This window comes from Arachis hypogaea, chromosome 5 (genome assembly GCF_003086295.3).
Source record: "Arachis hypogaea cultivar Tifrunner chromosome 5, arahy.Tifrunner.gnm2.J5K5, whole genome shotgun sequence".
Taxonomy (NCBI): Eukaryota; Viridiplantae; Streptophyta; class Magnoliopsida; order Fabales; family Fabaceae; genus Arachis; species Arachis hypogaea.
The window spans coordinates 112,767,601-112,911,779 of NC_092040.1; the positions used below are offsets into that span (position 1 = coordinate 112,767,601).

Genomic DNA, 144,179 nt, shown 5'->3' on the forward strand with positions numbered 1-144,179 from the left:
ATGCAAAATCAACAAAAACAGCACTATAAACCCTGCAAGAAAGGTTAGTGCACAGTCAAAATAACCAACTAAACAACCAAAAGTGCATCAGTGTTCAAAGTTATTACAGTCATCCAAGACAAGAAAAGTAGAGCAAACAGTAGCAAAATAAACAGAGTTTATGAGACAAAAAATGAGCAGCAGCAGCAGTTTTTATGAGACAAATCCTAGGCATCAGAACCATTCCCTTCCGAGGCAGCATCCTCTTCAACATCAGTGGCAATGTCTTCATCATTGTGAAGGTTATCAATGAAGGTCATGAGCACAGCCACCCTATCCCTTGATTTCTTCAGAAAGTTCTCATGCTTGCTAGCTAGTTTCCTTTGCTCCTTGCTCATGGCAATAAAGTGATTTGATTGGGAGACAAACTCTTGAGCAACATCCTTAACCACATTTAGCAGAGCCGATTTCTTTCCGGTGGAGATGGACGTTCCCTCCGTGGAAGGAACAGAAGAATCCTCAGGGACAAAATCATCATCTTCATCATCTAAGACAACTCTTTCAGATCTAGTGGGTCCTTTGTTCTGTTTCACTGAACCACCTCCCTTTAGATATGAATGTCTATTTTCATATTTCTCATTTGTGAAGTCAACACCAAAATACTCAAAAATACAAGTTAGAAACATGCCATAAGGAAGAGCTTTGTCCTTTCCACTTCTAACAGAATCAAACATGTATCTAACCATCAAATATGCAAATGAAATTTCAGTTTTGGTGAGAATGGCATATAAGACAAGAGTGTCAGTGTATGAAACCCTTTGATATGAACCACTTTGAGGAAGTATAATGTGGTTGACCATTCGGTGCAACTGAGCACGTTCATATCCTAGGGCTTTGTGTGTGGGTGTAATGCCATCTATTAAGGAAACATGTTCACAAATACTAGCCAGGGCATCATTGTAAGAAACACCAACTCCTTCATCCCACTTAACTGACGTGTAAGCACAAGGCCCAACATCAGTATACTTCAAAGCTTCACTGATGGTCTCATTGTTTAAAATGATATCTCGGCCCTTGACTTACGAATGAGCGGTGCCTTCATGATATGTCATGTTTGCATAAAACTCTTTGACCAACAATGGATAAACAGGTTTTTTGATGTCAAAAAGGTGATTCCAGTCCAGAAAAATTAAGTTGTCAACAAAAGGAAAACCTTTTCTTTTCAAAGATGGCAGATCAGCGAGAAATGAAGAGCATAGGGTACGATACTGGATGACTCCCTCATAAAAATCATTATTCATGGCAGATTTGAATCTATAGGGATTATAGTTTGAATGAGCGGTCATAAAATGGGCTTTGTGATCAAATGGTCCAATTTCTGGTTCTTTAACATTTTTGAGAGGGACTCGAGTGTTACCTCTCTGTGAACGCACAGGAACTGACCTTGCCCTGGGTTGTTGTGGCTCAGGAACAGGTTCCTCCGTCGCCTGACGCTTCCCTTTGGATGAGGATGGCTTTGAAGAGCCGGGTTTTGAAGAGGCAGGTTTGGAAGGCGTCGCCTTTGGTGGTGGAGTTGGTTTGGCCGAGGCAGGGAACCTTGGAGTGTTCTTGGTTCGAGCCATGAGGTCACAGTGAGGAGGAGAGGTAGGAGGAGAAGGAGAAGGGGTAAAGGTCCGGTCTTGAGAGCGAGTGGAAGGCTTTGTGGGTTGCTTGTAAATCTTCTCACGAGGAGCCCTTTTAGCAATGGTTTTCTTCCTCATTTGGTTAGTTTCAATCTTTTGAGGGAAGGCAAGCAGTAAAGTGAGTGGGAAGAAACCGAAGAGTGTGTGGAGAAGTTATGGAGGGAAGAGAGGGAGTATTGGTAACCGTACCCAAAAGCAAATTTCCAAAACCATGCAACTGCATCACTATTTGAAAAGACTTGAAAAGACATGACCTCATAAGAGAAAGATTTGATTTGGTTTGAAAATTAATTTTAATTTTTTAAAGTCCTTGAAAGTCAAATCACATTGAAAATCCCTTTTGGACAAAAAAGAACGCACAGGCCACTAAAATTTTAACAAAAGATTTGTAACATTCATGTTTGGGCCTTGAAGTGATTTGGATTTAATGAAACACATTTGGACCACTATTGATCTGAATATTTAAGTTGGCCCAGATTGAGTTTCACTTGAAACAAGCCCAGATCACGCTGACTTGAAGAAAATTTTCATCGCCTGCCCAGAATTGTCTCATACCTATTTATGAGACAAAAAGCTCCAGCAAATACATCAGCACTTTTCAAATAAGGAATCATAACTTAAAATTCCTAGACAAGTCCTAAGCATGCAGAATCTATCCTCAGCTAATGGTTTTGTAAAAATATCTGCTAATTGCTCCTCTGATTTAACAAATTGAATGCAAATATCCCCCTTTTGGACATGTTCTCTTATTGAGTGAAATTTCACTTCAATATGCTTAGTCCTAGAGTGCAAAACTGGATTTTTAGAAATATTGATGGCACTCATATTATCACACATTAAGGGAATATTTTCAGCATTTAACTTGTAATCAGCAAGTTGTGTTTTTAACTATAAAAGCTGAGAACAAGAAGAAGAAGCAGCTATATACTCAGCCTCTGCAGTGGATAAGGCCACTGTTGGTTGCTTCTTACTTGTCCAAACATTTAAGGACTTTCCAAGGAAGCAACATAAACCAGAAGTACTCCTTCTATCTATTCTGTCACCAGCAAAATCTGCATCACAATAACCAACTACAGAAAAATCATCAATCTTAGGATACCAAAGACCAAAATTGGATGTGCCATGAATATATCTAATGATCCTTTTAACCGCAGAAAGATGTGACTCTTTAGGTTTGGATTGGAACCTAGAACACAATCCAACACTTTGCACAATATCGGGTCTAGAGGAAGTTAAATACATAAGAGAACCGATCATCCCTCTATACCTAGTCTCATCAATATCTTTCTCAGTTTCTCCCTTATCTAATTTGGAATTAGGATGCATGGGAGTTCCCATGGGTTTGGCATTTTCCATACCAAATTTCTTAACTAATTCCTTGGCATACTTTTCTTGATGAATGAAAATACCATTTTCAGTTTGTTTAATCTGCAGCCCAAGGAAAAAATTAAGTTCACCCATCATACTCATGTCAAATTCGCTTGTCATGAGCTTTCCAAATTCAGTACAAAGGGATTCATTTGCTGATCCAAAAATAATGTCATCAACATATATTTGGACTAAAATAAAAGAATCATTAGAGTTCTTGATAAATAGAGTTGTATCAGTGGTGCCTCTTTGAAAACCATTTTTCAAAAGAAAAGAGCTAAGTCTCTCATACCAAGCTCTAGGAGCTTGTCTTAAACCATAGAGAGTTTTAGACAATTTAAAAACATGATTAGAATGCTCTTTATTTTCAAAACCAGGTGGCTGCTCCACATATACCTCTCTATCTATCACTCCATTCAAAAATGCACATTTCACATCCATTTGGTATAATTTAAAACCACAGAATGAAGCATAAGCTAAGAGAAGTCTTATGGCTTCCATTCGGGCAACAGGGGCAAAGGATTCATCAAAGTCTATTCCTTCTTCTTGGTCATATCCTTGTGCCACTAGCCTTGCCTTGTTTCTTGCAATGCAACCATCTTCTCCCAACTTGTTCCGGAATATCCATTTGGTGCCTGTCACTTTCTTTCCACTTGGCCTTGGAACCAACGTCCACACTTGGTTCTTTTCAAACTCAAGAAGCTCATCCTCCATAGCTTTAATCCAAGATGGGTCACTGAGGGCTTCCTTGACGTTTTGAGGCTCTATTTGTGAAAGAAGGGCAATGTTTGAACCTTCATTTGTCTTTCTAGTGGAAGACCTAGTTTGCACTCCATGAGAGACGTCCCCAATGACAAATTCCTCAGGATAATTCTTCAAGAATCTCCATTCACGAGGTCTGGTAGACTTGGATGTGGATTCAGTCACCAAGGGATTCTGTGTGCTGCTGTCTGCAGAATTTCCTTCAGATTCATGAGACAAAATGGAATTGTCTCTTGAATTTTCAGCATTTGCTGTTTCTGGTTCAGCTTGTCCAGAATTTTCTTTTTCATGATTCTGAGCTGTTTCATCCTCCTTTTGAGCTTGATTTCCTGCATCACCATCTTCCAAAATGCTTTGCACCAAGTTAGTATCACAGAATGTAACATGTATGGATTCTTCAATAATTCTAGCATCTTGATGATAAACTCTATATGCTTTACTAGTTGTGAAATATCCTACAAACAAGCACTCATAAGCCTTTGGATCAAATTTTCCCAAATTTTCTTTGTTATTCAAAACAAAACATTTGCATCCAAAGATGTGCAGGTAATCCAAGTTTGGTGGGTAGCCTTTCCAAAGTTCATAAGGGGTTTTCTTCAAAAATTTCCTTATGATTGTTCTATTTAAAATGTGGCAAGCCGTGTTAACTGCTTCAGCCCAAAGGAATTTTGGAACATTACTCTCACAAAGCATAGCTCTTGTCATCTCTTGTATGCTTCTATTTCTTCTTTCCACAACACCATTTTATTGTGGTGTCCTTGGACAAGAGAAGTTGTGAGATATTCCAAATTCCTCACAAAAGGATTCAAACAAATTATTTTCAAATTCAGTTCCATGATCGCTTCTTATAGAAGAGATTTTCAAATCCTTTTCATTTTGAATTTTCTTGCAAAAAAGTTCAAAGGCCGAAAAGGCTTCATTTTTGTGTGCAAGAAATAAAACCCAACTAAACCTAGTATAGTCATCCACAATTACTAAACCATAATGTTTACCACCTAGGCTTTGAGTTCTTGTTGGACCAAATAAATTAATGTGTAGCAATTCAAGTGGTCTTTTAGTAGAGATGTCTTCCTTTGGTTTAAAAGAACTTTTTGTTTGTTTTCCCATTTGGCAAGCATCACAAGTGATGTCTTTGTCAAACTTTATCAAAGGAATACCTCTTACTAATTCTTTCTTTACAAGTTTGTTTATTTGAAACATACTTGCATGGCCTAATCTCTTGTGCCATAACCACTTTTCAGACTCTTTAGAATGGAGACAAGTTACATTTTGATTTTTTAGTTCATCAAGAGTAAGTCCATACATATTATTGAAATGCTTGGCAACAAACATCACTTCATTTGCCTTTTCATTTACAACACAGCATTCAAGCCTTTTGAAAACAACTAAATATCCTAAATCACACAACTGACTTATGCTCAAAAGATTGTGCTTTAAACCACAAACCAAAAGTACATCATCAATGAAAGTAGATTGCTCATTACCTACTTTTCCAACAGCAATGATTTTACCTTTACCATCATCTCCAAAGGTCACAAAACCTCCATCATACTTATTTAGTTTGATGAAGTAGGTTGACCTTCCAGTCATGTGCCTTGAACATCCACTATCCATGTACCACATGTCCTTTTTGTTCTTGGATGCTAGGCAAATCTGCATGAAGAGTTTCAAGTAGCCTTAGGTATCCAAACTAATTTGGATCCTTTGAAGTTAATCCATCTTGGTTGCCCAAGTGCATTGAAATCACAAACAACATTGTAAACTTTGTTTCCTACAACTCTCTTTTCAATGAAGCATTGTGCATATGAGTGACCAAATTTCTTGCAATTAACACAATGATTTTCTGATGTGTGCCACTGACATTGAGATGAGTTATATTGCTTGAAATGATTAAATGGTTGGAATTTTCTGGTTTTTGGAGGAGAAGCATTTCTTTTGACAAATTGATTTTTGTTATAATTATTCCTCTTTGCAAAAAAGTTTTCACCAGAATTTTTTTGAATATTTTTACCTTTCGAAAATGAGGTTTTGTTGTAAAATGATGGTTTCTTGAAAGCATCCTCATTTTTCGAAATGTAACCCAAACCTGGCCGGTTTGAACTCGGTTCAGTTTTTTTTTGAATGCTCAGTTTCACTTGTGTATACTTCATCAAAAAATTTTTTAAATGTTGCAGCATTTTCAACACCAACTTTGTTTGGTATAGGTTTGGTATTTGATGAAGAGGCCACAAACTTTATAGAGGAAATATTAGAAACTGCTTCTTCCTTGGCTATGTAGCCTAAACCAGATTTTTCAAACAATGGTTTTTGACTTGCAAGTAATTTGTCCAAGTTACTAGAACTTTGAGCAAATTTTGCTAAGTCACCATTCAGCCTTTTAATTTTGTCATTTAATCTTTCATTTTCAGCAATTAACTCATGTGAGGGATCCACAATGTGCTTTCCTTTTAATTTTTCAAGTTCAGATTTTAGAAATCTGTTTTCTTCAATGATGTCTAAAGCACATTCAGTTTCCTTCACTTTTTCTTTTAAAAACTCATTTTTAGCTCTTAACACATCTCTTTCAGATCTGCATTCATTGAATTTATCAAGCAGTTTTGAGGTGTTTAAGGTAAGATCATCAATAATAGCATGCAAGTCCTCAATGGTCAAATCATAATAGTTTACCTCATCAAGATTGTTGTTTCCAGCCATGAAACAGTCCTTGTCATCTCCTTCAGATTCTTCTTCTTCATTTGAGTCATTCTCAAGATCCTCCCAAGCTGCCATGAGTACTCTCTTTCTTTCCTTCTTTCCTTTGTCCTCCTTTTTGAGCTTTGGGCAGTTTGACTTGAAGTGTCCAATTTCCTTGCAATGATGACACGTCACCTTGCTCAAGTCTATCTTTTTCTCTTTTGAACTTGAACCTTTGTATTTGCCCTTGCTTTTCATCATCTTTCTAAATTTTCTAGCAAAAAACAAAAGCTCGTCATCTGAAATACCATCACTAGACTCACTCTCTTTCGGTTCTATTTGTGACTTGAGGGTTATTCCCTTTTTCTTTGAGTCTGTGTTTGTGTGTGTGGCTTCATAGGCAAGGAGTTTTCCTCTTAGCTCATCATAGGTTATGGGACTTATATTGTTACTCTCGGTTAGGACAGTGGCAGTGTTTTCCCACTCTTTTGTGAGGCTTCTAAGGAGTTTTCTCACCAAGGTTTGTTCTGCATAGTTTGTACCCATAGCATCAAGGTTGTTGATTATGATTGAGAATCTCTCAAATGCTTCATCAATGCTTTTTCCATCCTTCATGCTAAACATCTCGTACTCTTTTCGCAGCATATCAATCCTCGTTTCTTAGACTTGTTTGGTGCCTTCATGTATAACCTGGAGTTTTTCCCAGATTTCTTTGGCTGTCTTGCATCTAGACACCTTCCGGTACTCTTCAAAGCTGATAGCACAATGAAGAAGGTTGATTGCTTTAGCGTTCAGCTCTATCTTCTTCTTATCATCTTCATTCCATTCAGCTTCTTCTTTTGGAGTCACCACTTCATCAGCACTTGTTTTTGTTGGGATCTTTGGACCGCTCACAACGATCTTCCATAGGTTGTAGTCAATGGATTGGATGAAAATCCTTATCCTTTCTTTCCAGTAGGAATAGTTCTTCCCGTTGAAGAAAGGTGGTCGGTTGTTTGACTGACCTTCAATGAGGGTGTAGGCAACTGTGGTTGTGCCCAAGTTGTTCGCCATTGGATCTTTGCTCCAAGCGGTTGAGCTTGATTCTTTGAGACCTTAGCTCTGATACCAATTGAAGGTTGTGGTAGGCTTAGAGAAGGGGGGTTGAATCTATGCCTTCTTTTATAAGTTGCTGTTATGAACCCCTTTTTAAGCAAAGTTACAAATCTGATTCTGTTTAAACTCAGCAGCGAAAATTTATGAGACAAATTATTTTTGTCTCATGAATATCAGAAAACAGAACATGACAGAGAAGAAAAAGCTAACACCAGCATATATCCTGGTTCGGTTGCTTTGTGCTATGCAACCTACATCCAGTCTCCTCCACAACTATAGAAGAATTTCACTATAGTTAACAGTATTACATACACCAATTTCACACTCAAGTTCTGACCTAACTTGACATTGGCTATGCTAACACTCAACTATTCACTCTTAGTGTTATCCCAACTAAGAAAGGGTTACCAAACAGGTACAAGATACAAGACACTTAATCAACCTAAAGAAATCTGAAAATAACTCTAGGCTTTTCTCTCAAGTGTTTCACTCAGCCTTTTTCCACTCATGGATTTTTCTTGAGCTTTCTCACAATGCCTTTTCTCACAAAAAATTACAGAAAGATAAACTTAGAAAAGTACATTACAATCAGTAAAACATGAAGGAGATTGACTTCATCAACAGCCTCTAAGCTATGTGAAAAACCAGCTTTGCAAACCTCTGAATTTGTTCTTCAGTGTTGGCAGAATGCTTCTTTGAAAGAGAGCATTGTCCAAGTAGAAGAACTTCACAGGAAATACTTCACAGAACTCAACTTCTCAAACTCTGGTTTTCTCTCCTTGCTCCAGAATGAACAACAAGCTTCTTTTTATCTCCTTGCATGTTCTTTGGTTCTTCTTCCAAGGTCAACATCTTGAGCCTTGAGCTTCACCAACCTACAAGGTCACTTTTTCTTCTTAATCATCAAAGTGGAACCTTTCCTTCTGACGTTTCCAACTTGACCGAAAGCAATGAAGGAGTAACCGAAATTGTTTTCCAATAGTCAACCAAATCTGAACCATAGAGATGCAACTTGGTCCCCAAGAATCTCTTGTGACCGTGGATTTGTAGCAGTGAAGAACAGAGATCAACTTTTTCTTTGAATGCCATTTTCGGATAGAACAGAAAGTAGGGAAGAAAGGATGAAGATCTGATGCATGCAAGATGAGATGGATTACCTTTCTTAAGCTTGATTTGTATTAGATTTTCTGCTTTAGCTTCTGTGCTTCAAGCTTAGATTTTCTCTTTCTTGCTTCTTTGGTTACTGGCTTATGGAGGAAGCTTTTCTTCTCTTTCTCTTTCTTACTTTACTGAAGTCTTGATGTGACTTGATTAGAGAGGAGAACGTTGCTTTGGTTGGAGCAATATGGTGGAAATTGAAAATCAAATCGGGCTTGGATCGGTTTGGTTCATGTAACCCGTTTGACCCATCTGATTTCTTTGGCTTCTATCTTTTGCTTTTGTTTGGGCTTTACCCATCAGCCTTGCTATATCATTTTCATACCATTTGGGCTGCTTGAGATTTTGTTGGCCTGCAATATGAAATAAATAATTAGCAACATATACTTGTTAACACTTAACACTAATTATTTATTTTGCCCAAAAATAATGTTTGTCATCACTAATTAATTTAGTTAATTTCTTAACTCAACATATTGGATTCCTCTCCTTCTTCTTTCTCAGAATCTGAGTCGAGGTAGACCACCTCGGATAAGCGGTATTTCTTGAGTGCTGGATTTGGAGTATTTGCATCTAAAAAAGTTACAACAACATGCGGTTGGGGAGTTTCTTGGACAGAACCTCGATCTAAGTAAATAGTTTGGATCACAGTAGTTGTAGTTGTAATTATCCAAGCATGTTTGCTGATTCTATATTTTGAAGTGACGTTGGGGAGACACTAGGTTATTTCGACTCTATGTGCCATTTATACTCCTCTGGAGATAGTATAAAAAAGAAAAAAAAGGGTGAAAACTTAAAATATCTCGGTAAAAATACTATGTACAAAATATGTTGTAAAGATCTTGAAAAAGCAAGCAAGCAATTAATGATTTATTTGCTCCAACAATAAAAGAGAATCATAACTCTTCATTTCAAGAAAAATAAAAAAAGAAGACCAAAGAAAAAGAAAAAGATCAAGAAGGAGAGGGAGAGTGAGAGAAAGAAAAAACAACATATATAGTAATAGACTAATAGTGTATAAATTAAACAAATTAAAGATGATGATAAAAGAAATTAAGAATACAGACTTGGCTAAGCCTTTAATGACTACTACTACAGCAGGCAATAGCTCTCGGAAGAATACTAACCGCCGTGCGATCTCAGTACGATCCCCGTGCATTGCACGATTCATTCACTAGTGTTCACACTATAGTAGAGTACCTGAATTTGGTTGTCTTTTGCCGAGTTGGTTGGGACAATTTAAAAATCTAAAGTCTCTCAATTTGATGTCAAATTCATTCTCTGGTCCATTCTTTTTTCTATTGAGAATTTGACGAAATTAAAAGAGTTAAGTCTTGGAGGTAACATTTTCAATGGATCAATAACCCACAGTCTTGCAAAACTTATGGATCTATGGCATCTGAATCTTTCTTCTAATCATTTTTGGTGGTATTATTTCTGAAAGATTTGGCCAACTTGAAAATCTGGAATGGCTTTTGCTTTCTTCTAACTACTTGTGTTACCTAAATTATTTCTTTATCAATAATAGGCTTACCATTGTAATTATTTTTTAGTGAGAATACATAAAGAGTACATAGTATATAAGGTGTAATAACTCAACAAATATTTTTTAAAGAGATTTTTTATTCTCTTCTTTTTTCTTCTTTTTCTTCTTCAATAGCTTCATAAAATCCTATCTCTTCTTTCTCTTTATATTTCTCTTGTTATTGTTCTTTTCTTCAATCATCAAAGCCAAGCTTGATCTCCAGTCTTCAGACTTCAACGCCTTTAGAACTCTCCAAACTCCAAAGAGACCTTGGTCTCAATGCACCTTTAGTCGACGGTCAAGGCTTCCACCCATGCACCATCGATGGTGTGTTCTGTGACACCGCCACAACCACCTACCTCCTCTGCATCACGAGCTTTGTTTTCATCTCCAAGAATCTCAATGGAACCCTCTCTTCCACCATTGGACACCCCACTGAGCTTAAAAAACTCTCTTTATCTAATAACCACCTTGTTGACCGCATCCCAAACTCTATAGTCAACCTCAAGAAGCTCGAAATCCTCAACTTCCGTGGCAACGGCTTCTCCGGCGAAGTCCCGCCTCACCTTTCTTCGCTTGCAAGGCTCCGAGTCCTCAATGTCTCCTCCAACAAACTCTCTGGCAACCTCACTTCCTCAAGTATTTTCCGAACTTGGAAAAGCTAAACGTTGCCGACAACCTCTATGTTGGTCGTGTCCCAGTTTCTATTCGCTCATTTCGGAACCTCAAACACTTCAACTTCTCCGGCAATAGTTTCCTTGAAGGCTCAACGCCGATTGCCAAGAGTTTTGTTGTCCCAAGACGCTTCATCTTTGCTAAGGATGACGGAGAGAGTACCGACGGCGGCATAACCGCTCTTGCGCCATCTCCGAGATATCAAACAAAGGAGGAGGAGGAGCTATTTTCCTGAGAAGACGGATTAACAAATTCGTGGCCCCACCTCATGAGTCTTGTGTACTTGGATCTCTCGCATAATCAAATAAGTGGATCGATTCCTGAAAGCCTTTAAAATAAATTGCTCACATTGAAGTCCTTGGTTCTTAATGATAACTTCATAAATGGTTTGTTACCAAGTTCATTGGGCAAACTTGAATTCTGGAAAAGTTTTGATGTTTCCAACAATAAATTATCTGGCGAAATTCCAAACACAATTTGAAATCTTTCATTATTGTTGTTGCTGCATTTGAATAATAACAAGTTTAAAAGAAAACTTCCTTTGTCCTTGTTAAACATGAAAAGCTTGACATTATTAGATGTTTGGAGAGAATTAACTATCAGATTTTATACTTTCTTGGAATGGCAGTGAATTTTCATGCTTTCAAATTCTTAGGATGAGAAGAAACCGGTTATATGGTGGCATACCTTCAAGTCTCTGTCAATTTGATGCATTGCAAATTTTGGACCTTATTGAAAATAAATTAGTAGGTCTAATTCCTCATTGCATTACCAATGTTATAGGAATGACTTCTGTATATAATCCATCGGCATATAATCCATCATCTTCAATGGAATGGTATTATGAGGATGTGAAGTAAGTTATCAAAGGAAGAGAACTTCATTACATTCGTAATTTGATATATTATTATTATTTTATTATTATATTTTACATCATCTTCAGCGGAATGTTATTTTACCAATTCAAACCGCACATTATACTATAATGTTATTATTTTATTATTATATTTACAATTATACTTATAACATGTTCAATTTGTTATATATTTTTATATTATTCATATATTATTATTATTATTTAGTAAATATTTTATGTTCAAAATGTGAATTAACAAATATTTATCATAAATTATTCAAATAATAAACTAAATTTTAAAATAATAAATAAAATAATTAATTATAAGAAATAGTAAATTTTTGTAACAAAAAAAGTTTTGTTTTTAGAAGTTCAAAACTTTTTGTGTTAAAAACTAAATTAGTTGAAAATTTCCATTTTTTTATCAAATTTTGTTTTATTTCAAATTTTTTAAAATCCTCTCGCTTTTTTTGGTAAATAAAATTTTAAATTATGTAACAAAACTAAAGTTATTTGGCGGTGTTTGAGCTCTTTTTTTGGGGATATGGGCTTTACAAGTAGATAATTCGATTCGAAAATTGACTTTTGATCAAAGAAATATTTATTTATCTTATGTTTGATCTTTCTATAGTGTGAAATAATACAATGTCTACTATAATGTGAACACTAATGAATGACCCATGCGATGCACGGAGATCGTACTTGAATCGCACAGGACTATTCACACAAAAATTTAAAAAATAGGGTATACATAAATAACATAATTTCATAATTGAATTAAATTATATTTTAAATATTGTTCATATCCTGCTCCAACGCTAAGGTGCAGGTCCAAATAAATAAAAGGGGCCTAATCCATGAGATTGGCATCCCTTCGTAACCGACCTCCCCGCAGGAGGTTAGACTCGACGCCAAGAAGTCGGGAACGTGGATTAGCTAGAAGATAAAGCCTACGTGAATAGGTAATTGACCCTAAAATCTCTCAACCCACTTCTAAGTAGTCAAATCTCAACTTCCCTAAGATAAAGGGATGATTATCCTCCTTAAAAGGTAGAACTACTCCAACGGTGGTTATGGGTTCACCACTATATATACACTAACACCCCTCAGGTATCACTAGTTCCCATACTCTCTAAACTTGCTTAGACCCTTGCTTACTTAGGCATCGGAGTGTCTTTGCAGGTACCACCCCCCTCTCCTCCATTCACTCACAAGTCGGACGAAGGCTCCTAGCTCGGAACCACGTTAGAAGGCCTTCTGCCTCAAACGATTGGGCCAACCTTACGAGTCCAACCCACTAATATCTGGTTACCCAACATAACATTGGCGCCGTTGCCGGGGACTCGTGAGATCGACCTTCAATGGCGGACAATTTTTCTGAAGACGACCACGCCACGACCGATTCAGAACAAGAAGATCTGAACACCAAAAATAATGACGCGGAAATGACCCTCCACCAAGAAGAGAATGACCAACACAGAGAAGGCACCTCTGGGTTAAAAAATCTAAAGATAAACTCCTCAGAGGGACGCGAATCAGGAAAAGAATGACCACCCCACCCAGCGAGCTAATGGGATTGGTCCACGGCCATCAAGGACGCTTGGAGCAGCTGGAACAGGAATTAGAACGACAGCAAGAGGCGGAGAGGAACTTAAGGTAGGAGATAGACCGACGAAAAGAGTTAGAGGAAAAACTCTTGAAATTAGAATCTTCTCTTAAAAATCGGAACTCTCGCAACGACCAAGAAGATTCACCCTGGGGAGGAGAAGACCTGCTTAGCGAGGACATTATGAGGGCAAAAGTTTCAAGGAACTTCAAAAGTCCAGATATGGACCTCTATGACGGGACCACGGATCCAAAACATCATCTGAGTAACTTTAAAAGTCGGATGTACCTGGCCGACGCTTCTGATGCTACCCGTTGCAAGACTTTTCCGACCATCTTGACGAAAGCAGCGATGAAGTGGTTCGACAGCCTCCCTCCAAGATCGTCACGAGCTTCGATGACCTCTCGCAGAAATTCCTGATGCGGTTCTCCATTCAAAAAGACAAGGTAAAACACGCACCAAGCCTCCTGGGTGTGAAACAGGAGATCGGAAAACCTTTAAGAGATTACATGGAAAGGTTCAACAAAGCGTGCTTGGAGATTCAAGATCTGCCCACGGAGGCAGTAATCACGGGCCTAGTGAATGGACTCAGGGAAGGCTCTTTCTCCCAGCCCATATCAAAGAGGCACCCGACCTCCTTAAATGATGTGCAGGAAAGAGCTGAGAAGTACACCAATACAGGAGAAAATGAGGAGCAGAATTGTGGTCCATGAAAAAAGGGTGGTGACCCTCAACAGCTTGAACTTTAAAAAAGAAGTTTTTAAAATCATGGAAAGATTTATCGAAAAGAGTAAAAACTCTCCGACCTTGTATGGCACAGAAAGACACCCACTGGTGTTTGTTATTTTGCCCACTAAAAGGCTTGGTCATGTGAAAAAGAAAAAAGAAGATCTTTAAAGAGGTCAAAAAATCTAGTGCATGGCTAATAAATTGATAAATTTTCAAAAAATCCCAAGAATTAGGGGTGAAGCTGGGTAGGGGCAACGCAACAATGAGATAAAACGGCTATCTCAAAGTCGGAGAAAGGAAGAAAAACACCCAAATGAGTGAAAAAACTTTCATACATAAAGAAAAAATGAGGGTCCTCATCAGAAACCTTCCCAAAGCAAACTCGGTCTTCGGGACCCGGGACGACCAGTTCATATTTCGGCTCATCCTCATCCAGAGCGCAAATTCTGTGACGAGTGCGCAAGTCAGTCAGATAGTCAGTATCTACCAAGGGACTTTCCCCAAGAACGGTGTCATCAACCCACAACGAAAGAGACTCTAAGGAAGACATCTTTTTTTTTTCTAAAAGGAGTGACGAATCCTACAAAGAAAAAAGAAAAAGAATCAAAATGGGGTCTCTAAAGTTCTAAGACAAACGAGCAGAATCACTAGGACTAACACTCCTTCAAACAAAGGCACGTAAGAAAAAGCGCTCTGTAAAGGAGGAGCAACAAAAGAAACTGACATTTTTCTCGAGTAGAAAGCAGAAGCGACAGCACTCGAAACGATAGGAGTTTCCTTCTTTCGAACGGCAAAGGGTGCAAGTACGAAATTTTTTCAGAAATGAAACAAGGAAAGAGAGAGAAAGTATTTATAAATACGTTAGGGGCATAATAGTAAAACGACGTGATCATTTAAGAAATGCGTCGTTACCAATGTAACTGCCCCCCACGTTTAAATACTAAAATCCTTGAAGAGACGCGACATTTGATTAGACGCGACGGTCAAGGAATTTAAATCACGTCGGTTCCTCACCACGTCGGCTACAGTCCCGAGCTATATACTCGCGCCCAACTCAAAACTGAGAAAGATTGGACTTGAGTAGGGGCACTGTTCATACCCTAACCCAACGCTAAGGCTCAGGTCCAAATAAACAAAAGGGAGCCCAATCCATGAGATTGGCATCCCTTCGTAACTGACCTCCCCGCAGGAGGTCGGGCTCGACGCCAAGAAGTCGGGAATGTGGATTAGCTGGCAAATAAAGCCTACGTGAATAGGTAACTGACCCTAAAATCTCTCAACCCACTTCTAAGTAGTCAAATCTCAACTTTCCTAAGATAAAGGGACGGTTATCCTCCTTAAAAGGTGAAACTACTCCAACGGTGGTTATGGGTTCACCACTATATATACACTGACACCCTCAGGTATCACTAGTTCCCATACTCTCTAAACTTGCTTAGACCCTCGCTTACTTAGGCATCAGAGTGTCTTTGCAGGTACCACCCCCTCTCCTCCATTCACTCACAAGTCGGACGAAGGCTCCTAGCTCGGAACCACGTTAAAAGGCCTTCTTCCTCAAACGATTGGGCCAACCTTACGAGTCCAACCCACTAATCTCCGGTTACCAAACGTAACAATTGGATTCTATTTTTTATAAACCGTTGGATCGGACCAGATCCAATCAAATCCAAACTGTATAATATACTATAATGTTATTATTTTATTAATATGTTTACAATTATACTTATAACATGTTCAATTTGTTATATATTTTTATATTATTTATGTATTATTATTATTTAGTAAATATTTTATGTTCAAAAAATGTGATTTATTTATTTATTTTAGCTAATCTATAATTTTATTTCTATTGTTATGTTATCGTTGGTTTTTAAGATATTATTGAGACTTGTTATGCCATTGATAGTTATTTAAAATTTGATGTTGAGACTTGTTATATATGTTTAATTTTTTTAATTTACAAACTGCAAATCCAATACAATGTAAACCGCTTGAAATTGTATTAGATCGGATCGAATTTTTGTAAAAAAATCATCCGATCAAAATCGCACCGCAAGTAAAATTAGTGTTTGATTCGGACGAGTTTTTTACTCAAAACCGATCAAAATCGCATGACGAACACCCTAGCATATATAGTAGTAGATTTTGCTGTCTCTGCGCTCTTGTATACGCTATACATCTACACCCTTTCTCGTCCTTGATGGATGCAGAAAAGAAGATGGTGGCCACATTCCTCAAGTTATGCCATTCTTTTACGAAGGAAGTGGAAATTCCCAGCAAGGCACTCAAGAAGTTCCTTATCAGGGTAACTTCTCCAACCACTACTGGCGACCTTCAAGCCTTCCCACGCTCTTGTTTTGGAAGTATGCCTATGCAAGCTTCTGTGCTCTTGAACAGAAAATGGCGATGGGTCTATTCAAGAAGCCTCAAATCCCCGATCTCAATTTCCACGCACCACGCAAGGACGAAGCTGGTCCCTTTCAGATGCGCATCATGCAGGTACGTGTTATATACGTTAACTAATGGTGTTATGTTTTCAAATTCTAATCAACTAATCAAGCTTCTATGATTTTGAACAGAAAATTGATGGCCCCATTCAAGAAGTCTCAAATCCACGATCTCAATCTCCTCGCACCACGCGAGGATGAAGTTGAATCCTCTCAGAAGCTCACCATGCGAGTACGTGTCATATACCTTGACTAAATCGTGTCATGTTTTTAAATTCTAATCAACTACCTTATTCGTATCTAGTATTACTACGGAAGTAGAGTTTATTCTGATCGGTTGAATTTTTTTTTTTATTCAGATTTTTTTTTGCTGATTAAGTGTTGGGCAGATTTTAATAAAATTATTGTTCTTGGACTTTTTCATTGCTTTTCCATTGCAACAGCTGTTACTACCAAAAGAAAGGCAGTTCATCAGGCCTATCAAAGTGGGGGCAAAAGGTTTAAGGTGAGTGAGGGCAATGCAAACTTTTCCAAGAAAAAGAAAATTATCGTAATTGAAGATTAAAAAGAACAATGCAAGTTGACTGTGTTTTGTACTTTTGTATGGATTATATGATGTTGGGTGATTCTCTTATGGCTAAGCTTACTGTGCCTAAGTGTGGCTAAGGATTGACCATCCAGTAAATAAACAACACCTGGCAAACTGGTTGCAGATACTTTTTTACTTCCTCTTCGTATAAGACAAAAACATTATTAAGCAAAAAAGAAAATCATCTTTAAATTTCTGAAATTTCAATCTCATCACTTCTTCTCTCTCAGCATCTCAAATTTCATATACATATTTATCACTAAGGCTTGGAGTTCCGATTGGGATGATAAAAAAGGAAGAACATCAAGGCCAGTGTTCTCCCCAAGCAATCCATAACACTATCCAAAGCTACTAAGAACAATTATTTCTCCAACAGCAAATGCAGCATCACAATCTATATGGCACTAATATTTATGTCGGGGGTAGCATCAACAATGGAAGAGGGTTAATGTTCTTTTCTTAAGAAAACTCAAATCATGCAATCACCATGGTCTGTGTCTTCATATAATACGACTCTTTTACGTATCGAAAATTTTTTATTTTTTTCATCCATTGCTATCCATTGCTATATCGGTAATGTCCAATCTTTTTCAATTTAGATGTTGAAAATTTATAAATTTGTCCCGATGATTTGTCAATAGGTTCAAATAAATTATTGACTATTCTTGTTTATTGATTGAAGAATTTCACTATGCTTCATTTGTACAATTACAATCTTTAGCCTAGTCAAAATATAACTTTGTAACTCCACATGTGATGACGTGTCTAAATTTAATTCATTTCTAAAATTTGGCCGCCCTAACCACCAAAACCCTGTGGCTATCAGAGACACCACCTTATATGTTCTGTTTTCAGTTCAGGGCACTATATTTGCTCAGATGTACTTTTTGTTTCTCGTCGAGTTTGAGGCAGTTAATTTTTCACAAATGATAGCATAATATAACTCTTCCTTTTATTTCTGTTTTAGAATCATATATAATGCAAAGAAAAAAAAAGATCAATTTAAGAATTTGTTATTTGTCACCATTTTTAATATCCGGCCCATTGTTGAGTCTCAACTCTCAACTCTCAACTCTCAACTCTCAACTCTCAAGCCCTTAATTGCATGAGTAATTGGATGATTATGCTCAATAGCACACATGTAACATGTTGTTTGTTTCTTTTCTTCTCCTTTTCCCCGTCGCACCCCTCCTCAGAATTAGGTGCTGAATTGTTTTACAACTAGAACCCCTTATTCTTAAATAAGAAAATCTTATATCTCTAGTACGATTTCCGTGCGTATAAGCAAAAAATAACGGTTGCCTGGCCGAAAGTTAATTAATAACTTCCGCGAAATTTTGGACATATATATATAGGCCTAAATAAACTGTCTTACAAAATGGGATTTGTGAAATATAGACCCAGAGATTTTTGGTCATGGGCTTCTGGCCCAATTGACAAAACCACCCATACTCCCCGACCCGACCCGCATCCCAACCCAGCTGAAGAGATGTGCCATCTCCATTCTCCTGTCTGGAACTCCAGGATCGTGTCCCGCCGCACGAACCACTGCTCTCCCCTCTCTGGTTTCAACGCCAGCGTACTCATCTCTGCAAGCCTGCCTCCACTCCTTCTAGCCTTCACCGTCTTCACCACTTCACTTTCCTTAGCGGAAGACACGTTGCTCGGACTGAGTTATCGCCGCCTGAACTCGAACCCCGACGAGGAAAGATTGGCGGGAGATCCTCTTCAACTAGGTTCCCCCCACACGAATGGCGCTGATCGACGGCGGTTGACTTTGCGAGCTCGATGGAGCCGTGTGCATCTTCTTCCTTCCCCTTTAGGGTTTTACAGAGTCAAATTTGACCCCATTTTTTCTTCCCAACCACCGTCGTCACCAGCGACCATGCACCGTATCCCGCAATGGCACCATTTCCCGTCACGAATTTCAATTTCTCGTCCTACACTCTAAATTGTCGCTCCAAAACGGTACGCTTTTTTATCACTTGATTTTATCGTTGAGATCCTAGTCCCAATCTATTCTGAGCTCTCAGGTTTTCAATTCAATGGATTCGTGTCAAATCTCTAGCTCAATGGGCGTATCGAACCTATCATTGCAAAGAAGAAAATCGATTGTGTTTTTAAGTGTTTCAGAGCTTCATACATGATAATGGGTTCGAGCAATGAATTCTTTAGTCCTTTTAGGTCATAGGATGGTTCACAAGTTTCCACATTGTGTGAACATTTGTAGGAAATTATGCAATCAACCTTTTCATTGCGATGATGATGAGGTTCGGAGTGGTTTTGAATTCGTTGAGGAGCCTTTGAAGAAAATGTGTGCTACCTCTTGTGACATTGTTGATTTTGATTTGAATGGGGATAACGCTAGCTTCGAGAGGAAGCAATTTTTGCATAGGAATGGGTCCATAGAAAATGTGAGGATGGATGCTGAGAAAATTCTTGAGGTTCTTGGACAGGATAGTCCCGAGTTAGATTTTAGACTGGCTTTGGATGGATTGCGTGTTAGGCCATCAGCTTTTCTCGTGAGGGAGGTTCTGTATGGGATGTTGAAAGGCATAAACTGCGAAAACAAGGGGAGATGCGCTAAACTGGCGTACAAATTTTTTCTGTGGTGTGGGCAGCAGGAGGGTTACTGGCACACTGCAAATTCCTATCACTTGGTTCTGCAGATATTTGCCGCGTGTGATGAGTTTCAAGCGATGTGGAGGCTTGTTGATGAGATGATTGAGAAAGGATTTCCAGCTACTGCTCGCACTTTCCACATTTTGATTTGCACTTGTGGTGAGGCAGGGTTTGCTAGGAAGTTGGTGATGAAGTTCATTAAGTCAAAATCATTTAACTACCGGCCCTTTAGGCACTCCTACAATGCAATTCTCCATTGTCTTCTTGTTTTAAACCAGTACCGTTTGATTGAGTGGGTTTACAGGCAGATGTTGCTTGATGGTTTTTCCTCTGATGTTTTGACTTACAACATTGTTATGGTAGCAAAGTATAGACTTGGAAAATTTAATCACTTTAACAGGTTGCTTTACGAGATGGGTAGAAATGGTCTTTCTCCTGATTTTCATACTTACAACATTCTTCTTCATGTTCTTGGTAAAGGAGATAAACCTCTTGCAGCTCTTAATCTTCTAAATAGCATGAAAGAAACTGGTATAGAGCCAACTGTTCTTCATTTCACCACATTAATTGATGGACTAAGCAGAGCTGGAAATCTAGAGGCTTGCAAGTATTATTTTGACGAAATGATAAAAAATGGGTGTATGCCAGATGTGGTGGCATACACTGTAATGATCACAGGATATGTGGTGGCTGGTGATCTTGAAAGAGCTCAGGAAATGTTCAATGAGATGATTTCTAGAGGACAAATCCCAAATGTATTTACATACAATTCCATGATTCGTGGATTATGTATGGCCAGAAAGTTTGATGAAGCATGCTCAATGCTACAGGAAATGGAGGCCAAAGGTTGTAGTCCAAATTTTGTTGTCTATACTACATTAGTGAGTAATTTACGGAATGCTGGAAAGCTTGCTTTAGCACATCAAGTGATAAGGCAGATGATGGAGAAGGGGAAGTATACCCACCTTATTTCAAGCATCAAGGTGAAAAGGCGCAAGAAATAGCAGATATAGATTGTCTCATAGGGGATTTTAATCACTGGGTTTTCAAGTAACTCTGATGGTTATGCAGCTAGTTATTAAGCCGGAGAACCAAAGTATGTGATTTCTCCCTTCTAATATATATTTTCTTTAGTGACTATTATACGACATGTAACCCTGAATCTTATCATTTTATTTTAATATGTGATCAATGCCAAGCTTGTTATTTGTGTTTATCCTTCATAATACTACTTTTCAGTTGGTTGATTCAATCCTATAGCTGGTGGAGAAACTGGCGGCAAGCAATAATGCAGGTATTTTGGAGGTACAGATGATTGTATGGTATTAAAATGATAATGATAATAAGAAAATAAATGACAAAACGTGCTGCATATACTCACTTCTACATTATTTTCCTGCAGCTTGACCTTATAATTGGAAACAATGAGAGCAACGAGTTGTTGGTCATCTCAGTCACTGATCAAATTTCTCAAATGAAGCAAGCTTGTATCAGATTAGAATTGCAAGCTGTTTCTGAAGAGCTTCATGAGCATTTTTTCACTTTACTGGTATCCAATCACACGTCTTTGTTGCTGGGGCTTCAAGGACAACCACTTCCAACATAAAGCTTGAGCAGCACGTTCACTTGCTTTATTGTTTCGTTGGCTCATTTGTCGGCTAGGTATCTTGCACCTTGTTATCTCACCGTAAGCGGTACATGCTGATTCTTAACCTGCCATCCTTGGCTCTTATGAACGGTATTTGCTGGTGCAATGCATATTATTCATCTTCTTAGGCATGTGTTACTGCTGTGCATATGCAAATAGGCTCACAACAAGCTATTGTAGATGCCTTTGGTGTTGGGCATATTGAAGTCCGCCCCTGTAGATATAATATAATGTTTTGCCTCTAAAAAAAGTGAAAAGAACTCCCTTCTATAATCTGCATATCTAAATCTACAATTCATTGAAGTTGATTTTTGTTGTATACCAACTTCCATTACATTCTCATTCAATTCAAAATTTACAAGGTAGAAAAAATATTATTCATTTCATTTATATATGCCGATGTCTTTCCAGTTTATCTTACTATTTTTTATGTCTCCAAGATTTAAATATAGGCCAAAGAAATTGTCTATTTTTTATGTTTACCAAATACATTGTAACTTAAATTGTATTCACATACATATAATTGTAACCGTACCAAATTTACAAGATATATTTTGGAAGGGAATGAGTATTATGTTCTTGTTGATTAAATTGGTCAATTATATTGGTTAGCAGGGTGACATGTCAATCCATTATCCATGCAATCAAGGCATGAACCCTTAGTAGTTGTCTAGTTGAATACCGCTAAGTGAAAAATCTAATCTTGGAAATTTGAAATTTCCAATTTCCAATTATTTTCTTCTGTTTCTTTTTTTCAAGGCTTCATTGATGTCTAGATTAATTTGTTGATGCAAGCATCATGAATAGGTTTGACTGATTGGTGATATAGTGTTGCACTCTTGCACGTATCTTTCAGTAACTACTCAGAAAATAAAAAATAAATATAAAAGACCCTTAAATTTGCAAGTCCTTTCACTCCTTTGCCCTACTTTACATATAATAATGAGATTGAAGAGAGAGAACCTTATATATTGATTTACTTTCTTTGCCTTTACATCTTTTGCCTTCCATGCATCCTATTGAATATTGATTGTTATAAGAGGAAAATGAGACAATTTCTTTCATCCGATGAAATAGATCAATCTTGGCCTATATTTAGTAACAATGTAACATCATCTGTCATTGGCTATGTCATGATAATTGCCAGTCCCGAAAATTCTTCTGTGGAATGTGGACACTAGTCGCCACAAATAATGTTGATAAGATATAGATCCATCATTAATACATATGTTAAATATAAGGTCAATAACTATAATTCATAACGGTGGCACTTATATGCTTAAAGATGCACAATACTAATATCAGTCATATTTATTGTAACTGTTGGAACCATGCCATAAATCCAAATTGATTAGGCATTCTTAGAACAAAATATTGAGCCCCAATACTAAAATGACCATGCTTATAAGCCATACCTAACTAATTACTTTTTTAAAAAATGATTAAATCAAAATGCTTTGCTCAGCAAGCAATATTGTGCACGAGCCGTCTCATAAAGAAATTAAGAAAAATTTGAAAATCACTTTTGTCTTTATCAATTGTTTTATTAGAAAGGCTGGATTTTGCTAGCATCTTTGGACTTTGGTGCCATTGAGTTAAGAGAAAATGACCCACAAGCGAATAGGAAAGGAACTTCGTGATGGCCAAATAACTTCTTGGCCTTATTACATAACCAAACTTTACCACAATTCATAACCGTATGATATGAAATTATGAATAAAAGAGATATAGATGTTGTCATAGTCACAATAACAATACCCTAATAGCCATTTGCATAATAAACTAAAATAAAATATCTTGCAACAATTAATAAGTAGAAAACTAGAGCTATCTGAAATTTGCAGCTTGTCAATTACCAAAGCTTCTCTTATATTGGAAAAATGCTAAAAGGAAAATAGAAAAAATAAATGGAGAGAATAGGAAAAGAAACTATTTTATCCTATGAAAATTGAAAAACATTGTCTAATATTTATTCTCTGTTAGTCAAATTTTGGGAATACTCTATTAAAAAACTCATTTGCATCTTGGCAATTGATTTATGCAGGAAACAGCAGATTTGAGAAGAAGAAGGGGAAAAAAAACTATAGACAACTATGCATCTTATAATGGCTTCTGAATATAAGAAAAATATGCAAACCAATTAAAAATAAAAAATAAAAATAAAAGGGTGAAGAATTGTGATAAGACCAATGAGATAAGTATTGGGGATTTTTTTTTTTCATTTCTTTTCTTCCTTCTTTTCCTCCTTCTTCTCTTCCTTTTTCTCTTCTTTCTTCTCCTCTTTCTTTTCTTCTTTCTTCTCTTCCTTCTTCTCTTCTTTGGCAGGTCCAACAGATATGATATCAACCTTGCCAACTTTCTTGAGCTTCTTCACAATTGCCACTGTGTCCATTTGTCCAATCACTGTTAGCTTCTGCTCCTTTATATCTGCTGCTATTGAATCAACTCCTATATATATGAGTTCATCAAAATTAATCAGATCACAACCTTATATTATATTATTAGTCACATATTAATATGAAATTATATATGAATTCAAGGTATAAATAAATAAATAAACATAAACTATACTCACCAAATATATCTGCAGCTGCTTCAATAGCTTTCTGCTTTGTTTTATCATCAGTCATAGTCAAAACCTTTAACACAACCTTCTGCTATATGGATCCATAGAAAGAATACACAAAAGGGTGTTAAGAAAATTAGTAAAGACATATAATTTTAAATTAATTAATCATAGATATGGTATTGGATCCAAGAGGAAGAAAGAGAGAGAAGTGAATGTACCTGAGCCATTTGAAGAGGATCTAGCTAGGCTAGAATAATGGTGTGAAACAAACTTGGGAGTAGAGTGTTGAGGCCTTAAATATGTACTAAGACTAAGAGGGTAAGTTAATTATTTATACTTATATATATATATATATTTATGTTACTAATACTATATGTTAGGTGAATGGTTATGGGGTGTGACTGTGAGAGAGTCATATCAAACAGATGGAGCCCTTTAAATGCAAATTTCTTGCCGCATGGTTCAATTCTATCCCACATGCGACAAATCTTTGACATGGTGATGCCATCTTCAATCTTTTTTTTTAATATATATAATTTTATTTTATTTTAGGTTTTTGATCAATTTTATATATTAAAAATTAAAATTTTAATTTTATTTTATTGGATAACAAATTTTTTTATTTTAAGATCTTTAATTAATACAAAATTCTTTAAAAAGATTACAAAAAAAATTCAATTATATTATATATATATATTAAAATTAATTACTAAATTATATATAAAAATATAAAATATACATTAAAAATAAGTTAATAATAATTAATTCAATAGTTTATTTTTTGTGCATATATAATATTTTTATATTAATAATGCAATTTATAAGAACTTAGAGTTTTAACTTTACTAGGGATAGTCATCTATATGAATCAGTTCACTTCCAATTAAATAATTTTCATTTCATCCGTTATTGTTATCATTCCTTGTGGGAAAAAAAATTGGTCACGCCAGGGTTGTACACTTGTACTTATTATAATAATGATGATAATATTCATACGTAAGAGAATTGAAAAGGATCAAAATAAATATAAAATAGCAAAATTCCTATATGGATTTGGTTAGACATTTGTTTGTTTCATCAAAAGAAATTCAGAAGTTTAAGAAAATTTGGGCATCATGATCATTTTTTTTTATTTTGACCTTATATAAACAAATAAATGTTCTCTAAAATGAATTTTTTCAATAAAGGAGAAAAAAAAGAAAGCTAGAATATTGGAGAAGGTAATTTCTAGGGAATGTTTCTTATTCTTCTTTTGTAGCAGGAAAGTTTGAAAATATCTATTGAATTTTCAATAATTATGTAACAAGATCAAGCTCAGAAGTCTATGGTGTTTCAAAATAAAAACAAAATGCAATACTCAACTTGGTGGTAGATAAATATTAATTATTAGTTAATTAATAATATTAAAAACCCATGATAAGTCATTTCAAAATTTATGCTTTCTTTACAGTGCCAATGAGGCACCAACCCAAATTTCTCTATCAAGACAAAGAATCATTCAATATAAAATAATTTGAAGAAAAGCATTGTGACTTAACAGCAGACATGGGCACGGCTTACATTCATAATGTTGGTTTTAGATTGTTGTCTGTTCTAATATATGCTATATGCTTTCATCAGAATATTTTCTCAATGTTGCACAAAACTATTTCTTAATAATGGCACCGCAAAATTAAACTTTGAAAGGTTAGAATATATTAAGATGAACTAGTTTTTATTAGAATCATTTAGTATATCTATTGATATAAATTTTGATCTATAAATATTCGACACAGAAAATTCAAAATAATGATAAGTGTTTCTTGTGTTAGGTACCAGACAAATGACACAGCAAAATATAGAGATGAAAAATTAGAAATTTGTATAAAATATGGAAATAATTGAATAATTTTCTTTGAGAATTACAACTTCTCTCTATCACAAGGAGACTACAATAACACTCTCTCTTGACAAAAGGAGAACACACTTCTCTCTATCAAATATAGGAGAAAACTACTCAAAGAAATCTTATGTTATTCTATCTGGATGACTTGATTGAAATGAATTAAAGAAAAACTCAATTTATAGGTGAGTCTCTTCAATATGAACCATCCGTCAATTAGAGGTATATAATTCTTCTCTTTTTCAACCACTAAAATTCTAAGGTTATAAATTAAGATTGTTTATTACTCTCATTTTATTTAGTTATTATTTATTTATATATTTTCTAAAATTAGCTTTACTAATTTTCACAATCTCCCACTTAAAGCTAATTTTGATAAATTTTCAAAATTCATGTTGCTCATGTATTCCATAGGCCGTATGAGGATCTACACCATTCAAACTTTTCTGTGTTGATTGGTTTTGTCATGGCATCTGCTAGGTTATCTTTAGTGTGAATCTTCTGCATATCAACACTTCCTTCTTCTACTACTTCCCGAACAAAGTGATATTGTACTCCAATGTGTTTTGTTCTTGAATGAAAGGCAGGATTCCTTGCAATGTGCAAGGCACTCTGACTATCACAATACACAGAAATCTTCTGTTGTTTGTGCCCGAGTTCTTCTATCAACCTTTGGATCCAAATAGCTTCCTTGCATGCTTGTGTAGCTGCCATATATTCAGCTTCTGTAGTAGATAAAGCTACAACAGTCTGTAATTTAGATAGCCAGCTCACAGCTCCTCCTGCAAGTGTAAACACATAGCCTGTAGTAGATTTTCGTTTATCAAGATCACCTGCAAAGTCTGAGTCGACATATCCATTGACAATGAATTCTGATCCTCCAAACATAATGCAACATTTGAGGTTCCTTTGATGTATCTCAAGATCCTCTTAACAACATTCCAATGCTCTTTACCCGGATCTGCCATAAATCGACTTACCACCGCAACTGCTTGAGCAATATCTGGCCTTGTACAGATCATGGCATACATAAGGCTTCCCACCGCTGATGCATACGGTACTCGAGACATTTCCATCCTCTCTGCTTCACTACTAGGGCACATACTTGAGGATAATTTGAAATTCATAGGAAGTGGGGTTGAAATTGGCTTACATTCTTGCATATTGAAGCGTTGCAAGATTTTCTTCAAATAATTCTTTTGCGATAGCCAAATCTTCCTATCTTTTTTGTCTCGGTGAATTTGCATCCCTAAAATCTTGTTTGCTGGTCCCAAGTCTTTCATATCAAACTCCCTAGCCAATTGTGCCTTCAATTCTTGGATTTGATCTTTGTTGGGACCTACCACCAACATGTCATCCACATACAACAGCAGAATGATGAAATCATTATCACCAGACCTCTTGTAATAAGTACAATGATCTGAACTAAGTCTGTTGTATCCAAGGCTAATAATGAAAGAATCAAATCTCTTGTACCAACACCTTGGCGCCTGCTTTAGACCGTACAGAGATTTAGTTAACCTGCAAACCAAGTTTTCTTTTCCTTGTTCTTCAAAACCTTCTGGTTGGAGCATATATATCTCTTCTACAAGTTCTCCATGAAGAAAAGCAGTCTTTACGTCTAATTGCTCTAGATGTAAATCAAATGCAGCACATATAGCCAAAACTACTCTAATAGTAGTTAGTCTCACCACTGGAGAAAATATTTCATTGAAGTCAATACCTTCTTTCTGAGCATATCCCTTGACAACCAATCTTGCACGATATCGTTCCACCTGATCATTACTATCTCGTTTGATCTTGTAAACCCATTTGTTACCAATGGCTTTCCGACCTGCTGGAAGTTCAACAAGTTTCCAGGTATGGTTCCTATGTAATGCCTCAATTTCTTCTTGCATTGCTGTCATCCACATAGAAGCATCTGGATTGCGCATAGCCTCCATAAAAGTTGTTGGTTCTCCATCTTCTGTCAAAAGACAATATGCATCATGGTTTGTCAAAACATAATTTGAGTGCCATGATGGTGTTCTTCTTTGTCGAGTGGATCGACGAACTTCTATGTCATTGGCCTCTGCTTCTTGTTCTTCGTGCTGTGGTTCTACTTCAGAAAGATCACCTTCTCTGCATTTTTCATCTATTTGAACAGTGGTTATATCTTTAACAGTGCTGTCATTTTCTTGTTCCTTTTGCAATTCATCTTCTGCAAATATCACATCTCTACTGACAACTACCTTGCGGGCAGTGGGATCCCACAGGCGATACCCCTTAACTCCGTCAGTATAACCCAAGAATATACATTTTCTAGACTTTGGGTCCAGCTTTGTTCTTTCCTGGGAATTGTACATTACGTACACAGGACAACCAAATATATGTAAAGAAGAATAATTAGGTGGCTTACCTTGCCACATCTCCATTGGTGTCTTTAACCCAATTGTAGTTGATGGTGACCGATTTATCACATAACAGGCAGTTTTAACAGCTTCTGCCCAAAAAGACTTAGCTAAACCTGTAGTTTGCAACATAGCTCGTGCTCTTTCTAGGAGAGTCCGATTCATTCGCTCTGCTACACCATTTTGCTGAGGCGTATATGCAACTGTGAATTGCCGTTGAATACCTGCTTGCTTGCAAAATGTTAGAAAATCGCCATCGACATATTCTCCTCCATTATCTGTCCTTAAACACTTGATCTTCTTTCCAGATTCAAGTTCTAACTTTGCTTTAAACTCTTTGAACATCGCAAACACGTCTGACTTCTTCTTGATCGGGAACACCCATAGCCTCCTAGAGTAATCATCAATAAATGATACAAGATATTTTGCTCCTCCTAGGGACATCTCCGGCGATTCCCACACATCAGAATGAATCAACTCCAATATGTGCTTGCTCCGAGCAGTTGATCTACCAAACGTCAATCTATGTTGTTTGCTTGTAACGCAGTGCTTACAAAATGGTAAGTTTACCGATTTGAGCCCGGGAATGAGATTACGTTCTACAAGAATCTTCAAACCTCGTTCTGACATGTGGCCTAGTTTGCAATGCCATATCATCGTCATTTCTTCTTGGCTTGTTGAAGCAACTGATGCCTCTGCTTCTTGCAAAGTATCTCCCACAAGCATATATAGATTTGCTGCAATCTTTTCTGCTTTTATTACCACAAGAGCTCCTTTAACAACTTTCAAGATCCCACCTTCAATATGGGTCTTGTAGCCAAGTTCATCCAGTTGCCCAATCGACAACAAGTTCTTCTTCAAGCCCTTCACATGTCTTACCCCTTGAAGTGAACGAATAGAACCATCAAACATTTTTATTTTGACAGTACCTATTCCAACAATTTCTAAGGCATGATCGTTTCCCATAAACACAGATCCTTCTAAGACAGGTTCATATGTACAAAACCAATCACGATGAGGAGTCATGTGCCATGTTGCTCCTGAATCAACAATCCAAACATCAGTGAGCTGTTTGCTGCCTTTAGAACCAATTGTTGCTTCGCCATACAGGATTTCTCCATCATCAGAGGTACTCGCAACACATCCTTGAGAACTTGATCCTTCTGTAACCTTCTCTATACTCTTCTTATTCCAACAATCTTTCTTGAAGTGCCCTCTCTTACCACAATTGTAGCATTTGATCTGCTTCTTACTTTGTAACTTTGGTCTACTTTGACTCCCACTGGAACCACGCTCCATTGATCTTCCTCTTGTCATCAACAAAGCCTCTGCTTGTTTTGAGCTCTCTAATCTATCTTCCTTATTCTTGCGCCTAGATTCTTCTTCAAGAACCGCAGCAGCCATGTCATCAAAAGAAAGATAATCAGTCAAAACATTATTAGTTAAGTTAATGATTAGCTGATCATATGAATCTGGTAGACTTTGAAGTAAGAGCTTTGCACGTTCATTTTCCGCTATGGTATATTCCAACGATGAGAGTTGGGAAAATAGCATATTTAGATTGTTGATGTGATCCGTTGCCGATGTGGACTCACTCATTCGAAGAGTATAAAGTCTTCTCTTCAAGAATATCTTGTTGTGAAGTGACTTGACTTCATATAATTTTGTGAGAGCATCCCAAATTTCCTTTGCTGTCTTTTTCTCTGCTACACTTGATAAAACTGAATCAGCTAGTGCCAAGTGTAAGTTTGCAACAGCATTGTTGTCCATCTCCTTCCATTTTTCATCTGTAATTCCAGTGGGTCTACCTTCAATTGCTGTCACGCAATTGTCTTTTCTCATAATGGCTTTTATCTTCAATTTCCATATGGAAAAATTACTCCCACTGAATTTCGGAATTTCATACTTTGCTGCCATTTTTTTTTTGGACGGTAACTCACAGCGGAAAAAAAAATCTTAATCAGCAACCTTTGGCTCTGATACCACTGTTAGGTACCAGACAAATGACACAGCAAAATATAGAGATGAAAAATTAGAAATTTGTATAAAATATGGAAATAATTGAATAATTTTCTTTGAGAATTACAACTTCTCTCTATCACAAGGAGACTACAATAACACTCTCTCTTGACAAAAGGAGAACACACTTCTCTCTATCAAATATAGGAGAAAACTACTCAAAGAAATCTTATGTTATTCTATCTGGATGACTTGATTGAAATGAATTAAAGAAAAACTCAATTTATAGGTGAGTCTCTTCAATATGAACCATCCGTCAATTAGAGGTATATAATTCTTCTCTTTTTCAACCACTAAAATTCTAAGGTTATAAATTAAGATTGTTTATTACTCTCATTTTATTTAATTATTATTTATTTATATATTTTCTAAAATTAGCTTTACTAATTTTCACATCTTGGTTAATAGAAAAAACTTCTTTCCACTAAAGAAACAAAGGACATTTGAGGTCAAAATCGAAAGGCTAATAGCTCAAAATAAGTCAAAAAGTTGTATCAACATTACATGGTCAAAAACAGATACGATACAAAGAATGTGAGACTTGAAGAATAAAAAAAACGTAGGAGTACTATATGAAAATTCTTCAGGATTAAGATAAAATCATGGCCTGAAAAAAAAAAAAAAAGGAACCAAGATAGTAATCAAGATCTTTTAAGAGCAGGTTTATCTTTAAAATCTATAAATAAAAAAAATTTAGAAGAAAAAAAAAGCTTCAATCAACAATACTAAATCATCACTTAAATTTATAAACACTTCTCAATTTTAAAATTTCAATGACGTAATAGAAAAATATGAAATACAAGTGCATGTAAGTGTTAAAAGTTAACTACTTTATTTTAATTTGTCGTTTATATTTGATTCATTTTTCTTTCATTTTTTACATTTTGTTGCTATTCTATTTCCTTTCCAATTCAATTTTATATTTATTGATTTAAAGCTTTTTTTTACTCATTTATTTATTTATTTTACTTTATTTATCATAAATTTGTCACTAATAATTTTAACGTAAGTCACTTCGACAAATAATTTCTGAATCAAGTTCACTCTTTTTCAAAAGAGTCGTATCTGGTTATCTGCTCCTCAAATTAAGATCTTGATACAAAGTCAATTCGATATTCTGTCAAACAGTACCAAAAAATCGAGTAAAACAATATCTAAATATTTATTATAAAATATTACATCTTTATTGTTTCCATTCTCTTAGCACAAACTTTTTTATATTATATCATTCTATATAATTTAAATATACACACATTTTTTTATGACTTTCTCTTATCTTTCTAATATGAAAAAGGAATTTGAGATAATATCTTTTTGTAAGTTCACTAGATCGAGCATATCTATATATAATCAATGAATATTCATATATAAATTTGTTGTGGAATTATACAACTTATGAGTTATATGTCTGTTGAACTTTTATTTACTTGTTCAATTACAACTTTTACATGAAGAAACGAAAATATATATTTAATTAAATGATAGTAATATAATAAAAATAAGAAAAGTGGTTCATATATATTGTTTGTGTAGAGAAAAGTGGTTGAATAAATTAATGGTTCATTCAAATTCAATGGTTCGAAGTTGAAATTACAGTGTATTGGTGGGTCAAGTTATTTAGGGCAACAATTGGAAGGTACCATTATTTAATTTTTCTGCTGCTCCTTTTCTAAATCAATATTCTCTTTACTCAAAAAGTCGAAATGGAATTATTTATGTAAAAGACACTTCTACTACCCTACATCTATAGTACAACAGTAACTACCAATCCAATTGGTGGTAATAATAAATTTCATAATGAAATCCAAGAAAAATGTTTTGAGAAATTCTTGGAGACCAATCATTTTCAGTATTTTTTTGTTATTATTTAATTAGTATAAATACTAAATTATTTTTAACAAATAAATTTTATTAATTTATGTGTGTAAACTCAAAAAAATATAAGTATAAATTATATTAATTTATATATCCAAATTCTAGTAAATATAGATACAAATTATATGTATATAAAATATAATAGTATATTTTATTGACCAAACCATTAAATCATAATAACATATAATAAGAATTATTTACTTTAAATTCTACTGAAATCGAACATCAATAATTATGTAATCAGAGGCGGAGCTAGATAAAATATTAGAGGAATCGAAAATATTTACACAATAAAATAAGATTAAAATAAAATTTAAGAGAGGCTAAACTGAAATTTACATATAATTTACATGTAAAAAATTAAAATTAGGGGCGACGATTGCCCCCTTTCTTTATAGGTAGTTCCGCCCCTTTATGTAATTGAAGAATTTTTATTTATGTATTTCAAAAATATATTATATTGATTTTTAAGTATATAAAAATTAGTTTGTCAAAGAGTTTAGTGGTTTAACAAATTTATTGAGAAAAATGAAATGATATTTTCTGTATGAGCATGATGGATATCTGACTATAATGGTGGTCAACAAGGGTGATATAAGAATAAGATCAAATCTACAGTTGCATAGAAGAAAGCAGGGCCCATATGTGATGTTCTTTCTTATTTTGCTTCAAATTCATGTGGCTTTCCCCACATGTGATGTTCAACTTTGAATAGCAGTCATCACTAAAACAAAGTAGGTGGAATTTGTCTCAGCAAGAAATAGGAAACAAAAGTTATGTTGGACATTTCTAAATTCTCATAAATCATCTTGTAACTTTAACATTTCCTATGTTTCCAAATGTGAAAAAAAAAAACAGTTAAAAAATGTACATGCCCCCAGTAACTGAGTCAGATACCAAGATTTTTTATTATCAATTTGCCAATGCCATGGTCAATAATGGAATTTCAATTGACATAATGATGTGTCACTTTGTGTCAATTTTGCTTTGTGTCAGTGGCAGTATGACAGGGATTCAAGAAAAATAATGTAATCTATGAAATATTGAAATATATGATGTATCAGTAATCAGTATTGAACATAAGTACATAACTAGGTGGGAAAATTTGAATTTACTAAATGAGGTATCAATTGTTTATTAACCCTTATATACCATTTTTGTAAGCAATTATCCTTTAATATAAACCTATAATTTGACATATCTAATGTAGTACTTTGCACATCTTAATTATCATTTTTATATAAAGATATTTTTCTTGGAGTTAACAAGAAAAATAGAGATAAGAAAATAAAGGATATGTATTAAAGTTGTTGTTTACATGATAAAGAGTCATGTTATTTATAAGGATATTTCAAATTAATTTCATAAATATTTAGCTACCAACTATTAACTCTCAACTACTTATTATTACTCTAACACAACTACTTATTATTGTTCTAATACGAGTAGTCGTCATTTAAAATATAAAAACTCAATTAATTATGTTAATCATCTAAGATGTGTTTGATATATTATGACACATCATTGCGTTTGTAAAAAAAATATTAAAAAGATACTTTAAAAAAAATTATAAATTCGAATTGTGGAAAAACATGAAGCAAATAATAATTAAAAAAAATGAACAAATAATAATTAAAAACAGACAAAAAAAAAAAACCTTGATGATTGTGGAAAAACATGACTCATATGATATGATATATGAACATGTCTTACATAATGGAGCATGCATGAGGGTTATCATCACTGAAGAGTGAAGCAAAGGCCTCATCAGAGGCCACAGCAACAGAATAAAGAGAAGGTGTATGGAAGAAAGTGTGAACTCCATTTGTAGCTTCACTCTTGTATGCATCATTGTAGTAATGGTTAACAATGTAAGTAGGGTACTTATAGAATGATGCAAAATGAGAATGCCCTGCTAGGAATGGCCATGGTTCTGCTACCTTCCCTGCACGTTTTATTGCCTTCAAAACCTTCTTCTCTTCTAATCCATACCCTTTAACTGTTATCTTTTGTGCCTCCATTTCCACTTCTACCTCATCTACTCCTATTATGTGCAAATGTACCACATTTCAAAATTCAGCATTCTAAAAACAAATGTAATAAACCATTACATCACTTTTTATTTTCTATATGGAGGCAAAAATGATGTTTCACAGAGTGATAAAATTTTTTGGTGTTTTTTAAAAGTGTGGAAAATACACAAATCAGATGGTCCGATTTCTATATTTCAAATTTTTTTTATTTTTTTTAACAGAAATCCCTCCGATTTCTATTCTCTCACAAATCTTTTGGTCCGATTTCACAAATCCCTCGATCCGATCTCTGTATCCTCACAAATTGGACGATCCAATTTCTGTAATTCTTACAAATCGGACGGTCTAATTTTTGTTTATTTAATTAAACGGTTTCACATTTGAGAATAACACCCTATCAACCCACATTTTGAAAAAACACCGTTACTATTCCAATATCAAAAACAAAATTTAGATGAATTTCACTGGTGAAATATGCAGTTATAAACAGATAAATCTTTAGATCAAAAAATATTTATATAGAAATATGTTTGTTGGTAGATCACTTTCTTCAATATTCAGGTGTTTTATATTCAGGTGTTTTACACCATCAGACTCATTTTTTAGTATATACACTAATAACATTACCATATTTAAATTTTTCAGCATATTACAACCAACATAAAATGAATTTGTTAAAAAGTTTATTAAATCTTTATGGCATGGACAAAAAAGAATGGGGAAATTGTATGTGTCAGATGATAATAGTTCAATGCATATGCAGAAGCCTAAAATCTTGGCTTTCTAATACTTGCTTGTACTTGTTCACTTGCCAACTTGTAACACAAACATTCCACATGGGATTTTTTTTAGAATAACTTAACATAAAAACTGTTCCTCTGGCACATATGTATATATGTCTACATATATATAAAAATAAAAGATATAAACAAAAAAGGTAGGTTGGGAAAAAAATATAATGTACCTTTGAGCTTGTAGAGAGCTCTCTTCAATTTTGAAGCACATCCCTCACAATCAAGATTTGGAACTCTCACCTCTACCATATTCTGCAGATCCATGCAACAATCTCAGTCACAAATGCTAACCATTCTGTGTTTATATGTGTCACAAAAGAGAAACAATAGAGAATAGTTACTTACAGACATTGTTAGTTTTTTTAAGTCTTAGACAAAAAATATGAACAAGCAATTCAAGTCCCTTTGTTTTTTGAAGTTTGGACTTTGAAGTAGCACTAAATTCAAACCCAGTTTGTGAGAGAGAATGATGAAGTGAATGGAATATAGCATCAAAGTTGATGTATGAAGGGTCTCTTTTAAACAGTTATAGGCTGAAAAAAAATAATTAAAAAGAAAAGTGTTATTAAGGTCTTGGAATTAAAAAAAAAAAAAGATAGCATGCAGAAGTAACAATAATAAAATAGTTAATAATAATATTTGAGGCGTGGGAAGTGGATCCCAATTTTGAGGCACAGTCCCTCACTTTGTGTCTGCTTCTCTCTTCATTGAAAATGGACCACCATGTATTTTGCTTTTCAGCTTTCTCTCTTTTGTTTGTGACACAACACAAAATGATAACTACCTGCATATGTTGTTGTGTAGGACATTCTCTAAGGATGCTGCATGGGGTGGGTGTCTCCACTTAATTTATAGATATCATCTTCAATTTAAAATCTGCAATCATGTACTTCCAAGCATTCTATGTAGAGTTTCTTATGCAGACCAATCATACAAAATTAGAAAATTTTAACTAGAATTTTTGTCCAAAATACAGTGGTGGTTAAACCATATATTTCATCTATTTTAAAATAAAAATTTAATTTTGATGCACTGACGGTGTAAAAGGTTGTTCTTTTAGATGATCATTCACACGGTCAATGTAAAAAGTAGTTATTTTTACTGATGTGTCATTGCGTAATTAAATGCACATGTAAAATTATTTAACACTAATAGTACATTAAAATTAAATTTTATATAAATAATTGTAGCTTTAACTTTTTTATGCATTTAAAAGTCAATGCTACTAAATGTTAAATAGATTTAGATACATTAGTGTTTTAACATGTCAAAAAAGTTAAAATGATAATTATTTTGAAACGAAAAGAGGAGATAGTTAATATAAATGATTATATTATTGTCAGGTTATTTTGACAATAAAATTCTTGTTAAAATTTTAGTTCTTTTAATGTGTCAAAGGGTATACTTATATTTGAAAAACAAAAAGAAAAACATGATCTTTCTTGAATTAGAAAAAGGTATTATGATTATGTTTAAGAGCGGATGTTTGTGCCTATGACATACATTGCATAATTTCTGCTGCTATCAACATCACTGCACAATTTTAAGGATAGTCATCAGCATAATTTTATATTGGCAAATGCACCAAAAATTCAAAATCCTTTTCATTATTGCCCCTTAAAGTTTGGTTTATGCTTGTTGCTGCAGTCCTTATCAAAAAGTTAATCCAAAAGAAGCCTGATCTTTTAACTACATAAATTTAATATGGACCTAGCTAAGACTAAATAACTAATCTAGATATATATTCTTTTTTAATAAAGCTTTGACCAACTATGATATGTTCTTTAGAAACAAAAGAATTAAAGCAGATAATATCTCTCTCAACAAAGCATCTTTCCAGAAAGAAAAGGCAATTCTTGCAAACTAAATAAATTAAAACTTTTAACAAAAATATGTGACACAATAATGAAGAAGGATTGTGTATAGAAAATGGTGAACAACTCACAAACTACCTATATATATATATATTCTTCATAATATCCTCATTCATCAGTGTGCAGCAGCAACAATATATTCTGGCATGCATGTGATGAAAAAGAGCAAAGTACACACATCATCATCATCATCACTTTGACACCAATTTATCAGCAGATGGAGAGAAGTCAAAGAAAGAAAATCAGAAAAAAAAATGTGAAGATAGAAGGACTTGACATGCTTTATAGCATAAAGGTTGCTGTTTCCAGAGCCATATATATATAGGAAAATTAAATTTTCAAGTGTACCGTCGTATCGGTGTTTCAGTAATTTTTAATCGTTGATCTTAATTATAATAAATATATATAATATATATAATTAAAATTAACGGTTAAAAATCACTGATACACCGATATGACGGTACACTTGAAAATCTTCCATATATATAATACACACTTTGATACTCTTGAAACATGGACCTCATATAGCATTGAAAATCTAATCATCTACCATTAGGAAAAGTTATCATAACTTACCCAATTTTATATAACCCTTTATATCATAGATTTTATCATGAGAAACCTATAAGGCTATGGCATCTATCTAAGTGCATCTATATTAATAGGATCTCTCTAGTTAGTTAACACATTATAGACTTTGTTAATTAGATTAAAGAATATGAACATGCATGTACTAATATATTAATTTAGTATATTTATATAAGTTCATATATACAAGAATGATGTGGACAATGCAAGTCTAATAGAACATTGGTATTTAACTGAATTATTATCAATGAATCACTAGAGTGTTCTAACTGAAATAATTTCTATAATTGGTTGATTTAACTGAGGAAATAATCTCTAATAAAATAGAATAATCTCAGAAAGTTAGCAAATATAATAACTACAACAACAAAGGAAAGTGACTTGGTAGAAAAAGCAGAACAGGTTGACAAGACTCCATATGCAAAAGAAAGAGTGTTTGCCATTTGAGCTACAAAAACTTGCCTCAACTTATGAGTGGTCAATGTGGTGGAAGAGCTTCTTCAAACTTTATTTATTTAATGGTAAACCACTAGTTTAGCTTTTTTATTTAAATAAATATAAAAGATATTAATTTTTCAAAATACACATAAATTTAAAGTAATACCAAAATTTACTAAATCTATTTCGTATGTCGATATGTAAAATGCATTTCAATTTTTATTTTTTGAATGTTAAAATTCATTTCATAAGCGATTCATATAAAATAAATCCAACATATTTTGATACATATTTTGACACAATTTTAAATTCATATTTTTTTTAAAAATATTTTTTAATATTTATTTAAATAAAAAAATCCCACTAATTTTCTATTTTTATTTTATCATGTTTTGTCTATGTAATTATTATTTTTTTAAGACTGCTTGATGTATCCACATCCTTTGGTTTGGTGATGCCATGTTTCCTTTCTCTTTTTACGGATCTCTGACACTAAGTTAGTTTACTAAGATATTCCATATTTTTTAATTTTTATCCTAAAATATCTCGCTAGGAAAATATTTTCCATGCTCTCTTAACTAAAATAGATAAAGCTTACACACATGATTCATTGCCAAACTTTTCCTAGACTCAAGTCTCAAATTCAATGGTTGTAAACGAAGAAGAAAAAAATAATAATAACAACACTAAATTAATTAGAAACCAATAGCAATAAGTTTAAAAAAAATATATAATTCAATTTTAAAAAATTAAAAAAAATGAGGATTATTTTGGGCCTAGGACCAAAAAATTTATCGAAGTTGGGCTTCTTTTTGTGGCCTGTTTAATGGAACCCATTTCAATTCTGGTTCGGAAGGTGTAATTACTAAATTACCCATCCGTCATAGCAAATAACAGTCGCTAGCTATTTGGATAAGGCTTTTCACTTGGTGGAAGAAGAAGCACAAGCTTCTGAGTCCTAACAATGGCGTCCTCGGTTACCTCTTCTCTTCAAATCAGGTAAAAAAAATTTACCTTTATCTCTTACTATTACTATTTCTTGTTTCCTCTTTGCGAATTCAGTTCCTCTTCAAGCAAATAATAATTTGCTGTGCTGCAATTTCGCATTTCTACTGTTGTTCAATGATGCTGATTATATGGTTTGAAATGTTGAATTACAATGAATTCAAAACTCATCCATTCTGGAAATTCAGCTTCTCTTATCATAGGAGCACACAGTCTCAAACTTTGACTCTGCCCAATTTTTCTGAACTCTCTCTCATTGCTTCAACATGTAGATATAGTTTTGCTTTTACTTCTTGTACAAGCTTGGGTCGACGAATTATGTTCATACTTGGGGAAATTAGTGGGTTTTGAGTTAACTGAGTCTGGTTATCAAGATGACCATAATTGTAGACAATACTGTGATAATTCATGTTTTTGGATGTCAATGAAAGAAAGATGCATTCTTGGTATTCGATGAAATGCTTGTGAGGAGAAGGGTAGCATTTGAGGAATGTTGGTACATATCTGAATATGTTTTTTATATTGTTAGAGCTACATGTGAAAGCTTGAAGAGGAGTTCAACATGAAATCCTCCAAAAAGTTTTACATAGTTAATAGATTCTTCCTGTTATTGTTATTATTACTATTGTTATTATGTGAAGCTTGTGTTGTCTTCTAGTAGGACATTGCACTTTACTTCTGTTTGAAATTGCAAAACCTCACTGGTCATGTGCTATCCTATTTCAGCAATTTGAAGACTACCGTTTTTGGTGAGCAAAATAAGCTCAGAGTTTCAACTCTTACTGCGAGAAATGTTGGCTTCCGTAAAATGACTACAGAGTGTAAGGAGTCACGAATTGGGAAGCAACCAATTGAAGTGCCATCCAATGTTACAATCAAATTAGAAGGGCAGGATATACGGGTAAAAGGTCCCCTGGGAGAACTTGGATTAACTTATCCTCGTGAAGTGATCGTTGAGACGCAGGAATCAGGCGCTCTAAGGGTTAGGAAGGCAGTCGAAAGTAGAAGGGCCAATCAAATGCATGGACTTTTTAGGTATTCATTTTACTGATCCCTCTTGTATTTGGGACTTAGGAACAACTCTTGCTACAAGATTTAATCTATTAGTAGTAAACAAATGTTTTGTTTTCTATGCTTGCGCCTTATGGTGGTAAATTTATAAAATTTTTTACTCATATGTAGATGTTAAATTCTTATGAACTATGACAAGAAAACATTGGTAGGGTATGCTTTGTAATTAAGTGTTGACTAGACGACTTAGTAATTAGGGTATGCTTTGTAATTAAGTGTTGACTAGACGACCTAGTAATTAGGATATGCTTTTCTTAGGAGAATTTAACTAAATGAATGAATGTGATCAGGACGCTAACAGACAACCTGGTTGTTGGAGTTTCTAAAGGTTTCGAAAAGAAACTTCAACTGGTCGGTGTTGGGTATCGTGCCACGGTAGAAGGAAAAGAGATAGTGCTGAATCTTGGATTCTCTCATCCTGTTAAGATGACAATTCCTGATGGCCTGAAAGTGAAGGTAGAAGACAACACCAGAATCACAATCAGCGGATATGACAAATCTGATATTGGCCAGTTTGCTGCTTCAATTCGTAGATGGAGACCCCCGGAACCATACAAAGGTAAGGGTATCAAATATGCTGATGAAATTATAAGGAGAAAAGAAGGAAAAGCTGGAAAGAAGAAGTAACTTTGGCTTCACTTTTTCATTTTTTCATTTATCTCCCGTTGATTTTCTTGTTTGTTAGTAATGGAAAATACTAAAGTTCCGAGCCAAGAAATTCATATCGATTATCATAAGCTAGAATCACATCTCTCCCTTTGGTCTTTTAATCATAGCCAACATTATTATAACGTCAATGTCAATAGTGTGGTTAGGAAAAAGAAAACTACGATACAGGTTCTTCTGGTGAAAGGTAATGGGTTTGAGTAGTGTTGTTTAAAAAAAAAAAAAAAGAGATTAAATTTTGGATTGCCAAGCCGAATTGCCTTTTAGTTGGGTATCTTAAAGGTTTATTTTAATGGGATGAATTGCTTCAAATTGTTGTTAAGGTATACCTTTGAGCTCATAAGAAATTTATAGAAGTATTTATAAATCATCTACACTACCAGAAAACTTGTAAATTGAATTCAAATTATGACAATATGAGTAAAAGATCAATCATTGTGAATAACTTAGGCTAGAAGGTTTGCCTTTTATCAATTCTTTTGGAAAAGTGATCTAAAAGGACATGAGCATAGGTTTACATCTTGCCCGTTCGTATGTATTTTGTTCTTAAAAAATGTTATATGGACAGTAAAAGCCAACTACCAAATATTTCATTATGCATTGGTGTATATTTATATGGCCAGGTCTATGGTGGCACAAGAAGTGGTGGCCAATTGTTGACTCACCAATAGATGTGTGATACTTGGCCAAAAGATTATGAAAGGAACCTTGCTTAATTAATTAGTAGTGAGAATGATAAAGATGCCGTAACTCATCAAATGTTAGGGCAAAATAGAAATTTGAGCACCAAAAATTGAACCTTATGACGTGGGCTGTATACTAGGCCAACAAAAACATAGAAAACAGGAGATTTAGTGAGCAGGGTGAAAATTAAAGAGAGGTTGAGTAAATCAAGTTGGATTAGTCTAGTGGTTAGCTCACTAGTCCGCTTAAGTAAGTGTTGGGAGTTCGAATCTCGCCTTGTGCATGCAGCAATCCATTGGCCAGCGACAAACCCTTAAATGGAGCTTAGTACTGCAATGGATTAGTTCTTGACCTATTGGAATGGGAGATACCGTGGGAAAAAAAAAGAGAGAGGTTGAGTAGAGTAAACGTTTTTCATCAGAGTGACAATATATGTCTTCTATGTAAAAAGAAGATAGAATTTATTTATTATTTATTTCTTTTGTGAGTTTATATAGCCGGTGTGGTACGTGTTTTAATGGAGTTTGGACTATCTTGGGAATCATCAAAGAATTTATTGAGAGTTGGACTAATATATCTAATAGAAAAGATGAGCAGGAAAATGTGGGATTGGATTTTTTTGCAGTGATTTATAATATTTGGTTAGAACGCAATGACAGATTTGTCAACAATAAAAAAATAGGTGTTGAGATTATATAAAGGAGGTCTGCTACACATACAAGTCTTTTTGACTTACAAGTCTTACAAGTTGGTACAAGCCCAACAAAAAAACACACATTACACTATTCTACTACTTCCTGTTTTCAAAGAGCGTTACTCACTATGCATTATAAACGACTATTCTTCTTCTTCCTCCATGAAAACGAGTTTCTTGCCAAATTTGAAGATAATGGAACTTCAAAAATACACTCAAACGATTACAGAAATACACCCAAACGGTTACAGCAATTCACCCAAAGAATTACAGAAATACACTCAAATGATTTTAAAAACTACACCCAAAGGATTTAAGAAATACATCCAAAATTCGTTGAAGTACACCTTATGCATAATTCAAAACTCTTTCTCTTTCTCCTCCTCATCTTCTGCTGCTTCTTCTTCTTCAAAAACGATTTCAGAGTTTGATGTCAAAAAACAATGGAAATCGAGAATAACGAAGAAAGAAAATAGAGAGAAAAGCACGTAAATGAAGAAGGAGAAAGAGAAGGTAAGAAACGAAAGAAAAGAAGAAGAAGAATAATAAGAAAAAGAAGAATGTGCAGCAAGAAGAAGAAGAATGTGCAGTGAAAACGTGCAGTAACGGTTGAAAAAGAAGAAAGTGAAAGCAAGAAACGAAAGAAAAGAAGAAGAAGAGGAAGAGAAAGAAGAATCTGCAGCAAGAAGAAGAAGAAAGTGCAGTGAAAACGTACAGTAATGGTTGAAGAAGGAGAAAGAGAAGACAATAAACTAAAGAAAAGAGAAGAGGAAGAGAAAGAAGAAGAAGAACGTGCGCAAAAATAAGAAGAAGGTGCACTTGTAAAGACTTGTATAAAAAAATGCTTGTATGTGGAGAATTTTTCTATATAAAAAAAAGACGTTTTTAAGTTAAAAAAAATAAAATGGTATTAATCTTTTTCTTTGTTGATAGCATTGTCAACAATAACAGTAAATTGATAATTTTTATGTTTTGTTTTGTTTTTTTATTGTATCTGTTTATTTTGTTGCTTTACTTTAGGGTATTGAATTCTTTTGGTTTCAAACAAAAAATTGATCGCTTTTGTTTTTAATAATATGTTCAATTGTGTACGTATATATACGTGTGAACAAGAGTGTCGACTATGTCTAAGTATTAAATAAGCATTTATCTCTAAAAATGCTTCAAATCTAAAGACTCGAGAGCCAATAAATATAGATGATGGTGACAGCACCAATGAGATACTATCTATTAATAATATGTATGATACCCAACACATACAAGAGAATAAGATATCCACTAAAATATTTATGTGCGTATTAAAAATGGACTGAAAAAATCTTATAAATATTTTGTTAGTTTATTTTTTTATACATATGGAAGTTATTTCTATACATATGGAACTTATTTTTTTAAACAAAATAAAATAAAATTGAGGGGACCATATATTCTCGAAATCTCTACTAAGTTTTCCTACCAATAAAACCAACTCACTTTATTTAAGGGGCTCTGGGTACAATAATAAAATAATAACTAATTAATTATTACTATGTATATCTTACAAAGTAAATGACATTCATTTGAATAGGAAAGGTTCAAGTATCTAAAGAAATTGTTTGCGAGCTCCATTTGGGTAATTATTCTCTATTTGTTAAAAATAAAAAATTGTGATGACTCAATCGGTTTAGCCATACTTAACTAAAGTTTAACATAAAATCATGCTAGTGCATTAATTGGAAGATAGAGAATTATGACGGAGACTAGGGCCATGCATTGATGATGAATTTCTTCATCAGATCTTTATTAATTGTGTACCATTACACAACAACTACTCCTCCTATATTAGAAAAAAAAAGAATGAATCGAAACAATTAAATTGACAGGTTGATTCATACCATTACCAACCCTAGTTTAAAAAATTTTGAGTAATTATGATGTTCAGCCTTATAATGTAGTAAACTGTGATGCATTTATTCCAGCTAAACATACACTTCGATTTTTATTTTTTATTTTTTATTTTTCTTTAGATTTGAAATGTTGGACACCAAGCTAAGCAAGACTTGTTTATTAATTCTTCTTGCTTGATCTTGCTGACACCATCACATACACCACACACATGTGATAAACAAATTCACAATTTTGCAAGATTTTTTCTTATGTATAAATGCTTATTAGTGCAATTATTATTATTAAAATTTGATTACCAGAGTTTGATCCATTGCGAATCATGTCACGGAAATGTGCATTTGGTTGAAGAACAAAAGTTTTGCAAGATGTACACCTTTTTTCCTTTTTTCTTTTGTCTCTTTTCATTGAAATTGTATATGACGTAGTCTTGATTTTATTGAAAAATATTCATTGGTTATTGAAACCAGGCTCTTAATAAATTTTGGATGAAAATTTTAGGATAATTTACGTGAAAAAGTAGTTTAAGGTTTAAAATTGCGCCTAAATCAATTTCTATTACACTTCTGTTTCAAACACTATGATGTAAATCGAATCAATTTGATTGAATTTATAATATTTACATATAAATTAAATTAAATGAATCGGATACATCATGTTGAGTAGCAAATCAAATCAAATTGATTTACTATTATAGAGTAATAATATACATATAGTAAATTAAACTAGCTTGATTCGATTTATTACTTATACAGTTTATTGACATTTTTTATTTTTAAGTTAATTGTTTATTTATTCTTGTTTAAGGTATAGAATATAGAGTTTAGGGTTTAATTTTAAAACATAAATGTCAATAAAAAAATATCTTCTATTTAGATTCAAATAAAATATCAAAAAATTAAAACGAATAAGAACATAAATTTAAATTTTGTGTTTTAGTTCAAATTTTAAAAAATCTACATTTTTATAAATTTATAAATTCAAAACAGAATAATAAATAATTTTTAAAAATTTGTTAAAAATCATCCTTTGACTCATTAACATCTAAAGAATCATTACTGGAACTTTAAATAAGGTGAACTCTACCATGCCCTCTCTAAAATAAATGGTAAATTACCCCTTGTGGCATATACATTGATTATTGATAAATTATCTTTCAACCAGAGTTCTAAAGTTTGAATAAGATCGTCAAAATTAATTGCTATCTCTAATACGATCGCTAAAAAATTTATAGAAATTTGTGATATATTAGTTAAAAATGATGGTAATTGGTGCGTGAAAGAAGACACCAAGGTATTTTATTTTTTATTTTTTCTCTTTAATTGCTCTTAAATTATTTTTCAATCATTATTCAGATAATAAAAATCTTAAAATGGTAATTATGACTCATTGTTTTTATGACTAACTAATATTTTGATTTGTGTTTGTTATATAGTTATACAAGACTATGAGGGTTGGTTATCTGAAGAGGAGTATCATTGTTGATCCGACTTAACTTTAAGAAAAATATTAGGAAAAAAATCTTAGGAAGGAGAGAGTTGAAAAACTAATAGATGTGCTCATTGAAATTGGAGATTGAAAGCATATGAACAAGTTTAAAATCCTAACCTAATTGATTGGAAATGGCGATTGAATTTGAGAGGAATTATGGTTTTAATATTGGATAAGACTAGGTGTATTTGGTGGGGATTATGAAAATGACACTGCTATCAAGTTTCAAGAAAAACATCGCGTCAATTGAAAAGAAAAGAGAAGATAACGTAAATCTTGAAGCTTTGGTAGAAGAATAATTTATAAATAATCACTATATATATCACAAGGGATAATTTACCCTTTATTTTAAAAAGAGTAGAGTAGAATTCACTTAAAAATATTATAATAAAATATAATCTTTTAAAATGATATAAGAGTTAAAATTTAATTTTTTTAAATATAAAATAACAGATAATTATATAATATAAAATGACCAATTATATTTATATTATATATAATTTATAAAATAATTAAAATATTATACTAATTAAATTATCATTTTATAAATATTATACTAATTAAAATATTTAGATTTAGATTTATTCGTTACTAATTTAAAAATTATTTAAGAAATTGTCTTTCTCTAATAAATTATTGCATGTATAATATAAAATTCAAATTTTTAACACTTATTTAAACATGAGTTAACTAATTACTGAATCGATACAACCCAAATTGGTTAAAGTTGTTTTTCTTCTAAAGGAAGAAATTAAAGCAAAATTAATATATTTAGTTACATAATAAAATACATTATTGAAGGTATAATATAGCATGTAATATAAATTAATAACCAATACATTTTTATCGTCTCGTTTCTTTTGAAAAGCAATTCATTGGCAAAACATACGCTCATGTCAAAAATTTCTCCGGAAAATTGTATGAATTTCATCTTGTAATGAAAAGAAGTACTTACTAGAAAGTATAAAGAATTAATTTTATTTTACTTAATTTTATTTTACTTCCGCTAGCTAGTACCTCACGCGGGAAAAAAGAATAAGATGCCAACAAATAATGATTCTTCCACCGGAAATGGAGAAGCCAATCCTGCATAATAATGAAAGGATGCCGCCACCAAATGAAGAAAGACAAGACCAAACCATAGGGAGAAGGAGCAATTAGAGAATATTATTTACAATTTCCGTGAAAGTCTATTGTTATCATGCAAGAAATTTCCGTGAAATTTCCTCGCACATGCAATGTTGCTTTCTATGAAATAACGTAGCAGATTTGAGTACTTGATTTCTTTTATCTCTCTCTCTCTTCTTTATATTCTCTCCTTCTGTGATTGAGGCAGAAGTAGAAGGAGCTCATTGGTGTTGGAAGCAGTAATCCGTAGAGAAGATAAAGAATGGCGGTGGTCGGTGTTCCAGTTGGGAGAGCGTCTAGCAAAAAAACAGAAGATGGTGGCAGAGGCTCCGGATCTGCTTCCATCGAGCAGCAGAGATGAAGAACAATATGCGAAAGGTGATAATGGTTGTTGATGCAGCGGCGGAGGTGAGTTGTGAGTTGTGTTGCTGCTGTGGCGGCAAGTTGACGATACCGGTGAAAAGAACGCAGAGATCTGAGATCCTGCCATTGGCGGTGTTGCAGAGATAATTTGCTTCTTACAAGTTAGAATACTGACCTTCTTCTTCTTACAAATGAAATGTCACATTTAAGCTTCCAAATAACGATGGATCTGGTCTGGTGAGAGATAGAATGCACTCATGTTTATACATTTGTGTTTTGGTGAAATATTGGTTGAATGTCACATATGAGTTGCTCTTTTGGTCTTTCCAAGTTCAAAGTATTTTATTATTCAGCTCCAGGGGTTTTAAAAGGTTGTTTTAGTAATGTAGAAGTGCTGACTTACAATCTTTAATTGTATTTGGAAGATCACTAACTAAATGCTTCTTTATTTTCTTCAGTTTTAGAACTTTGTGAATTGTGATTAAGAACATATCTCATTTATTTTCTTCAGGTCTTGTGCAAACATAACGAATAAAACGGGACTGCCTATGCAACGGCTATTCCTAGCGGCAGTATTAGCAACCTCACCAACTTGCGTCGCAGATCTTACTTACTTCCACCAACGTTACTGGCTCGCCCCAAGGTATGGATCTTTTCATAGATCTGTAGAAGGTACTTAACACGCTTCCTTTTCTCTTACATTTATATCTACCTTTCTGTAATTTTGGAAATGTGTCATCACTGGCTAATCCTATTGTTCCTCTCACAAATCTCACTCGTCTCCAACCCCTCAGTCTTGCATGGAATGAGCTTAAATCAACATTCATCAGTCCTACATGTTTTTCAGAGCACCACTTTCATCAAAGTCTTTGACATCTCAGGCAACCATCTAAACTCTGTGTTGCCAATAGTTAGTTTAGTTTTACAATCTTTTTAAGCTGAGTTTGTTTCAAAGAGTAATATTACAGTCCTTGATCTTTTGAGAAACCTGATCTCCATTAAAGACCTCTATCTTTTTTATAACCTTCATCAAAATGAGCAAACCATTATGACAACCAAGTTAAATTGGGATTATATAAAAGATAGAGGTTCTTAATGGAGGTCAGGTTTCTCAAAGGATCAAGTACTGTAATATTACTCTAAAACAAACTCGGCTTAAAAAATTGTGAAACTTGGCTAACGATTGGCAGCACAGAATTTAGATGGTTGCCTGAGATGTTAAGGACTTTGATGGAAGTGGAGTTCTGAAAAGCATGTAGGACTGATGAATGTTGATTAAGATCATTCCATACAAGACTGAGGAGTTGGAGACGTGTGAGATTTATGAGAGGAACAATAGGATCAGAAACAAGTGATGATACCTTTCCAAGATTACAGAAAGATAGATGTAAATGTAAGAGAGAAGGAAGCGTGTTAAGTACCTTATACAGATCTATGGAAAGATCCATACCTTGGGGCGAGCATACCTAGCTATCAGCACCACTATCTTGGTGCAAGTTTTCCTTTATGAAGTTCACGACAACTGAGGTTAACTCATCTTGATGATTAGTGTATAAATGATTAGCACCTTCTATGATATGTAACTTGTGGTTTGGTATAATCTTGGCAAACTCCAATGCATCTTGAACAGGAATAACAGTGTCTGAAGAACCATGAACTGTAAGGACCCTGTCATACATTATGTGATTTCAGATTAGCTACATCTATGTGTTAGGGTTAATTTCATACCATTACTACTAATTTTTATTTGCAGTATAACCTTCCAAGCAAAATCATCTTTCACGTACGGAATTATATATATCACACTCATTCATAATTTGTCTACTCGAAATAACTCCTCTATGTTCTTTGCACGGTAGATTATGTTTTTGTTACATTCAGAGACAGATGCAGAAATGATATTACGAGGGGGCCAAAAACACATATAATATTAAAAATTATGTAAAAAAATTATATAATATAAGATGTATTACAAAAATATACCAACAGAGAATATATTTTAAAGTAAAAAAAAATATGTATATACTTTTTATTAACGAAGTGGTCGAATCTTCGTATCATAAAATTCACCAATAATAGAATTTGTGTCAAATTTTTCAGTAATTTTCTTTTTAATATAACTAAAAGATAATTAGCAAGAAATTTATCTTTTATTTTATTTCTAAGTTATTTTTCACAATATTCATAGTTGAAAAAGATCTCTTAATTGTAGCAGTTGAAACAGAGAAAATTAATACCAAATAAATAAAAAAAGACGGCCACAAGAAGAAAAAGAATTCACTTTATGAGATTTAAAATTTTTTATTTAATTAAAAAATATTAGTAATAATATCTTTTTCAGATTTCTTTAATATTGTTACTTACTTTGTAGATATTAAAAATTATTAATATTTAAATTAGACTGAACTTTTATTTATATTAGAAAAAATAATAAATAATTTTTTAAAAAAATTAAATTATACATAATAACTTATTACTATTAAAAAAAGTTGGGGCCGAGGCCGCCACTCGCCCCCCATGTCCGTCCTTGGTTACATTCTGCAATGAATTCACCACTTGATTAGGGGGAATCAAAATGAAACAATTTTTTATTTGTCACATAAGATATTTAACCTTGCAAGCTGCCTCTCTGATTTTTAGTCATTATCCTACATTTCATTGCCTCTGCTTTATAATTTTTTTATTTTTTAAACAGAGACCATGTAAATTCAACACACAAATTTATGAACCAAAGAATGTGCAACAAGTGGCAGAAGGGTGATTAAAACTTACTGCAATAGCAAATTCCCTCATATTCATATAATCATAAAGATGAAACATAATCATGTACCTACGTAGGATAATGAGAAATTTATGGACACTGAATTTTTTGTTAAATATCTCTCACTACCTCATCCAATCTTAGAGGAATTGAAACAGCATGATCAATTGACAAGTTACCTGACCGATTCTTCACATCAATGAAACCGTCCTTCTTAATTCTTTTCATATAACCTTTTCCAAGTCTTTCTTCAACTCCTATCTTCAGATCACAGCGTCCAGAGATGTTGACAACTAATTTAACATCGTCATATTTAGAAGCATAAAGAAGCACCACTCCGCCTCCTGCACCAAGAGTCCAAGATACAGAAACAGTTAAATTATAAGTACAGTTTGTATAAAAATAAAAATAAAAAAATTAAACGATAAATTTATAAAAATGCACCAGTTATTTGGTTCTCAAAACCACACCAGTAAGTTACGTTTCATCAAGTACAAATAGAAAGAAAATGACCATTCACATTGAGTAAGAGTGGAGCCCATTTCATCAATCTTACCTCACCCCATATGAAACTTGGTTTAAGGAAATATAACAAAGTACTGTGTAATACTACTTTTCTTGATACTATATCAAAACGGATGACCATCACCGAGTTCCTCTGTAGCTTATCTTTGCCTAGAATCTCAGAAATACAAGCTGAAGTTTCAATTTCAACATACATGTCAACCATGTAAATTCAGCGAGGGATCCAGAAAATTTTGATAGTAGGACAAAATATATATAATACGATAATAATTTTTATAAAAAAGTTATATGTACATAAAAAATTAGCTACCAAATTACTATGTATAAATGTATGTGTTTTTTAACTCATTTTTAATATATATTTTGTATTTAAATATATATTCTTACGAATGATTATTTTTTATGCACGTGTAGCATAACTATAACTATAACTATTATTATTATTATTATTATTATTATTATTATTATTATTATTATTATTATTATTATTATAATAGAATATGATCAATCTTTAAAATATCTATTTATCAAATTAAAATACTAAAACACTAATTTAAATAATAACATATAATTTAAAATTTTATTTTTTTTAAGTTTTATATTTTAAAAAAATTGAATAATTTTTTTCTTAACAATACAATTGAAATATCTTTTTATCTACATATATCACTAAATGATCATTTAAAAATTTATATCTCATACAATTAGGTCTTAATGATGTTCATAGTTCAAAAAATTCTTTCAATTAATGTAGTTGTCATAGAAAAACTAAAACTAACTTCAAAAGAAGAAACATCGATGGATCAATAATATTTTTTCAAGTTGATTTCTAAAAAAGAATATTAATCCATTTAAATTTAAAAATTGATCATTATAATACATTCAATATGAAATTCTCAAATTGAATATCAAGTTTCGAAAATTGAGTAAAACTAGAATGAGACCCGCGCAATGCGCGGAGAGGTAGATTATTTATACTATATAGTATATTTTAATAAATGTTATATTAAAAATATTTTAGAGAACATATTATAAATAGATTTTAAATTTATTTATTTTTAAAAAAGACATAGGTTATTTATATTAGAATTATACAAAACTGCATTTTTATTTTTTTTTCATTTTTTGATTTGCATTAATGGCTACACTTTGTCTTTTCTTGTGGTTTTTTTGTTTGTAAATAATTAAAAAAATAAATAAATGAGAATGAAAAACATATTGAAGGTTGTGGTAGACTTAGAGAAGGGGGGTTGAATCTATGCCTTCCTTTTAAGTTGCTGTTATTACCCTTTTTAAATAACTTTGCAGATTTGATTCTGTTTGAACTCAGCAGCGGAAATTTATGAGACAATTTATTTTTGTCTCATGAATATCAGAAAACAGAACGCAGCAGAATTACATACACCAATAACACAGGATTGACCCAATCCTTTCACACTCAAGTTCTAACCTAACTTGACATTGGCTATGCTAATACCTAACTATACCTCTTAGTGCTACCCCAACTAAGAAAGGGATACCTTACAGGTACAAGATACAAGACACTTAACCAACCTAAAGAAATCAGTAAACAACTCTAGGCTTTTCTCTCAAGTGTATCTCTCAGCCTTTTTCAACTCTTGGCTTTTTCTCAAGCTTTCTCACAATGTCTTTTCTCTCAAGAAATTACAGAAAGACAAGCTTAGAAAAGTTCATTACATTCAGTAAAACATGAAGGAGATTGACTTCATCAGCAACCTCTTTGCTATGTGCAAAACCAGATTCGCAAACCTCAGATATAGTTCTTCAGTATTGGCCGAATGCTTATTTGAAAGTAAGCATTATCCAAGTAGAGGAACTTCTTCACAGAACACTGTTCTCACACTCTGGTTTTCTCTCCTTGCTTTTGAGTGAACAGCCAGCTTCTTTTTATCTCCTTGCATGTTCCTTGGTTCTTCTTCCAAGGTCAACACCTTGAGCCTTGAGCTTCACCAACCCACAAGCTCACCTTTCCTTCTCAAACATCAAAGTAGAACCTTTGCTTCTGACTTTTCCAACTTGACCGAAAGCCATGAAGGAGTGACCGAAATTATTTTTCAATGGTCAACCAAATCTGAACCATAGAGATGCAACTTGGTCTCCAAGAATCTCTTGTGACCGTGGATTTGTAGCAGTGAAGAACAGTGATCAACTTTTTCCTTGAATGCCATTTTCGGATAGAGCAGAGAGTTGGGAAGAAGGGATGAAGATCTGATGCATGTAAGAGAAAATGGGTTACCTTTAACCTAAGTTGGATTTGGTTTAGATTTTCTGATTAGACTCTTGCCTTTCAAGCTTAATCTCTCTCTTTCTTTCTTTTTCGGTGAGTAGCGTGTGGAGGAAGCTCTCTCTCTTTCCTCTGTATTTCTCTGACCAAAGGGAGAAAGTGTACGTTGAGTTGGGAAAAGCAAGCGAGAGGGAATTGCTTGCTGAGTGCAAATCAGGCTTGAGTATTGATATGGTTTGCTTGGCCCATTTTGATTTCATAGCTTACTTCCTTTTGGGCTTTGCTTGATTTACCAGCCCACCAGCCTTGCCATATTATTTTCATATCATTTGGACTGCTTAAATTGAATTTTGGCCTGCAACATAACATAAATAATTAACAATATATACTTATTAATTAAACAACTCTAATTATTTATTTTGTCAAAAATAATGTTTGTCATCACTAATTAATTTAGTTAATTTCTTAACTCAACACATATAAAAATGTTAATTAAATTTAAGAAATTTTTAACAATTAGTATGAGAGATTAAGAAATGAAGAGTAGTAAAAGTCTTAATATGTATAAGTTGTAGAATTTGAATATTTGTAACTGAAATTTTTTATAATTATTATTATTATGACACTTTTAATGTATGTTTATTATATTTAATTAGTACTTGATGTTTCAATTGGATAAGTGTTTTTTGTTTTAATTTTTTTAAAATATTTTACTAAATAGTGATTGGTTGATTTTCATCTTTTGCCAAGTCATTAGAACTGGTGATGTAACATCGTTAGCAAAGAAAATATGGCTTAAATTCATTGTGGAGAGAGTTGGTATCAGCTTTTATATATTATAAATTGATTATCTTTCAAATTAAATTTCAAATATTATTTTTTGTTTGATAACCTAATATTTAAATAAAAAAATTAGTACCACTGTACAGAAAAAAGGTAAATAAAAAATAAAATTCCACTACTAAGTAAATTGAAAGAATACTTTTTCTAGGGTGTTCAAAACTAATCCAAACAAAACAAAACTGATTAATCGAATCAAGAAAACGGAAAACTAAAATAACCGAAAATCGAAATAACTGAAAAATTATGTTTTTGCAGTTTTCTGTTCGATTCGGTTCGGTTTTTAGTTTTGGTTAAGAAAATCTGAACCAAACCAAACCGAACCGGTATATAAATAAAATCCGCCGCAGACCTCACTACCTTGCCCTACTCTGAACTCTCAACCCTCGTCTTCCACTCTCCTCTGCCATCCTCCGGAGTCCAGACTGAAGCAGCCGCGAAGGAGCCTTTCTCCCCCTTATCCCCTCCTTCTCCCTCTCCCTTTCTCGTACCCACTCTCTCTCCATCGTCTCCCACGCAGTGAAACAGCAGTAGTAGTGCAGCACGCACCATCGCCCTCCGTGAAGCACAGCGCAGCGCAGTCCAGCCGCCGTGTCTTCCGTCACACAGGTTTATTCTTGACTTTCTTTCTGAGTTTTCATTCTCTATCTGCCATTTTTTCCTTTTCTATTTTTGTTATAATTTTCTTCTTGATTATTGATTGGTGTTTTTTATTTTAATTTTGTTTTCTTGGTTCACTGCTATTATTAATTTTTTTTAATTTATTCTTCATTTTAATTTGTTTTCCAGTTCTTCTAGCCTCGTCGCCTCCGTCGCAGCATCTCCCTCTGTCGCAGCATCTCTGTCGTCCTCTGTAATGGAGCCTAAGCCTCAGGTTTGTTTTTTTGTTCTGATTCTATTTTTTTAAATCTGGTTTAGTATTCTTATTGATTCTAATTTGGGATGAACACTTGGTTGGCTTGTTCTTGATTCTATGGCTGAGTTGTTGATTCTGATTTTGTTTTTTAATTCTGAATTTTTTTGTTCTATGTGATTTAGGGTAATTCTTGTTTAGGGTTGATTCTGAATTTCTTGTTTATTCAATGCTAATGCAGGAAAGGAGAAGGTGAAAGAGGAAGAATGTGGAATTAGTGCACAACATGAAAATTTCAGTCTCTTGCCTTTTTTTTTTGCTTCTTGATTTTTCTGAGTGAGGTTGATTATTGTTCCATCTTCTGCTTCCCTTATTTTTACAAAATTGTTGATGATTTTAATTTTGTTATGTTTTTACTACTTTGTTAATGATTTGAGTCATGTTGATTACTTGTTTGGAATCAGTTTGGTTGTATTCAATGATTTTGTTTGTAAACTGTGTTTATTTGCTAAAACTTGTTATGATTCTAATTTTGGCCCTGTTCCCCTAATTTGAAGATTGAGAATCGAGAATACCTTTTAGAGGCACATTTTTAGTTTAGTTAAGCATTCATACTACTGTTTAACATTCATTTTTTCCTGAATATACAACCCTATTTGGTATTATTTGTTATAACTCAATTTCTGATTTCAGGTTCTTTGTTTGCTGAACAATTTTTTGCGATCTTGCTAGGAAACATCAAAATATGGCTGCTTTGCTGTACAAATTAACGGAAGCAACTTTTTTTTCTTTTTATTGTGTTGAACTTTTTCATGTTTTTGGATTATTGTATTATAATTTCTTTTGTTGTTGAACTTCTTGTATCAAGATTTTTGTTAAGATTTTTGTTAGTTATTATGTTGTACGACTGTATTTATGATTTTGTGAAATTAAACTTGTTATTTTGTTGCATATGTTTTTGTTGAAAATAATATAGGACAGTTTTAGTGCATGGGAAATAACTGAGACTCAATTCATTTTTTGAGTTGAAAACCGAATAAACCGAATTAAACCAAGTCGATTTTAATTGGTTTAGTTTGGTTCGGATGGTCTCAGTAAAAAGACCGAACCAAACCGAACTACTAATATAAAATTGGATCGGATAGGTTTTTCTTAAAATTCCACTACTAAGTAAATTGAAAGAATACTTTCTCAGTTTCTCTACTGTAAAACACTATTTTGATCAAGTTTCAAATTTGTGCGCGATCACAAATTTTTGGTTTTCAGAAACGGCGTTAATAATCTCCAGATTACCAGACACACGGGAATGCAGATGGAGCCTGAAGACCCAACAGCGGCGGTCCTCTTGTGTGAAGTGGTGGTGATGGAGATCCTCTCTTGGCTTCCTGCAAAGCCTCTGACGCGCCTGAAGCTTGTGTGCAAGTCATGGAACTCCATCATCTCCAACCCTCACTTCGTCAAACTTCACCTTCACCGTTCACCCAAAAATGGCATCCTCCTCCTTACGCGAACAAAACCGCTCACCCTCGGCGAAGGAAAAAACTGGGACTTAGTGTTTAGTAGCGTTGAATCCTTCATCCAGAATCCATCATCCACTCTTGTTGCTCAAGAGAATCGCTACTCCCTATACGTAGAAGACTGGGTTGTGGGTTCATGCAACGGGTTGGTTTGTGTGGCCCATGCTCTTGACCACCCCAAGACCGATATTAGTGATATCTGGGTGCGTTTATTGAACCCTCTCACAGGGGGTATTTCAGAGAACTCGCCGTGCTTACGTGTCAATATGCACAATGTTCTTGGATTTGGGTATGATGAGTCAAGTGATAGTTACAAGGTACTGGCTATCATTTGGGATTCTTCTGGAACATTGATTACGCAAGTTTATAGCTTTGGTGGCAGTTCATGGAAGAGGATCAAAAGTTTTCCTGCTTTTCCGTTTTCTCCTGAAGTTAATGGCTACTTCATCGGTGGCACTCTTAATTGGATAGGTCTCCGTACCCCGCATGGAGGTGATTATGATTGGGATGCTGTTACACTTGATATGTTAACGCTTGTTTCTTTTGACCTGAAATCGGATACAAGTAAAGAGATTCCGCTTCCAAAGGGTATCGATGAGATCCCCAGTGAAGAGCCAACTCTGGGAGTTTGGGGAAATAGCCTGTATCTTCTTCATGATTACCAGAACACTCATTTTATTGCATGGCAAATGAAGGAGTTTGGAGATGAAAATTCTTGGACTCAATTGCTAAAGATTAGTTTTCACCATCTCGGTGTTGAATGGCTATCTCCACGATTTGTATTTGAGAATGGAAATGTCTTCATGTTGAGCGGCTGCCATAGTTCTGAGGAAGTTTTTTATGACCGAAGAGATAATAGTGTTAAACGCGTTAAATTCTCGTCCAACCCTCGTTACATCGTTGCATTTGATTATGTTGAGAGCCTGGTTCAGCTTTGTTAAAATTTGGTTCCTATTCAAAGTTTTGCTTCTTTAGCATTTTGTTCTGTCAGCAAAGTTCAGGTCATTGTGATTATTTTGGGTGATTCCTTACTTTGGCTACTTCTTGTTGTTGGATCCAAATTTGTAGACGGATCACTTTTATTTTGGCTGCAAACTTTATACATACAGGTGCATAAAATTCTAACATCCTTATCATGACTACTTGTTGCATAAGTTTATTAATTTTTGCTAATTGTTAGATGAAGTTTAAAGACAAATGAAGTTGCGTTGATTTTTTCATTAGTAAGAATCTAGAACATGATTTTCTGGAGTGAAGAATGATTTTCGCGACCTTCCCATCGTAAAAGTAATGAAATTTTCACTTTATTTAGTTAGTGGTTACTTTATCTTTTCATGACATATGTTTTGTATGGTGAACTAGCTTGATGGCAAGCTGAAATCTTATTTATAGTAGTCATGGGATTGGATTGTACTAATAGGAATGAATAATATAAAGATGGAAATAAATTATGACATCCTATTACCCTGCCAAAAGTACCCTAAGTATGCCCTATCTATGATGTAGATGCTCTATTTATGATGTATATACCTTCATTAGTTTTTTTCCGTGGAAATTATGTGGCTATGTGAAGGTGGTTTTGATCCTGTGTATCTCCATTTCCAATAGCGTTGGAACCAAAAAACTTACCTGCAGAGTATTGTTTCTAGTTCTTTTTTTCTTCGGAGTAAATTTGTCATGCAGCATATGATTTTTTGGATCTTTAGATACATGTCTAATAGGATAGCAACTAAAATAAGATTGCTTTCTTAGATTGTTACATACATGTCTAATAGGATGGTAACTATGTGTATTCTGAATTTTGTTGCTGTGAGATAGTTAATACGAAGAAAAGATGATGAAGTATTGACTAATGAGAGAATTTTTTGCCACTAGAAAAGTTAGATGTACTTAAGATCTTAAAATGATGTTGTAGAGGGATGGTTGGGAGGGGAGGGGTATCATAACAAAAACTTAATGAGGGAGCTGCTTTTAGTGTTCTATTGCTGTTTTGTCAACAAAATTATCAAGTCCAAGAATTACATATCACATTAGCAGCTGAAAATTTGTTTCAATGCACTAGAAAATATACTGCTAAAAGTCACAATTGACATTGAACTGTAAAATGATAAGTTTGATGCATTATGTCACAATAAGTTTCATGCTAAAAGTCAATTGACATTTTGTATTTTTTTAAAATCCTTCTTTCTCTCTCTTTGTTTAAACTTTATTCCAACAAATTTGGATCAATATTTATTTATTAATAGCTTGCAAAACTTTCATTGTGGAATAAGTGAATGGAAAAATAAGCGCGTATATGCAAGTTACTAAATTACGGACTTAGTTGTCAATGGAAATATAAACAATTTCTATCTGCAGGGTCTGGAAAATGTGACACCAATGATTACAAAGATAGACCAGAAGAGTGCAATAGAGCTTGAATCATATGGCTTGGGTACAAGAATGGTAATTCCTACTAGTAGTAGTTATAGTGATTAGATCTTAGCATGTTGCAACCGTAATGTTGAGAACTTTAGATGATACAATATTTGTAGCATGTTATTGCAAGCATAGGAATGTAAGCAGTGAAGATTAAGAACCAAAATTTTATAGAACTAGAAGCAGTTATTAGGTGATATATATGTGTGGTAATTCCTTTGCCAATGTTATTAGTTCCTTTAAAATATTTACTTGTTTTCATGATTTCCATGGGTGCTATCACATCTTATGGTCAACTAGACATTTTATGACAATATCTTGTTATATTGAAGACCAAGAGCAATATTTTCAATCTTAGTAATGATGTTTCTGTATGACGAGATATCCAGTGTCGTGTGTGCAAAAGATTATGGTCAATCCTTGGTTCTGGCTTGCAATTAAGTTGCTTGTCAACGGTTGACTTCTATGAATTCTTCTGAAATCATGCAAGTGGTTTTAAACCCCTGCATTTCATTTATGCATACAGAAGATCAGGGTGCCCTAAATACTTTTGGTGTTCCCTTAGTTTGACTAACTGTTGTTCCTGTTTATTCATCATGCTAATTTTGGTTCTAAATATGTTATTTGGTGAATTTATTTTGAATTTATTCAAGATAATGTCATGAAAAAGTGAGCTAGTATTTGCAAATTATAATATAATGAAGTTAGTTGTAAGTTAGGATATTGACACTGAATCTGTTTTTGATGTGAATTGCAATATTAACACCCAATATGTTTATCTGTTTAGGGTTTATTGCATTATTGTGGTAGATAGTAGAGTATGATTTAACTTTTTAAAATTTCAACCCTGTTAAAATTCAATTCCTCTTCAGAGTTATGCTTCTGCAGTTTTTTGTTCTTTAAGTTATTTTAAATGCTTGCCATTTCATGTAGGCGTAGGAAAAAGTTCAGGTCATTGTGATTATTTTGGGTGTTTCCTTATTATTGTTGGATCACAGATTACTTCAATTTTGGGTGTTTCCTCATTTTGTTCTGTAATGTTTGAAGTAATCTTATTTATTAATTTGCACGCAGATCACTTTAATTATGGGTAAAACTTTTTATATACACTAGTGGAAATGATCTTATCCAACAACACCTGAACAGAAGCAGAGAGTAATGCCCCTCCCACAATAGCAGCAGCCATATTTTCTTTGGTTTAAATAAGACCCTACAGTTACCAGTAAATTACAGTATTAGTTTACAAGAGAAGTAGTGTGTAAGTAAGGATTAATAGCACACAAATTTTTCACAAACAAGTTTCTTAGTATTTGATGGATTAACAATTATACTTTAATCGGTTAATGATGATTATTCTTAAGTAATTAATAATAAGTTAGAACAAAAGAATAGGATAAAATAGAGAGCCATGAGGACCAAAATTTGGTTTATTGATTCTATCAGCAGATGTTATTCCCGTCTCTCCTTCTAATTTTGGAAGAGAGAAAAAGAGAGAGAGAGAGAGCTTAATTCTTACCTTAGAAGTAGAATTTAATCAGAACTAGAATGAGACCCGCGCCATAAATTAATATGTATAAGTTGTATGTATAAGTTGTAGAATTTGAATATTTGTAACTGAAATTTTTTATAATAATTATTATTACGACACTTTTAATTTATGTTTATTGCATTTAACTAGTACTTGACGATTCAATTGAATAATAATAGATAAGAGTTTTTTGTTTTAATGTTTTAGGTACTTCATTCTACTGATCCCTCTTTTATTTGGGACTCAAGACCTCTTGCCACAAGATTTGATCTATTAGCAGTAATTAGTAAACAAATGTTTTTTTTACTATGCTTGCGCCTTATGGTGTTAAATTTATAAAATTTTACTCATATGTAGATGTTAAATTCTTATGAACTTTGACAGGAAAACATTGTTAAGACTTAAGAGTATGCTTTGTAATTAGGTGTTGACTAGACAACCTAGTAATTAGGAATTTAGGATATGCTTTTTCGTAGGTGAATTTAACTTCCCATTGGTAGTTTCAGGAATTTGTTGTTTTTGTCATGGAGCTTCAGATGTAGTAGCATCCTAAAAGCTTTGATTTAGATCAATGCTTGTATCTTTGAATTGCTTCTAATCTATACTATTTAACTACATACATTTCCAGATGCATATACATACACATATATTAACTCTTACATGTTTCACAAATAAATGAATGAATATGATCAGGACGCTTACAGACCCCAGAATGAATGAATGAAATGAATGAATGAATGAATGAATCTGATATTGGCCAGTTTACTGCTTCAATTCGTAGATGGAAACCCCGGAACCATACAAAGGTAAGGGTATCAAATATGCTGATGAAATTATAAGGAGAAAAGAAGGAAAAGCAGGAAAGAAGAAGTAACTTTGGCTTCACTTTTCATTTTTTTTCATTTATCTCCCGTTGATTTTCTTGTTTGTTAGTAATGGAAAATACTAAAGTTCCAAGCCAAAAAATTCATATCGATTATTAAGCTAGAATCACATCTCTCCCTATGATCTTTTAATCATAGCCAACATTATTATAATGTCAATGTCAATAGTGTGATTAGGAAAAAGGAAACTACTATACAAGTTCTTCTGGTGAAAGGTAATGGGTTTGAGTGTTGTAGTTAAGAAGAAAAAAAAGAGATTAAATTTTAGTATTAACAAGCCAAATTGCCAAGTTTATTTTCATGGGATGAATTGCTTCAAATTGTTCTTAAGGTATACCTTTGAGCTCATAAGAAATTTATAGAAGTATTTATAAATCATCTACACTACCAGAAAACTTGTATATTGAATTCAAATTATGACAATATGAGTAAAAGATCAAACTTTGTGAATAACTTAGGCTAGAAGGTTTGCCTCTTATCAATTCTTTTAGAAAAGTGATCTAATAGGACATGAGTATAGTTTTACATATTCCCATTCATATGTATTTTGTTCTTAAAAAATGTTATATGCAAGTAAAAGCCAACTACCAAATCTTTCATTATGTATTGGTGTATATTTATATATATTGTTTTATATTTGTTAATATATATTCTATATAAATAATTGATTTAATAGTTAATTTTTAGTATATACATGACATTTTTTGTTTATTCTTTTTATAATTTAAGCTCAAATTATAATATTTTAAATCAAACTTATTGTCCAATTTATGACGTAAAGGTTTTTTGAGGAAATTATTCTCCTAAACACATTAGCATCTTTATGTTATACATTAGACATGATCATTCGTCTGATTTACTCCTCATCAAGTTCCTTATTGTATAAGTCATACCTAATTAAAAATTGGTGCTTGAAAAATGTTAACATGTAGTACTTTCATAATTCTGTATGATTATAAATACTATAACTCAAATTATAGAGCACGTTATTTATTCATTACTTCTTGTATTAGTTATTCATGAATTTCATATTAATAAAAAATGGGTTCTACTTTCTAATACCATGCCAACACATTAATTTCTATGTTGATAATTTGATATGATGGTTTCTACTTTCTAACACCATGCCAACACAATTTATTTCTTACAGTGATTAAGACAATTTATCATAGTATCAATGGAAGTACTAATATAACTCTTTCACAGAGCATAAGGTATCTATTAACTATTAAAGTGTGTAATTATTAATTAAATACAAGCAGAGTACAAACTACAAAAACCAAAAATAAAAGTAGAGTACTACTATGATAAAAAAAAAAAGTTCAACTATTAGACTTTATTTATTTTCTAGAAATAAAAATGAATATTGTATTTGGTAATTTAAAATTAGAATTAAGATTTTAGTTACAAAATATAAAATTTTAATCTCTTTAGTATTTTTAAAAAATAAAGACATGAGATTAAAAATTTTAAGAATAGAAATTAAAATTTTAATAATTTTTTAAATACTCTTATTTAGGTTTTTAAATTTTAAATTTATATTTTAATTTTAAACTTAATTTAGTCTTTGTATTTTAATTTCTATCACTCAATTTTAATATTTCAATCTTAGTATCCTTCTAAATGGAGCTTTAGAAATTTAACTCGCACCGACAAATTGATCTCAGCTTTCTTTGATCTCAACCTGTACTTTACTTCTATTTTTGTTTTTTCTTTCTTTCTATGGGCCAGGGTACTACAACTTGTGTTCTATCAAACCAATCTTTTAATTATTTTTTGTCAGAAAAAAAGGACCTATATTGCAGGGCCACCATGGTCCTCTTCCTAAGATAGCGATTTAGGTATAATATTTTGGTATACAAAAAAAAAAAATTAATATTCGGTGAATACTATTTTTTAATAAAAAATAAATACTATTATTTTTACAATAAAAAATAAGACATCATATGAAATATATGCACCCTAAAAATTAATTATAATTTCTTTTATTTAGTTTTATTTTTCACCAAAAGTTTTCATATTTTATCATATGAAAATATGAATACTTTATTTAGTTGTTTGTCTAAACGTCAAACATATTTTAAATAAATATTTATTTGATATTCATCTGACATATATATTTTTTGTATTTAATTATATTTTAATAAAAAATAAAAAATATTTTTTAAAACATATTTAAAAGTATTTAAATAACATCACACATTTAATTTTATTGATTTATATTTTTAAAATGAATATAAAAATAATATACATGAAAGTTGTGACTTGTGAATCACATGCATGAAAAAATAAGGTTCTTATTATTATTACAATTACAATATTTTTCTTTAGATCTGAAAAGACTCTAGCCTTTTCAATAAGTGGTGAACCCCATGATTAATAATTGAAGCTCCAACCACAAAGATACTTTATCTATAATTATCAATTGATGGACTTTATATTAAAGTACTTTAAAAATAATGCTACTATATAATTCTTTATGCTAATAGAATTTTCTTTTCCGTGAACTTTATTTTAAAGTACAAAGTTATTGAATGCAAAGTGTAATACTGATCTGCTCATATTATTTTTAATTAAGGAAAACTGAGTTGGTTCGGTCTTCCATCTATATTACAAAAAAAATTATACCAACAAAAAAATTGAAAAAAATATTTCAAAAGATAAAAATAAAGATGGTGTGTCATGTGTGGGTTGATTACATTTATTTAAGGGTACCATATATTTTGTTTTAGAAAATATATACTTTGGTCAAATAACCTGTAATAATTATATTAATTCTCTAAATAAGATAATTAGAACAGAAAAGTTATAAAATTTTCCATATAAAAAAATTACATAACTTTTAGTAAATTTTATTTTTTAAAAACATTAAACCTGCATTTTTTGTAATATTTCAATCAACAGAGTTTTATCAAAGGAGAGTTGACATCCAACGTTCACATAAAACTAGATGAAGAGTGCAGACTTCTATGACTTCTTGACAAATTTCGTTAGACAATTTTTTCATTAAGATTTTTTTTTCTTTGTTAGGAAAATGCTGTAATATATTTCGTGCAAGAGTTATTATTGCACAAATGCACATTATATTGGCAAATATTAATGCATTTCAGAAAAAATAAAAAGTGTAATATTCTTTGAAAATTAATTTATTATTAAAAATAATAAAAGAAATAAAATATAAAAATTTTAAAATTTAAATTTTAAATTATTAATCTTAAATTTAAACTATTAATATGAAATATAATACATAATAAAAATATAAGATTTGTTTAGTTACCAAAAACTGCAACACTAATTATAAATTTGGTAAATCGCTTGCTTAAGAGTTAGGTCTAGGGAAGAAACTTTTGCACATACATTTTGAATTTAAATAAATATGTTTATTGAGATTCTTAATTATGTTAATTTTTTTTTGTTATTACATTTCTCAATGTCGAAATTATATGAATAAATCTATATTCTCATTTTGATCATATACGTTGAAAGGGATTTTGTTCCCATATTAATACTGCTATATAAATTACAGAAAATTTTAGGAGTTCGGTATTTTTTATTAAATTTGGTCAATATATGTTGAATTATTTTAAATAATAATTTATGTGAGTAAATTTTGATAAATATAAATATAAATTATATTAATTTATGTGTATAAAATTTAATAAATATAAATTATATATTTTGTGTATAAATATTTATAACTATTAGTATAAATTATTGTTAATTAAATATTAATTTAAAATAATAATATTTATTGAACCTGTCACACTGCTGTATAAATAAAAGATGATATTAGGATACAAAATAATCAATCTCATTAAGTTAAAACTCTTGTATGTTAGTCTTAGGGTAAGTTAAAAACCACCGGAATAAAATATTAGCAATAATTTAAAATACCAAACTTTGACTTTTCTACAATATTATCAAATTGTAATAATTTTATCTAGGATTTATTAGAGCCCAAGCTAGGATAACTTTTTAGAATCACACTACTATGATCCAACAAAGTCAAATCCAAAGTGAACTGGCTAGAGTTGGGTTGTTAAGTATTTTTTACTCGACATTTATTTTAAATCCAACTTGGGGATATTTGAATTCATTGTTTCTTACTTTCTTTCACTTCACCCTAACGCTATATTGCACTCTTGACTAGTCCATATAATCCATACAAAAGAGCATCATAAAATATAGTATTTAGACATAGTTTTCTTTGCGTATGTATTACTATTGAAGTTAAGTCTAGCGATAGATAAACAAACGGACAAGGTTTTTTTAATTCACAGTAAATAATACTCTTTTCTTGTTTAAAAGATAAATTATTTTTTAATTGACAATATGAAAATTTATAATAGGTCCCTAATTATCCAGGTAACTAATTTAAGCAGTCTATATAAATAGTAATTTACTAATTTGTCAAGAGATGTTTAGACCAATAATAAATATTGTTTAAACTATTTACTTAAATAATTAAATATTGATTAAAAATTTTTTAATTATGGAAGATACTTCATTTTTCGGACAAATATTCAGAATTTGAAAAGATATTTATTCTTTAATTTATTTATGAGATTTGTGCAAAAAACTTATCTCTAAAATTCATTTTTTTCTAACAAAAATATTATTTATATATTACAATTAGTCACAATATATATATAAATACATATTTTATATTAATAATTAATTTTAATAACTAATTTTAATGTATATTTTTTTTATTAAGATGTGTATCAAACTTGCCCTAGATGCGAGCTGATATATGAATATGAACATTAAATATTATTCCTAGTCTTCAAATTTGAAGACATGTTAAAGGCAAATAGTATCTGAATATTTGAACTAAACAAGTATTGCCCGTGTATCATGTGATTGTAAGGATAATAAATATATAAGAAAAAAAAATCGGAATAAATAAACCATAAATTTTAAAATATGTTGATAAAGATATCTTAAAATTTTGATAAACTATCTAACCATTAATTCGTCTCATTTTTTTAACAATAAATATTTACATGTTATTTTTTTGGTGTACGTACAAATACTTATATTTTATATTCTTATTATTCACTGGCCGATAGTTCTTATAAATAATGTGAAAGATTATAATGTGTTTGTAACACGAGTAGAAATAATAAAATAATTTTAATACCTATTTTGTATTTAAAATTTTATTCAAATAATATATATTAAATACAAAGATTTTGATGTGTTTGAATAAAAAAAATTGGTTTTATGATGATTTTATGCCTATTTATATTATTAAGATTAATTTTTGTTGTCAACTTTTTTATTAATAAATTTTTTATTTAAATTAAAAAAATATTTTTGTAACTCTTTTTGCATATCACTACTTTTTTTTCAAGAATTATATATATATAATTTTTTAAACTTGAATCATTTAAAGTTTATGAATTATATCACAACTCAATTTGAAACAAAATCAATTAGAATCTCAGACAAATTTATAATTCACATTTAGAAATGAAAAAATTAATTGTTTTCAATTCTAATTTAGTATTATTAATTATCATATTATTATTAATTATATTTTTGGTATTATAAAAAAATTTAATAATATTCTATTTGAATTAATATAATTATTTACTTGATTAAATTAAAATAATAATTAAATAATTTTTTAGTAAAGATTACAATATTTGTTGCTGTGTGACCTATTGGTTTAATATTAAATTGATAATAAATTAGTCATACTAAATTTATTAATTAAGGTTGGCATCAATTAATATTTTTTAACGATCCGATAATATGAAGTAATATATTTTTTAAGAATCCGAGAAGAACAAAGTATATATGATTCATTTTATCTTTTCAACTCTTAATTAACCCTTAGAGTATAGTTTAATTATCAAATTTTAACTTGTTACCAGTCACAAAAAAAAAATTAACTTGTTACTATTATTATTATTATAACAAACCATAAATGATATAAGAAACTCATTTCTTCATTCTTCCATCTCTTTGGTCAATACTTTACTTATTTTAGTCATTATAATCACAAACTCAACTCATTACAAAAAGTTGATGATTTTTTTATTGACTAGTAATTAATTTAAAAAATATTTGAATCATACACAATATCCATTCAACTAACATCCTAGAATATTAGTTATTCCGAATCAAAGTATTATAAATACATTGTTAATTATCATGATATTCACAAATAAAAAAAAATTCTATTACAAAATTTATTTTAAAAATATTCTATTGACAAATATGCAGTGTATAACAATTAAAATTTTTTAAAGGTGTAATTCAATTATCATATCTTTATATATAATATATATAATTTATTAAATAAAATTTATTAATTTTTATTCAATAAAAATTATTATATATATTAATCTATTTGAATTATTAATATTTTTTAATAATTTTATAATAAAAAATAATTTAAATTAAATTATAAAAAATTATTTATTTTTCAATATTATAATTTTTGTCGTAATGATAAATATTTAAATATCATAAAAAATTTTATTATATTAAATTTTTAATTAAATAATAATAATAAATTATTTAATACATAATAAATTAAATTGTAATTGTACAATTTATTTCCAACACAACCTAGCATACTATAAAACCATTTCAGCTGCTAATTTTTTAGTATAAACAATGTCTCCATACTAATGGAGGTAAAAGTCAATTGTGGCCATAACAGCATAACTAGCCAAATTCCTGAGATGATCATATCATATATCATATATATATAAAATACAGTATAGAACTCTCAGGTCTGTACCGCTAATTCTCTAACTTCTGTAACTGTACGGTTCTAAAATTGTGGCCATCAAGTTTAGTTCACAACGCCATCAAAGACACACGTACCCTTTTGTCCTTTCTTTATTTCACTTCATATATCTATCTTTCTATCTATGTCAATGTTAATGTTAAGGTGGCCTTTCGTATTCATAATATAAACAACAGAGTAGCCTATCTCATGCACTCCTTTTTCAATTCACACACACCCTTCTCCTTCTTCTCCTTCAACTCTCTTCTCAATGATTTAATCATTTCTTTGAGTCTCTTTCTTTTTGTCACATGTAATTTCCCTTCTCTCTCCCATTTTCTTTTTCTTCCTTATCAGTTATGTACATGTGAATCTCGAATCTACCCTCTACTTTGTTAAAAAGTTTTATCACTTTTTTCTTCTCCTTCATATTCTCACACCACACAGCACAAAATAAAGGAGAAGAGAGAGAGATAAAACCACTGGTTCTTAAATCTCTCTCTGTGTCATAACGATCAGATAGCGAATTTCCACTGCTCAATCATGTAATCAGTTCAATTCCCTATTTCTATTTAATTCTTATTCAGCCACCATTTCCCAAAAGAAAAAAAAAAACAGAGGAAGAGAAAAACAGGGCTCCTATTTCAGCTGCAAAGGTATATTTTCCATATCCAATTGGCTTAAACTTCATTGACCCAATTGAAGGTTCATTTCAAAGTTTCCATCTTTGAACCATTTCAGGTACAAGGGAGCTCCAAGCTCGAAATCTCAACATAGGATTGGTGTTGGTGTCTTGTGCTGAGTGTGTGACAAAAAAACAAATAGAACATGAGAGATACCAACATCCTTGTGGTTGGTCAAGACGGGATTTTGCGGCCGTTGATGAAGACCGCGACGAGATCCACGACGGTTCTAGTGTTCTCTATGCTCTTCATATTCGGCGCGTTGGTATACACGCTCCTTCTCCCCTCGCATGTAAGTATTTGTACTTAAATTAACAATTTTAATGGGCAATTAAATAACATTCTTTTACCCTGTTTTGGTGCAAATGCTTTGATTGGTTGTGATTGTGAGTGAGGTTTGCTATTTTTAACGTTTCTTTTTGTTGAGAACGTTACCCTTGTCTCGTACCAAGATTGTCAAGGGTAGAAATGGTTATCGATTCCCCCTTTCTCCCTTTGTCGTTTGCTTCAATATTGGTTTCATCAATAATTGATTGATTAGTGGGATTTATAAGAGGATTTTTCTTTATATGGGTCATATATATGTGTTTTGGGGTAATCAAGTTACCATGCACATTGTTTATTGATAATGCATTAATGTTAAAGTTGAGTGAAAGATTGAGTCAACTTGGCTGAAAATTTAGGTGTCTTTAAATTTCATATGAAGTTGATAGTTAAAATTAGTTAAATAATTTAATAATTTAATTAAATTTTTTATTTAATAATTTTCAATTATCAACTCACGTAAAATTAACTGTAACTGAATTTTCTATGGTCAACTTGATATATAATAATTTCATCAAAATATTTTGTTAATTTGTATTCTAAAATATATTTTTATTGAAATGATAGTAATTTTAAGTTATTAATATATTTAATATGTTAAAAGTTAAAAAAATTATTATTTATGAATCGGAGCATTTATTATTATATTAGTAAAAATTTTTACTATAGAAATAAAGTTTAAAATAAATTTGACGAGAAATTGTGTAGTATTTAGTGATCACAAACACTTGAGTCTCAAAACAATACATTATTAAATTAGAAATAATGTCCACTCTATTATTGGCTTGTTATAAAGTCGTGAGATTTCGAAATTAAAGCAATACTTTTTCCATACTAGTTTATTATTGGAGTAACAAACTAAGGGAGGTAGTAAATGCTTATATATAGCATATGTAACAAAAAGAGAAAAAGGAAAGAGAAGAGAATATACCATATAGAAGTCCTTTAATCTATAAATACTTGTCCTTTTACATGTGTGTAGTTTATGTAGACCCAAGGGCCAACAACCATGTAGCTAGCTAGGTTTCTTGTGACTTGTGATCTGTGAATTTGTGATACAATAAATGAGGCTCTTACACATAAGTAAAGGCAAGTGTTAAGAATATGATACTTGATTTGTCAAATAAAAAATAATTAGGTGTGGGTTGATACTGGCTGAAAAAGGCAAAACCAAAAGAAAGTTTATTTTTTTAAAAAGTAATTAATTTTGGTGTATGATAATAAAAGAAAGTATATGATTATTCAATTAAATTGTTGTATTTAAATAATTTTTAAATTTTAAATAATAAATTCAAAATCATTTACTTTTATTAATGTAATAATATATAATTAAATTTTTTTATTAATTTTTTTTACAACCTCTAGTATACAAAAATTAAATTCTGATGAGAATATTAGATTTGTGCATTGTCTGAAAAGCCCATGAGGTAATGTACCTTTCATTAGGCAATTTGATTGAATTATTGTAACACTATGATAATACTAGCTGGTAAGCACTAAGCATTTTTTTTTTTTTGGGTATTGAGAAATTAGAAAGACTTATCAAGATGTTAGAAAACTCCAAGTCCTAATTCCTAACAAGCGCCGCTTTTGTCGGGTAATGTCACAAGGAATTGAATTGAATTCCAACACATGAGAGAGATAGACTTGTATGCCACGTGTCCTTATGTGGGAGCCACTCATGACTTTGATAGTCATGCATGGAATCTATCTTGGATCCATTAACTTACGTTTTAAGTTTTTAACCCTAAAAAAATGGTTTTTTAACCGCACTGCACCTAACTGGGACAGGTGTTCCCTTCTTATACTACATGTACTTCTTTTCTTGGTTATCTAACATCAAACATAACGTTATGGCGTTTACCTTTGAAACAATTCTCATGCTAACACTTGCATGCAACTTAGGTAGGTGACATTCAACGTTGTTTTCAAGTTGAACTATTTAGTTACGTGTTTGAGCTGTTGTTTGTTTCTTGATTAATAATTTCTAGTTGGCTCTTGGTGTTTGTTTGACTATTTGGTGTTATCATTACTAATTGATTTTCTAGTATTATTTGAGTTATATGCCCATAAATGTAGATAAAAATCAGGGTAGAAGTGTAATTTACTAAAAACAAAAGTTATATATATGCTTAGAGAAGTATTAATAAGCTAGTACCTAACCTTGACTAATTTGCCTTGTTAATCATGATGATGTATTAAAATTATGCATTGAAATCTAATAGGTATTTCCAATGAGATAGGTACAACATTTGCATGCATTGAGTTGGAAGGAATTATACTTGTCATTGATTAAAATAAAAGAGAGAGCATTTAATTTATTTTTCTTTAAAAAATATATTATTTATATTCCTTTTTATTTCATACAGTGAATTAATATAAATTCTTTTGTTATTAGATGGATAGTAAAATTATGTCATATAAATTTTGCATCCTATTCAAAGACAGTAATTTTGTTACTCTCTAATTGATAATGTCATTTTTATTTTTTTTAATTTATTTTAAATAAAAATTTTAATTTAAAAAATGCACAAAAAAAATCCATTATTAATTTTGTTTTCTTTTGGTTAATCTTAATTTATTTCTTACAATTTGGTGTTGTGAATATTTTTTAGCAGTTAATTTTTGGAGGCACACCTTCCAAATCAATACTAGCCACAACAGAAAACAACAATGTGCCCAAAATGCCCCCAAAGCAAATAGAGATTCCACTAAACTGCACTGCATACAATCTAAACAAAATATGCCCCAACCATGAAGAAATCCCAGCCGACAATCAAGACCGTTTACCAAGCTCCACGTGTCCAGATTACTTCCGTTGGATCCACGAGGATCTAAGACCATGGGCCCACACCGGCATAACAAAGGAGATGGTAGACAAGGCTAGAAAAACAGCAAATTTCAAATTGGTGATTCTCAAAGGGAAGGCTTATTTGGAGACTTATGCAAAAGCGTTTCAGACAAGAGATGTTTTTACAAAGTGGGGGATATTGCAATTGTTAAGGAGGTATCCTGGGATGTTGCCTGATATGGAGTTCATGTTTGATTGTGTTGATTGGCCTGTCATTTTGGCTGAACGTTATGGTGGTTCTAATTCTAATAATGCTAGCAATGTTCCTCCACCACTCTTTAGATATTGTGCTAATGATGCTACATTGGACATTGTCTTCCCTGATTGGTCCTTTTGGGGTTGGTAAGCACATTTCACTTTAATTTTGATTATTGTTACCATTTAATATGTGTTCAAATTAATTATATTTGCAATCAAATTCACCATGTTAGGTATACACTAAAATCAATTATGTTATAAATACATATTTGATGTTTATAAAATAATTCATTTATTTTGTCTTACACAAAAGTTTGTTATAGTATTTGTTGTGAAATATCTAATTCTTTTGGTGGTGGTTGATTATTTTATTAGTATAAAAATAACATGTATGAATCTATATATAGATACTAGTAGTTAATTTTTGGTATTTATTGAACATTTTTTATTTGTAATTCAACTATATTATGTATACACAAAAAATAAGCTATTAAATAAGTTATCTATATATAATATACTATAAAATACAAAATACACATTGAAAATATATGAAATAACACATTTATACACCTATAAAGTCACTGATTTTTTTTATATGCATAGCATTTTTGTTCGCCATTACTGTTACTTCACATATCAAGTAGATACACATTTCTTTATTATTGAGTGAAGCGTAGATCCTATCTAATATGAGTGTCAAACCTGATCTAACAGTAATGTAATGTGTATCGACTCAATTTATTAAACAAATCAATGCACTAAGTATTTATATCTGTATACAATTCTAGTATGATGAATTGCTGGTTGTATAGCAGGGGAATCAGATGATGCTAAAGAAAAGTTTGAATGTTGATTTGTGTTATGTATGTATAGGGCTGAGATTAACATAAAGCCATGGGAGATTTTGTCAGGAGAGATGAAAGAAGGGAACAAGAGAACAACATGGCTTAAAAGAGAGCCATATGCTTACTGGAAAGGTAATCCTGATGTTGCTGACACAAGAAAAGACCTCATGAAATGCAATGTTACACATCAACAAGATTGGAATGCTCGTATTTATAAACAGGTATTATTCTTATTATTATTAATCTTACTTAACTAGTGCTGTTTTTTCCTATATGATTTTGTCAGCTAAGTGTTTCAGGATAGAAAATACGAATACAGAAAGGAAAGATATTTTGCTTATTTTTGTATTTGTCTCAATAATATTTCTTTAAAAAAATGAAACTTTTTGTTAAGTTCAGAATCAATAGAGTGATATAGAATTCAGTTTCATCCTCTTTCAATTTCTCATTCAATCTCAAACTTCATCAATTTCGTTTCAGGATTGGATAAAGGAATCAAAAGAAGGGTACAAGCAATCAGATTTGGCAAGCCAATGCATTCATAGGTCGGTATAATATTCATACTTTAGATTCATACTCATACATTTATCACTAAAATGTGTTGTTCTTTCTAATTTCCAAATCATGATTCAGTGCAGATATAAGGTGTACATTGAAGGTTCTGCTTGGTCTGTTAGCCAAAAATACATTCTAGCATGTGATTCTGTCACACTGCTTGTAAATCCACACTACTATGATTTTTTCACAAGAGGGTTGGTTCCAATGCAACATTATTGGCCAATTAAGGAAGATGACAAATGCAGATCCATTAAATTTGCTGTGGAATGGGGCAATACTCATCAGAATGAGGTAACCTCAAACTCAAATTCAAAGTTCAACTTGTTCACTAAGAAATACTGAAGTCTAACTCAATAATATATAATTCATCAGGCTAATAGTATTGGAAAGGCAGCAAGTGATTTCATCTATGATGAATTGAAGATGGATTATGTGTATGACTACATGTTTCATCTCTTGAATAGTTATGGTAAACTATTTAGATATACACCCACTTTAAGTTCTGAAGCTGTTGAGTTATGCGTGGAATCAATGGTTTGCAATGTTAAAGGAAGAGAAAGACAATTCATGATGGAATCAATGGTGAAGGGTCCTGCAATCACCAACCCTTGCACCATGCCCCCACCTTTTGACCCTCCATCTTTGCATGAAAACTTGAGGAGAAAAGAAAGTTTAATTCAACAAGTGGATTCATGGGAGAAGAGTTATTGGGGGAAACCAAAATAATAAATCTTGATGTATATCAATTCTTTTTTTGCCAATTGAATTCTAAGGCATATAGTTTTAGATTATATATGTATTATTTTTTTTCCCATATATTAGCATCCTCTTTTGGCAGGTATAAATAGAAGTACAATTTACCCAAATAAATAAAATAGATAAAATCTTTACTCAAATTCACAAAACAGAAACATGTCATGTGTATGTGCAATTTTTCATTTCTATGTAATCCGTGGGAAGCAACCACGGTTTTTAATTTTTACATAAACCGTGGCTGCCTAAGTTGTTTTGTGTTGTGTGTAAACCGTGGCAAGTAGCCACAGATTACGAAGGGAAGAAGAAAGCCATAAACCGTGGCAGGTTCTCACGGTTTATGAAGATGGCTAGATAGTGATAAAACGTTGTGGGAGGGAAAGGGAGAGGGACTGATATACTGATCAGTAGTATCTATTAGAAGAGTTTTAGAATTTGAGTGAAAAAAAAAGAAAAAAAATTAATTTTTTTATATCTTATTGGATAAAAACGTATCTAATATTTTTTATTTTTTTATTAATGGTTTTAAAATGATTAAAATGAATAATTAAGCTAAATTTTTTAGATCTTATTCAATAAAAATATATCTAACATATTAGTTCAAAATATGATCTCTTGTAGTATTTTAGATGTGTGGGTTAATAATTAAAACCCTTAAGATTTATTTTTTGGATTTTAAAATTAAAATCCTTAATTTTACTGAATATAATTTTTGGATGTATATTTAAATGATAATCTTTTAATAATTAAAAATGCTAGAACTAAAACAGAAATTTAAATTTTAAATTTCAGTTTTATTTAGTTTGTATTTTGAATATGTATTTAATTTTAAAAAGATACTAAATCTATTTAAATGTATTTATTTTAATTTTTTTAAATTATTATAATAAAAAATTAAATAAAGGATCACATTTAAAGGATTCCTTAGTGTTCAAAAGTCTCTTTTATCTTAATATTTTACGAATTAAAATGCTTCTGAAAAATCACTAGAAGAAAATATATGAATTTAAACTTCTGTAAATATGAAGTTGATATACAATATATTTCATATTCAAGTAATAAAGTTTTAAATCAAAAATTCTTTAAAGATTCATTATTTAGTTACTATTTTTATTTTATACACGAGTTTATATTAAGCAGAATACTCATCCCAATCCAAAATCAAATCATGTCCCCATTGACAATAAATACGCCATTGGTATTTAAACTTTATAAAAAAAAATTCCATTCCTCAATGCTTCTATTCTATGTAAGTAAAAAAAGTGTAGTTCAACTCATGCATATAGCATGCTAATGGTGCTAACTGCTAATGCAAATAAACTTCAATCAGAATTATGTTCTTTCACACTATATTAAGCAAACAAAATTTAATAGGAGCCCACTCACTCATCATATGATTGAGATTCTATCTTTTTTTTTTCACTCAAATTCTGAAACTCTTCTAATGGATACTACTTATCAGTATATCAGTCCCTCTCCCTCTTCCTCCCACAACGTTTTATCACCATCTAGCCATCTTCATAAACCGTGGGAGTCTGCCACGGTTTATGGCTTCCTTCTTCCCTTCGTAATCCGTGGCTACTTGCCACGGTTTACACACAACACAAAACAAGCATAATCTGTCTTAGACAACCACGATTTATGTAGAAATTAAAAACCGTAGTTGCTTTCCACAGATTATATAGAAATAGAAATCGCATTATTCCAGCGAAAGGATCATCCTCCGAGGTAATGATTTTGGCCATTCCCCTTGTGATCACACTGCAACGGAAAACCAATTAGAACCGAAAAGAAAAACAAAGAACCCTAAAAGAAATATACCTCAACTTCATGTTGAGTTTTGGATGTTTGCGTTTCAAATCTGTTACCACAGTCCCTGCATATGTACATGAACTTATCGTGCTTGTGGCTAGCATGTTGTTCCAAATGATCTTTGCTAGGGAAGTTTGCCTTTCTGCAATTGACATAGGAAAAACGCTGTTCACCTTCATTCATCATCAGACATTGAGAGAGAGAGAGAATTTTAAACGGATTTTGAATTTGGCGCTACCGGAAAGAGGCCAAAAAATTTTGATATGGTAGTAAAATGGGTGTTATACTTTAACATGGTGATTTTTTGTGTTTTTCAAAATTATGGGAGTACACAAATCGGACCCACCGATTTGTGTTGAAAAAATTTAAAAAATTTGGAGTACACAAATCGGTGGGACCGATTTGTGTACTCCAAATTTTTTAAATTTTTTCAACACAAATCGGACGGTCCGAGTACAGAAATCGGACGGTCCGATTTGTGTACCTAAAAATCGGACGGTCCGATTTCTGTACCTCTTAAAAATCGGACGGTCCAATTTGTATTCCGTACATTAAATCATCCCACATTTTAGAAAAATACCACATTAAATCATATTTTAGAAAAATACCATTGTTAATCCAATATTAAAATTAAAAAAGTGCCGGAAAGAATTAAATAAGGGAGTAGGGAGTATTAGCAAGCACGACGGTTAACAAAAACCAATTAATAAAAAAGACTAATTATATCATTATTATTAAAAAAAATTATTTAAATAAAATTTATAAAGAAGGACCGATTTATTATTTTAAATGGACAATAACGTTATTAGTTAATTTCTAATGATATTTTAAATATCAAATAAATTTTTTTTTAATTTTTTCAGTTTCAATTCATTATTCATCTGTTTATTTTATGTAATTTTAATTTTTAATTTTTTTCACAAAAAAATAACATCAAAATTAATTATTAAAGATAATTCAAAGAATAACCATAACCAAGTCTCAAGGCAAAATGAATTTGTATAAAAAAAATTATTCTTAGATTCTCTAAATTACGCTATAAAATTTACTTTGCTAATTGGTGATTTTTTTTTTGGGATAAATTTCTTCAATTAATCCTCTATTTTTAGGTATAAATAGCGTTAGAGATTTAGATAAGTAATATTTTAGATATTAAGATTAAAAATTTAGAGTTATTAAATTTGGGAATTTAGATAGAGTTCTTTTTATATTTTTTAATGTTAAATATACTATGAAATACAAAATACATATTGAAAATATATGAAATAACACATTTATACACCTATACAGTCACTGATTTTTTTTATATGCATAGCATTTTTGTTCGCCATTACTGTTACTTCATATATCAAGTAGATACACATTTCTTTATTATTAAATGAAGCGTAGATCCTATCTAATATGAGTGTCAAACCTGATCTAACAGTAATTTAATGTGTATCGACTCAATTTATTAAACAAATCAATGCATATATCTGTATACAATTCTAGTATGATGAATTGCTGGTTGTATAGCAGGGGAATGAGATGATGCTAAAGAAACGTTTGAATGTTGATTTGTGTTATGTATGTATAGGGCTGAGATTAACATAAAGCCATGGGAGATTTTGTCAGGAGATGAAAGAAGGGAACAAGAGAACAACATGGCTTAAAAGAGAGCCATATGCTTACTGGAAAGGTAATCCTGATGTTGCTGACACAAGAAAAGACCTCATGAAATGCAATGTTACACATCAACAAGATTGGAATGCTCGTATCTATAAACAGGTATTATTCTTATTATTATTATTAATCTTACTTAACTAGTGCTGTTTTTCCTATATGGTTGTCAGGAAAGTGTTTCAGGACAGAAAATACAAATACATGAAAGAAATAAATAAATGAAATTTTTTGTTAAGTTCAGAATCAATACAGTGATAGAATTCAGTTTCATCCTCTCTCAATTTCTCATTCAATCTCAAACTTCATCAATTTTGTTCCAGGATTGGATAAAGGAATCAAAAGAAGGGTACAAGCAATCAGATTTGGCAAGCCAATGCATTCATAGGTCGGTATAACATTCATACTCATACATTTATCACTAAAATGTGTTGTTCTTTCTAATTTCCAAATCATGGTTCCATACAGATATAAGGTGTACATTGAAGGTTCTGCTTGGTCTGTTAGTCAAAAATACATTCTAGCATGTGATTCTGTCACATTACTTGTAAATCCACACTACTATGATTTTTTCACAAGAGGGTTGGTTCCAATGCAACATTATTGGCCAATTAAGGAAGATGACAAATGCAGGTCCATTAAATTTGCTGTGGAATGGGGCAATACTCATCAGAATGAGGTAACCTCAAACTCAAATTAAGTTCAACTTGTTCACTAAGAAATACTAAGGTCTAACTCAATAATATAATAATTCATCAGGCTAATAGTATTGGAAAGGCAGCAAGTGATTTCATCTATGATGAATTGAAGATGGATTATGTGTATGACTACATGTTTCACCTCTTAAATAGTTATGGTAAACTGTTTAGATATACACCCACTTTAAGTTCTGAAGCTGTTGAGTTATGCGTGGAATCAATGGTTTGCAATGCTAAAGGAAGAGAAAGACAATTCATGATGGAATCAATGGTGAAGGGTCCTGCAATCACCAACCCTTGCACCATGCCCCCACCTTTTGACCCTCCATCTTTGCATGAAAACTTGAGGAGAAAAGAAAGTTTAATTCAACAAGTGGATTCATGGGAGAAGAGTTATTGGGGGAAACCAAAATAAAAATCTTGATGTATCTGTTCTTTTTTTTTTTTGCCAATTCAATTCTAAAGCATACAGTTTTAGCTAGGTTATGTATTATTTTTTCTCCCGCATATATTAATTAGCATCCTTTTTGGGAGGTATAAATACTAAATAGAATACACCTTGTGTCATAGATGGTTGAATATAGTACATGTATTTATCCAAACTAGAGCGACATTCGCGTGATCTATATACGGTAAATTAATGATAATATATAGTACATTTAAAAAAAAATATTATTTAAAAAATAATTAAAATATATATAAATTAATATTAAATTGATTTATTTTTTATTTAAAATATTTTATAATACAAAAGTTTTTTATATTGAAACTTATATAATTATATCTTCTTTTGTAGTTTTTATTTTTGTATTTGTTTTAATTGATGAATTTTGTATTTTTACATGATGATTGTCCTTTTTTAATTTTTAGTTATTGTTGAAATTATTTTTTTTCTAGCATATCTTTTTGTGAAGACATTTTTTTTGAACGGTTGATTTATATACATTTTTTTCTGTTCCATCTTTATATTTATATATATATATATATATATGTTCTTCATATGATGAAGATATGTCTGATTTAGATTTGTTTATTTTTTCTTTCTTCTTAATCTCTTTATTATTATTATTTCATCTAGATCACGATATTAGTGTTGGTAAAGTTGGTTCTTATAATCAATAAAGAATATAAATGATGTTTTGAATAAATAAAATTTTTGTTGTATTTTCTGTTTTATTTGTTATAATAGGAATTGAGTTTCGGTATTTTTTGTTGGAACAAATGTATTGGTAATAATAATGTATTGTTAAGAACATAGTTAAAATTATATACTTTGAATTCAAATATAAATATAAAATTGTATAAATTTTTCAATTGAAATGGTGTTTGACTAGTGTCATTGCTATCTTGGAGTGTAATTAAATTTAAAGTATTTGTGCCTAATAATTTTTTTGCTTCTCTATTAAATAGTATAAAAGTTATTGTACCACTTTGATATAAAATTTTTAATTTAATTTTGAATTTATAATAATTATTATTGATTTAGTAATTTATAATTTGATGAAATTTTTTATGATAAGTATAATTTGATATAATTTGATGAAAGTTTTTATAATTTGAATATGTAATATTTTTTATATTGTAACACAAAAATTTTATTTTTGGTACTTTTGTAAAATTTTTTTTGATATCTACTTATTTTTCTTCTCCTAATATATACAGTTTTTCAATGATATCCATAATAGTAAGAATAAAATTTTTTAAAATATTTATTGTGTGTATATATAATATATTGAATAAATTATTTTTAATAAAAATAATTTAATTAAATAGCATAAAGTAAAAATATGTTAATAATATTTTATGTTGTAACACAAAAATTTTATTCTTTGTGATTTTTTTTATATCCACTTATTCTTCTTTTCCTAGTGCATACAGTTTTTCAATGACATCTATAATATAATAGTAAGATTAAAATTTTTTAAAATATGTATTTTGTGTGTGTGTGGTGTATATATATATATATATTGAATAAGTTATATTTAATAAAAATAATTTAAATAGCATAAAATAAAAATATTTGTTAGTATTTTTTTAACTCATTCTGTCAAACAATGTCTCAAGTGATATAAATTTAAAATAGTGCTAAAAATGATTAAAATTGATTCTTTGATTTAAATAAGTATAATTATAAAGATCTTAAAATATAATTATATGTAAAGTATTACAAAATAATAAAAAATATATAAATAGTAAAAATAATAAGAGTGTTTTTTCTCATATTTGTTTTAAAAATACAATAAATATTTTTATTTTGTATCTAATCATCTAATAGAATTATTTTTAAATAGATAAGCTCTTCTTCATTTATTGCATTGGTATAAATATTTTTCATAGGTAAACTACAAATTGTGAAATGAAGTAATAGCGGTAAGAATCTTATGTATATGATATATAAATACGTCAATTAATATGAAATTTGAATAGTTTGTAACTTAAAATTTGTTGTAATAATATTACAGGCATGCTACACATCAATGTAACCATGTAACCAAGTTGACCCAATACAAAAAAAAACCAATACCATTAAATGAAACGTGAAATACACACTCCCAACACACACGAAATCGCTCTTGCCCAACGCTTGTTTACGCACGAAGCGTCTTCTTCTTCTTCACCTTCTTCTTCGCATTCCTTCTCCTCCTCCTTCTCCTCCTTCTTTTTTGCGTTCCTTCTTCACGTGTTTTCTCCTTATCGTCATTTTTTTGTTGTTGTTGCTGCTGTATTTTTTTGTCTTTTCCTCCTTCTCTCTCTGGTGAAGAAGCAGTAGAAGGCGAGAAAGAAGAGTTTTGAATAGTGCAGAATAAATCGAACACAATACTCATGGTGAACCGAATACAGTACTCATGGTGAACCAAACACAGTACTCATGGTGAAATAATTGTATAGTGCTGAGTGAACGAAACATAATCCATTATATAAAATCAAATTCAAACAGCTTTCTGCAGAATGAACCGAACACAGTATTCATGGTGAACCGAATACAGTACTCATGGTGAAACAATTGTATAGTACTGAGTGAATGAAATATAATCCATTATATAAAATCAAATTCAAATAACTCTACCTACAATTTACATATTATCAATTCAATTTAGTACACTTCCGTCCATTTAATTCAATTCAAATTAGCAATTGCATTCCATTCAATTCGATTCAAAATTGAATAATCCAAACTTTGTCAGTTTGATTCGTTTTAGAAGAGTAATCCAAATTGCTCTCCATTCAACTGATTTGAAGTTGAGTCATTCATTGTTTCGATTCAGAAGTGTAGATCAAAGAAGAAAATGAAGAAGAATAGGAAGAAGATAAATGTAACGTAACCAGATCGAAATAAGAAAACGAGAAGATGAACGCGACCAGAGGAGAACAATGAAGGCAATGTAGATCAATAAGGAAGAACGCGAGTAGAGAAGAAGATAAGGTTTACGTTGCAACAGAAGGTTTACGTCAAGCAAAGCTTTAGGTTGCAGCACGTTATATGTAGCGCGTGTATGACAAACGAGTGAGGGGTGAGGGATGCACGTGTGGAGGAAATTACTTGGTTAACAACTATGTAAAAAGTACATGGATGCAGAGCTTTTATGATAATATTATTATGACATTTTTAATAGGGGCAAAATTTACCTCAAAACCGAACTGAAATTTACCTCAAAAGCGAACCGAAATTCACAACAACCGAATGAGAAATTGAAAAAATCAATTTTTTGTTTTTTTAGTTAAACCAATCGATTCGGTTCGATATTCGGTTGGTTCGACAAAAACCAAACCGAACCAAAAAATAGGTGCAGTAATGCTTGTTTTTATAAGTTTGTCCTTTAACCTAAAAACAAAACCCCCCAAATTCCTAACTCTAACTCACTCAGCACTCAGCACTCACCAGCCACAACCCCATCCCACAAGGCCACAAGTCAGTAAACTAACTTCCATCTTCCTCCTCCATGCCTGAAAGAATGAGAACCAGAGAGCTGCCGCCGTCCTCCAGTCGCAAGTCGTCCGTCGTTGCCATGTAGGACATCGTCAATCTCCGTTATAGGCGTTGTAGAGAGTTGGAGAGCGCCGTCATCTAGCCGTAGTTGTCTGTCGTTGTTGTGCAGGACATCGTCGATCTCCGTCGTCTAGCCGCAGTCTTCACGCTGTCATCCAGTCCACGTCGTCGCAGCAAACCCTAAACTGAGCCGTTCTTCTCCGTCGTTGAGCAGCAGTTTCTTTTCATCGCTGAGTAACAGACTTAGTCCGAGCCCTCTCCTGCAACTCACAATGTCTTCTTTTAAGGTGAGTAATTTGGTATATTCACAATTTATTGCAAGTTATTAAATGTTATTGCTGGTCTGTTGGAAAGAAAGTATAGTCACAACTTACAACTTATTTATTTTGTTTCATAAACTATGTTATTGTTGCTTTAATTAATAACTTAGTATGTTTAATAACTATGTTGCTGTTGCTGTTGTTGGATTAATTTACTGTTGTTGTTGCTCTAAAGTTGATTAGTTTTTCACTTTTTCGTTCTCTTTGGGTCAAGACTTTTTCATTTTAAGATTTTATAGCTATTTTTATTTTCAAAGATCCTCAATTTTATTATGGTTTAATACTTTGTTATTTTATTATGGTTTAATATTTTATTATAATTTATAATCTATATTATGTTTATATTTATAATCTATATTAATTTTGTTGTTTTATTTTTGTAGAAATTGTACCAATTCAAAAAAGATGATGATAAATTTGGTGTGGATTCAGATTAAACATGATGATTTTTTTGGTTTTTATTTGGTTTAAAGTAGCTGCTTTAGTTTTTAATATGTTTTAAAGTGTGTTTGTTTTTGTTATTTGCTAGACTTCTTTAATTGTCTTTGTTTTTATGTCTAATTATTGGAACAAATTGAAATTGTATTGAATTTGAATGTGATATATTCTTCTTATTTTAGTTTATTGACGGTTTAAACTTTATTTTATGGTGTTTTAAATTTTGATTATTAAGTTAAAAAAAAATAAAAAAACCGACCGAACTAATTAAATCACTATTAGTTCAATTTGGTTTGGTTTGATTGTCCAAAAAATAACAAACCAAAAATTAGTATCATTGTAGAATCGAACCGATTATGTCTCTAATGTAAATATTTATTATATTTAATTAATTAATTATGAGAGTTACGGCTTTTTTTCTTTAAGTTTTAATTTTCCAAGATTTTTAAACTTTGCCAAATAAGCAAATATATATATGCTGATTTGGCATCATTAAAAAAATAAAAATAGTTTAAATTTAATGTATAAAGATTTTAGTATCAATTTTTATATAATAATAATAATAATAATAATAATAATAATAATAATAATAGATGTGTAAGAATTATGAGTATTAGACAATGATTAATTTTACTGTTAATGCTTGTTTGAGTGTTATTAAATTGTTAAAAAATTATTTTTTTTAATATATTTAATAAATTTTTAATAATAAAAATAAAAATATTTTAAAAATTTAAAAATATATTTTTTAAAGTATAATTTACATATTTTTTTAAAAAGAATTTTTTATTTAAAAAATATTTTTTATATAATAAATAAATAAATATTTTTATATTATTATACTAAATATAATTGACAACTAAAAAATATTAAAATTTATTGTTTTTTACTATTATTTTAAAAAATTTGCCCATACAGGCCGCTAAAGTCTATTGGTATCTTGCAATGAAATTTCATCGCAAATGATAATAAGGAATGACTTGGCATCACAATAATGGTACGGTGCAATTATAAATTTAAAATAGCAATGAAAAATCACCAAAGGAAAACTCGTGGTTTCCTCTGGGTGGAGGTGCATGCACATGTAATAATATCATGTTTCAGGTCTTTGAATCCCCTTGACTTGGTTGACTTGGTATTATTGCCTACTTTAATGGTGTTTGTTTTTGTTTGATTGACTTAGCTTTCAGAATCATACAAGTTAGATTAATTGGTGTATGTATGTTATATATGTTTAGTACGTTTGCATTATTTAATTTTTTTAGCTTTTTTAATTGTTTAATAGACCAAAATGATTTTTTGATTATTTGAACAAAATTTAACCAATTCAAAAATAACATTTCATATTTATTAATTTATGGACGACATTCTTTATCATAAAATATAAAGTACTGCAATTCGTATAAGTATTTACCAAATTGATTTCTAACGTTTTATTTCGCTTAACATACCATTGCTCATGTAAAACTTATTTATAGAAAAAAAATACATTTCAAACTTAAAACATTATTTGATTGATAACTATTAAGTTATTGTTGTTATAAGAAATTAAATAAGTCTAACTTAGTTTCAAAAATTAATTTAAGAAGTAATAGTTGTCTCATGTTTATAATGATTATTAAATTTTTTATTTTTAGCCAAGATGAGATTAATAATTATTATTATTAAATAAATGAATTAATAGTAATGTAGGACGTCTTCCATGAAACAACGTAGCACGCAGAAGTGTTCCAATCACTTGACTTGGTTGATGTGACTTGCTTTCCTTTAATCATGTGTGACTTGTTTGTTTGATTAACTCAGCTTTCAAAATTTCTTGACTTGGAGTGGAAGACTTTTCATAAACATTACCAAAATATGTAGTAGTCTCTCAAGCTTAGCATCATGAAATATATCGACGAAAAATTTTAGGGAAAATAACATTATTTTACCTTTTTAAGAGATTTCTACAAATAATAATAATAATAATAATAATAATAATAATAATAATAATAATAATAATAATAATAAGGGTTTTGATAAGAAACTTAGGTGTTATGACAAAATTGTTCAAACTCTCAAACGACACAGTTTAATGTCTTATTTAACGTCAAAATACGTATGACATCAATTTAATATGTCCAGCATAGCCAGACTAGTCACGTCACTAATAACGTTGAATTTCAATAACAAAAAATACACAAGAGATTACATTGATACATTTTTTTAATCTAAAATACCAAATTATAGTAATTGAATAGGAACTATAAATCAATATAACTTGTCAATCTTAATACCAAAGTAGTTAACTCAACTTACTTTCTTCAATCATGTTTGTTTGTTTGATGGTGGAAACTCAGGTGCAGTCAACTTTATATGAAATTGATAACTGAGAGTTGTTAGATGATTTGATTGATTTGACTAAATTTTCATCTAACGACTCTCAACTATCAACTTCACGTGAAATCGACTGCACCTGAGTTTTCACCTTGTTTGATTGGCTCACCTTTTAAAATTTCTTGACTTAAAATGAAAGACTTTTCATAAACTTCACCAAAATATGTAGTAGTCTTCACAAGCTTAGCATTATGAAATATATAAATTATTCGACTAAAAGTTTTAGGAAAAATAACATTTTATCTTTTTTAGAGGTTTCTACAAAATATTTTTCTTTAATCTATAAAATATATACTTTTTTTACACATTAAAATAAATTACTTTTTGATCTATTTTACCAAAATTCCATTCAATAGTAATTATACGTATCTAGATTAGCAATAACTTTTTAAGTTGGTCCAAATAATAACAATAATAATAATAATAATAATAATAATAATAATAATAATAATAATAGTGTTAAACTGTTAATAATGATAGGTAGGGAATAATTATATGATTTGTATAGAGAATAAATTGAAAAAAATTATTTTGTTAATCGTCAAATACTAATTAACCGTATTTTAAATATTAGTAATAAAATTATTTTAAATTAATCGTTAGAAGTAATTTAAAAAATTTAAAGATTAGAAAGAAAATATATTTTATTTTTAAAATTTTGATCCTCTAAATTTTGAATTTTTATTTGAAAGGATAAAGTGTGAATTTTTATCTTTAAATATTTTTTAATATTTTTTTTAATTTCACTTATAAAATAAATAATGAAAGATTATACTTTATCTTCTAAAATAAAATCTAAAATTTAGAAGATCCAAATCTTTACTTCCGTATAACAAAAGTTGTAATATGAAGATCAGAAATGCTAGACAAATATTTTTTTTAAATCAAGTTTAACGAAGTTAAATTTATATATGTGTGTTATTTATCTTTTTTGTTTTTCGTTCTTGTTTTGTATAGAAAATGGCTTAAAATGACTTAAAATGTCCTTTATTCTATGAAAAATAATTTAAAAAAATGGCTTAAAAAATATTAGAAGTACTATAAAAATTTGTAATATTTTAATAATTTAGGTAAATATTGGTTATAACTATATTTTTAATTTCTAAATTATTATTGACTATGTAGAGTATTTTTTTAATATCCTAAGTCATTAGGACATTACAAATTTTTATAGTACTCCTAACATCTTTTAAGCAATTTTTTAAAATTATTTTATATAGAATAAAATATTTTTTGTGGTATAATTTAAATAAATTTATTAAAAAAAATTTCATGAGCTATTAAAAATAGACAAAAGAGTATTGTATGAAATTCAAATTGATAACTCATTAATATTTTAAAGAAGTCTCGTAATTAAATATTTTGTTAGCTTTTTTTAATGCATGAAATAAAATATTTTTTAATTTTTAAATTATTAATTTTTTTAATGAATTATTAATTTTTTAATAAAAGAATGAACAGACTTAAATAATGAGTAATTCGAATATGGCCAATTCGAATTACTATGTGCAGTGTGTGTGAGTGTAATTTGAATCACCCTGATTCGAATTACTGTGGGTGTAATTCGAATCAGGTTGATTCGAATTATAGTGTGTCTGCATGTGTGAGTAATTCGAATCACATTGATTCGAATTACATGTAATTCTAATTCAAAACATACTGATTCGAACTATATAGTAATGTGCATTGGTATAGTAGATTCATGAACCAGTTTTTTATTTGGCTGATTTATGTAAAATTTCGTTCTCCTTGACTTATTATAGTATTTTACCGTCGTCATTTCTTCTTCTTTCTATTAGTTAATATCATAAATTAGTTTAATAATAACAAGAAAAAGTCTAGGGGGCCAGCAGTTTTATTGAATTTTGGCCAGCATGTAACCAGCAGAGGAAGGTGAGCCATTGGATGAAATCTCATACCAATCTCACACCATCAAATCATCATTGATGGCTAGTTGATGGCTAACAATCACAAAAATTGCTGGCCCCCTAGCTGTATGAATAACATTGAACTACAAATTTAAAATTTTAATAAGTTCGGCCGACAAAATATATTTAAATATATTTTAGAATAAAAAATACATTAATGTGTTATAAATAACATAGAAATAATTAAATTTTAACATAAATTTAATATTATTTAATTAGTTTAATAATAAAAAGATTAATTAAAAAAATTTGATGTTAAAATAAAGAAACTTCCCGTATCACAGTTAAACTTAATTAAAGTTAACTGATAAAAATAGTTGGATATACAGCGAAATCGAACGAGAATATATGTTTAACTGTTTTTGTTATTAATATTTAATTATTTATCATTATAGGGATGGAGTAAACTAGTAAAGACTCTCATCATTCATTAATTATGACCGAATATTTTATTTTTATTTAACAATACTAGCTTACCATGTAAATTATATTACTTTGACGAGTCAATATGACTCCCACACTCATCAATACGGTGAATGAAGGAATTATTCTTATGAAAAATTTGGAAGATGCTATGAAAAGTCGGAACTCAAAGATAAATTAAATATGTAATAATAACTACTAAGTTATGAAATCATAATTATTTGAAAATAATAACTTCTATTATTATTATTATTATTAAATAAATGAATTAATAGTATTTAATTAATTAACTAAAAATAACCAAAGAAAAACCCATGTCGTGTTTTTTGGGTGGAGTAGATGTAGATCCGTGTGCATGCCAGGGCGTCTTCCTTGAAACAACTTAGCAGAAGTGTTCGAATCACTTGACTTGGTTGATGTGACTTACTTTCCTTTAATCATGTGTGCCTTTTTGTTTGATTGACTCAGCTTTCAAAATTTCTTGACTTGGAGTGGAAGACTTCTCATAAACTTCACCAAAATATGTAGTAGTCTCACAATGCAAGCTTAGCATTATGAAATATATCGACGAAAAATTTTAGAGAAAATAACATGATTTTATCTTTTTTTTTTTAGAGAATCCTGCAAATAATAATAATAATAATAATAATAATAATAATAATAATAATAATAATAATAATAATAATAATAAGTGTTAAACTGTTAATAATGATAGGGAGAGAATAATTATGATTTGTATAGAGAATAAATTAAAAGAAAAACAAATCATTTGTTAATCGTAAGAAAATTAATTAACTGTATTCCAAATATTAGAAATAAAATTATTTTAAACTAATCGTTAGAAATAATTTTAAAATATTTGAAGGTTAGAAAAGAAAATATGTTTTACTTCAATATAACAAAAGTTTTAATATTCACCGATAATAATAATGATATATATTCATATATAAATGAGGATATATGTTTAATTGATTTTGTTATCAATATTTATTTATTAAAAATATTATTTCTATATTAAAATAAATCATGCTAAAATTAATCATTATATATATTTATATATAAATAAATATATAAATTAATTTATTTTCAATATATATTTATATAATTAATTTTACTAAACACCTAATATACATTATATATCATTATAGGATGGATTAAGACTCTCATTAATTATTATGACTAAATATTTTATTTTTATTTAAGAATACTAGGATTACTAGCTACTCCATGTAAATTACTTTGACCAGTCAATATGGCTCCCACACTCATCATTCATCAATAATTCAATACGGTGAATCAAGGAATTACTCTTATATACAAAAAATTTGGAACATGCGATGAAAGTCGGAACTCAAAAGATAAATTAAATATGTAATAGTAGCTACTAAGTTATGAAATCATACATTATTTAAAAATAATTACTCAAATATTACAAAACTATTTATATAATATTTAACGTCAAATTGCTAAGATTAATCTTGATCAATTAACTGGAGAAACGAAAATAATGCTAATTGAACCAATCACAAAAAGACTTTAGAATACTTAGTTTTGAGATCATCAGAATATTGGCGATAAACACATCATGGACTTGAGCCGCTATAAATATATGAACGCTGGAGTTGTATATCCAATAACCATAGCAACACCTTAAATATACTCATACATTAGAGTTTTCAGTCTCAATTCCTTGGAAAAAATGAGAAGAAAAGAATACTCCAGCAATAGTACTGCTGTTGCGGTAGTTGTGGTGGTGCTACTCATCATCACTGAATTTGGAGGTTCTTATGCCTGCATTCAACTAGAAAGAGAGGCTCTCCTTAATTTCAAAAGAAGTTTGAGCTTTTTTGATGAGACGCCACTACTTCCATCTTGGGAAGTAGATGGTGATTGCTGTGAATGGCAAGGCATAGCCTGCAATAATGTCACTGGACATATTGTTATGCTTGATCTCAACGATCTCTGTTCTCCATTCATCGTTGAATCAATTATAGAACAACCGTCTAGTTACAGCGATGATTGCCCCCATCTGGCATATACTTTCACGGATGTTACTCTATATCTGTCACAGCTCCAACATTTGATTTATTTGAATCTTTCTGGAGTTGTCATCCAAGGGGCTCTAGCATTTCTTGGTTTTATGCAAAGCCTACGCAGTCTTTCTCTACGAGGAGACTATGTTTATCAACCATTGACCATTCCCAGCAGCAGTATTGAAAACCTTGCCAACTTGCGTGCTCTTTATCTCCAACGCCTCACTCTCACCAACGTTACTGACAGTAGCTGGCTTTCTTCACTTTCCTCATTGCAATACCTTGGCTTGTATGATGTAGATCTTTCCATGGCTGAAGCTCACCATCTGTTTAAGGTACTTAACACGCTTCCTTCTCTGTTAGAGTTACACCTATCTGGTTGTAGACTTGGACAAGTGTCGTCATCACTTGTTTCTGATCATATTTTTCCTCTCACAAATCTCACTCGTCTCCAACTCCTCAATCTTGCATGGAATGACCTTAGCCAAAATTCACCAATCCTAAATGCTTTTCAGAACACCACTTCCATCAAAGTCCTTGACATCTCACAAAACCTTTTAAGCTCTGTGCCGCCATGGTTAGCCAAGCTTCATAATCTTCTCAAGTTGGATTTGTCTTCCACCGATATTACATTTCTTGATCCTTTGAGAAATCTGACCTCCATTAAATACCTTCTGCTTTCTCATAATAAGAATTTAGCTTCACTTCCACTATGGTTTTCTCATTTTGATAACCTTCAAGTACTATCCCTTGGGGGATGTGGTTTTTCTGGTCAACTTCCTTCTACTCTTCAGAACTTGACTTCCATTAGGGTCCTGAACCTCAATGAAAACAATCTGAATTCAATAACACCGTTGTGGTGGGGGAATTTTAAAAACCTTGTTTTCTTAAGTCTTTCGAGTAATCTGTTTTATGGTCCAGTTCCTTATGCTTTGCGAAATTTGACTCATCTCACTTATCTTAGCCTTTCCAACAACAACTTGAAGTCACTTCCATCATGGTTAGGCGAGTTAAAGAGTCTTGTCCATCTTGATCTTTCAATGAATAATTTCACTACAGTGGAAGAGGGTTTTCTATCATCAATTTTGAACAATTTATGTCAGCTAAAAGAATTTAATCTGTCCCAAAGCAATTTTCAAGGGTTTGCTTTCAAAAACAAAGGAACTCTATCTGGCTGTAATAGCTATGCTTTAGAGTACCTGAATTTGAATGACAATGAATTTGATGGTCTTTTGCCCAATTGGTTGGAACAATTTAAAAATTTAAAGTACCTTCATTTGATGTCAAATTCATTCTCCGGCCCAATTCCTCTCTTTATTGGAGATTTGGCAAAATTGTCAGAGTTAGATCTTGGAGATAACATGTTAAATGGATCAATACCCCGCAGTCTTGGAAAACTTGTGAATCTCCGAAACCTGAATCTTTCTTCTAATAATTTTAGTGGTGTTATTCCTCAAAGTCTGGGTCAACTCAAGAATCTGCGATGGCTTGATCTTTCTTCTAATCATTTTTGTGGTGTTGTTTCTCAAAGTCTGAGTCAACTCAAGAATCTGCATTGGCTTGATCTTTCTTCTAATCATTTTATTGGTGTTGTTCCTGAAAGCCTCGGTCAACTCAAGAATCTGAAATGGCTTGATCTTTCTTCTAACTACTTGCATGGCACAATCAATGGATTAATAAATTCGTGGCCCCAGCTCATCAGCCTCTTCCACTTTGATCTCTCCAATAATAAAATAATTGGATCAATTCCTGAAAACCTTCATGTTATAATGCCCTTTTTGAGATCCTTGATTCTTCGCAACAACCTCTTAAATGGTTCATTGCCAAGTTCATTGGACAAACTTAAATACTTGTACAGTTTTGATGTTTCCAACAATAAGTTATCAGGCAAAATTCCAAGCACATTATGGAATCTATCATTGGGATGGCTGCGTTTGAATAACAATAGCTTTCAAGGAAAACTTCCTTCATCCTTGACAAACATGAAAGAATTGAGATTATTAGATCTTGGGGAGAATAGACTATCAGGTTTCATACCTTTTTGGAATGGTAATGAACTTCCCGACTTACAAATTCTTAGGCTGAGGAAAAATTTGCTACATGGTGTCATTCCTTCAAGTCTCTGTCAATTTGTTGAATTGCAAATCTTGGACCTTGCTGAAAATCACTTAGTTGGCCCAATTCCTCGTTGCATTAGCAATATTACAAGAATGACTTCGGCAAATACTCTTTCGTTTTGGGAGGAATTAAATCCATGGGACAATGAGGATCTAAAGCAAGTCATCAAAGGAAGAGAACTTGATTACATTAGAAACTTAAAATATGTGATCAACTTGGACTTATCAAATAATTTCTTGTCTGGATCAATTCCTATTGGAATATCTTCCCTCAGAGGATTGATTGGACTCAATTTTTCCTACAATAATTTGTCTGGCGTGATTCCTGAAATGATTGGAGACATGAGATCATTAGAATCTCTTGACTTATCACATAATCATCTCTGTGGTACTATTCCAAGAGGCATGATTGACTTATATTCTCTAAGTCACTTGAATTTATCATACAACAACCTTTCAGGACCAATTCCTGTTGAAAACCAATTTCAGACCTTTAACGATCCACTCAGTTACACTGGTAACCAATATCTCTGTGGAGCTCCACTCCCAAAACATTGTCCCGGTGATGGTCCTCATCATGTTCCTAACATTGAAAACTATGAAGATGAAGACAGGGAAAATGACAAGTTAGACAAAGTGTTGTTTTACTCAATCACATCCATTGGCTTTGCAACTGGTTTCTGGGGAATTGTTGGGTTTTTGTATTTCAAAAAGAATTGGAGGTATGTTTGCTTTGGATATGTGGAGAAGGTTGCTGACAGGATCTATGTTGCAGTAGTCTTAAAAGTAGTCAAATTGAAGAAAATGATGCAGAGAAAGTAGTCATGTTTGTAAATTTGAAGATTGATTTTCACACCCTCATTGGCCTCATCCATGTAGTTCTTAATGTTAAATAAGATTGTTATGCTTCTAGATCATTAGAGTTGTGTTTTCATTGAGATATGTTTAAATATTTCTTCTGTTTTTGTATCAATTATCATTTGCATTTATGTTAAAATTGCAAGTAGCTTTATGTTTCTGGTGCTAAAATATTTAAAGAAGTTGATCCATATTACAAATGCATAATATGAAAGTGAGGTAAATTTGAAAATTAACAACAATCTACTATGATTGGTAGTATGAGGAGGATTTTAACTTAACCAGGAAATACACTATATATATAAATATAACAAGAATCAAGAAAAAGTGATAGATAAAGTTAGTACAAATTAATTTAGCCCAACTCATAGGATCGGATAAACATTCTCTGTAGCTATTGCTACTACTAAAAAAAAAATTGCAGCTAATAATCTTAATTTGCTAATAAATCCTACCGTAATAATTTCATTTTAAATGAAAATTTGTGAGAAAATTTTTAATCATATGAATAAGAACTAGAAAGAAGGCTTCAGAATATTGAAGTGTCATTGTCACACATCCAGATACCTTGAACCTGTGCTTCAGTTTTGCTACTTTGATGAACACAAAGTCAGAGGTTAGAGAAAGATATCTCAATTGTTGCATAGAACCAAGGAAGTAGTTTTGTTTGCTTGACTTAGCCTTTCAAATCACTTGACTTGGAATAGAAAGACTTTCATAGTTTCATGACCTTTCACCAAGATATTAGATATATAGTCTCATAAGCTTAGCTCCACGAAATATATAAATTATCCTACGAAAAACTTTAGAGAAAATAACACTATTTTCTTTTTTAAGATATATCTATGTAATACTTTTTATTTATAGAAGATACACTTTTATAAAATTAAAATAAATTAAATACTTTTTGAACAATTTTGCCAAAATTATAGTAATTAAACATATCTAGATTAGCAATAATTTGTTAGTTGATGATGATGAAAAATAAGAAAGAATGAATAGTGATATATATGGTGGAGGTTGGTTGGGGAGAAATGAGGGGTAGTGTTGATTAGATCGGCGGATCTTTGTTTAGGCGACGAGGGTTCCAAATTTTTTGGAAAAAAATAGTAGTTTTATTATATGTAGTATTGATTGTTCAATTGGTTGATATTTTGGTTCTCTAACTTAATTATCTTAGAGTATTAAAATTTAAATTCATATTCAATTGTAATAATATATAACATATATTGAATTAATAGATGAAATGGACTTAGATAATTTGATTTTTTAAATTTCGACTAACTAAAAAACTCAATTAAATCAACATAAAACCATAAAACTCTTCCAAAATTTCTTAAACTTCTTTATTATTTTATTCGTATTTTTTGTTAGAAATTTTTTTTGCTAAACAAAAACATTCAAATATTCAACAATTAATTATTGTAATAAATGTTTATCATTCTATAAAGAAGGCTATAAAGAAGAAGATAGGGAAAATGACAAGCTAGACAAAGAGTTGTTTTACTCAGTCATAGCTCTTGCCTTTGCAACTGGTTTCTGGGGAATTATTGGGGTCTTGTATTTCAAAAAGAACTGGAGGTATGTTTGCTTTGGATATGTGGACAAGGTAACTGACAGGATCTATGTTGCAGTTGTCTTGAAAGTAGTCATATTGAAGGAAATGATGCAGAGGAAGTAGTCATATTTTTAAGTCTGAAGATTGATTTTCACCATCCTCCTTCTTCATCCATGTAGTAAATCTTAATGTTAAATAAGATTGGTGTGCTTCTAGATTATTAGAGCTGTGTTTTTAGTGAGATTTGTTTAAAGAAATCATTTTTTTCTTTCTTTTGTTTTATATCAATTACCGCTCACATTTATGGTAAAATTGCAAGTAGGTTTTATATGTTTCTGGTGCTAAAAAATTTAAAGTTGATACGTATTACAATTGCATAATATTAAAGTGAGGTAACTCTGAAAACTAACAACAATCTACTATGATTGATAGCAAGTATGAGGAGGATTTTAACAGAATATATATATAAATAACAAGAACCAAGAGAAAATGAATGGCAATATTGATTAGAGAGCTGTGTATAAATCCTCTATTCCTTAAAATTTGTTGAATATCAGTATGCAAAATTATGTGGTTTATTACAGCTACTACTACTACTAAAAAATAAAAAAGTAAAATAATTGCATCTAATAATCTTAATTGATCTGCTACTAAATCCAACTGTAATCATTTCATTTTAAATGAAAATTTGTGAGAAAATTTCAATCATATGTGTAAAATCAAGTTAATTAGATTGTAATTAAAAAAAAAAAAAAAGGCTAAAATGAAACTAGCATCACAAAGATAAAGAAAGGTGTCTGTAGTGGATACAAATGAACAACAAAAGAGAACACTCAAAGTATAATCAGCAACCAAAATACCAAATCCAAATACAAAAACATGCCAACAAAATATAGTATTTCTGGAAATGCCTTATTTGAATTGAGGTGAAACATTCTAATAAGAGGTAAAAACTAGAAAGCAGGCTTCAGAATATTCATGATGTGCCAATGTCACCCATCAAGGCACTTTCACAGCAACCTGTTCTTCAGTTTTGCTACTTTCAAGCAATTGCAACATAAATTCTGTCTGCTACCTCATCTACATATCCAAAGCAAACATACCTCCAATTCTTCTTGAGATACAAAACACCAATAATTCCCCAAAAGCCAGTTGCAAAGCCAACGGCTATGACAAAGTAAGATAATATTTTATCTGACTTGTCATTTTCTCCAACTTCATCTTCAGAGCCTCCACCATGAGGATCTTGATGAGAATCATCGCCGGGGCAGATTGTTTTAAGTGGAACTCCACAGAGAAATGGATTGCCAGAGTAAACAAGTGGATCATCAAGAACCCTGGAACTGGTTACCTCTTGGAATTGGACCTGAAAAGTTGTTGTTTTAATTTTATTTTCATTCAGAAATATCTTCGTGTGATATTATATATTTTATTATTGGTGGACGACTACAAGTGAAGTTGCTTCTAGATCGTTAACACGTGTTACTGTATGGTTTAAAAAAAATCAATTTATTTTATACAAATGGTTTATTTAAAAAAATCGGTTTAAATAGACTAAATAACTACTTTTAAAATAATTTAAACTCTTTCTACGTGTTATTCCTAAATTCCTAACAGATGAATTTGATATATTCTTTTTCTTCATTCATATTGACCAATTTTTCTTTAAATTTATCTGAACTTTTTTTATTTAATTTTTGTCAAATATATGTATACAAATTGTTTGAAAAAGTAAAATTTAGTATTCTGAAAAAGAAACAAAATTCACGATTTTTTTTATAGGAATGGCATAAATGATATTATCTGTCCTTTTTTTGTGTCTTTGTTTCTATTTTCTTGATGAGTTTTGTTTTGTTTCCCATAACTTACAGTTGCTTTTAAATTAAGCTGTAAATAGATTTTAAATTAAGTTGTAAAAATATGTTCAATTGCAAATTTATCGTTAAATTAAATTTTATGGTAATTAATCAATTAACTTTTATTTTACTAATAAACTATTTTCATGCAAATTATTGTTGATTTTTCAATATTATTCTATAAATAAATTATTTTTTTAAGATAATAAGACTATAATTTACTTGTCTAGAAATTATGATTTCACTATCATTCACGTTTTTGTGTTTTTACTTATCAACTAAAATTTATTTTTTAATGAAATTATAATTTATTTTCAATAAAACAAAAGTATCTAATCAAAATATTAATTTAGTCTCCTTAAATAATTGAACATAATATTATTAATTTTGTCTACAACAAAAATTTTTAATAAATTTTTTCAAAATAAAATTGATTCAAAAATAGAGAAAAAAAAGAACAACTAATGAAAATATTTATTTTGACATTGCCATCAAGAATAGGATAACCATAGAAAAAATTCAACCAAATAAAAAGGATACAATTAAACTACCATCATATCATCACAATAAACTATAACATCACCAACTAAAGAGACATATAACAAATATGAAAGAGATCATGCCAAAATTTCAACAATGTTCATGCTATCAAACTAGTCTACGTTATACCATAATTACATTTTTGTCTTCCATCACATGAAATTGCCATGAATTATCTTGGCATTTATGATCCTGAACATCAAAATGGTGTGATGACATAAATATGTACGTATTTATTAAATAATTTTCATCATTTACAGAGGAATGAATAAAAACATAAATTAAAAAATACATCTGAAATAATAAATTTGATTAAAAAATATAAATAAAAGGAACATACCTAATTGAAAGTTTCATATTAGTTCTGAAAAAGGGATTGAAAGAGAACGAATTTTACGTGCGAAACGAAGAAGAAGAGAATAAAAATAACTGTTTGGTTCAATTTTTTTAAACCATATAGTAACAGTGTCAACCATCTAGAAGCAACTTCACCTGCAGTCGACTGCAGGTGAGTTTCTGCCTTTATTATTTTTGTAAAATTTTTACTTCTTTACCTAATTGTTTCTAATTTATTTTAGTCATTTTTTTTCCTTCCATGAATTTTACTAAAAAATATTGTTTTATAGAAATTTTTATAATATTTTAAAGGATCAAATAGATTTTCATATCAATGATTAATGTGAAATAAATTTATTATTTGCAGAGATATAACGATGGAGCACATGTGAAGAGATTGGAACTAACCCTGTTCGAGTTGCTGTCCGAAGCATTAGGCCTTAAGCCTATTTACTTTTAAGGACATAGATTCAGAACTCACTTTAGGGTCAAGTGGCCATTAGGATACTAGCTTCTTTCCCGTTCTTCTTCAAGACTAAGAGTGTGTTTGGATTTACATTTGAGATTAAAGTTTTTATCTTTTAAACGCAAAAAGTGATTTCTCTCTTTAACCCACTTTTACTAAAAACTATCAATTTTAGTTTTTTTTTTATTTTTTTCATCAAAGACAGGAGGCTCAAACTCGCAACCTTTTAATTGAGTATGAAGAGATTATGTCATTTAAGTTATAATTCATTGGCCAATTATATCCTTCATTATTTATATGTTTATTGTTTATTTTATAATATTTTTTCAAATACTCTTATGCATATTATTATTTTTTATAAAATTCTGTTTTTTTATATAAGTTCTTTTACTGTTATTGTTATTTTTTTTATGGAATATTTTTTTTACTTTGTATTATGATTTTATTAATTCTATTAGAATACTAACAAATATTGAGAGTACTAAAAAAAGAATATTAAAATTTATTTACAAATTTAAAATAAAATTATAAGATAACATAAAATAATTATTTAAATTCATGTCATTTTCTTTAATTTTTCATCTAAAAATAATTTTAAACAATGTAATCCAAACAATATTTAGTTTACTATAATCCATTTTAAATAAAAATAACTAAATATAAATCACGTCAATATTAATTTATTTTTACTTTCGTTTACAAACGATAATCCAGACACACACTAAACTAAGTTGGTGGCCTTCAAATCTTTCATGAAAACCAGTGGATCGATATCACACCTGTCCCTGGTTCTTTGATCATCAATGTGGGTGATATGATGCAGGTAAGCTCATCAATTATGTTAGGAGAATAGAAATATGGTTGTATGGTTTATGGTTTTAAGTAATCCGCTATGAGTTCAGAGGTTTTATGCTTTGAAATCTGCTATTGCCTATAGGATTTTAAATGATAATGTTCAAAATTTGTTTGGTATAACAATTTACATAGACTAAGTTTAAGAATGAGATGTAATTAAATTGAGAAGGTTGTAATTATACAAATTTAAATTACAATTTATTTAAATATGACCTTTGTCTTCAACTTAAAAAAAAGTTAATGATTTACAAATTTTAAATGATAAAATATTTAAATTTAATTTAGTCAACTCCTTATTAAATTATATTTATTTAAATTTTAAATTTAGATCTTCTAAAATAAAAATGTTGATAAAGTGAAAAATTAATTACTGTTAATTTTATAATTTCTATGAAATATGTGTTCAACTATTTTAATTTAAGAGTAATTAATTTTTTATTTAACTACTTTATCAACTTTTTTATTTTAAAAGATATTAATTTTTAAATTTTAAAAGTCAATTTTATAGCTCTTATGAATTGATATCTAAATTTTATCTAATTTATTTTTTATAATAAATTTTAAATTTTTATCTTTTAAATTAAATATTAATTTTTAATTATTTTTAATATATTAGACACTATCTTTTAGATACTATAATAATAATAATAATAATACCAATTTTAAATTATATCATTCAAAACTAGTATACATCTTTGAGCAACCGAACGCTTTTTCTTTTTCATGTGAGAGAGAGGAGTGTTTCTCACAATGATGTGAGAAGAGATGAATTTTATGCTGGTATGGCTTAAACAACTGGGTGTCTTTGATTTGTTTCATTTTTTAAACCAACAATCACAAATTGGATGGTCCAATTTGTGATTTCGAAAATAAAAAAAATTTTAATGTTAAAATCGAACCGTTCGATCTTTATTTTAAAAAAATAAAAAATACAGATCGAATCCTTTGATTTGTAATTTATTTTTTTCAAATAAATCGGACCTTTCGATTTGTAGTTTATTTTTTTCTTCAAATAACTCGGATCGTTCGATTTGAATAGAACACCGTATAAAAAAAACACCAAATCTTCCAATAACAATGTATTACACATATATTTAATGAATAATAAAAAAAATTAGCCGCAACCGAAATCCTAATTCAATATTTAAATAAGAAAATCCTCTTATTTAAGATTAATTGTGATGGTTTTTGGAATCCCCCATCAATTGGTACTTTTAAGATTAATTGTGATGCTAGTTATTTTGGTTTGGGTGATAGTGTTGGTTTTGCTTGTGTTATTAGAGATTGTAATGAGAGCTGGCAAAGGGGGTGTTTGGGAATGATTAGGGGTGTTCGCGATGCGGTTTGGTTCGGTTTTAAGGAAAAAAGTCATCCGATCTGAACGTTTAATTTATGTGCGGTGCGGTTTGGATTGGATGAACTTTTTTTGGAAATCCGATCCAATCCGATCCGATTACAAGCGGTTTGGATCGGTTTGGATTTGCGGTTTTTAAATCAAAAAATTAAATACATATAATAAGTCTCAACATCAAATTTTAAATAACTAACAATGATATAACAAGTCTTAACAATATCTTAAAAAACTAACGATAACATAACAATAGAAATAAAATTATAGGTTAGTTAAAATAAATAAATAAATAATATTTTGAATATAAAATATTTATTAAATAATAATAATACATAAATAATAGAAAAAATATAACAAATTAAACATGTTATAAGTATAATTGTAAATATAATAATAAAATAATAATATTATAGCACATTGTGCGGTTTGGATTGGATTGGATCGGTTATGAAAAATAGATCCGAAATCCGATTCAATCCAGCGGTTTGCAAAAAATAGAATCCAATCAAATCCGAATTAGTGCAGTTTTAATCGGTTTTCGGTTTAGATTGGATTGGATGAGCGGTTTAATTTGGATTTGGATTTGAACACCCTTAGGAATGATTGAGAGTAATAGTATTCTTCAAGAAAAATTGTTTGCTATTTGGAGAAGGATATCTCTTAGCTTGGATGTGGGTCAACGAGATGTTATTTGTGAGACGGATTGTGTGGAAGCATTTAATCTTGTTACTCAATATGGTTTTGGGTTTATTGATCCACTGGTGCTCAAAATAAAAGATATCATGCATTGGAATTGGCGTGTTGACTTTCGTTTGATTATGAGAGATGCAAATACAGTGGCAGATACTATGGCAAAGATGACAATGAAGTTACAACTTTCGCATGTGGAGCTTCTTTCACCTTGGGAGGAGTTTAAGAATAATCTTATACGAACTGTCCCTCTATTTAAGCAGTTTCTTTTTTTGTTTGTTTTATTTTTTTTGTTTAATTTATTTCGGTCGCAAAAAAAAATAAGAAAATCCTCAGTATAAATTGTAACCCCATTGCAAAAGCTCTTCCACCTTCTTTTCCACTCCAAATCTTTGTGGAACGCCAATTCCTTTCACATTCTCTCTTTGATCTCCCTCTTCTATATCTATATTATATTTATTTATATATACTTACAGCTTCTTCAACCAACACTTTCATCCTTCGGTGCAGCACAGAGTGACTTTATTTTCTAGGGTTTGGTTCTGACGATTATTATGAATCCTTTTTCGTGTTTGTAGTTTAATTTGTGGGTGGAGTGAATTGACGTTTTATTTTCTATGAATTTTCAAATTCTGACCCTTTTTTTTTGTTTTCAGATCTGACTCTTTGTAACTCAACATAGCCTGCGTCAGAGACATGGACGAGATTAATCGATGGGCAGACATTGATGAAGATTTGTTGAAAGAAATTTCAAAACGGTTCCATGCCTACGATGATTACATCCGGCTTCGATTGGTTTGCAAAGAGTGGAGCTTGAAACTTCTAAAGATTCCCAATGGAAACAAAATTCCGTGGTTATTGTTACCTGACGAAACTGTCAAGAATTATTCTTACGAAGACGAGGAGATTCATCATCTCATGCAATTAGCTGCTGCAGATGATGAAACTCTTGATACTTGCGCCCTTGAAGAGAAAGATATTTACCATATCATGCTGCCAGAGATGCAGTCCTACAACAAGTTCATCCGCGGTTCTGGTCATGGTTGGGTGATTGTCCAATCCATATCTGATGGCACTATGCAAATGTTAAATCCATTTACAAATCGTAGTTTGGATCTTCCTCCAGTCTCAACTTTACCCACTATAATTGATTACCAGCCTGATAATCATGGGAATGAATACACACTGTGGGATTTTCGTGACATTAAGAGCACCCTGGATAGAGATAAAGTGCATAGATTCCAAGTTTTTAAGGTTATTATAAACTCATCTCCTGAGCATGACATTGAAAATTTTATGGCGGTGGTGATATTCGGACCTAACCAGCGATTGGCCTTTTACAAGCCTGGCAATATGAGATGGGTAGAATTTCCAACCAGAGATAAGGAGTTTGAAGACGTAATATTTTTCCAAGGAAAAATATATGCCATAAACAATTACGGGCAGCTATATGAATTTGATACAAACACAAGAGCAGGGCTTAAGGGAGGAATCCATGAAACCAGACCTCCATCTGAAATTCCCCTAGGCCCTCTCAAGCTTAAATATCTTATTGGGTGCACCAATGGAAGCTTATTGATGTTGGTAAGATATGTTGACCTTCCCTTGGGGAGATCGAGAGAAAGGAAGGAATTTGAAACTTCCAAATTCGATATCTATGAGTTAAAAAGAAACAGAAAAGAATGGTCAACATTAGATAATTTAGGTAACTATATACTAGTGATTGGATTTAATTCATCGGTTCAAATTCCTGTGCCTTTTCTAAGCAAAGGAAATCAGATTTGGTTTGCAGATAACCAAATAGAGTTGCAATCATCATTTTACGATCCTATCGCTCAAGATATCGGCATCTTCGACTTGGACCATGGAAGTTTCCAGAGAGTATTGTTAGATGTGAAGTTCTTTTGTCCTCCTGTTTGGTTGTTACCCTAATTCATACTCCTTAAGCTTTTGTCCTTGTACTTTAATCTTTTCAAATTTCAAGTCTTTTAATTTGTTTAGACTATTTATTACATATCCTTAAAATGTTAGTTCTCCCTATATGGTGAATACATGTTTGCAAATTACTATGACGCTTTTAGCACAACATATCTTTGACTTTTATTTATTGCTTTGGGTGTTTGCTTGCAATTGAAGGGTCTCTTCTGGACTTGGATTGGGATTAGCAATGCTCACGGCTTATACTTGTCTTTCATGCATTGCTAGCTTAACTAATTTCAAACATAGTCCACTTGCTTTAGATTTTTGTAACTGAACACAATAAAAATCCTTAGAAAAGTTTATTTTTGCTGCAATAATTGTCTCCTCATGCAAATAAGGCTAGAGCCTAGATGATGCAACTTTAGTGTCGGCATTGTAATCCATGATTATTGATTACCTTTGAATGGAACTATGTAGAAATTATAAGAAAAGAATTCACTGTTGAATTCTCATGAGTAGGTGAATTCTTGAAAAGGGTAGGGTTAATTTTCAGTTGTGTAATATTGGTCTTTATGCGTTATTTTTTAATGGCAAAAAAATATATAGATCGTAGGTCCATATTGTACTTTGTACCCAATATTATTATATGATCCACTTCTAAAACTATTGATCAAAAGTTTATTTTGTATTTTAGTTTATTATGTCTATATTATTTTATGCCAAACTCGTACAAAAGTCTCAATATACAATTGATAAAAAAAAAACTTATATATGTTTTTCTCATATTTAATCTATAATTAATACTCGTCTAAAAAGCATATCCATGATAATGAATAATAGATTAGTTCAGGTTAGTTTAGCTCATCTCAGATTGGTTATGTTAGGGAAGACTTTCAATTGATTTGAACAAGGTTCATTCTGTGTACTAGGTTTCATGAAATTGAATTTGGTGGTGGACACTATATATCAAATCCATAGAGTCATTTTTCTTTACTAACTCAGTATGCCTAACTTGACTTAATATATCATCCTGTAATGATGTCTAATAATGTCAGAGGATACTATCTATAAAAACTTAGGTGTATTCTTGCAAAATTATATTGACCAACCAATTTATTTATTTTTTATCTGATAATTTCTGAAGTATTAATTTACGTGATGTAAGTCTTTTATATAATAGACTCAACGTAAGAATTTCACAATTTTGTATAGAATTTTTTAATTGTTTTAATAAGTATATATTACAAGCATACAAGTATTGAAAGTAATTGTGTGTTTACATTTACATAATTTTACATTAACTGTATTTTACAAATTCATGAAAAAGTTGCAAAATTCTAATAGGACAACCTTGAATGTTGACTTAATGTCCTATTAAAACACAGGTGGAAATTGGTGAGATTAAGTACAGAATTAATTTGTCTTTTCCCAACACATAGGTTTTTTTATATTTTAATATTTGTGATATGAACGTGAAGGAGGGTTAAAAATCTAATTGTACCTTATTTTTTTAAAAGTTAAATAATTAGAAATTTATTTTACTATTTGTAGTATGTTAAAAGTGGATAAGGATATTTTAGTCATTTTAAAAGTTAATGTTAAAAGGATATTTTAGTCTCTTATGATAGATTATGTGAATATTTTAGTCTTTATAAAATTAAATTGAAATTTTAATTTCCAATACAATTTAACAATATCTAACTTGAAAGGATATAAAATTAATTATAAAAGGTTAATTAAAGTATTGAAAAAGATCCTTTAATTCTTTTGCAATATAATACAAAAGAATATTTTTGTATTTTCTTAGTTAATTAGAAGGACATTTCGTTATAAAATAATTATTATATGATATATTTTTAAATTTAATTAATATTTGGGTGAAAATATAAGAAGATATAAATTGTTGGGACTAAATATAATTTGATGACATATAAAAAAGAAAAATTTTTACCAAATATTAACCATACATCCAATCAAATTTAATTACATTAACAAAAAATTTAAAATATACACATAAATTATGAGATTTTGATACAATTTATATCGTGTTTCATTTTATGTGTAAATCATGTCAGGGTCTCATAGTTTATGTATATATTTTGAATTCGCTAAAGATTATAGAAATTACATAGAATTAAACAGCACTGAAATATAAGTATTTTAGGAGAGTTATAAATAGGTAATATTATAAGAATTTTATTTTATGTAAGTAATTTTTTGTTGATTTTTATGTACACATAATATTTTTGAAAAAAAAGTTCTATAAATATTCTATTAAGTATTTTTTAAATAAATTAAATTTATATTTATACTTATATTTTTCAAATTATTTACATTTTTTAACTTTATTATTTATTTCTTTTGGAAACTAAAAAAATAGAAAAAATATAAGGAACCAAAAGTTTATCAGCCAAAAACTAAACAAAATTATATTAATTTATATTAATAATTAATTAATTTTAAATTTTTTAAATTCAAAATTAAAAAAATTTTAAATTGATTAAGTAAACCTAATTAAAACCTATAAAAATCTTCCTCTTTTTTCTCACATTAACCTGTCCACTTCTAACAATCACAAATTCGAAAAATATATAAAAGAACATCCATTTAATATGAAAAAGAAACATTCTAATACTTAGTAGAAGAAACATCCATATATATTAACTCGTAGAGATTTTGAATTCATCCAAAGGTATTTGGCTGAATTTTGGCTGATATGCTTTTAGTTCCCTAACTTTACTCAAAAAAATATCTGCAACACGGTTTGAATTGCCTTGGTTTAATTTTATCTTTTAATCATATTCAAACAATTATGATATATTGATATCTATTGTATTGATTTAATTTATTTTTTTTTAATCCTATCTAATTCAAACTATTGGAATTTGGATTGGATTAGATTAGTTTATTTAATTTTAGAGAAAAAATAATTCAAAAATTTTAAATTAAAACCTTTTAAAATTTAAAATTTATATACAATATAATTTAAAATACAAAAATTCAAAACTTTAAAACTTGATTGGTTTATGTCCATCCAAATTTTAAATTCTTATCATTTGAATCAAAACTGGTTTGATTGAAAAATAAAATGAAATCAATATAATCTAAATTCTAATAAATCACTACAAGAATAGAATAGCGATCGATTTAGCAATTGATTATGGTGGTCGCTCAAACCTTGGTTGCTAATTAAAAAATAGCGACCAACTTCGGTCATTAATAGTTGGCAGCCGAATTTTGAACAAGGCCACCAAACTCTCACCAAAGAGTGTCGGTCGTTAAATCGATTGCTAACATAATTAGTTGTTGAGTAAATCGGTCGCTAAATGGCGATCAACTTTTCCGTCGCTAAATCGATCGCTGATGAAATCAGTCGCTAAACCAGTTGTCGATGTCTGATTCAAAAATCTAAAATTGGTGGCTAATTCCTAAAATTCTGGTCTAGAAAAGAAATACCAGGTGGATAAAGATTGGAGTTGGTTGAAAGTTTGTATAAGAGTAATATCGCAAAATAAAGTGCGACGAATAGCAGATTTTTTTGCTCCAACTCATTAATAAAAGTAAAAGATAAAAGATAAATACTTGTACTACACACAAATGATTGACATTCACATATTCAGAAGCATTTCAGAGTCATATATGTGATAGATATGTCATAGACTAATAATTTCACATATAAACTGCACTACACTATTGTGTTAAGAAACTACTATTACTATATAGTATATACAATAATATTCCTCCTGGTTTAGTAATTGATCATGGCATCCCTATATGCAACTCAATCTCTTCCCTTGATTCTGTTCATCATTCTAACAACCTTCCTTCACTTCAGTTTATGCATGGCAAAAGGGCTAAACATGACATGCAATGAGAAAGAAAGGAATGCACTCCTCAGCTTCAAGCATGGACTCTCAGACCCTTCTAACAGGCTCTCATCATGGTCTAATGAAAAGGACTGCTGCAGATGGCTAGGAGTTCGCTGCGACAACATCACCGGCCGAGTCGTGGGACTCAATCTCAGCACCCCGCTCAACTTGCCTTACATGGAGTTGAGTGGTGAGATTAATCCTTCCTTGCTTGAACTAGAATCTTTGATTAGCCTGGACTTGAGTTTGAACTATTTTGTTCATACTCAAATACCAATTCTTTGGCTCAATGAAGGGACTAAGATACTTGGACCTTAGCTTAAGTGGATTCATGGGACTAATTCCATATCAGCTAGGAAATCTTTCAAACCTGCAGCATCTTAATCTTGGATACAACTATGCTCTTCAAGTTGGTAACCTTAATTGGATTTCAACCCTTTCTTCATTACAATACCTTGATTTGAGTAGTACAGATCTACATAAAGAACTTGATTGGATTCAAGTTTTTGGTGCACTTCCTTCCCTTTCAGAATTGCACTTGGATAATTGTCAAATTGATAACCTAGCACCATCAAAAGGGAAAGCTAACTTCACAAATCTCCATCTGCTTGATCTTTCAAACGACAATCTCAATCAAGGAATCCTTTCATGGATTTCTAATCTGAGTAGAACACTTGTGCAGCTCGATTTGCGCAGTAACTTTCTTCAGGGTGAAGTCCCTGAGATGCTATCAAAAATTCAGAACTTGCAGAGCCTTGTCTTACAAGGAAACCAACTCAGTGGGGAACTTCCAGATTCGTTAGGCAAGCTTGAGCATCTTGAAGTCTTGGATCCCAGTAACAACACCATCACAGGTCCTATTCCAGCATCATTGGCGAATTTATCATCCTTGAGGACGTTAAATCTCGGTCACAACCAACTCAATGGGACAATTCCAAAGAGTTTTGGATCCTTGAAAAATCTTCAGGTATTAAATCTTGCTTCAAATTCTCTAACTGGTGGTATGCCTGAAACTCTAGGAATTCTCTCAAATTTGGTGACATTAGACCTTTCATCAAATTTGTTGGAAGGACCAATGAATGAATTGAATTTTTTAAAACTTTCCAAATTAAAGGAACTTCGAATGTTGTCAACAGAACTATTTTTCAGTGTCAATTCTAGTTGGGTGGCCCCTTTTCAACTTGAATATGCTTTGATGAGTTTCTGTGGAGTAGGTCCTAAGTTTCCAACATGGCTTAAGAGGCAAAGTTCACTCAGGGTCTTTACAATCTCCAAATCATGTATCTCAGACAAGGCTCCAGTTTGGTTTTGGAATTGGACTTTGCAGCTCGAATTCCTGGATCTCTCTAACAATGAGATAAGTCGAGATCTATCTAATGTCTTCTTAAATTCCAGCATTATAAATTTGAGTTCTAATCTATTCAAGGGTCTATTGCCAAGTGTGTCTGCAAATGTTGAAGTGCTGAATATTGCCAACAATTCAATCTCAGGACCGATTTCTCCTTTCTTCTGTGAGAGGATGAATGGTAATGATACTAACAAGTTAGCCGTGCTCGATGTTTCGAACAATCGCTTATCCGGTGATCTTGGTCAATGTTGGATGAATTGGCAACCTTTAATGCATTTGAACTTGGGCACAAACAAATTGTCTGGTGAAATTCCAAACTCCATAGGGTACTTATCTGGACTAGAGTCTTTGTTGTTAGATGACAATGCCTTTTCCGGATCAGTTCCTTCGACAATGCAAAATTGCTCAATGTTGAAGTTCATTGACATGGGTGACAACCAACTTTTTGATACATTACCAGCATGGATATAGGAAATGTAATCTCTAATGGTTCTTCGCCTTCGATCCATCTTTGCATGAAAACTTGAGGAGAAAAGAAAGTTTAATTCAACAAGTGGATTCATGGGAGAAGAGTTATTGGGGGAAACCAAAATAATAAATCTTGATGTATATCAATTCTTTTTTTGCCAATTGAATTCTAAGGCATATAGTTTTAGATTATGTATGTATTATTTTTTCTCCCATATATTAGCATCCTCTTTTGGCAGGTATAAATAGAAGGGCAATTTACCCAAATAAATAAAGTAGATAAAATCTTTACTCAAATACACAAAACAGAAACATATTATGTGTACGTGCAATTTTTTATTTCTATGCAATTCGTGGGAAGCAACCACGGTTTTTAATTTTTACATAAACCGTGGCTGCCTAAGACGGATTATGATTGTTTTGTGTTGTGTGTAAACCGTGGCAAGTAGCCACGAATTACGAAGGGAAGAAGGAAGCCATAAACCGTGGCAGGTTCTCACGGTTTATGAAAATGGCTAGATGGTGATAAAACGTTGTGGGAGGGAGAGGGAGAGGGACTGATATACTGATCAGTAGTATCTATTAGAAGAGTTTCAGAATTTGAGTGAAAAAAAATTAATTTTTTTATATCTTATTGGATAAAAACGTATCTAATATTTCTTATTTTTTTATTAATGGTTTTAAAATGATTAAAATGAATAATTAAGCTAAATTTTTTAGATCTTATTCAATAAAAATATATCTAACATATTAGTTCAAAATATGATCTCTTGTAGGATTTTAGATGTGTGGGTTAATAATTAAAACCCTTAAGATTTATTTTTTGGATTTTAAAATTAAAATCTTTAATTTTACTGAATATAATTTTTGGATGTATATTTAAATGATAATCTTTTAATAATTAAAAATGCTAGAACTAAAACAGAAATTTTAAATTTTAAATTTCAGTTTTATTTAGTTTGTATTTTAAATATGTATTTAATTTTAAAAAGATACTAAATCTATTTAAATGTATTTATTTCAATTTTTTTAAATTATTATAATAAAAAACTAAATAAAGGATCACATTTAAAGTATTCCTTAGTCTTCAAAAGTCTCTTTTATCTTAATATTTTACGAATTAAAATGCTTCTGAAAAATCAATAGAAGAAAATATATGAATTTAAATTTCTGTAAATATGAAGTTGATATACAATATATTTCATATTCAAGTAATAAAGTTTTAAATCAAGAATCCTTTAAAGATTCATTATTTAGTTACTATTTTTATTTTATACACGAGTTTATATTAAGCAGAATACTCATCCCAATCCAAAATCAAATCATGTCCCCATTGACAATAAATACGCCATTGGTATTTAAACTTTATAAAAAAAAATTTCATTCCTCAAGGCTTCTATTCTATGTAAGTAAAAAAAGTGTAGTTCAACTCATGCATATAGCATGCTGTGTAGTTCAACTCATGCATATAGCATGCTAATGGTGCTAACTGCTAATGCAAATAAACTTCAATCAGAATTATGTTTCTTCACACTATATTAAGCAAACAAAATTTAATAGGAGCCCACTCACTCATCATATGATTGAGATTCTGTCTTTTTTTTTTTCACTCAAATTCTGAAACTCTTCTAATGAATACTACTTATCAATATATCAGTCTCTCTCCCTCTCCCTCTCACAACGTTTTATCACCATCTAGCCATCTTCATAAATTGTGGGAGTCTGCCACGGTTTATGGCTTCCTTCTTCCCTTCGTAATCCGTGGCTACTTGCCAAGGTTTACACACAACACAAAACAATCATAATATGTCTTAGGCAACCACAGTTTATATAGAAATTAAAAACCGTAGTTACTTTCCACGGATTATATAAAAATAGAAATCGCATTATTCCGGCGAAAGGATCATCCTCCGAGGTAATGATTTTGGCCATTCCCCTTGTGATCACACTGCAACGGAAAACCAATTAGAACCGAAAAGAAAAACAAAGAACCCTAAAAGAAATATACCTCAGCTTCATGTTGAGTTTTGGATGCTTGCGTTTCAAATCTTGTTACCACAGTCCCTGCATATGTACATGAACTTATCGTGCTTGTGGCTAGCATGTTGTTCCAAACGATCTTTGCTAGGGAAGTTTGCCTTTCTATAATTGACATAGGAAAAATGCTGTTCACCTTCATTCATCATCAGACATTGAGAGAGAGAGAGAATTTCAAACGGATTTTGAATTTGGCGCTACCGGAAAGAATTAAATAAGGGAGTAGGCAGTATTAGCAAGCAGGACGGTTAACAAAAACCAATTAATAAAAAAGACTAATTATATCATTATTATTAAAAAAAATTATTTAAATAAAATTTATAAAGAAGGACCGATTTATTATTTTAAATGGACAATAACGTTATTAGTTAATTTCTAATGATATTTTAAATATCAAATATTTTTTTTTAATTTTTTCAGTTTCAGTTCATTATCCATCTGTTTATTTTGTGTAATTTTAATTTTTAATTTTTTTCACAAAAAAATAACATCAAAATTAATTATTAAAGATAATTCAAAGAATAACCATAACCAAGTCTCAAGGCAAAATGAATTTGTATAAAAAAAATTATTCTTAAATTCTCTAAATTACGCTGTAAAATTTACTTTGCTAATTGGTGATTTTTTTTTTTGGGATAAATTTCTTCAATTAATCCTCTATTTTTAAGTATAAATAGCGTTAGAGATTTAGATAAGTAATATTTTAGATATTAAGATTAAAAATTTAGAGTTATTAAATTTGGGAATTTAGATAGAGTTCTTTTTATATTTTTTAATGTTAAAAATTGATTAAAGGTATTATTGTCTATTTAAAATAATTATTTAATCCTTTTTCTTGAATCGATTTAAATTGGCCTTTTAAAATAATTTTAATGTAATTAGTCCTTCTTAATAATTATTTATTATTAGTGGTCCTTTGCATTACTCAGAACATGTGCCAACTTTCCTACCTCATTGTGCTGGACCTTGCCAACAATTCCCTCTCAGGAATAATTCCAAATTGTTTGGATAGCTTGAAGGCAATGGCTGGTGAAGATGACTTCTATGCCAACCCTTTGAAGTACTACTATGGATTTGATTTCAACTATGATAACTACAAAGAAAGTCTTGTTTTGGTTCCAAAAGGAGATGAATTAGAATACAGAGACAACTTAATCCTTGTGAGAATGATTGACCTCTCAAGTAACAAGCTATCTGGGGCTATTCCAACAGAACTTTCAAAGCTATCTGCGCTGCGGTTTCTGAACTTGTCTAGAAACTATTTTTCTGGAGAGATACCAAAAGACATGGGTAAAATGAAATTGTTGGAGTCCCTTGATCTCTCATTGAACAAATTATGGGTGAAATCCCTCAAAGCTTGTCTGATTTGTCCTTTCTCAGCTTATTCAACCTATCATACAACAACTTATCAGGTATGATCCAAACAAGCACTTAGCTTCAGAGTTTTGAGGCACTTAGCTACACAGGTAACCCTGAACTTTGTGGTCCTCCTTTGACAAGTAATTCTTCGAGCGGTGAAGAGTTGTTGGGTGCTGGTTCTGTTGAACATGCTGATGGGATTTTCTTTGATACATCTGACTTTTACAAAGCTATGGGAGTTGGATTTGCTGCAGGGTTTTGGGGGATTTGCAGTGTTATTTTCTTTAACAGAACTTTCAGGCATGCTTATTTTCGCGTTCTTAATCACTTGGATGATCTTATTTATGTGTCCATAGTCTTGAAGATAAGAAGGTTGTTTGCTAAATTATAAGTTTACATTCTAAGTGTGTTATCACAAGGTTGTGTTTGTTAATATAGTGAAATGGTGTCATTTCAGTTTTTATTTACTTTCATTTGTACTCAAAGTTCTCGGATGTTTGGAAAACTGAGAATGTAGCTCTGCAGTTAAGATTTTGCTTTATGCTAATAGCGGTTCCTTGAGTAATTAAAGCTAAAATTTCAAGGTGTCATTGAAGTGAGTATATCATTCCTAACATATTACGACTATGTAGTAATTTCTTGTCTTCGGAAGATTATATTTTATTTAGTTTTTCATTTTAAGGATAAATTTATGTTGCTTGTTACAGAAAAATAATCTTATTTTGCAGATGCCTTTTCCCAATTAATACTATAACAATATTTTGTAAATTCGAACATTTCTTTGTATTTCTTCTATATACATCCATAGAGAAGAAAAAAGATTGAAATTTTAAGGCTTGTGTCTAAGAAGCTGTCAAGGGATTATTAAAGGCAAAAGAAGCATTCGTGTAATAACAGATTCTGACATAGTTTAGATATAACAATATCAATTATATTTTCAATTTTCAAGTTTCAACATTACATGACTCTTGTTGTACTATATGAGCCAGGCTAAAAAACAAAACTAGAAGTTTTGCAACCAAAGTTTGTAACAATATCTTTCCCTTGTAAGAAGCACCATTGTTTGTTGGGAGGGTATGAGTTGATACTGTAGTTTCTCCAACTGTCAAATACACACAATGGAACTCAAAGCGCTTCCAAGTAAAACCAAACTTAGAGGAGGAAAATACAATATTGCAAAAGTAAAAAGAAAGTATGGTTTTGAAAGGGTCATTACCAGGAGGATGGGGAGAAGGACTAGCACTATTGGATCTACCATTGGAGTTCTGACCAAGTTGATTGAAAGCTTGAGCTTCAGCTGATTTAGGATCCAAGTGCAGAAGTGCTGCTCAAACACACATATTCAGAAATAGTTTTATCATGCAATGTTGGAAACTATGATTAATGTAATATAGTTTGTTTATATATGGATTTTTATTTTCTCCTTGACGGAAGATTATAATTAATGTCATGTTAAATAAACTATTTCTATTTAGGACTTATAACCATAACAAGTATTTGTGTTTCAATTCAATATATTGTAAAAGCATGTCATTGAAGAAAAACAGAACACCCAGATAATCAAATTTAAAAAACTGAATAGCTACATGATATCACGAAACCATCTCCCTCAAAAACTTAAACTATTTAAGTAGAGGCACATGAATAATTTTATATCCGTCATGTTCGCTTACAAAATAATCTTTTGGGGGTTAAAGTGTAGATAATGCACAAGTCCATCCTACCTTATGCTGAAATCCAAATTTTTAATTAGAAGAATTCGGATAACAAAGATCGAACTCTAAACTTTTTGATTATGCAGGTTCTGATACCATGTCAAGGAGCATCTCTCCCTAAAACTTTAGCTACTGAATTAAGATGCATGAATGGTTTTATATATAAAACACGAAACGTACCCGGACACTGAGAGAGATTATCTGGAGCTTTGCAAAGTGAAGGAAGGGCAAGAGCAAGTGTGAGGTTAACCTTCAAGCCAAGGTCAGGATCATCTCTATCTTTGATGATAAGACAAACACACTTCTTCTTGTTTTTTATGGCTTCTATGATTCCACTGCAGCAATCTGCTGTGGGAGATTTTGCATCACCACCAACATATGGAAGACATGTTGCAATACCATTTAGCTGCTCTACACATTTCTGTTTCTCTTGTGCTGTATCCCCCATTGCATTGTGGATCAGCATCAACATTATTGGTGTTATTAACACTAGCATTGGTGATGTTGAGGCCATTTTCATTTGTTAGGAATAAAATAGCATATGTAAATTATAATCTATGTGGATCAAAACCTTTTGAGTATTTATATATTGTTGATTATAGAGTATGATGATTATGTTGAAACAAACAAGTAGTGGTTCTACAAGAGAAGCATCTGTCTATTTGAATAACCGATTAATGTCAGGTTTCTTTTTAGAGTTTAGATGTGGAAGGACTGGTTTGTGAAGTCAAACAAAAACTAAAAGCATATGGTAATTTGTGATTGATGAACCTATTTTTAAAGTAGTTTTCTTGGATCATTTTGGTTTCTATTTTCGGTTTTAAGCAAATCATATTGCCTTGAAAAAATGTATCTTGGGTTCTATTTTTAGTGTTGATATTTCTTTCAAAATATATTTAACTAGCTTCAGTTCTTAAGTAGTGTATATATATATATATATCAGTTTTCAAAATATATTTAACTAGCTTCAGTTCTTAAGTAGTGTATATATATATATATATATATATATATATATATATATATATATCAGTTAGTTAAAAGTATAAAATCAAACTCAAATTTCAAAAGTGGAAAAGCAAGTCTCTCTACAACTTGGACTTGGTTGATTCAGTCAACATGAGACTGAGTCAGTCTTTTAAACAAGGACAAAAGTAGGCAAAACACCATTCAGTTTTAAGTGTGTGGGAGCCAGGGACGGATTTACTCTTTAAGTAGTGGAGGCAAGTTCCTTGACTCTGAAATTTAAAAATTTTTTAGTAGTTCTGAATAATAAACAAGGTAAAGTAGAGTTTTTGTCCCTAAAATTTGACAAAAGTTTCAAAATACTCTTATTTTGTTTCAATTTTGTTCCAAAAATTTTCGATTTCCATCAAATATACCCCTAACAGCTAATTTTTCAAAAAATTTAAGACCAATTTAACAACAATTTCATAAGAACAACCCTTAACACAAGCAAATTAAGTATAATTTTCATCTACTAGAATGAGACCCGCGCACGCAGTAAATTAATGATAGTATATAATAAAGATTAAAAATTGTTATGTTTTGTAGAATTAAATGAAATGTGTAAACTAAAGTTAAATTTAAAAGGTATTTTATTTAAAATAATTTGTAGTACAAAAGATTTGGATATTAGAGTTGTATGTACAAAATTACATTTTTATTTGGTGGTTTAATTTTTGCATTTGTTTTAGTTGATGAACTTAGTTTTCTTATGTGGCGCTCGTCCTCCTTTTTTGTTTATTGGTTGTTGTTATAGTTGTTACTTTCTTCTTTCTGTGTAAGTTCTTGTGAAGACATGTTCTTTATGAATTATTGAATTATATGCACTTTCTATTGTGTTTGTTCCATCTTTACAAGTATGTTCTTCTTCCAAAGATGTGTCTTAAATTTGTATAGTTTTCTTTCTCCTTAATCCCTTGATGGGTATGTGATATTCGTCTGATGATATTAGTGTTGGCGAAATTGGTTCCTATAATCAATGAATAATTTAAATTAGAAATAAAAATGATGACTAAAATAACTAAAATAAGTGATTTTTTTTAGTATTATCTGTTTTATTTGTTGTAGTGGGTGATGAAATTTAGTATTTTTGGTTGGAACAAATATCCTGGTAATAAATGGGTGTTGAAATTTAGTTGAAACAAATGTCTTGGTAACAGTGTATTGTTGAGAACTTTCTTTAAGATTAAAATAATTTACATTGACTTCAAATATGTTGCACAAATTTTTCAATTGGTGTCAATGTCATTACTTGTCTGAAGTGCCATTAGATTTGAAGCAGTTGTACCAAACAATTTTTTTGCTTCGCCATCAAATAGTACAAAAGTTGTTGTACCATTTTGATCTGAAACCTTCAATTGAATTTTGAATCTAAAATAAGTATTGAGTTAGTAACTAATAATTTAATAGATGGGATTATGAAAAGTATATAAAATTACCTTATTGTTGGATATTATGGTGTTTGATTACAGTGCCACAAATGTAGTTATCTCCTTTTTCACATGCTTTTTTCGTACACTTTTCACATTCAACATAGTTATCTCCATTTAGTATGTCTGAGATGTTATGTAGTTCGAAAATAATTTTTTTGTGCTAAATTTGATGTAATTTGAAGGAATAGTGATAAGAGACTTATATAAGTAGTTCAAATAGTATGGAATTTGAATATTTGTAACGTAAAATTTATTATAATTAATAATATTATTATGACATTTGTAATATGGATGTTTATTACATTGAATGAGTTATTTATAGAAATTAATAAATTAATTATTGGAGTTATAAATTTGTTGTATTGTTTACAACGGTAAAATATAATAAATATAGAAATATGAATTTAATGTCTTTATAAGTTACAAATTTGGTTAGATACTATTAATTTCTAATTATTGTCGTTGGTAATTATTATATTGTTTTTTGTATATATATATATATATATATTTTTTTTTTTTGCTGATTTGGAAATAATAGATGATTTGGCAAAAATTGAGTGGTTGATTCTAAAATTTTGCCAAGTAAGCGATGTTGCTGACATGGCGTTAGTAGAAGAAGAGAAATAGCTTAAAAGTAGTGTAGATAAACTTATGTATCTATTTTTATATATTAAGAATAGATAGATAGATAGATTATTGTTAGATTGGTCTTAAATCTTTTGAAAATTGAGCTGTCGAGGGTATATTTGATATAAATAAAAAACTTTTGGAACAAAATTGAAACAAAATAAAATTTATGGATATTTTTAAAACTTTTGTCAAATTTTAGGGACAAAAAGTATACTTTACCCTAAAGATTAGTTGCCCCCACTATAGTATTAGTTTTGAACCCACTTCTCCCCTTTTCTCAATTTTTTTTCTGCTCCAAAATTACTTCCACCACTCCATCACTAATGCGTAGAGAAATAAAGTTAGATGTGCATATTATCATATTATGTATATTTTGCCCATTGTCAAAATTTCCTATCCGTCACTGGCAAAAACTATGAATTATGTTATTTTATTTTACTTTTTTAATCCATAACTAATCTCTACAATCTACATGAAACAATTTTAATCATTATAAAGAACTTGAATCCAAAACCTTATTCAAGTGAAGAAATATTGTTTTAAACAACTTGAATCCAAAACCTTATTCAAAGAAAGATGAACATGTATATATACAGTGGACAAGGGTAGCATAACTTACCAAACCAGCCATTAAGACAAGCAGTATAATTTTTCAGTTTTTCTGTTGACTCTACCATACCATTCGTCTAAAAATGGGTTGCAAACTTTATTTAAAGAAATAAGATGGTAATATCATTCAAGGATTATTCTTAACAATCATTCCAGCCATGATAATAATAATAAAATGATGATGGCAAATAATATTAGAAAGTAAAAACCATCTTTGTATCATAAAAAACATAAGCATATAGAACAAAGGAAGAGCTTATAACTTGCTGTGAAGATTAGTGTGTATAGATTGATGTTCAACAGACACGAAGCCCTCTCTACTACAGTAAGGTAGCTGTGATCAAATCAAGTTTCAAAGAAAAAATGATTAACATTAAACAAAAGCATTGCTACCATTTCAATGACATGATTTTATGCTTTCAACCCAAGCAACAGGCCAACAATTCCATTGACTAATCAACTTTAAAACTCCTGCTTCATTGACTGCTAGAAACACTTTACATTTACAAAAAAATATGACTCTCAGTTTTATCTATCACAGCTGTGATCAATAAGAACCTTAACTGCTTGGACCAGCTTCATCATTACTCTTGGAGCAACAACCCCCATCACTGTGATCGTGGGCATGTTTATCGGAGTGATCTGGATTGTCATCTTCATCACTGTCATCCTCATCAAATGACTTCTCTTTGTGAAAGATACAGCACTTCTTGGAGCTCTTCTTCTGCATAAACTCATTGTCTACCGTGCCCTCTTTCCATGTGACCTTCTTCTTGCGACTTAATGGAAGGAAAAGGACTTCTGGTTGCTGCTGTTCTTGTTGTGAGGAAGAGGATGATGGATCAGAGCTTCCAATGGTTATGGTAGTGGTGGCAGTGGCAGTGACAGAAGGGGAAGACATGGCTGAAGGCCTGGTGGCAGTCATTTGTCGTCTATCCATGATTAGCAAAATTGGATGTCTCTAATTAATGGCTTAAGCAAATGCAATGCTGAGAAAGTTTCCAAAATGGATAAATGCACAACCTACAAAACATATCACCATCAATTAATGTTAATAAGCAAAAATCAGAGTAAATAAGCCAAAAAGGAACACAAGTGTCATTTTTTCAGTCAGATGAGAGACTGGGTTTTTTGAAACATCGAAGACATCCAACAACCTCTTTCAGTAACAACACAAGTGTCATTTTAAAATCCAACCAAGATATTTAGACATTCAAGTTATACATACATCCAATCATATGATTTCTAACATTGCTCAAGAGAAATGATAAAATATTTGCAAAGCAACACTCATACAAAGCATTCACAAACTAAATCAATATGGAGGTATAATCCATCCATATGATGTTCAAAGAAAGAAACTGGATGAGAAGCACTGTCTATTTTTTCATTTTCAAAGTTCAAGTTCAACTCTTATACATATATTTAAAAGAAATAAAAAAATGTCTATCACATTTATGGGACCTGTAACCAAACATGTTATTAATTCAAGTTTTGCTAAAAGTTGAAATACCCAACACATTCGCTTTAAAATGCATAAAAGGTAATTCCACAAATCACAGACATGTTCAGCATGCCAGGTTTGAATTAAATCAGAAAATCAATTAAAGAAATTATGAAATCATGAGATACCCTAACAATGATCCCCCAAACCAAATTGTCCTGACCATAAAGGGATATTATATTAGAAAATCGAAAAAAAAAAAATTTATCCGAACTAAAGGATCGCATAACCCTAAATTTAAAATCACAAGTAGAACTGTGTCCATTTCTTCTACGCATCGAACAATTTTGCACGAAATGAAACAGAAGCAATGATGTATTATTGCAAAAGGCCCAAAAATCAAAAGAAAAATAAATAAGAACCGAAAAAAAAGAACCTTGAGAATTCGCAGCACTAAGTTTGAAGAGGAGATAGAGTCCACGAATGATCAGCGTCAGAAAGGGGCGAGGGACGCGATTCTCTCTGTAAAGCGATGTTCGAAGGAAAGCTTTCTTACAACAATTTGAGTTCCTTTTTTCCCAAACAAAGCAAATATAATTGTTCGTTATTTTTTAATAAAAATATTTCAGTATATATATTTTTGGAGAAGTTATGGGCCGTTTTTGCACGAGTTTTTTTAATTTTGGATAAAATATTATTTTTAGTCTGTAATATTTGGAATCAATTTTAATTTGATTTTTAATATTTTAAATAAATTTAATATTATTTTATTATTAAATAGATTTTAAATAAATTTAAATAGATTTAATATTATCTTATTATTAAATTTAATATAAATAATTTGGATATAAAAGAGACGATAATATTCGAATTTAATATATAAATAAAATTGATTCATCAATGAGTATAAAAATTTTTCTTTTGATTTTGAAGAATTAATAATTGATGATTAAGATTTGAAATTTTGTAAATAAAAAAAATTAAGGAGGAGAAGATTTTCGTTATATTTTCTAACAAATAAAAGAAGATATGACTTAATTAATAACATTATTTATATTTAAGTCACTCATTCTAGTAACTATTATGCTTAAATTTAATTATAAGACAATGTTGAATTTGATTAAAATTTTTTGGGATAGAAATAAGATTTTTAAAATATTAGAAATTAAATTAGAATTTAATCCAAATATTAAGAATTAAAATAGTATTTTTTTTATTTGTCATGATATCTCCCAACCCAACAAGATAAAAATTAACTCGTCTGGAATTGAAATGTTATGGCCAAAATAGTACTTTACCTTTTAAATTTTTTAGTTCTTATTTTTGTTATTTTAGATGGAGTGGGCCATGACCCGTTTAACTTTTTTAGTTAAACCATTTTGCAGAATCCATACAAAAAGAGAGTTGCAGAATAAATTAATAATAAAAAAAAGAAAAGAAAAAGTTCGACAATTCTGTGTGTCACTCGCGAGAACACACAGCTTCCTTGCTTTTGATTTTGAGCGACGTTCGCATCTCACAGCTACCGCGCGCGCCTCGTCGGTCACCGTTTTCCGGTCGCATCACGTCAGGTCGACGGTGGCGTCTTTCCGGTCTTCGGTTGCTGCTTGACAGCTCACACCGTTGCACCTACTTCGTTCTTCCACGTGCGTTTGCTTTCGTTTCTTTCTCAACGTTTTTTTTTGTTATTCGTTTTCTTCTTCGTACTTACTCTAGCTCTTTTTATTCCTAATTTCTGTTTCTGAATGTTGTATAGTTGTTAGTGGTTAGTGTTTAGTTGTGACTAATGACTTATCAATTTGCGTTGTGGAAATTCGTTTATCGACTTTGTACTTAAATTTGAGCTAGATGATTTTGGTTCAATTTCAGTTTGGTTTTATATATCTGTGATTTTCCAGTGAGGACTAGTTTTAACAAACTTCTGCTTGGAAATTCTGATTGCTTTGCACAATTGCACCAAAAAGATGGAATCAGCTGAATTTTACATGATAGTTCAAACTTCAAACCAAGTGGTTGATAGTCTTATATTAATATAAAAAAGAAGTGTTTAAAAGTAGCATTTCTGTTACTCTGCTTGTTTCAAATCCTTGTTTGCTTTCACTAACCTGGCTGTAATTAGTTTCTGCAGATGAAGATATTGATGTTGTTGTGTAGGCAAATATAATACCTAAGCAATGTTTGAAGGCTTGGTTCAACAGTTGCTCTTGGGTTACCTTGGTCGATATTTCAAAGATATCCAGAAAGAGCAGCTGAAGATTAGACTTGGTACGTAACACACTTTAAGTGCTTCTTTGGTAATAATCTTGCATAATGTCTAATACTGCACCTTTTTGGGAACATGATAGCATGACATGAATTTATATTTTTTGAGCTGAGCTTGGTGCTCCTTGTAATGGTGTTGGGTTAGGGTTGATTTTGTTTCTCTGATTTAGTCCATTAAACCATAAATTATGGGTTTTAACTTTTACTTGTAAATGCTAGAAAGCTCATTCACACTTGATAATATAGTTTACATTGATACTCTTCCTGCTGCCACTTATTCTTGCGGAAATGGATTTGATTGAACATTTGGACTTGTGAAGATAAAGTGCCATCCATATTGTCCTCTTATATTAAATGCATCATATGGTCCTCAAATGTCAAATTATAAAATGACCAATTTTATGTCAAAAAAGGACATCAAAAAACCAATTGAATGTCAAAAATTAATAATGAAGGGCCAGACTGATGTCATGACCTATTTATTGCTGGAAGAGATGAGGATGAAACAGGTATTGCTTGTATGTTTGAAGGACTTAAACGTGTGTGTGAACTTATTTTTGTATCTGTGAGTATGTTTAATTGAAGGTTGTTTGTGGACTGATTTTAAAGTTGAATGTTTGTTATCATTTAGAGGTGGTACTACTAGAGAATGTGGAGCTAATACTTGAAGCATTTGATTATCTCCAGCTTCCGTTTGCACTAAAGCAAGGTGCAGTGATCTTATCCTTCTATATACATTTTAATGACTTTTTCCGTTTTACCATTATTCCGTACTGTTTTTCCCCCCTTGATACATTGGTTGATTAGAAAAATTCATGGATGATGGAAGGTATGTGCAAAGGTGCTCCTATTTTCTTTAACCTAATGGAGGTTGTAATTTTTGGCTAGGTCGAGTTGGGAGGTTAAGCATCAAAATTCCTTGGAAAAAGCCCTGGGATCCTATTATAATTATTTTAGAGGATGTCTTTGTTTCTGCATCCCAGAGAGATGATCAAGAGGTACGTCTTAATTCGTTCACTTTGAGTACAGTCATCTGTATCATAAACTTTCACGACTGTATTAGATGCTTTGTAACAATTATTTATATGTCCATAGAATAATTACTTAATGAGTTAATGAAAATAACAAAGACAAGGAAATTTTAGATATCAAGTCATACATTCACACTAGACCTATTTAGCATCCACACATTACATCAAAGGAATTAGGTGTCAGTCATCTGTATGGAGTAAAACACATGGTCTCTTCAGAGGACTTCCCTCTCACATGTTGAGAGATTGGAAATCCGCAGTTCACAAATGTTTTGATTTTCTCTGTATTCTTAGTTGGGAGGATATCTTTTCCTCCACTTTGCATCTTTTCTTCCGTAACAATTTAATTTTGAGGTGATAGTGGGGTGCTGAAGCTGTCGAGAAAAGAGAATTTGCTGGCAAAAAGGCTAAGCTAGCAGCAGCAGAGTTGGAAAAGTTATCCAGACGTGTGAGTGGTAAGTCCTTTGTTTTCAATTTGAAGTCCTACCCATTAAAGTTCCTTTTAGTGATTTTGTTTATAGTTGGGTTCTACAATCTCCCCAATTTGCAGTATTTTAGTCCCTATTGCATTTGTCCTAATTTTTGAAAGAAAAGGATTGATTAGCTTTGTTGCATCTTTTAACTTTACTAAAGAAGATATAAAATTCGGAGTTTGAGCTTTTGGACTTGTCATTTGTGTTAATTCATTCTTATTTTATTTTAGTTTTGTATTTTTTAAATCCATTTGATGTTTGACTGAAATACTCATAAAATTGGTTTGTTAATAACTTAATCGCTTTATCTTCTGCAGGTAGCAATGCCGGCCAATCATTCATTTCTCACATCACTGCAAAGGTAGAATTATTTTATATTGATATTGTTTTTTATTATGCTTATTTCTTGATGTCAATCCGATCAAAACATGTCAGTCATATGTTGCGGAAACTTGATTAAATAAAGAGCTAAAGGCTAGTGGAGCCAACATGAATTAAAACTCTTGGCTTCTTGGTTAAATAGCCTTTGATACCATCATGTCAATGGTTGTCACACCAATGTTTATGTGGTCAGTTGCTGGTCTAGGAATGGGTTTTCAGATGGTAAAAAATCCACTTGTTACATGGGGTGTGTGTGTGTATAAGTTTCTTCATCTATTTTTAACTTCTCTTTGCTTTCCCTTTATTAAGAATAATTAAAATAATGAAGAAACAAAAAGAAAGTGGTAATATCATACCTGGTACCAATGAGCTTTATCATGATTTGTGATACGATACGATATGACCCCTGATGCTTTATCCTTTTTCATCAGGTTCTTGACAGCATTCAAGTAGACATTAGGAATTTTCATGTTTTATACAGTGATATGCAGAATGACATGGTAAGTTTATCTTCAGGCCATACCTTTTTCCCCTTCAAATGGACCCAACACAAACCCACAGATTTGATGGTGGTGGTTTTTGGATACTAAATCCAATTGGCTTTTTCTTTTCTCATAATTTTACTGTATTTTTGCAGGGGCATGTTATGTTTGGTTTGAAGTTCTCTAATTTGACCATGAAGCAAAATGTTGCTGGGTGATGCTCTCTCACTTTCATCTTGCTTACTAGTGGATCTCTCTCTGTGGCTGTTCACGCTTTTTGGTTTTGTTTTTTTTTTGTTTGGGGGGGGGGGGGTATACATAAAATAGAGTTCGATTAGATTCCTTATAGTCTCCGAAAAAAAGTGGCATCATAACCTTGTTTGTAAATTTTGTCTTCATTTATAGCTACATGATAGGACAAGAAACACATTTTTCCCGCGGGGGGGGGGGGGGTGCTTATTTTGGCCTTCTCATTGTTACTGGTGTTTGTTAATATTGCATTTTAACCTAAATTTTGGGGGTGGGGGGTGGGGGGCTGGTGCTTATTTTGGCCTTCTCATTGTTCAATTAACTGGTGTTTGTTAATATTGCATTTTAACCTAAATTTCACTGACAATAACAATATTAATTTTCCCACCAAAACCATTTAGGCATTTTATAATCAACCTCCACTAAAGTTAAAAAATTTAACTAATTTGTATTGTTCTGTTGATGCTGTTGTGCAAATTTTTTAATATGGCAGTTTATATGTTGACCAATATTTGACTTATTTTATTCTCCATTTTTCAGGTCTTATAATGCAAGGGTGAGGGTGGTCCAAGAGCATAAAATCGTAGAGATTAAAGGACTGGAATTTTATTCCAGTATATTTCATGGTTCAATGGAATTGGTAACTGTGAATGGGATGAGTAACTCCCACTTAGCAACTAATATAAGATCTGAAGGGGAATATTATAATTCTATATTGGCTCCTTGTGATGTAACCATAACTCTTTCGGTATGGATATCTTAATAGAACTCTTAATTTTAATATTTATCTTTTATCTTAATTATAGTTATGCCTTCTCTGTATAAAAAAGTACCTGTTACATTTTTTCTAGACAGTATTTCTTGTTAATTTGTTATAGATTGCAGACACCATAGCTCTCCTTCCTTTTTATTTGCTACATATTTCCATGAATTGCTTGGTAAATGTGTACTGTATTTTCTTCATTTTGTTTTGGCCTTGCTTAATTACTTGGGTTTAGATTTATGAAACATGATTTAGTGCAAGATTCCGTTTCAGTTCTATTTAACTACTATTAATATGTTGAATAGGATTTCTTCTTATTTAATTTTGGTTCTCTGTTCTTTCTTCCAGGCTAACAGATCACATAGGCCTGATGATGATGCACCACAGTATTCTGTCAGTGCTGAAATGAGTGGTTTGGTTGGTACCCTTTCTTTTAGTGTTTGGAGTTTGCTAATAAAGTCATTTGTTAAATTGTTCCTGCCTATCTCTCTGATACCGTACATATTTTTTTATGTCTTTCTAATATTGTTTATATTTATCAGGTTGTATCCTTAGATGAGTGCCAGTTGCAACAGATGTTTATCGTGTGGGATTATGTTTGCATTTGTAGGTTAAGAGAAAAGTAAGTTCACTGCTCAAAGCCTGCAATTATTGTGGTAGCACTGTTAAAGCAGTTCCCTTGCAACAAACCTTTGTGTGATGTATAAATTATTAGCCCCATCTGAAGTGAAATAATTGTGAGGAAGAAACTTACAAAATGAAACCTGCATTATTCATTAAATAAGGAAGCAGAGGTTTTTGAACTATCAAACTCATCATCTTATTATTATTATTCTTTAGCAATTTATTTTTAGCAGAAGAATCATGGATCACACATGAAAGAAGGTTCTTAACTTAATAGTTCTCCCCTCTTCTAAGAGCCTGTCAAATTAGCCTATTTCAGTGGTTGAAAAACAAACCAGTGGAAGCGAAGATGCTTTTGGTCATTGGCTTCTTAGTAATTTGTATTTATATAAAAAATACAAACTCAATCTTAAAATTGAATTAACAATTGGTTGGTGTATCTTCTACGTTATAAGGTGTAAGGATCTTGATGTCCAGTAGTTCCACCAATCAGACAATTCTATTATGTACCCCCAGCTAAAATCTGATGACCCATTTTAGCATTGGTCAGGAGACAGATACCCTAATCGTACTAGTATTCTAGCTGAGTTAGAGCTTACACTTGGGTGAATTGTCAAAACTCTTGTCTATGCAAGTGTGCTGTGTAATTTATTTTGTTCTTTTCTCTACCATCATTGCTAAGCAGTCTAAAATCACTTTCTAGGAGTTATTTGTTTTTGCTTGTTGTAGCATCTCGACTTGTATTCAAAATCTTATGATTTCCATCATTATGGTGAGTTTGGCTGTAAATGTAAATCTCATCCACGAAAACTTCTCCCCCATTTTTTAACCACATAACAAACTCACCTTTAGTACAACCGTTACTCATATTAAAGTATAAACAACAACAACAACAAAGTCTGATCTCACTAGGTGAGGTCGGCTACATAGATCAAACAACACTGTTGTGTCCTATCATGTATCATGTTTACAATGTGACCATATACACGTCTTCTTTGACCACCTCGTGTATGGTCTTCTTGGGTCTAACTCTTCCTTTCGCCACCTAATATCATCCATTTGATCCAACCTCCATGCTGGGTGCTCTGCTGATCTTCTCCCTACATGTCCATCCTACCTGAGATGAGATTCTACTTCTTTTCAACATTAGGCGCTACTCCAACTTCCCCCCTTATACTGTTGTTTCTTTGTCTATCCATACGCGTTTGGTCCTCATATTAAAGTATACTATTAGGTTTTTTAATTATTTTTTCATATTATGTAGGTATGGCCGCTTTCGTCCTTGGCACTGTCCTCTACCAAGAAAATCTAAGGGTTGGCAAATATTTTGGTGGCACTATGCACAAGAATCAGTCCTTTCAGATGTACGCAAGAAACAAAAGAAAACATCATGGAGATACCTTGGGGATAGATTGTGAGTTCATGCAATGATTATTTTACTTAATAAAGTATTAGATAATTTTGTTTTTCTCTCTCTTTCGACGATACTCAATGCATGCTTGACTTTTTCAGTGGTGTTGTGGTTCTTGAGAAATGGCTTCTTTTTGTGATTCCACACACTTGACATCCTTATGTTGATAGCGAGGTAGCACCTAAGACCTATAGAGAGTGTTTGGTTGGTGGATAATCTCCCTTGTCAGCAAGAGCTGATCTAAGTCTAGGATACGCGAAACACTGATTAAAGATGTGGAATAATGCATCTACAAAACGTCAGTTAATAGAAAATGCAAGCACAATTATCATCATCAAGGTTGAAAGTGATTGTCTTTAGGGAATGAGTTAGGAATTCAAATATGGTTTGCAAGTAAACAATCTAGACAGATCAGCACTACCTTTTACTTATATTTGTGTTAGAGGATGACAAAACAGTGCATCCAAATTGGCCATTCTCCTTTTTTGCTCTCCAATGCACAGGAAAATCACATATCTTTCATGTTTGCATTTATTCTTACTTTTTTTTTCTGTTATTTGCTTCTTTTGTACGATTTGAGAAAAAAGATTTTATATTTGATTTCCTTTTGAGGTTCTTCCTTATGCAGTTTCTCGTTGACAGTCACCTACCTTGTTTGATAAATCCTTGTTTCCTGTACACAGAAGCTACCGTCGGAAATATATTAACTTGTACAAGATTAAGTTGGATTTTCTTCAACAACAACAGGTGCTCCCTCCCTCCCTCCCTCTCTCTCTCTCTCTCTCTCTCTCTGAAACATATTTGATCCGTATGTATGTGAAAGATATAACTATTCAATGATTTGCATTTTTGTTTTCAAGAAATACAGTTATTGTGGATTGTTAGTTCTATTCTTCCCCATTGATGATTAGATTTGTGTTTATTAGCCAGTTGATGAAGATGTGCTCCAAGATTTGGAAGAAATGGAGAAAGAATCAGATTTGGATGATATTCTGAATTATCGATCTGCTGCAGAATATGCTATGCGGGTAAGTGTGCTAAAGGTCATTTGATGGATACTTAATTTTTGCTTGTTTGGTGTTGTATTCTTTATTTGATTGGCATGTTTTGGGCAATATTGATGCTACGCACATCCTTAATGTGATTTATCCTTGTGTGGTTGATTCTTACGGCTAGTGTTTGTCTGTTCTTTCAGGAATTACTTTCAGGGTGTTCTGCTCCTAACAATGGGAGGATGCACATTGATATTCCTACAGAAAAGTCGTCCATAGATGACCATGCAGTCAAATCACGGGGATGGTTGAATTGGTTATCTCGTGGTATGCTTGGTGCTGGTGGAACTGATGATTCCAGTCAATTTTCAGGAGTTGTGTCATTTGATGTTGAGGTGCTGGTGCTTAATTATTTATTAAATTAAATTGTAACCTTATATTGAGGAATGGTCTATTCTTGTGCTTGATTGGTTTGCCCTCATGATTAATTTGGATGTCACAAATGATATTTTGCTTTAATTTCCCATTTGGAATGCATCTTGGGAGAATGCAGTTTTGATTGTTTTGACTGCTATGATGTAATCATGACTTACAATATAATGTAAAAATTCAGTCATGTGAGTTATTGAGGTACATGGCCAAATTTTAACCACAAAGTGCTAATAGGTAGCGGTACCCTTGATTTGTATAGGACTTCTGTAGGAATCTTCAGTTATTTATGTAGAATGCCTTTTTCCCTTTTATTTATTTATTTAATTATTTTTACTTTTTCCTCATTTCCAGGATATATCTGAGGCAACAGAATTTCATCCTGTAGTTTCATCCAGTCTTGACATTGCTACAAAGCATGAATTATGCACATTGGCATTGAAGATTGCAATTAATCAGATTTCTGCAACCCTGCATAGCAAGTATTGTGCTCTGTTCATACTCTTAAGAGCAGTCTTTTGCCTATTATACTAAGGATTGATTGATCTTTTATGTAGTTTGCCACTTACAGATATTTTTTCTCCATCAAAAGAGAAAAAAAAATTGTCCGTAAGAGGGCATATTCTCAATTTCAAAAAAGCCGGTGATCTTGAATTCACTAAATTTGTTTCATTGAAATGATTGTTTGTGTAAAATGAATTAAAACGCCCATTAATAGTCAACTAATTATTCCATCTTTCTCTCATTATCTCTCTCTCATTTTTTCTAGGAGGTATGGTAAAGCAATTGCAGAAATAATTCTTGAAGGTGGGATTGTTGAGTCTAAGCTCTACAAAGAACATGGAGTTTTTTTATCCAAATTCAAATTCGCGAAAGTAGTTCTTCCAAATAGCCAGGAAGTGATTGTACATATTAGAAGGGTTTGTATTTTGTAATTTTTTTGTACAATTATTTGTGTATCAGCATCAGTTCTATTTACAAGGTATTGTTTCTTTATTTGCAGCCTTTCATTGAAAATAATACATCAGATATTGACGATCATGCATGCAGCATTCAAGTAGATTTTTCATCTGATGGAGATACAGCCATGTCAGTAAAGGTATTGTTGATGCGCATAGTGAGTCACTAAGAGTTGTTTTGTATTTGTGTAAGTATGCAAGTTAAAAGCAGAAATGTTCTGTTTTTTTTTTGTATTATGTTTATTTCTTCCATTTTATGTTCCAGGGAGTGCTTCAACAAATTCAAGTGATGTTTGATGGGAACATCTTTTTGAATCTGCTGGAGTTTTATGATGTCTTTACAACTTTCAAATTTCATAATGAAAGGGTATGTGCCATGATTATTGATGTGCTAGCTAATCTTTTTGAATTGTTTTCCCTTGGTCTCCTGTTTAAGTTGTACTTATGTTCAGTCAATGAGATTTTAAATTCTTTTATGAAGGAATTTCATATAATGAGATTAGTACCTTTCAATGTTCCTAATTTTTGACATGTAATTTTGTTTTGTTTATTTTTATTTGAAGGCTTCACATGGCTATTTCCCTGATGTTCTTGTTATTTGTGGGGTGAATTCGGAATCAGTATCACTTTTGTTTTTACATTGTATAGTGTCTGATTTTTTATGACTGCATTGTTTGGTATCTTTGGTTAATGTTGCGTGTGTCCATAGAGGTTTAGATATTTTTTTTTTCGTTGATTGGCTTTGTTGGTTTCGGGAGGAGGAAGGGTGCCAAATATTTGTGGTAGTGTGCTGTCTGTGCTACTGTTTGGGGTATTCTACTGCAGCATCTCCCGCATCTTCAATGAGAAACATCCAGACAAGCAAGCGTTGTGGGATAGTGTTAGATGTGTTGGTTTACTTGGTCAAGGTGCATGATCTTTTTAGAGGGGTATCTCTTTCAGAGATCCAGATATATTGGAAATTTTGCTCCTTTGATGTATTTTTTGTTTAACCTAATCTTTTGCATTGAAGATCACATCCTCCATGCCTTTTGTAATATCTCTCTCCCTCCTTGTTAACAATATTTCTTCATTCATCAAAAAAGAAAAAGGTTGAATGTCAAAGTTGAAGGGTTTGATAATTTGTAATCATGGTTATGATTATGTTTCTATTCAAGTAGTCAATCCCCACTCTAGGGTTGGTTGCAGCATATAGTTTGCCAATTTTTCTGTAACTTCTGCTACATCTGGAATTGTAGTAATATGGAAACTTCTGATGACTTTTTCCACTAGCTGAGTTTGGGTACATGATTCACATGACACAATTGTGCACTATCCAATACTCTTAACAACATGGATGTCTTTAATATTTGGAAGGCAAATGTTCTGTCTTAGATGTTTCATTATAGTTGTATATGGAGGGTAATTGGGATAAAAGGTGTTAGATTTCTATTTTCTTTGTCCAACTGCAGGTGCTGTTGTCACTGAATGGAATGAAAAATGACAACGCTCGGCTCTTATCCAAAGCAGAGTAAGTTGTACTTTAGTTATTACTTAAACATAACTTCTATTGCAACTTGCAAGTGAGATCTCAAACCATAGCATAACAATTGGGTTTCATCTAATATGCAGATATGTTTTCGAGAACAATAAGAAAGTTATGTGGGAAATTACTATCTTTGATGTTTCTGTTAATATTCCGTGGAGGAATACAGCAGCAAAATATTGCAACTTGGTAACTCCATTATATTCCAAATTATAATTGATTTGTGTCCATTATTGTCTGAAGATGTGAATGTATCAATTAGTTTTGCTGGGAAACTAGAAGTTATGCCATTTTTTTTCCCTTGCATTGTGTGGCTGTTGCTTGTCTCTGGAAATAGTTCTTTTGGCAAGCATTGGGAATGATCTTCAATTTTTTAGCATTGTTTGATAGGAATTAAAGTTTGCTATAAACTAGCTAAAATTTAACATTCAAAATTTGTGGGATAAGATTATGTGGTTACCCTCTATTTGGTAAAGTGCATGATCTTTTAAGATGGTTTTCTTTTGGGTTTGTTTTGTTCACTCAATTAAATAAAAAAATAATAATAAAGCTTCACTCAACTAGAGCGTGCGAGAGAGAGAGAGAGAGAGATTTAAACGTCTGCCCTTTGCATTTCTATAGTTCACATTGGTTTCTAATCATTTTTGTGCTGTTAATAATTCTAATTACTCTTATTTTACCACAGTTGATGAATTCAAGGTCTTTATGCTTGAAATCAACTGAGAATCTTGAATCGTTCTCTTCAAATGATGAGGACCACCAACCCTACTGTGTGAAGAGCTTTTTAAATTCGATATCTGCATCAGATATTTGTATAGGAATCCAACTTCAAGATTTGTACAATTATTTTGATGTTAGACTCGATGATTTCCAGGTTGGGTCCTTAGTCCCAATAGCTTTATTGTTGATTTATATATTTGTTATATATCCTGAAGCTTGGATCATGCTAATTATGGGATTGTTTGTTGTTTCTATAGATCACTTTAATTGGTTCTGACCAGTCAGAAAAGGTTTCTATTCTACAGAAATTGAGTGCAACATTCTTCCTGGCATCTTGTGTAATCCCGGATGAATCCATTTTGAAGCAGTTGGAGGTGATCAGCATGCTAGTGAAAATTAAGCTGATGTGAACATTCACTTGTCACATATACACCATTGCACACACAAATGGGATTATGATTCTCTTCTGTTTTCCAGTAACATGAGAGTATCGTGTTATAAGACATAAATCTTGTTATTGTAGGACCTATGACTATTTGTGTTTGATTGATCAATTTTAATTGTTTTTTTTTCTCACTACATTACAACTTTGATTTTGTCGGTAATGTGAGAGAATCCTAATCCCACGTAAATGAATCTGCAACTAAATAGTAATTTTCCTTCCCCTCCCTTTTGTTATCACACACACCCCTCCCATCTCTGTGTCTGCGTGTTGATTCCTAATATTTCTGAATTTCAGGTCTATGTTTTCATAGCACCATTTAAAGCACACTTCTCTCCTTCCATATATGGTGCAATCTTAGAATTGATCACTTATCAAGGAACCTTGCATCTGAGCAGGGAATCTGAAACCTTGAACTGGCCTTATCCTCCTAATGTGCCTTCGGTTACGCCAAAATCTTCCACTTTTGGAATATCCATTAGTTCAAAATTTGGCTCAGTTGATCTGGAAGTGGACTTTGAAAATAGTGGAGATAACAGCTCAGAGCTCTTGGTTTCCCTACAAGAAATAGACATGCGGTATCTTTTCAAAAATGTCTCTCTGTCCGTCTCTTCAGTTATGGACTATTATTGTTTACGTTATCATTGATTGGCTTAAGTAATTGCAAGCTATCTTAATGTATGTAAATACTAAAACAGAGTTATTGTTAGGACAAAACAATTATTAATGTTCACTGAAACGAAATCTTTGTACTTTGCAGGTATGGTTCCACGGAATTTCAGGAGTTATTTCTTAGTATAAGATCTTTAATGGTCTCTATTTGTGAAAAGAAAGATGAAAAAGACAGCCTTTTGGTTCTTTCCTCTGGGAATTTATCTTCTCCTATTAGTGCAGTTGGAGAAGAGTCTGTTTCTGGACCAAGTAATGAATTTGATCAACATTCTGATGCAGCTTTATCTGGTGATGCATGTTTTGCAATGCATTATGAATCTCCTGGAACTGATTTACTTTGTCACAAGTGTATTATGTACCTAAATAATACTGACATCCACTGTTACCCACATATTGTGGGACTTTTTGTTGGATTCTTCAATATGTTGTCTTCCTATAATATCAATTTTGAGAACTCTGCTTGCAGTGATACTTCTGAGGTTTCAAACATTTTATCAACTCTTGGGTCACAGAAGTTTGGCTTCTCAAATTATTTCGAATTTGGTTCCTCTGATTCTGCATGCATTCCAGTGGATCATTTTCCATTTGTTACAATTCACAATACTGACTCTCTGCATAATCTAGAGAGTGCACTTATATATGCCATTCCTGAGTGGAGAAAATATTTTACTCTGAGGGACAAAAAAATTAGATGTTCCAAAATTAACATGAGAAGAAGGTCCAGATTTTCCCACGTTTCACCCTCAAAGTCCAGACCCAATTCTGGATATCTAAAGGAATCTGGGATTGCGAGTATCTCTAACGTTATTTCTATAGAGCTGCATGTTTGTGGAATACGAGTACATTTTCACGACTCATCATGCATTATTGGAACAATAATGGTACCTACATCTAAATCCTGTCTCTTATTTTGTGAAGAAAGCTTTGATATTTGTCTTCTTTCGAAGGATTGGTTCTCACATCATCTTGGTGGGGCCGGAATTTCCAAGATTATCTATGGGGTCCCTGCTCAAATTTATCTCCTATTTTGAATGTGCGTGTCAGGAAAGGAAAGAACATATCTTCAACTATTGGGTTGGAAGTAAGTATTAGTGTTCAGCATGTGTACTGCATGTTACCCTCTGAGTATCTCTCCATCATCATTGGTTACTTTTCATTAGCTGAATGGGGTGGCGATTCAAGTGGTAGATCTCCTGTAGTGGAGCAGAGTGATGTGTATGTTAAAAATGAAATGAGTATCACAGTTAAGTTTGAGGTCTTGGACTCTACTCTTATTTTTCCAGTGGAGAGTAATGAATACCAATATCTAAAGGTTGAAATGCGGCAGTTATATGGTAGTTTTATTGAGAATTCTGGTTTTGACAACATATTGAAGAGCATCCCTCCTGAATGTTTAGTTCCTGTTCAGAAGCTTGCCAAGAGGAATAATTGTGTAAATGTGTTTGCCCGTGATGTCTACCTATTATTTGTTTTGTGCAAGAATGATATGTATGGATCAGCAACAATTGAACAGAATACTGAGTTTGTGTTAAATACTTTAATTGCCCCTATAAATGCTGATGTTTGGGTTAGAATTCCATATGGTGAGCCTAGTTGCAACAGCTCTTCATCATCCATATGTTGCATGACAAACATCAGCAGTTGTTATATTATTGCTGAAGGTAAACCCTCTTCTTAATTTATCCAACTTTTCCTTGTTATTTACTTTTGAATTATTCATAAGTAGTATTATCCACTTGGACTTAAAAATTTTTCCGTCAAAAAACAGATAGTAATTTTTTGGATGGATGTTTGGCCCTATTGGATGTTATTGATGAGTTCTCCACTGTTGAAGATAAATCAAAATGTTTCCAATCAGATCTTCTGCAATTCCTAGATTTGAAGAGAAGTTTAAAGGCAACTGGTGCCATTTCAACAACTCCGGGTGCTTCAATGATGATATTGACAGAAATAAAATGTCACACTCAGTCTTTGTTGATAAGCTTCTGTCACAAAAAAGAAGATTCTGTTGAACTAATAGCTAAGGGTGATTTCCAATTTATTTGCTCTGCATCCTTGGTAAATGATTCACTGGTTTCGATAGATGTAGGTTTCTCCACCCTTGTGTTATACTCCCCACACGATTCTATGTTAGCAAAATTCAGTTCAGCTCCCTGTTCCACATTAGTACTTGAAATATCTTTTTCTAAATCTTTGGACAGTCAGAATGAAGTCAGCCTCAGTCTTTCGTCTCTTGATGTTTGGCTTCATCTGTGTGAGTGGACTGAGGTTCTTAAATTCCTCAATCATTTGAGTGTAAGTTTGGACAAAAATGTTTCTACAGATGCAACACCCAAGAGCTTGTCTTTCAATGCAGCTGATTCTGTAAAAATGACAGCAAGATGTGATGCTTCCAATTTCCTTGATTCCGACATTAACTCATTGCAGTTTACATCACAAGAAGCAGAGAATGTTGTTTTAATGATTGTTAAGTCGAACCTCATTTCAATTTCATTTCACATCCCTGTCTGGGTTAGTGAAGAACCTTGCTGGAATTTCAGCTTTCTGAAGGTCTCAAAGTGACACCTTTAAGTGCATCCTCTGATTTGGTTGAAGAGAAAGACACAAAATTCCTGACAGTGACTTTGAACATGAATGGTTTTGAATTTTTCATGAGTAGCAGAGATTTCCATCTGAAGTCCAACATGGAAAAATTGAGCTGTGTAATAATGACTCTTGAGAATGGAAGATATACATCTTCGCCTCTTTGTGATATCTTTCAGGTTCATGTGGAGGCTGTACTGTGCAAGAACCCAACAAACACAACCGAGTCCAGGGTGGAGATTATATGTGATCATTCAGATGTGTGGCTTTCACATCCTGCATTCTATTTATGGGGTGCTATAAAATTCGACATTCCCAAATCTGGCTCTTCCCAGTATTCTGCTAGCGGCATTGCTTTCAAGTTTAATATGAGGAAAGTCTCTATTCTGCTAACAGATGGAAAGGTATCTTCTTAATATAGTTTCTCTAGTCAACTTGTTTGATTTTTTGTGGTTGGGTGGTAGGGGTGAGATGTGGTGCAATATGACATGCATGAGATGATCTTTTAAAAAGCTACAAGATATGGGTGTAATCATATAGCAGTATATATCAATCCATAAAATATAATTATATACATTTGTGACTGCCCTGTGTCCCTATGCATTTTCTAACTCCACATGGTTGGAAGCCAGTTATTTGTTTATCAGTAAACAGCTTCCATGCTCGAATCGTCGGGTGAAGTGTTGGGATTTACTTACCTTAGGGTCTTGTGAGCATTTAGTTTACTCTTGAACTCTCAACAAAGTTGGTCATGAAAATGATTCTGCAGTCCTTATAAACAAGTGGTTGTAGTTTGATCTTTGCTGGGTTCATTCTTATAATCAAAAGGGCCTTAGGGATTCCTATTTCTTGCTTCCTACTCTTAAGTGATCTTTTTAGACTCTAGCTTATCTATTACTTCAAAAGGGATCTAGTAAAGTGTCATGATCAATCATGAGTTCTTACCAACAATTTAAGAATTTACAAGAGTTGGAAGATGAAGATTTATATTTAGCATATCCCTAAACTTGAGATAAGGATTTAAATTGTGAATTTATCTGGATTAGTTTAGAGCTTTTTTAATCAGATCCGTAACCGCATTCTTTTCTCTTTCTTTTGACAAATAAACTCTATATATTGATTCCTTATGTGGTTTTGTTTTAAATCCTATAGTTATGCTAGTTTGATATATTCATCTGTTTGCTATTTTAACCCCTTTCTGTTCTTTGTAGTGGAGCTATAATGGGGCACAGATGGAGATTCTAGTCAGAAACATCCTCTTTCATGTAAAGACAAGCGAAAAACTTATGGAATGTTCAGTTACTGGCATCTTCAAGTTAATTACAATAATATTGAGAAGGTGTCGTGGGAGCCTTTTATTGAACCTTGGCAGCTTCTATTGACTTTAGTTAGAGAACAAGAAACGAGTACTGTGCTGAGTATGTCTGTTCCAACAGAAATCATTTTCAAGTCTACTACTCAGCTGAACATTAATATCACAGAATCCTTAGTTGAGGTATATCATTTCTTCTTTTTTTTTTTTTAAAAAAAAAAGGTTGAGGCATATCATTTCTTTTCTTTTTTTTTTATGATAAAAAATAATATCAATAAGATGTGGAAAAGAATGTTACAAGATGGGAGGATAAGAGATCCTTCTAACAAAGGATCATTTAAACTTAGTTTCCCAATCTCTCAACATGTCTTAAGAGGAAATTCCTCTAAAACAGAGAATGAGTTTCACACTAGAGGCCAAATGTTTAATTCTCTCCCATAAAACTTATCTGAAAATCCATCATTAAATGTGCTTAAATTGCACTCAACCCAAATACTCCAAATAGGGGCGGATACTGCACAATGCCACCAAAATTTTGCCTCTTTCCTTTCCAAAAACCAGCAAACCTAGTCAACAAAAACTGATCTAAGGATGGCAGGCACACCAAACGCTCACTAAAGACAGACAGAAAAAAACATTCCACAAAGCATTAGCCATAGAACAGTGCAAAAACAAATGTGATGCTGTTCCTGAATATACTCCACACATCAGGGGAGATAGACTTATGTGGCCTTCAAACTTGATATCATTTGTCTTCCTCTCTATCTTTCCTCTTCTTTCTTTTTTCCCCCTTTTTAGGAATCTATTTTCTGACATGACTATAATTCATCTCTATGGAAAATTGTGAAATTGACTGGATCAGGTGCTTTCTTTTTTGCTCCCAGATGATCATGTTGACCTGTAGATATATTAGTAGTTAGTGCATAATATTCAGTGTCATAAATTCTTTTGTTACAATAATTCCAATTGTTCTTAAAATGATGTCTCTTTTGAATGACCGAATAAATTGGCGGATTTCAGTCTTGTTAATCTACACTTACTGTTCTGTTTGGTGGTTTTTTGATATGCTAATATTTATCAATACTTGGTGTGGGATTTGACTGTGTGTAACTTGAGGTTACCACCATGAAGAAGTTACCCTGGAGTTTCAATGGTGAGGTGTGTTTCTTGCAGTGTGTTTCACGCACAACTGAGATGCTCTTGGATGCGCTGGGGCTGGTAGGATTGAATAATTATGATGGCAACAAACTTATCCATTCACCATATGCTGAGCTCATGTGTACGAGAAGATGTGGTGCTCCCTATGTCCTACAAAACCTAACTTCTGTTCCTCTTCTATATCATGTATATCATGGTCCTTTAAATCCTGATGAACTTTATGATTCCAATGAGAAATATGGAAAATATGTAAACCCAGGTTCCACAATTCCAATATACATGGATGAAAACACTGAAGAGCGGCTTTCACGTTACAGGCCTTCTCATTCTTCTGATAGTCTAAATGATCAGAGGCTAAATGGTTTTGCTCATCATTATATAACTGTGCAGCTTGAAGGAACACCTATGCCATCTAACCCAATGTCAATGGATTTAGTAGGAGTTACATACTTTGAGGTTAATTTCTCCAAGACATATAATGAAAATGACGAGGATGGTAGAATGAGTACAGGGCCTACTTTCATTGTTCCCGTTGTTTTTGACGTTTCAGTGCTGCGCTATAGCAAGTTAATTCGGATATACTCCACTGTATGTACAAAGTGATAATATTAAATTTTTTCAGAAAAAACTGTGAATTTTCCATATACCTCATTCTGTTTCCTTGTTGATATTACTGACAGGTTGTACTCCAAAATGCAACTTCTATTCCTCTTGAGCTGCGGTTTGATATTCCATTTGGTGTGTCACCGACGGTACATAAGTTTCTCCTTGTACAACTCAATTTTGTTATTGCATATTTGTAGATGTTATATTGCTTCAATGATGTATCATTAAATTACTTCAGATATTAGATCCGATACACCCAGGGAAACAGTTACCACTTCCACTGCACTTGGCTGAAGCTGGTTTTGTAAGGTGGCGGCCTATGGGGAGCTCTTATTTGTGGAGTGAAGCTCACAACCTCTCAAATCTCTATCAGTGAATAGCAGAGTAGGAAATTTAAAATCATTTGTCTGCTATCCATCTCACCCAAGTAGTCATCCATTTCGTTGCTGCCTATCAGTTAAGAATATCAGCTTGACTTCATCTGGTTGGATGAACAGTAATATCTCTGCAGATGATGAAAAAAGCGTTATATTCATCACTTGATCCTAAGTGCTCCTTTAATAATTAGCAACTACCTTCCTAAGGAAGTTTTGTTGGTTAGTGAAAGTTCAGGGGTAAATCATACTGTGAGGGTTTCAGAGGTTTGTGATGGTTGTTTCTTTATTTTGTGATAGTCGTTTGGGTGGAGTCTATGGTGAATATAATTATAGTGGCTACGGTGGCTATACATCTTTGACAACACTTAAAAAGTGTTGCTAAAAGGTCATATTTTTTTTTTATATTTTTGCAACAATTTTTATTTTTGTTTTTCAAATTAGAAAGTGTTTTCAAATATTATAAAAACGTCACTTTAATTTTAACAACACTTTTGAAGGGTTACCAAATTTGTATAGTCACTGAAGCCACTATAATGATAGCCATCATAGCATGCACCTAGTTGTTTGTTTCTTTATCTTTGACAGGCTAAAATTTCACAACATTTTGCTGTCTAGGTGGAAACTTCTGTTTATCATATTGATCCCTCTCATGATCTAGGAGTGGAGATCTGCATTGACGGATTTAAACATTCTGATTTCAAGTTTCCTCGTTTAGAAAATTTCTGCACTCTGGCCAAGTTCAGTGAAACTGAAACCAAGTTTTCACTGTCTGAAACCCTGATATTTGAACCAACTAATTCAGACGGTAACTTTTTCTTGTGTAGTTTTTTTTTTCTTTTGTTTAATGTATTGTGAATGCATCTTTATAATTATTTTCTTCGTCTCTCCTATAGGTCATATGTATGTTACAGTGGAGAAGGTGATAGATGTATATTCTGGTAGCAGGGAAGTAATAATATATGTTCCTTTCATCTTATATAACTGCATGGGTTTTCCTATGTGTATAAAAGAAACAACTAGTGGGTCAAATCAGAGGGGATTTGTTATTCCTTCGTATTATGATTTTTGTGAAAACGAAACAATTTCTACAAAAAAGGATGGTCTCTCTCTCCTGTCATCCAGCCATGAGTTACATGCTGAAGTTCCTCTTAACCCAAGGAGTTTTTTGAAGAATCATACCATCTCATGCAGAGAGGATGTTACTGCAAACACTCCGAGCTTCCCAGGTAGTTCCTTATTATTCTCTGGTAACTACCATGGAAGTTTAGGAAGACAACGAAGGAAAAGTGGTTCTACAAATGGGATTTCATCTTTAGGAAGATCGAAGAATACAGCCATCTCCATTATCCAGTCAACTTGGAAGGATTTTGGTTCCGGTAATCAGGAGCATGGAAAGGTTGGGCCATGTATGTATTCTCCTGCGCTAATTCTGCTATAAATGAGATTTTGGTTAAATTAAGTAGATATTTCCCTGGAGATGCTAGCGAACAGTTGCCATTTTCTTTGTGGTCAAGTCCATTTTCTCTGCTACCACCAAGTGGTTCAAGTACGATTCTTGTTCCTCAGTTAGCGTCAAATTCTGCATTCATTGTAGCTGTGACTTCTAACACAATTGGTGAACAATATACTGGGAGGACAAATGCAATCACTTTCCAGCCTAGGTAACATACTTTGTGGATATTGTGATTGTTAAAGTCTATCATTGGAGCTTAAGCTTAAGCTTTTTTAAGATGGTTGGTCCAGTGGCATAAGAGTTAAGCCTGCTTGACGAAGTGGTTAGGAGTTTTATACTTATTAATCTATAATACTCTTAATTAAACTTCAATTATGTTAGCCATATTGACTCATTTTGTTCCCTATTTAATTTGAAATGGTGTTGGTAGATGAGGATGTACATATAGTGTCAGCCTATCTCGTTATTGAATAGTTTTTAATCTGCAGATTTGTAATCAGCAATGCATGCAGCAAGGAAATATCTTACAAACAGAAGGGAACTGATGTAATTTTTTATTTAGGAATAGGGGAACATGCTCATCTTCATTGGACAGATATGACTAGGTATGTGTCTTGGTCAATTTGAATTTTGTCTCTGTTGGAAATTGCTAGTTGGAAGACTTGTATATTTCTGCATGAGTGGTGATATTTACCTATACATAAAATGATAAGGTACTAGCGAGGTCTTGTGAAAGGCTCATGAATTTGATGCATTAGTTATATTGGCAACTGATTTTTTGTCCAACTCATTACATGAATAGATACACATACCTGATTAGCCAGCTATTGATTGGTACATTTCTATACTAAATTTTATGGAACACTTTGTTTTGCAACCGTAGATCAGTTTTTCCTGACTTTTATTGCTGGTGTTGGGAGAACGAATGAAGCCAGATCTTTGTGGCATTGTTACATATATGCCACTGTTTCAAGTATTTTTTTAGAATAAACTTTTGGACAAGTTTGGTTTGTAGGAATAGGATTAGATTTAGTTATATTTGGTATAAACCTCATAATCTTTTTAGAGGAATATAGTTGAGAGATTGGGAAGCTGTGGTCTAGCCTTATCGTTGATATTTATTAAGTTTGCTCCTGTTAGAAGGATTTCTTGTCGGTCCATCTTCTTGACTTCTTCCTTCACTCTCTCTAACTTCTTGTTCAGAAAATCTAGGGCCTCTATGATGCCTGTAATTTTTGTTTTGAAAAGTCTTTAGCTAGTTTCTCTATTTGAATATTCCATTTGCAGTTAGTGGAATCAGCATGCAATCGAAAATGCTTCCATTACTAAATATTCAATTTATGTGATTCATTCATTCTCTTGCACTGTTTTCCTTCCTGTTTTCTTTTCTTCCTGTTTATTTTTTAGTTTTATCTCATTATTCCACTTATGTAAACTAGTCATATTCTAATATATGCTACAGGGAGCTGCTTGTCTCAATTTGTTACAATGAATCAGGATGGCAGTGGTCTGGAAGCTTTTTGCCAGATCATCTAGGTGATACACAACTGAAAATGAGGAACATTGTTTTTGGCACTTCAGACATGATTCGAGTTGAGGTGCAGAATGCTGACATATCAATGGGGGATGAAAAAATAATTGGAAGCATTAAGGGAAACTCAGGCACCAACTTGATTCTTTTGTCGGATGATGATACAGGGTATATGCCATACAGAATTGATAATTTCTCCAAGGAGGTTGGTCTCTATTCTCTGTTTCATTATTACACCATGTGGAATTTAAATAATTTGGAATCTGAAGGTTACTGCTATTAAAATCTGATTTTGGATTGTTTTCCCTCTTTGTTATGCATGTCAATATGCATTCTCTGATTTCTTTATCGTTTCATGTGAATGCCTACTATTGTTATGATTTAATGCTTTTTTTGACTGTCATTTCATGGTTCTTGCTTGTGAATTAAGTCTTTTAATCATTCTGTATGGTTCAATTTAATGGTTCCTTGGATAGACAGATTAAAGCCATTTCAGGGAACAGTAGCTCTGTAAGATATGAAATACTTATTGTCTTTATACAGTTAATGTTCAATAAGTAATACCTAGGTTAATATTGGACGATTAATACATATTCAGGAATGGACGAGTCTTGGTAATCTCATAAGAAAGAACATCAGTTTGGCAACAAAATTGCTATGGCTTTTACCTTTAGAGCCCCATTCTTTATGGCATCAGGTATATGGCATGAACGGAAATGGATGGGATGCAAATCCTGCTAGTGATTATGCTACCTTAAACCCTTTCCTTTCTCTAAAAGTAAGGATAGTTCTCATTTTCTCTTGTTGGAAGATAATTGAAAAGGTGTTTCTCCTTTTTATATGTCATTTTCCTGTCTTTATTGCCTATTCTGTTTACATAACTCTCCTATAAGAATTTTTACAGGCTTCCTATTCTTGGAACATCCACTTTTTTCAGAACCTTAGTGATAGAGAGTCCTCTGAGTTAGGCAATGTTTTGGGCTGCTTGATAATGCTACTGTCTTCTAACCCTGATAAAAGTTATGGTTGCTTGATACATCTATGTGCATATATGCAACTATCTGGAGTATTTGCCTAGAATGCAACTTATGCTCTTTTAATGATAGATTTTCAGGGGAAGTTGTTGTATGAAATAGAATAGGTACCAAGCCTTATATGGTGTAAACTTCCTGGGCACTTCAGAGAACTTTCCCTCTCAGACATGTTGAGAGATTGGAAGGCCACGGATCATTAATGTTTTTTTTTTTTTGTAGTATTTTAGTCTGCTGGAGATATATTTTCGTTGGCTTCTTTGTACCTTTTCTTCCAATCTTAATGAAATTTGATTTTTTATCAAAATGGTAAAAAATAAATAAATACAACAACAACAACAACAACAAAGCCTTGTCTTACTAGGTGGAGTCGGCTACATGGATCAAACGACGTCATTGAACTCTATCAGTCTATCATGCATCATGTCTATAGAGAGACCGTTTACATGTAGAGAGAGTTTGACCACTTTATGGATCGTCTTTCTAGGTCTTCCTCTGCCTTTTACCCATTGTCCATCTTCCATCTCATCCACCCTCCTGATTGGGTGCTTTGTCGGTCTTCTTCTCACATGTCCAAACCACCTGAGACGCGATTCTACCATCTTTTTCACAATAGGTGCTACTCCAACTCTCTCTCTTATATCTTCGTTTCTTATTCTATCTAATCGCATATGATCACTCATCCATCTCAACATCTTCATCTCTGCAACACTTAATTTATGTTCGTGTTCTCCTTTGGTCGCCCAACACTCTGTACCATAAAGCATAGCCAGTCTGATAGCAGTGCAATAACCTTTAAGTTTTAAATGAACCTTTTTGTCACATATAAAACCAGACGCACTCTGCTATTTTGACCAACCTGCTTGGATCCTATAATTTGCATCCTGCTCAATCTCTCCATTATCCTGTATGATGCACCCAAGATACTTAAAACTTTTAACTTTTCGTAAGATGTTTTAAATAAATAAATATCCAGGTTTTGTAAAATTTTTTCCAATATGCAAAACCAACTGAAAAGTAATTCCATTTATTTCACAGAAACAGCACTTATAATTCCTTTATAATTGGTGCTTTATTAATTCTGATTTGTGCTAGCTTTTCTTACTTCCTGCAGTTATTAAAGACAAGCACTAAATATGCGTGAGCTGCTTTATTGTAATGGTTGTTGAAATTTACTATTTTCTTTCTTGGCTATGTTATAGAGATTGCGAATATATCAGCAGAAATGTGAAATGTTTGACACAGTCATTCACTCATACAGTTCTTACCCTTACACTTGGGATGAACCCTGCTATCCTCATCGTCTTACAGTCGAGGTAACGCTTTTCTCATTTCAATTTAGAAAGGTTTATGGAAACTTCCAATTACTTTACTTAGGGATGATTGCTTTAAAAACGGAAGGTACCTGGAGAGCGAGTTTTGGGATCATATGCCCTTGATGATGTAAAAGAATATAGGCCTGTATGTTTGCCGCCAACCTCCGAGGTAAACCATTTTACCCTTCTACATTATGTTCCTATTGTACAACTTCGTCAATTGTTACAAACTTTGAGCAGCTAAATTTTTTAGCAATGAGGTTTGGTATTTGCTTTCTAGTTAAAGGATCTTAACCTTTTGTGTTGAGTTCTCTTCTCCTCTCATGTTCTTTTGTCATTATTTTCCAACGCTGTTTGAGTGTGCCATCAGCAATTTGGACTTGATTTATTTTGACAGTGAGCAGTTTTGAACCATCGTAATATCTCTAGTTTTGGTTTTGTGCTTGTGGGTACTCTATGAAGTAATTTACTTGTTACAAAAATTGATGCATAGATATGGGGGAGTCAGAGAGATTTACATATGATTTCTATTTATTGTGATGGGTATCCGATAGTCTGCAAAGGAAGGTTTAGTGGAAGGTTTCATCTGTATTCCATCTGAAGCTGTATCTTGTTACCCTAGTCCTTAATGCAATTATTAAAAATAAAAATAAAATAAAATAAATAGTTAAGTTCCGTCTCACAATGCATTGCTTTTTGCAAATGACAGTTTATCTCATGCATAATATTAGTTGAAGTCTAGAGAATTTATCAATAAAAGAGTCATTTATCCAAGTCTAATTTCTAAAGTAGCTTATTTACATGTTTATTGAAGAAACCAGAAAGGACTTTCTTTTTATCAGTGCATGCAGAGGGAGCAACAAAGGTAATTCGATGGTGGTTTTGATTTCAAATAATTTCGAACTCAGCGCTTCCTCTCGATGACGATGTGTAATATTTGCAGGTCCTCAGTATTCTCGATTCAAATTATCATATTTTTAATGATGTTAAAAAATCAGATATCCGACAAACTGCAGATAAAAGGTTATATGATCACAAACAAGTTAAGCTGTCAGAGTACAAGGAAAAAATATCAATTTTTATTCCGTGTATTGGAATATCTTTGATTAATTCATACTCACAGGTGTGCATGCTATAAACTTTCATTTAGTATCCGGTTTCTATTCAACCTCTCATAATAGTACTGTTATTTCTGTAGGAATTGCTTTTTGGCTGTATTAAGGATATACAAATTGAGCTACTGCAGAGTTTGGATCGTCAAAGCCTTTCCTTGCAGATAGCCTTCTTACAAATTGACAACCAGTTGCGCTCCACTCCATATCCTGTTATGTTGTCATTTGATAGTGGATACAAGTCCTGTGCTGCTGACAACGTGAAATATAGGGATGATGTTGGGGGGAAAAGAATTGAAAAGTTAAATCAGATTTCTATTCCCGTGTTTAGCCTAGAAATATCGAAGTGGAGGAAGAAAGACATTTCGTTTATTTCATTTGAATACATAAAATTGAGGTTACTATCTCCCAAGTTTGATGTTTTTTTTTTTTTTTCAGTTTATATTACTGGTACCTCTTGGTGTTAATATACTTTCAGTCTAATAATCATAATGTGCTGTGTACTTGCAGGATGGCAGATTTCCGTCTTGAGATTGAACAAGAAGTCATATTAAGCTTGTTTGAGTTCTTCACAAATATCACTTGTGGGATGCAATGTGGAATCATGGCATCTTCAGATCACTATGAGGGAGCATCACTAAAGGATTCCTCCTTTGTTCAGACTGAGAAATTGAGATTAACTACTGACCAATGTCCTCCAAGAATTGATTCCTTTTTCAATGGAAAATCAAAAAAAAATGTGGCATTGCCTTCCATCAC

General features: G+C 31.7%; 13 protein-coding genes, 1 long non-coding RNA gene and 1 other non-coding gene across 23 annotated transcripts in view; 11 read left to right on the forward strand and 4 right to left on the reverse strand.

The window, feature by feature from the left end:
* Nucleotides 1–16,109: 16,109 nt before the first annotated feature.
* LOC112799867 (uncharacterized) lies at nt 16,110–17,271 on the forward strand. Its single transcript, XM_025841860.3, has 3 exons — nt 16,110–16,607; nt 16,688–16,787; nt 16,999–17,271. The coding sequence occupies exons 1-3, from the start codon at nt 16,309–16,311 to the stop codon at nt 17,062–17,064; spliced, it is 465 nt and encodes a 154-aa protein (XP_025697645.1). The 5' UTR covers nt 16,110–16,308; the 3' UTR covers nt 17,065–17,271.
* A 1,248-nt stretch (nt 17,272–18,519) lies between these two features.
* On the forward strand, nt 18,520–21,804 carry LOC112802852 (pentatricopeptide repeat-containing protein At1g55630). Of its 4 annotated transcripts, none has more exons than XM_025846225.3 (4): nt 18,657–19,112; nt 19,375–20,862; nt 21,006–21,060; nt 21,169–21,804. In XM_025846225.3, exon 2 carries the CDS (start codon nt 19,457–19,459, stop codon nt 20,768–20,770), a length of 1,314 nt encoding a protein of 437 aa, XP_025702010.1. In that variant the 5' UTR covers nt 18,657–19,112; nt 19,375–19,456; the 3' UTR covers nt 20,771–20,862; nt 21,006–21,060; nt 21,169–21,804. The 4 variants fall into 4 exon arrangements, with proteins under 4 accessions (XP_025702008.1, XP_025702009.1, XP_025702010.1 ...); XM_072237877.1 differs by having other exon boundaries at nt 18,659–19,112; nt 21,006–21,071; XM_025846223.3 differs by having other exon boundaries at nt 18,520–20,862.
* A 1,558-nt stretch (nt 21,805–23,362) lies between these two features.
* On the reverse strand, nt 23,363–24,395 carry LOC112802853 (heavy metal-associated isoprenylated plant protein 39). 2 transcript variants are annotated; one of them, XM_025846228.3, is made up of 3 exons: nt 24,202–24,395; nt 23,990–24,068; nt 23,363–23,862 (listed from the first exon to the last, which is right to left on the reverse strand). In XM_025846228.3, exons 1-3 carry the CDS (start codon nt 24,208–24,210, stop codon nt 23,633–23,635), a joined length of 318 nt encoding a protein of 105 aa, XP_025702013.1. In that variant the 5' UTR covers nt 24,211–24,395; the 3' UTR covers nt 23,363–23,632. The 2 variants fall into 2 exon arrangements, with proteins under 2 accessions (XP_025702013.1, XP_025702012.1); XM_025846227.3 differs by having other exon boundaries at nt 23,990–24,071.
* Nucleotides 24,396–33,811: 9,416 nt separating this feature from the next.
* Nucleotides 33,812–35,475, reverse strand: LOC112799868 (heavy metal-associated isoprenylated plant protein 31). Its single transcript, XM_025841862.3, has 3 exons — nt 35,322–35,475; nt 35,147–35,228; nt 33,812–34,193 (listed from the first exon to the last, which is right to left on the reverse strand). Exons 1-3 carry the CDS (start codon nt 35,325–35,327, stop codon nt 33,859–33,861), a joined length of 423 nt encoding a protein of 140 aa, XP_025697647.1. The 5' UTR covers nt 35,328–35,475; the 3' UTR covers nt 33,812–33,858.
* Nucleotides 35,476–38,735: 3,260 nt separating this feature from the next.
* On the forward strand, nt 38,736–40,693 carry LOC112802855 (large ribosomal subunit protein uL6c). Its single transcript, XM_025846232.3, has 3 exons — nt 38,736–38,875; nt 39,608–39,916; nt 40,243–40,693. Exons 1-3 carry the CDS (start codon nt 38,841–38,843, stop codon nt 40,577–40,579), a joined length of 681 nt encoding a protein of 226 aa, XP_025702017.1. The 5' UTR covers nt 38,736–38,840; the 3' UTR covers nt 40,580–40,693.
* Nucleotides 40,694–46,229: 5,536 nt separating this feature from the next.
* Nucleotides 46,230–48,678, forward strand: LOC112802857 (uncharacterized). Of its 2 annotated transcripts, XR_011881581.1 has the most exons (3): nt 46,275–46,289; nt 46,382–47,023; nt 47,374–48,678. It is a non-coding gene; the product is annotated as an uncharacterized lncRNA (long non-coding RNA). The 2 variants fall into 2 exon arrangements; XR_003202555.2 differs by having other exon boundaries at nt 46,230–47,023.
* A 4,913-nt stretch (nt 48,679–53,591) lies between these two features.
* Nucleotides 53,592–56,738, forward strand: LOC112802854 (F-box/kelch-repeat protein At3g23880). 3 transcript variants are annotated; one of them, XR_003202554.3, is made up of 4 exons: nt 53,592–53,842; nt 54,023–54,107; nt 54,328–54,427; nt 54,819–55,037. XR_003202554.3 is itself a non-coding variant. In XM_072236385.1 (4 exons), the coding sequence occupies exon 4, from the start codon at nt 55,393–55,395 to the stop codon at nt 56,542–56,544; it is 1,152 nt and encodes a 383-aa protein (XP_072092486.1). In that variant the 5' UTR covers nt 53,592–53,842; nt 54,023–54,107; nt 54,328–54,427; nt 54,780–55,392; the 3' UTR covers nt 56,545–56,738. The 3 variants fall into 3 exon arrangements, 2 of the variants coding, with proteins under 2 accessions (XP_072092486.1, XP_025702016.1); XM_072236385.1 differs by having other exon boundaries at nt 54,780–56,738; XM_025846231.3 differs by lacking the exon at nt 54,819–55,037 and adding an exon at nt 55,353–56,738.
* Nucleotides 56,739–67,034: 10,296 nt separating this feature from the next.
* LOC112802858 (uncharacterized) lies at nt 67,035–73,533 on the forward strand. 2 transcript variants are annotated; one of them, XM_025846234.3, is made up of 7 exons: nt 67,035–67,834; nt 67,920–68,153; nt 70,804–71,378; nt 72,108–72,300; nt 72,560–72,624; nt 72,718–72,928; nt 73,010–73,533. In XM_025846234.3, exons 2-7 carry the CDS (start codon nt 68,007–68,009, stop codon nt 73,361–73,363), a joined length of 1,545 nt encoding a protein of 514 aa, XP_025702019.1. In that variant the 5' UTR covers nt 67,035–67,834; nt 67,920–68,006; the 3' UTR covers nt 73,364–73,533. The 2 variants fall into 2 exon arrangements, with proteins under 2 accessions (XP_025702019.1, XP_025702018.1); XM_025846233.3 differs by having other exon boundaries at nt 67,140–67,834; nt 70,801–71,378.
* Nucleotides 73,534–76,581: 3,048 nt separating this feature from the next.
* Nucleotides 76,582–77,991, forward strand: LOC112802859 (uncharacterized). Its single transcript, XR_011881582.1, has 4 exons — nt 76,582–76,969; nt 77,185–77,249; nt 77,330–77,540; nt 77,621–77,991. It is a non-coding gene; the product is annotated as an uncharacterized protein (transcript).
* A 10,527-nt stretch (nt 77,992–88,518) lies between these two features.
* LOC140184771 (uncharacterized) lies at nt 88,519–92,099 on the forward strand. Its single transcript, XM_072237878.1, has one exon. It carries the CDS (start codon nt 88,732–88,734, stop codon nt 92,002–92,004), a length of 3,273 nt encoding a protein of 1,090 aa, XP_072093979.1. The 5' UTR covers nt 88,519–88,731; the 3' UTR covers nt 92,005–92,099.
* Nucleotides 92,100–100,061: 7,962 nt separating this feature from the next.
* LOC140184629 (F-box protein SKIP23-like) lies at nt 100,062–101,764 on the forward strand. Its single transcript, XM_072236565.1, has 2 exons — nt 100,062–100,226; nt 100,349–101,764. The coding sequence occupies exon 2, from the start codon at nt 100,389–100,391 to the stop codon at nt 101,622–101,624; it is 1,236 nt and encodes a 411-aa protein (XP_072092666.1). The 5' UTR covers nt 100,062–100,226; nt 100,349–100,388; the 3' UTR covers nt 101,625–101,764.
* A 3,708-nt stretch (nt 101,765–105,472) lies between these two features.
* LOC112804017 (receptor-like protein EIX2) lies at nt 105,473–110,579 on the forward strand. Its single transcript, XM_072237879.1, is given in 4 exon segments — nt 105,473–105,756; nt 105,758–107,382; nt 110,244–110,554; nt 110,556–110,579. Coding segments are annotated over 4 exon segments (2,244 nt in total).
* LOC112804018 (non-specific lipid transfer protein GPI-anchored 14-like) lies at nt 110,297–113,312 on the reverse strand. The gene is made up of 3 exons (XM_029298594.2): nt 112,589–113,312; nt 111,910–112,017; nt 110,297–111,795 (listed from the first exon to the last, which is right to left on the reverse strand). The coding sequence occupies exons 1-3, from the start codon at nt 112,926–112,928 to the stop codon at nt 111,638–111,640; spliced, it is 606 nt and encodes a 201-aa protein (XP_029154427.1). The 5' UTR covers nt 112,929–113,312; the 3' UTR covers nt 110,297–111,637.
* Nucleotides 113,313–116,321: 3,009 nt separating this feature from the next.
* LOC112802860 (uncharacterized) lies at nt 116,322–118,106 on the reverse strand. Its single transcript, XM_025846238.2, has 2 exons — nt 117,963–118,106; nt 116,322–117,105 (listed from the first exon to the last, which is right to left on the reverse strand). Exon 2 carries the CDS (start codon nt 117,020–117,022, stop codon nt 116,642–116,644), a length of 381 nt encoding a protein of 126 aa, XP_025702023.1. The 5' UTR covers nt 117,023–117,105; nt 117,963–118,106; the 3' UTR covers nt 116,322–116,641.
* Nucleotides 118,107–118,925: 819 nt separating this feature from the next.
* The window catches only part of LOC112804019 (uncharacterized), a 29,212-nt gene continuing 3,958 nt past the window's right edge, over nt 118,926–144,179 (forward strand). The window contains 46 exon segments of the mRNA XM_072196128.1: nt 118,926–119,172; nt 119,655–119,791; nt 120,420–120,497; nt 120,677–120,786; nt 121,181–121,274; nt 121,610–121,653; nt 122,105–122,173; nt 122,311–122,369; nt 122,945–123,152; nt 123,516–123,584; nt 123,710–123,789; nt 125,056–125,205; nt 125,886–125,949; nt 126,129–126,230; nt 126,398–126,589; nt 126,978–127,105; nt 127,393–127,543; nt 127,627–127,722; nt 127,848–127,949; nt 129,034–129,092; nt 129,194–129,296; nt 129,793–129,981; nt 130,085–130,201; nt 130,567–130,847; nt 131,030–131,868; nt 131,871–132,602; nt 132,710–133,502; nt 133,601–133,928; nt 134,747–135,019; nt 135,953–136,582; nt 136,675–136,746; nt 136,839–136,962; nt 136,965–137,114; nt 137,117–137,241; nt 137,593–137,782; nt 137,871–138,175; nt 138,341–138,395; nt 138,398–138,638; nt 138,943–139,035; nt 139,893–140,166; nt 142,195–142,308; nt 142,394–142,477; nt 143,123–143,173; nt 143,252–143,431; nt 143,507–143,817; nt 143,931–144,179. The exon segment at nt 143,931–144,179 is cut by the window's right edge and continues 102 nt beyond it. Of these exon segments, the coding sequence (XP_072052229.1) occupies nt 119,701–119,791; nt 120,420–120,497; nt 120,677–120,786; nt 121,181–121,274; nt 121,610–121,653; nt 122,105–122,173; nt 122,311–122,369; nt 122,945–123,152; nt 123,516–123,584; nt 123,710–123,789; nt 125,056–125,205; nt 125,886–125,949; nt 126,129–126,230; nt 126,398–126,589; nt 126,978–127,105; nt 127,393–127,543; nt 127,627–127,722; nt 127,848–127,949; nt 129,034–129,092; nt 129,194–129,296; nt 129,793–129,981; nt 130,085–130,201; nt 130,567–130,847; nt 131,030–131,868; nt 131,871–132,602; nt 132,710–133,502; nt 133,601–133,928; nt 134,747–135,019; nt 135,953–136,582; nt 136,675–136,746; nt 136,839–136,962; nt 136,965–137,114; nt 137,117–137,241; nt 137,593–137,782; nt 137,871–138,175; nt 138,341–138,395; nt 138,398–138,638; nt 138,943–139,035; nt 139,893–140,166; nt 142,195–142,308; nt 142,394–142,477; nt 143,123–143,173; nt 143,252–143,431; nt 143,507–143,817; nt 143,931–144,179 (8,849 nt within the window). The 5' untranslated portion in view covers nt 118,926–119,172; nt 119,655–119,700.

Bases quoted from the DNA above. Each gene is read 5' to 3' on its own strand.
- LOC112799867 (XM_025841860.3), top strand. From the start codon at position 16,309: ATGGATGCAGAAAAGAAGATGGTGGCCACATTCCTCAAGTTATGCCAT. The intron at 16,608-16,687 runs GTACGTGTTATA...GATTTTGAACAG, and splicing joins TTCAGATGCGCATCATGCAG to AAAATTGATGGCCCCATTCA. The intron at 16,788-16,998 runs GTACGTGTCATA...CCATTGCAACAG, and splicing joins CTCAGAAGCTCACCATGCGA to CTGTTACTACCAAAAGAAAG.
- LOC112802852 (XM_025846223.3), top strand. From the start codon at position 19,307: ATGAATTCTTTAGTCCTTTTAGGTCATAGGATGGTTCACAAGTTTCCA.
- LOC112802853 (XM_025846227.3), bottom strand. The intron at 23,863-23,989 runs GTGAGTATAGTT...TCATATATATAG, and splicing joins AGCAGCTGCAGATATATTTG to GAGTTGATTCAATAGCAGCA.
- LOC112799868 (XM_025841862.3), bottom strand. The intron at 34,194-35,146 runs GTACATTATATT...TGCACATAATAG, and splicing joins AGCTCTCTACAAGCTCAAAG to GAGTAGATGAGGTAGAAGTG.
- LOC112802855 (XM_025846232.3), top strand. From the start codon at position 38,841: ATGGCGTCCTCGGTTACCTCTTCTCTTCAAATCAG. The intron at 38,876-39,607 runs GTAAAAAAAATT...ATCCTATTTCAG, and splicing joins ACCTCTTCTCTTCAAATCAG to CAATTTGAAGACTACCGTTT. The intron at 39,917-40,242 runs GTATTCATTTTA...GAATGTGATCAG, and splicing joins CAAATGCATGGACTTTTTAG to GACGCTAACAGACAACCTGG.
- LOC112802854 (XM_072236385.1), top strand. From the start codon at position 55,393: ATGCAGATGGAGCCTGAAGACCCAACAGCGGCGGTCCTCTTGTGTGAA.
- LOC112802858 (XM_025846233.3), top strand. From the start codon at position 68,007: ATGAGAGATACCAACATCCTTGTGGTTGGTCAAGACGGGATTTTGCGG. The intron at 72,301-72,559 runs GTATTATTCTTA...ATTTCGTTTCAG, and splicing joins ATGCTCGTATTTATAAACAG to GATTGGATAAAGGAATCAAA. The intron at 72,929-73,009 runs GTAACCTCAAAC...ATAATTCATCAG, and splicing joins GCAATACTCATCAGAATGAG to GCTAATAGTATTGGAAAGGC.
- LOC140184771 (XM_072237878.1), top strand. From the start codon at position 88,732: ATGAGAAGAAAAGAATACTCCAGCAATAGTACTGCTGTTGCGGTAGTT.
- LOC140184629 (XM_072236565.1), top strand. From the start codon at position 100,389: ATGGACGAGATTAATCGATGGGCAGACATTGATGAAGATTTGTTGAAA.
- LOC112804018 (XM_029298594.2), bottom strand. From the start codon at position 112,928: ATGAAAATGGCCTCAACATCACCAATGCTAGTGTTAATAACACCAATA. The intron at 112,018-112,588 runs GTACGTTTCGTG...GTGTTTGAGCAG, and splicing joins TAATCTCTCTCAGTGTCCGG to CACTTCTGCACTTGGATCCT. The intron at 111,796-111,909 runs GTAATGACCCTT...TGTATTTGACAG, and splicing joins TCCTTCTCCCCATCCTCCTG to TTGGAGAAACTACAGTATCA.
- LOC112802860 (XM_025846238.2), bottom strand. From the start codon at position 117,022: ATGGATAGACGACAAATGACTGCCACCAGGCCTTCAGCCATGTCTTCC.